At 41.0% G+C, this 144,179-nt stretch overlaps 1 protein-coding gene across 1 annotated transcript; it reads left to right on the forward strand.

The window, feature by feature from the left end:
- The first annotated feature begins 1,523 nt into the window (after window positions 1-1,523).
- SLC9A3 (solute carrier family 9 member A3) lies at window positions 1,524-113,354 on the forward strand. The gene is made up of 16 exons (XM_063304282.1): window positions 1,524-1,718; window positions 37,880-38,182; window positions 53,930-54,090; window positions 55,480-55,558; window positions 58,159-58,336; window positions 59,461-59,681; window positions 61,286-61,488; window positions 63,148-63,237; window positions 70,364-70,434; window positions 76,815-76,944; window positions 80,238-80,353; window positions 81,069-81,198; window positions 98,517-98,693; window positions 106,566-106,623; window positions 107,750-107,857; window positions 112,620-113,354. Exons 1-16 carry the CDS (start codon window positions 1,532-1,534, stop codon window positions 112,865-112,867), a joined length of 2,460 nt encoding a protein of 819 aa, XP_063160352.1. The 5' UTR covers window positions 1,524-1,531; the 3' UTR covers window positions 112,868-113,354.
- The last annotated feature ends 30,825 nt before the right edge of the window (window positions 113,355-144,179 follow it).

The raw sequence follows: 144,179 nt of genomic DNA on the forward strand, positions 1-144,179 counted from the left end.
ATCTCTAGAACCACTCAGACATCTGTAAGCTTTCTCACATACACATTACTGTAATTCCCCAAGCTTTGTCATTGCTGCTTCATTTGTCCCAACTGGAAAAATTACAGTCTGAATTGGGCATCTTGGTCAGAACAGATTTCTCAAGAAAGCTCTGCCCCAGAGTTCAGGTGAGTGAGGCGGACAATTTGCCACAACAAACCATCTCTGGCCACTTAGCACAGCTTGTGCTGCCGGAAGTGGAAAAACACCCCCTTTGCAGCGGAGGAAGAAACAGCGGGTGGAGGCTTCCTCCATGGTGAGCTGGAGGCCCGTTGAAGATGATGTTGTGCATTCATGTTCTCAACAAATGTCATGGGGTCTCTGTGCTGTGGCAAGCAGGCCATGCACATGAGCTCATAGAAGGCTAGTTTTGAAACAAAGGGATTTCCAAATGCCAGTAAACTAAGCACCCTGGTTGAGTATAATTATTACCTTATCTACATATCTGATATGCGCTAGATAAAGCTACAACTGAATATTTAGCTATTTTACTTCAATGTTTCCTTAGCTATGAGGCAAGCAAGCCTCCTATTTCCCCTGAGGTTTGTTATATGTTTAAACATTTATCTGATAATTTCAGTGTGTCAATTGTAATCAATTATTTAGGCTTACAGTAACTTCAAAGTATTTGTTGCTATTTTAAGCCTGGAAGGCACTCATTATGGCCCAAAAATCTGCCTGAATCTGTTTTCCCTCAAGCCTTTTCTCTCTTATCACCTAGTACATGTTTGAACTCCAACGCAAATCTGAATTGCTTGTGCAGGAGGTTGTTAGTCTTGATAATGGGCTCAGGCAGGCTGTTTTTCCAGTAAGAGACACTGAGCTCTTTACAAGTCTTATGTATAAACAGAGGAGTCTAGTTTTAAGGGATCAAGTCCACTGGTTTACACCTACAGACCATTGGAATTATTTTTCTGTGATACAAGAGAAATTTTTGAATTGAACCAGTGTTCCTTCCCTGTTATGTCTTATCTTCTCTAGTCCAAGTGATTTTGCTGCTGCTTTAAGTGTATAGTTTTTTGTAGGCAGATGGTTTGTAGTTGTGTTTCTCACAATACACATAAAATACCAGAACAAAGTGGAACCACTCAGACATCTGTAAGCTTTCTCACATACACATTACTGTAATTCCCCAAGCTTTGTCATTGCTGCTTCATTTGTCCCAACTGGAAAAATTACAGTCCGAATTGGGCATCTTGGTCAGAACAGATTTCTCAAGAAAGCTCTGCCCCAGAGTTCAGGTGAGTGAGGCAAATGCATATTGGCAGCTGCAACTATGACATGGCTGACCCCTGCTGGTTGTGCACAGCTGAGCAAGTACATATAATACCTAAAAACGCCGGCAGCCTTTCACCCTTGAAGTTTATCTGATACTTCTACTAGCCTCCCATCCAGCTTTCCATGCCCAGAGATCCACTTCAGCCAAAAGCAGCAGGCAATCTTTACAGAGATCCAGTAATTTGAAAACCTACTATTTAAGGACTCTGCCCTGATGGGCATAGTGCAACTTTGGAGGATTTTCTTGGGATTTCTCCTTTTCCCTGTTGCAGCAGGAATGGAAGAGAACACTCTAGGACACCGAAATGAGGCTTACCAGATTGTCACTTTCAAATGGCATCATGTCCAGGATCCTTATATCATTGCTCTCTGGATTCTTGTGGCCAGTCTGGCAAAAATTTGTAAGTCTGAGATTCTTCTTTGTACATCCTTTACCTACACAGATTAGTCTTTTTATATATATATATATATATATATATATATATATATATATATATATATATATATATATATATATGGCTAATGGATTGTTTTTAATGACTTTTACTGTTCTTGTATTGAATTTGGATCCCTTTTACCAGTCATTTATCTTAACAAAAAATAAAATTCTGCTGTTGCTCAGATACCACTTTCTGGCTCTAAGCCTAGGATTGGTTCCACATTAATCTTTCCTAGTATCCTGTCTTATTTGTGATTTTTTCCCACAAATGTGGTGTCTTTTTTCCTGACAATTAGTTAAGGAGAAAAAGCTGGATTAGTTGCATAACTTTTCAGCAGCATGAGGAACCATCTGTCTGGAAGCATCCTCTGTGCTTCCAGTTTGTTCTTCCCTTGCTGTATTGTATTTCTGAAAAGATTTTAGAAAGATAGTTGTACGGTATAATCAGTACTGGTCATTATTAGAATTGAGAGATCAAAGTTATCTAAACTAGAGATGTTGTGAAATTCAAATATGTATTGTACTATATATGGACCTATTTTGCAATTATTTAGAAGCATTTTTTCTACTCTATAATGCATCTCTTCCAGAACTGTAGTAGTTTAAAATTAAAGACATACCTCCAAATTAAAATTTGGAGAAGGATGAAATCTTGCACTTTCAGGGAACATTCCATTAAAAAAAATGAAATAATGATAGATCAAATGATTTATAGGCATCAAAACTTATGTCGGAGTGGAGGTGGAGGATATTTTTATATATATATTGATAACACAACTGAATTACATCAGGGAAGAACATATTTCTAACTTTGCAGGTCTACTTTGTTTATTAGAATTCAAAGAATGCAAAAAAGTGCAAAAAGAGGGAACCTTTAAGTGTACTCTGAGGTTGCAGATTGATTTTAAATATCAGTGCTTAATTCACAAGCTTTCTTTATTTCAGTTGAGCAAAACATTTATTATTGGTATCCTTAAATAACTGGGAGTCAGCAGTCTGTGCTTATTTTCCCTGATCTGTCTATTCCTGTAACAGATGGAAAAAGACAAAGGTTTTTTCTTTCTTCAGTTTTGTCTTTTTCTTTTTCTCTCTTTTTCTTTCTCTGTTTTCTTTATTCTTATTAGTTTTTGTTAGTTTTTATTGTCTCTTTAAAACTTTTAATATTATTTATATTTTAAAAAAGGAAAAAGAGAAAGGTATGGGGCAGAGGAAAGCAGACTTAAAATACTTTCTTTTTATATGTTTCCCGGATCAATAAAGTCATCCCCATTCAAAAGAAAGGGTAACAAGATAAAAATGTCATGATCTAAGAGTCATCACTAATCAGAATAGGCATTATTGGGCTATGCCAGAAGTCAGCATGCCATGTCCATTAGGCCAAATGAACCCCTAGCTACAATGCACCAAGTGCACTCCGAGGTGCCCCAGCTACATTTTGGCAGACCCTAAAACTTCCCAAGGCAACACTGCTTAAAATTAGCAAAAAGTCTCCAGTATTTGCTAGCTTGATTTCTCTTTTTTGTTTGTGAACTTCCCATGTCATAAAAATAGGTGTATTATAGCTTGTGCTAAATCTAATATACCTGTTTACATTTAAATTTACCCTAGAATATTCTTTGTAAGGTGAAATGTTGTGGCCCACCTACTCACATTGACATCACTGCTTTTCCACAACCCCCTGCCCCCAAAATTTAAAAATGTACAAAAAGGGAGGGAAGGAAAAGTATGGGCTATAACTGTGAAAATGGTTGACTGCATCTAGACTGAACAGATTAGTGCCCTTACCCAACATATGGTTAGTTTACTTTATTACTGTCAACAACTAGATCATATAAATTTAAAATCACAAACTGCTCCACAGTTAAAAGAAATAAGGGAAGCTGTCAAGTGGCAGCAATATATCTTCTCTGATCTTGTAGACCAATATTTGGCTACCTTGATATATATGTATCTGGGTCTGAACTGGTAAGCAAAATGCTTTTGTAAATACATCAGTACAGTAACAACAGGAAGGTCTTCAAAACAGGGCAATGAGAGAGTACCATCTATCTTTATAAAACTGCACAATTTTGCAGGATATGTTCTGTTGGTTCAACCACCCTAGTTTCCACAAGGAAAACTCTCAGGATGAAGGCCTTTCTATATCTGGGAAGTTATATATTAAATAAATAATCTGCCAGCTTCAGAGAACATTTAATTCTATTCAAATTATAGAAACTTGAAAGAAATGACATCCAGTTGGTGATCTACAGTATGTTCCTTATTTGTTGTTTAATAATGGCTTTAATCCTAGAATCATGAATACCCCCAGAGTATATCCATAAATATGAAGCCTAGCAACAATTGATAGGAATCTATCAGTATAAGGGTAGCCAAGCCCAAAGGGCTTAAGCCAATATTTAAATATTGTAATCAAGATAATTTCTTCTACCTTCAGAAGACCAGCCTTGGTCACAAAATAACACAGGGAATTTGAAAGATTGCCCCTAATAATGTAATGGTTAGCATCTAGGTTTGGGGGATGATCCAAGTTGAACTCTGTGTAAAATTGTGCTAGAGTTTCTCCCTCAAAAATGTTTAAGGCTGCTGGAATAAATAACCTCTGGAGCAAAAGCAAGCAAGAATAACCATTACTCTATGATGGGAACTTTGGTTTATGAATTTAGCGCCTCTTTGTAAGATCCAGAAATATGAAAAACAATCCTAGATATTTATAGTTTCAAATCTGTTCATTCTCAACTCCACTAATGGATCAAAGTTTTTTACTTCTTTTCGCAAAATCCATTATTTTTGTTTTGTGATAATTAATCTCCATCTTGGATGGAATCTTCCACCTGATACTAGCCTGCAATGCTCAGTCAGACCTATTTCTATTCCACAATAGACTACTAGATGATCTGCATAGAGAAAAAACACTCAGTGATTGTGAGAAATTTTAGCTGAGTGGAGAGTCTCACCATTAAGTTGTGCAACTAAGGAGTTAATACAGAGGTTAAACACACCCTTGTTGTACACCTCTCCATGTTGGTATAAGGACAGGCAGTTTTCCACTGCTGCTGTATCTTAACTCTAAGAGAGGTGTTGTGATAAAGCCCCCTATTTCCCCTGAGGTTTGTTATATGTTTAAACAAGAGAGGAGCCAGGATTGTCAAACATTGTTCTGAGTTTGAAAGGTGAGTAACTCAGAGAGGATAGAAATTGCACTCTGTTGGATTATGACAGCCTCAACATTTTCTAGGAGACACTGGCAACCAATCAGGTATGGGCTAAATTAAGCTCTTAGGCTGGGCATTGCAGGGCATCTTGTCCATGTGTAGCCCATAGCAATGCTTTTCTCACAGTGCAGGTAAAATGCAGTTAATAGTCCTTACAAGTGAACCCTACTTTCTTGGATTGTAATGATATACCAGAAATACAGTATATGGCATATGGTGCTGTAATCTGAAATACTTTCAAGGAAGCAGAGAGAGTCCAATAGGTAGTAATGTCTACAATAAGATAGCCAAACATTATCTGTGGATGAAGTGATATAGGAGCCAATGTGGTGTAGAGTTTAAGGTAATGAACTGGGATGGGGTAAATCCAAATTTATTTCCATCCTCAGCTATGTTCCCCAGCAACCTAGTCACTTTCTTTCAGCCCAACCTACCTCAAATAAAAGATGTTGTGGAGATAAAATGAAGGATGATCTTCATGTGAGGTGCCTTGAACTGGAGGAGAATAGGCAAACAAACAAATAAATAAATAAAATGGAACTTTGTTGCCATTTAATAGTAATCCAAGATCTTTCATTGATATAGGTTATTCCACTTTACTAATATCAAGGCATGGCTTTTCATTTGTTTAAATTGTTTCAGTGAAGTTCATGAAGGAATATTTTAGAGTTCAATTTCTTTAATTTACTCATTTTTATAAGAATTTTATTAAGTTTCAAGCAAAGATAAAAACTATGATAAAACAAAAAACTACGTAAAAAAGAAAAAAACTAAAAAGTTGTGAAAAAACAAGAGAAAAATGTTTCAAAGTTACAGAGAAATGTGACTTCTGACTTTAACAGCAAGGATATACAAAAATTTTCCATAATCAACCCCTTACTCTATATTAGACTGAAACCACATCATTTCTATAAATCATTCCACATTGGCACATTATAAAAATCACTAAGTACAGTTAATCCCTCCCCTTATATTAAAAGAAAAAAAATCATATAAACCTCCTAAATAACTTTCCCCTCCCCAAAGATAACATCTATTTAATTATTCCCTTCCTACTCCTATTCTATACATTTCTGTCTACTATAATAAAAATCAAACTAAAAAGCACATAAACTGTCTGCCATTATACTTAATACAACAATTTTAATGATATTTATCTTAATAAACCCAAAACCATCCAAGTAGACACCTTATACATTATATCTTATTAATCTTAATCCAAAGCATTAAAGATAAATGAAATCAGCCAAACCTTAAAAGCAATCCAGATAAATATTCTTTAACCCTTATCCCACTTCAAAATAAACCAGAGCATTTACATATCCCTACAATGCGCACAGAGCCTTTTTCTTAAAAAGATCAAACAGCCCAAATGCCCCCCTCAAAAACTCAAAGCTCTCTTCAGAAAACCTCCCATACATAATAACCTTCTTTTTTCATAGCATTCCTTCAGAAGATTAATTTCACTTGTGGCTTGCAGATCTCTCTCCCTTAAATTTCTCCAACTCGACTATCTGATCTTCATCCAGCATCTCAATAGAAATCCTGATCTCACTCTTAGAAGAAACTTTTCTATCACTGTTGAATTCCTCAATTTCATCCACGACACCCCAACCAGATGACACATTTTGGACCTCATATTTTCCACAATGTCCTGAATGGCTTGAATAAAAACTTGGTAGGAGTCAGAGAGAATCTGTTTAAAATCTTCCATGTCCTAGGAGGCGCCATAATATACGTAGATTATGGTGCCCCCTAGGAGCTTAATCAGCAAAAGTTGAAGATATGAAAAAGTTCCAAAATGGGTTTACACAAGTGAAAGTGAGATATGCAGACAGTTCCCAAAGGAAAGTTGAAGTAGAAAGCTGAAGGTTCAAACCAGCTGATTCAACATGTAGGAAAATGCTAATATCTTCAAATTTAATACAAAAATAATAACAGGGAGACAATTATTTATTCTTGATCCTCAATATTTGGAGGGAAAACTAGGTCCACAATTTAAAAAGATTTTTTTTAAAAAAAATCCCAACAATAATGATAAGCACCAAGAGAGCCCCTTTCTCCTTGCTGTAGAAAGCCTCTCTTAGGGTATGCATAATTAAATATATATATATATATATATCAGTAAATTGGGTGATTTAGAAACGGGGTAGATGGCTTTGGTTCTGGATGGGGTGGCACTATCTCAGTATGCAATCTGGGAGTCCTCCTGAATTTACAGCTTCTGCTTCAAGAGCAGTTGGCAGCTGTGGTGAGGAGGGCCTTTGTACACCTTTGGCTTGTATATCAGTTGTGACCATTCCTGGACTGGGAGGACCTGCTCACTCTTGTCTGGACTACTGCAATGCATTCTCCATGGGATTGCCCCTGAAGAGCATTCAGAAGCTTCACCTATGCAGAATGAAGTCACATGGATAAATAATGGCACTGGTTATTTGGCGCATGTGACATCACTACTTCATGAGCTGCACTGGCTGCCAGTGTGCTTCCAGGTGCAATTCAAGGTGTTGGTTGTCACCTTTAATGCCCTTCATGGCTTGGGGCTGAGTTACTAAGGGATCATCTTTCCCTGGTTGTTTCTACCCACCCTATCCAGTCCAGCAGGATGGGCATGCTCTGGGTCCTGTTGACTAAAGAATGTTGGCTGTTGGGGCCCAGAAGATGAGCCTTTTCTACTGTAGCACCCACCCTCTGGAACATTCTCCCTCTGGAGATTAGGTTGGCCCTGATTCTGCTGGCCTTTCATAAGGCACTAAACAACTGGTTCTGTACTCAGGCCTGGGCCCCTGACTGTTTGAAGGAATCCATCTCCTGGCCATGTGGATGACTGTTGGTTTTCTCAGCTGCTATATATTTTAATTTTTGTATATGTATCTATTTTTATCATTGTTTGCCACCCAGAGTCCTCGCTTAGGTGGGCAGTTATATAAATTGATTAAATACATAAATAAATAAATAAAACAGTGAAAAAAATGGACTAAGATTAAAAACACAGAAGACCAAACAACAGATACACAACTAGCTTTAGAACTGACATTGAAGTGATGGATAGCTTCTGCCTTTTAGGATCAAATATCAACAATAAAGGAACCAGCAGTCAAGAAATACACCACAGATTAAAAATGACGGACTTGGAAAAGATATTGAGATGCAAGCGATGTCTTTCCCTGTGACACTCTATGGAAGCAAAAGTTGGGCTTTGTAGAAGCAGGTTAGAAAGGGTATTGACACTTTTGAATTTTGATTTAGGAGAAAATTCCTGACAATACATGGTTAGCTAAGAAAACGAACAAATGGATTGCAGAACAAATCAATCCAGTGTTCTCACTCAAGGCACAAATGACCAGATTCAAATTATCATATTTGGACAAATTATGCGAAGACCCAGATCCCTTGAGAAATCCATAATGCTGGGAAAGGTGAAAGGAAACAGAATATGATCAGCAGCCAAGCAAATGGATTTGATTAGAGTGGTGATGGCTACAGCACTGGGATATCTGAAAGGCCAGATTGGGAACAGCTTATTGTGGAGAAAATCTATCCATAGGTTGCTACCATTTGACATCAAGATGATGGCACAGAATCAATCAATTCATGTCAACTGTAGCATAGTTGCTATAGGTTCAGTTGATGTAACGTTAACCTCTGCTTGTAATTGTTTCTTTTCAGTATATATAAAATGAGGGCATGAATGAGATCTTTGAAGAAATCTGTCATGTGTTTACTTCATTTTTCCTTCCTGGAGAAGTCAGAAGAGATTGGTGGGAGAATCAAACAACTTTTCACAACTGGATATTATTTCATTATACCTTGGAAAGACACTGGTCATTGATTCTGCTAATAATGGATAGTTTCCAACCAGTCTCCAATACTCTGTTCATAGAATGTGTGGTGGTAACTCAACTCCAGATGCTACAGATTATCTGCATACACATAATATATACACACCCATCAGAGTAAGTAGGGCCATGTAAAGCACAGAATAAGAAATAGTATGTACAAGAAATAAAGGCAGGAGATAAAAGGAAGGGAAATCTAATTAGATCTAATTTACCCAAATACCATTCACTATACTTTTCCATAGTTTTTATCCTTGCAAACCATCCTTGTTTTTGATACATCCAATCACTGATTGGTAGGTTGACTTTTGTTTTTAAATGGATCACCTTTTTTTTGAGGATCTCTTCAGCTCTATCCAATTGCAGCTTTCTCAGTCTTCCCCTTCTTCTCCATTCTTCCTTAATATATTTGTTCTGCAATTTGGTCTCCATTAATTCTCTCTTTATGACCAAACCACATACTTCTTTCATACTGCATCTAACAGCCAATAGTCATTCCAATAGCTAAGGATGTAAAGCAAGGCTGTATATGATCTGGGAAGAGTTTAAGCTTTCTGGTCCTGTTGAAGTGGAAAGGGCCCTTGGAACTGTGAATTTGACCACCTGTATTTTATGTATATCCCTCCTGGCTGATTAAGTCTTTCTGGGAAGTGACAAACCTGGTTGGATTTCATGTGTAACAATTCCAGGGAAGGAATGGGGATGTGCCTATTGTCATCTAAGAATCCATGGTGGCTGCCAGGGCACTGCTCCACAGATAGCTGGATGTAAGACCCTGTTTGTGAAGCTGGGCAGCAGGGACCAGAAGGGATTGTTGCTGTGTACCACCATATCCCTTCAATGCAGTGGTCTATTGTCTTCTCAAAAATCCATTGCTGGATCCAGTGGAATTTAACAACTTTCATCCCTTTTTAGGGAAGGTGGTTGTCATGAACCTGTGGAGGTCCCTGGAGGAAATTGATTATTTGGACCAAATTATTTGTGGAACCACCTGTATGCAATTGTTTCTGCTCATCCCACTAGGTCCAAAGAGTAGCCATGCTCTGGGTCCCCTCTATGAGGTAGTGTCATCTAATGGGACCCAGGAGATGTGCCTTCTCTGTCATGGCATTTGCTCTATGTTATAATATTTCCCCTGAGATCTGGATAGCCTCAAACTTGTTGGCCTTCTACAAAGCCTAAAGACCTGACTGTTCCCCAAAACCTTGAGCCTAAATGTTCAGTAAGCCTGGTTTATATGATTATTTTGTATGTTTTTTGGGGGGAAGGGGTGTTGAATCAGGCCTTGGTGGCAGGGCATTACTGTATATTATATATTATTATATGCTGTATATTACTGTTCTTTTATATTATTATTAGCTGCCCAGAGTCACATAATGAAATGGGTGATCATATAAATAGTATAAATAAATAATCCTTTTGCCTGACGCGAAACCACTGACATACACTTGTTGGATATGATTGTTCAATAGCTCTGTATCCATTAACAGTAGCACACTCTAGCCCACATTTTTGTCATACTGTCGTTCAGAATCTCATTTGACTTTGTCAATATTTTGTTGAAATCATGGTATACTACAGTAAGTCCTCCATTTTGCAGTGGTCAACTAAAACAGTCAATTACTCTATCATAAAAGGAGGTTAGGTGCATTCTTCTATGTTTCTGTAGTTTTTTTAATCTTTGTAAAATCCTCTTTTAATACAAATTATTAAAAAAAAAAAAAAAAGGTAGATCAGGTTGGAATCCCAGTGGACTGAAATGAGTAGAATAGAATTTAAAAGAAATACAAGTCTGCATGTGGGTAGGAAAAATATAAGGCACAAATATAGTATATGAGGCCTTGGCAGTAATACACATGCAAAGGATCTGGGTGTTTTTCTTGACCACAAATTAAACATGAGCTAACAGTGTGATGCATTTACAAAAAAATGTAAGTGCTATATTGGAGTGCATTGAATCCAGATCAAGTGAAGTAATTGTCCACTCTATTCTGCCCTGGTCACATCCATTTGGAGTACTGTGTCTAGTTTTAGACATCCCAGCTCAAAAAGACAGTGACAAACTGGAGCAAGTTCAGAGGAGAGTTATGAAATGGTGAAGGGTCTGGAAATCAAGCCCTATGAGGAACTACTAAAGGATCTGAATATGTATATGCTGCAGAAAAGGCAGCATAGCAGAGGATTATCATACAGAAGAGGGAATAAAGTTATTTTCTATTATTTTCTATATTCTATTTCTATTCCAAAGGGCAAGAACACAACTAATAGTTAAAATTACAACAAATCTCTCCTTCCTCCAGGGCTGGTCTCAGTCGGTGTTGATAGGGAGCAAGAGATCCAGCCCACAGCCCCTACTTTGTGGGGTGCCACAGGGCTCAGTACTCTCCACTTCTCTTTAACTTCTACATGAAACCACTGGGCGAGATCATCTGTCACCACGGGATGAGGTATCATCAGTACGCTGATGATACTCAGTTATACATCTCCATCCCAGGTGAAGTAAGTGATGCCGTGACCACCCTCTCCAGGTGCCTGGGAGCTGTGGGGGCCTGGATGGGGGACAACAGGCTTCAGCTGAACCCTGGTAAGACAGAGTGGCTGTGGATTAATGGCTCCTTGGTATCCAGGAAATTGTCATCTTTAGTTCTGGATGGGGTTGCACTGCCCCAGACAGACCTGGTGCATAATTTGGGGGACCTCCTGGACTCACGACTCCTTTTTGAAGAGCAGGTAGCAGTCGTGGCCAGGAGGGCCTTTGCTCAACTTCAGGTTGTGCATCGGTTATGCCCTTCCTGGACCGAGAGGCCCTTCAAACAGTCACTCATGCCCTGGTCATCTCTCATACAGACTACTTTAATGAGCTCTACACAGGGCTATACTTGAAGAATATCTGGAAGCTACAACTGGTCCAGAATGCAGCCGCGCTGGCAATTTTAGGTGCCCCAAGGTCAGTACATGTAACACCTTTGCTACGCGAGCTGCACTAGCTCTCAGTTTGCTTCCAGGTCCAATTCAAGGTATTGGTCATCACCTTTAAGGCCCTACATGGCATGGGGCCAGGTTATCTGAGGGACCGTCTCATCCCCATTACATCAACCCGTCCCACCCGGTCATGCACAGAGGGCATATTACGGACCCCATCCGTAAAAGAGTTCCATCTGGCGGGGTCTCTGAAGCAAGCCTTCTCTGCAGTAGCTCCCGCCCTTTGGAACATCCTTCCCCCAGAGGTGAGACAAGCCCCCTTGCTCCTGAACTTTCGTAAGGAATTAAAAACCTAGTTTTGTCATCAGGCATGGAGCAGGAAGGGGAACATTCATTTGTGTGGTTTTATGACTGTGCTTACGATCTTACTTCAGCTTTCCTTTGCTTTACAGACTTTCAAAAGTCATAAATGCAAGGATTGGTTGCAAAGTTACTCTTTCATCACTGCTGTCACTGCAAATGGTCACTGTATGAGGCAGTCAGTAAACAAGGACTACCTGTATATCCTGCTCTTTGTTTTTCCATTTAGAGACTGACTTACCACCATGGCCTCATGAATTATAAATGGCAGTAGGCAAGAAGAATGTGGAAAAAAATCAGGCTGGGTGTACTCTCCATTAGGGACAGCTTGTGACTGCAACTGATTGTTGTACAGCAATGGTATATAATGCCCTTATTCTTTTAGAGAGCAGTCAAATATTACAGAAGTTTGGAGACTGGAGATTGCAGGGGTTTGCTACACATACGCATAGCAAACAGAATATTATGTGTTAAATTAAAAACCAGGTGATCTGCACATCTAGCAATTAGATCTTAGCACCTGAAATGTTTTTTTCTGTCTCAATAGTAAATAATTTTTATTTCCATGTAGTATTAATATTTTCTAAAATGTTGTTGAGATGACTTTCCTCTAATCTGCAATAAACAAATTGTACTTTATTTTCAGGAGTTAGGTTCTCAAGAATCAAATAATTTTGTTTTCAGGCCTTGAATTTTTGTACTAAGATTAGACATAATTAGATGAAAAGCTATCACATTTATTTGTTTGTTTGTTTATTGGTTCAACTATTCCTTCTGAGCACATAACAACCAAGATAATTCCTTGGCTTTTACTTTAAAAGAAAACACTGAGCTGCTTACATCATTCAGTAACAAAGGCTTAAAGATCAAATAACTAATGCTTTATGGAATAAAGGAACAAGATCATGAAATGATCTTTCTTCCCTCTCCCTCCCTCCCTTTCTTTCTCTCTCTCTCTTTCTCTCTCTGTCTCTTTTAAAAATAAAACAAACCCTTAACATCTTAAAGAACAGCTAAAATCACTATAAAAGTGAAAAATCATGGCTGAAAATTCCTTTCCTGAAAGTAGAAAGTGTTGGAGCTAAGTGCAACTCCCAAGGAAGTGTATTTTAATTCTACAGGTAGCCCTCGCTTACCAATGGTAATTGGGATCAGGAACTCTGTCACTAAGTGATGCAGTCATAAGGCACAATGCCACGTGAGTGCACTGACTTATGACAGCAGTTCTGGCACTCCCAGTTGCTATTGTTAGGTGAATCCCTCATGGTCACAGCATTACGAGGTCACGTGATAGCCATTTGCAACCTCTGCTGGCTTCCCCATTGACTTTGCTTATCAGAAACTGGCACTGAACACTACCTGTATATCCCATACAATTAATGATTTGAGATTTTTTTAAAAAATGATTGCAGGAAGTCACAACATTTTTTCTAATCAATTAATGAAGTTGATTTTATCTGTGGTACTATTGTCAATAGTATGTAGATGTGGGCTATGCACACTTCCAAGATAATTCAGAAAAAGAGCTTTGGACCTTGCATGAATATAGTGAGGGTTGCTATTCATCTTTTTTCACAAGATTCCACTGCTTTGAAGAAGCCTAATGTAACTTAAACAGATGCAATTTTTTTACACCCACACAGAAGCCTAAAAGAAGACAATCTGCCTAATGAATAGCAGAGGGGTTAGGATCCAAAGCAGTTCTTCCAAATCATTTTTAAAACATTCACAGTCCTAATATAAACTTTGTGGTGTATTTTCCTCTCAAAAATATAAGTGAAGAACTGCTTACCAGCAGATAACCCCCTAAATGCACCCTGATGACATCAAATTATAATCAAGGTGTGGTAAATAATCTATTAATAGTTTAAGTTTCAAGGAACTACAACTATGACACATAGGAATGTTTGTTTTGTTGTATTGCTGTCTCATACAGATGTTGGGAAAGCAAAGAACTACCATCCAGCAGCCTGTTTTTGGATAACAGGTAGTCCTCACATACCAACCACTTGTTCAGCAACCAAAGTTGCAACTGCACTGAATGAGTGGTACTTACAAACCAGTTCTCGAAGTTCCAGCCATCCCAGCATCGCTGTGGTCACATGATTGCAATTCGGGCACTTGGCAACCGGCTTGCACTTAATGATGGTTGCAGCATCCCATGGTTATGTGATCGCCATTTGCAATCTTCCCTGCCAGCTTCCCACAAGCAAAGTCAATGGGGAAGCCAGCAGGTTGCAAGTCGCTCTGGTAAGTTCCCCCAGCCTGCCTGTACACCGTGTCGTGTCCTCCTTCCCTCAGCTTCCCTGCACTTGCCTGCACCTGCATCCACCTTCCCTCAGCCTCCCTGCACTTACACCATGCCGTGTCCTTCTTCCCTTGGCCTCCCGCACTTACACCATGCCGTGTCCTCCTTCCCTCGGCCTCCCTGCACTTGCATGCCCCTGTGCCCTCCTTCCCTCAGCTGCCACACCATAGCACCCCCCTCCCCAACTTGCACGTGACCTGTGCCAGGCCTCCCGTGGCCTCCTCCGCCCTCATGCGGCACCCCTGTACTCCTTCTCTGGGACTCCCACCACTTCCCACTTAACAACCTGCACATCTTGGGGTTATGACAGCAACTTGGACTGCCTGGATTGCCATCACTAAGCAATGCATTCACATGAATCATGCTTTATGACCACATCTCTTAGCAATGGCAATCTCGGTCCCAATTGCTATCATAACCCGAGGACCACCTGTAATCATTAGTTAGAGGCTGCAGATCCACAGGGGATGTTCTAGGGGGCCCATTAGCTAGCCTCAAGTAAGAAAGGAACTAGTCTCTTATCAGCATAGAATCTGTGGTACATAAATATATGCAAATGTTTTTGCCACATTATTTTGTGAGAAATTCCACCTTTTGGATACTGTCAGTTTGCAAGGAATGCTAACCATCGAGATGCATTTTGAATGACAGGGTTAGAACTTAAGAAGTTTGTTCCCAAGCCAGGATACAACAGAAAGCAGGTGATACTTGTGGAGGATCATTAACCTGTTTATTGCAGAACAGCCCAAATCAGCAAGCAGGCAGGGATGGGCGGAGGCCACACATGACCATTCCTAGCCACCTCTCTTATAGATTTCTAATCCAAACATTTAAACCAATCAACAATGCGGATGTAAGGCATTAGCCTATCACATATCCCTCCATCTGTTCATGCTCTCTCCCAGCATGGACACCTTGTGTTGCCCTTGTGTGCAGTCCCCCTCACCTCTTAGCCACAATGCCCACAGAGGCAGCACCTACAGTTAACAACACCTAAGCAACCAAGTTTTTTCAAGCATATGCATATTATTTTACTGTAAGGCTGCATTAACCCCATTTATCTGGGAATGGTACTTCTATGTGACAGACATTGTTTTCCCTCCTTCCTTCCTTCCTTCCTTCTGTAAACTCATGGCTAATGTTGCAGTTAATATTTTGCCATGTTAAACAATGGTCTATGATAGGGTCTTCTTCTGACTTTAATATTATGTGATATAGACCACATAGAACAAAGAAGGAATGTAGTAAAATTAAATAATGATTCATTTAGACTTCTAATAATATAGGTGCCAATAAGTCTTCAGACAGAGCCAGTTTGGTATAATGGTTAAGACACTGAACTAGAAACTAGGAGACTGTGAGTTCTAATCCCACCTTAGGCACAAAGCCAGCTGGGGTACCTTGGGCCAGTCACTTTCTCTCAGCCCTAGGCAGGAGGCGATGGCAAACCACTTCTGAAAAACCTTGCCAAGAAAACTGCAGGGACTCGTCCAGGTAGTCTCCGAGAATCAGACACGACTGAATGGATTAAAAAAAAAAGTCTTCAGAAGTTCTACCCATTCAGCTGGGAAGCTATCAGGATCAAAGGCCTTTCCCAGTTACATAGATTGGATTGGCTCTATGATGTCTTGTAATGACAATGATTGTCCCACGTTCTTCCTATGTTCTTGAGAGATCTCTTCCCATTTCAATATTTCCCAAGAAATTAATAATTTGCTGTTCAGTTGCAGTTTATGCAGTGGCCTACATACTTTTCGGCTTCCAACGTTGGGAGCACATATCACCATGTGGACCTTGCATTGGTTGTCAATTGGTTTCCACGTCCAATTTAAAGTGCTGTTTTTGAACAATAAAGCCCTTCATTGCTTAGCACCCAAACACCTTCAGGACTACCTTCTCCAGACAACTTAGGCCCACCCAGTTAGATCTAGCAGGGAGAAACTGCTGTAAACTCCACATTTTGGGGAGGTTTGGAAGGCTGAGGCAAGGAAGTGCTGCTTTTCTGTACTGCACTGACACTGTGGAATAGACTTCCAGTGGAGATCAGGCTGGCCCCATTTTTGCTGGTTTTCTGCAAGCTCCTAAAGACCAAGTTTTTCTGGACAGTCTTCCCTGAGTTATTGTGGCCATATTTTGCTTTCTTTCTATCCTTGCAGTGTTGTTGGATTTTTATTTTTATAGGGAGTTTTTAAATACTGTATTTTTCTATGTGAGCCACTGAGAGTCATTTTATTAGATGTTTACTAAATAAATTATATAATTGAGTATAGAAATTAAAAACTGATAATTAATAGATTCACTGTATAATTGACCAATGTTGGCCTGAATTTCAGGAATAAAATTTCATTGTTGTTTCATCCGGTGACCCAATAACTTTTCAGCTTTTTCTCTCAATTCCTATTAATTCTAATGCACTATCTCCAAAGATATTCCAATGTTTTCAATGTAATTGCCATAATTTAACCTTAGTTGCTACAAATGCTTTGTATAATTAATCTGTGTGTCTTTTACCATCTTTTCTAAATATACAAGAAACAGTTGGAAAGAAGTACAGTATCTCTCTTTTTTGTTGAGGCACTGATGATTGTTGATCCACAAATAACTGCCTTTAACAATTTATTTATTAAACAAATTTATATAGCTATCCATCTACCAAAAGAAATTCTAGGCAGCAAACAAAAAACAAACAAACACAATACATTAAAAACAACATTTAAAACAATAAACTGCATCAAGGCCCCAGTAAAACCTTACATCACCAAAGAATCTATGCCGGCTCTATCAACCTCCTGGCCATAGTGCCTGGGGGAAAAGCCAGGTCTTCATTGCTTTCCTAAAGGCCAACAGGGTTGGGGCTACCCATATCTCTGGGAGGAAGGAGTTGCATAAAGTAGGTGCCATGACAGAGAAGGCATGTGGTAAAACTCCTTTATTGTTTTTTTTTAAGGACAAATTTTCTACTTAATATATTCCACAAAAGAATGATCACTTATTAAGGAAGTATTCAGGTACCATCTGGGATTGACTTATTTGTAGTTTTAAAATTTCAAAGGAAGAGTCACTTGAATATGGCATGAGATTATAACTGGGCCAATTGAAGAGTTACCACTTGCTCTACCAAAGCAGGAAAAAAAATTTAAAAATCTAAAACAATTTTTATGTTCACAAGAGAAAAAAAAGTATAATATCCTCCTTTTGTGTTTAAGAAATGCCAAATATCTATTAACTGAAACTCCAAAATAGATGTTTGCAGTACTTTCTGGTTTAGTGAAGAAGTAAATGTTTTTATGTGTATTTCCATCTAAATCTATAAGGATCTAGAATAATGCCAAAATTGCCACATTCATTTTGGAGTTACTATTAAATAAAATGAGAGCTAGATTTGTCTAACAGTTAAGGCACTGCTAAGAGTAGGGAAACCAAGCTCTAGCTCTGCCTTAGGCCTGGAAGTTGGCTGGGTCACTTTGGGCCAATCATTCTCTCTCAGCCCTAGGAAGAAGGCAATGGCAAACTACTACTGAAAATGTTGCCAAGAAAACTACATAGACTTGCCAATGTAATCATCAATCATCATTGAGTCAACATGACTCAAAGGCACAATTTAAAAAAAAATTAAGCAAAAAGCTATCCTACACACTTTATTTGAACATCCATCAGTATAAGTTCATCCAATCCAGCTCCTAGGTCTCAAAAAAAAAGGTTCAGTGGGTAGAAAATGTAGTTCTTGCAACATAATTATCTCTGGTTGTAATTTTTTCCAGTTTGTTACAGATTTGTCCCCCCCCCCCCTTTACATTCAAACTGATCACTTTTAAGGGCCATGAATCTAAATAAACATAACATTTCTCAAAGTCAGCATCCAAAAACTACAAATATTTTGTACTGTAGCAAGATTAATAAATGGCATAAAGAGAAGACATTTAAGCGACAATTATGGATCTGAACTAAAATAATTTTTTTTACCATAATACATAAAGTATTAAAAAAAGCAACTTCTAGCAATATCAATACTAAATAAAAAACATAAGAAAACTCATTTTTTAACCTTCAGTTTAAACTTAGGTTTTACTGATCCCCCTTCCACCCATTCCACCCCCACCACTCCCAATGTGGGAAATTAGGAAAAAGAAAAACAAACGCCTCTATACTCATATAGTGATAGAGAGTGTAGGAAAGGGGGGGGGGGGAAAGCCTGTTACTTGTTGGATGAGTGCAGAGCCTCTAAAAATTCCACAGCAGCTGATGGATTTATAAACTTTGTATCCCTTCTACAAGGGAAAGGTGGAAACAAAGAACTGGGTTTTTTTGTTTGTTTGTTTGTTTCTTCCCCTAGCAAAACTGTGGGTCAAGTGAATTTTTTTTTAATCCTTTGCCTAGCAAAAGAAGGTCCAGATAAATCATTATTTTAATTCCATAATATTTCAGTTCAGTAGTTTGTCTTGAGAGTTATAAAGCATGATCTTTAGTGCTGGACTTCAGAAATTTAATGATTATTGGGGCACATCTCCTTGGGGATTACCTCTTAATCTATAAGTATTGTACATTTTAAGCTTAAAGTTACTTGACAATTTTAAAAAATCCTGAAGATACTCTCTGTACAATAAAGGCTTTTTCTGTTTCTGGTTAGTTGCCCTTGAACTTCAAGTAATTCAGCTTGCTGGTTTCTAAAAAATTTATCATGAAATCATTCTTTTACTTCTAGAGTCTTATTGTGTTCCATCCCTGGGATATATAAAGACAATACCTCATTGAAAAGAAAGGAATGGCCATGAAGGTAGTGATCCAGCCATTCCATTTTATTATTTTCTCATATCCAATTGTCAATTTGTATTTCTTGTACTTTTTTTCCCTGCTGTTTTGAGCATAACTCAGTCTTCCAGTACTGTATTCCTATTATATAATTTTGCTTACATACCCAGAGTTACTTGGACATTGAATTGATTTTAGTAATAGCATTTAGGTGATGGAAAATTCATCTTTAAGAATCATAGGTAGAATGCATATTTTGCATGCAGAAGGTCTTGGCTTCAATCCCTGATACCCCCACTTCAAACAAGCTGGTATATAGTATATTTTCTTAAGTTTCTAACTGAAAGAGAATGCTTTCATGACAATAACAATACTGTACATAATATGTTTTTGTTTGCCATGGTCTTTTCTCTTACTACTACTACTGAGTTTAAACATTAAATTAGACAAATGCAGTTTGGTCAGTAACACTGGCTTGTGTTACTTCTTCCCTTTCAGAGCAATCACAACCTGTTTTTTCCTCAGTCACCTATTCAGTAATTTCCATTAGCTATTCTAGAATCAGTTACTGTATTTGCCCCTTATATTTGCTTCATTTGCTGTACTTTGACAAACTAATCTTTTTCTTTTTTCTTTTAACCTTGGTATAGTATCTTAACAAGTGCTAAGTACATACATCTCAAATCTCTGCCTGCCTGCCACCTTTCAACTCACAATAACAATACAGAATAAATGTTATAGGTGCTTTCCCTTGTTTCTTTATAGTGATAGTTTAACTTGTACCTGTCCTTGTTACTATCTTGAAGTTTGACTTTCAGCACTTCCTGTTATTGTCTGTGAAAGAGATTCTTTGTACCATCTACAAGACAATCAAAAGGACATAATAATTACGTTAATATATTACGTGATAAGAATAATAAACTAAACAAATTTTCCCAGTTAATGATCTTTGGAAATAGATTTAAAAAAGAAACAGAAAACTCCATCTCTAGCTTACTGCTAACATCAGTAAAAACAATCCAGTATGAAATTTTCTTGTGCAAGTCCCACTAAAATGATAAAGGAAGAGAACATTTAGTGTGGGAATGGCCAACTTTCATATGGCTTGTGACCACATATAACACACAGCCTTAGTGACTGGGGCATGATGCAAATTGGACAAATTGCTATAACTCACAAGTAGAGCCAGGAGTTTCTGAGTTTTTTTTTCCTTTGGTTGGTGGGAATTTGTTTTGTTTTACAATATTAATGATATTTTATGGTACACATGACAGTGTGAGTTTCTCATTCCAACTTTGTGTGAATTTCCTACCCCCAAAAGGCAAGAAAACAATCTGCTGATTTTCTGCAATTGTGGTTAGAAAGGGGCTCAACAGACTTCACAAAAAGGCAAAAGCCACACACAGTCCTAGTACCTATTTCAATCTAGTGCAATCACCTACTCAGTATAAGATATAACTACAACATTCATGACAAAAGCCTATCCAGTTTCCATTTACATATTCTAATATAGAAAGTGCCTATCACTTCTTGCTTCAGCAAAGGATCGTTACCTTGTTGTGGTGCTGGAGCTTGAGCACCTCAATGATGCCATGAGCTAAACCGTGAAGGGCCACCCAAGATGGGAAGGTCATGACAGAGAAGTCAGACTAAATGCGATCCCTGCGGAAGGTAATGGCAACCCACCCCAGTATTCTTGCTGTGAAAACTAAATGGATCAGTACAACCAGAGATATGACGGTATACCATCGGAAGATGAGACCTCCAGATCGGAAGATGGTCAAAATGCTACTGGGGAGGAACAGAGGATGAGTTCAACTAGCCCCAGACGTGATGACGCAGCTAGCTCAAAGCCAAAAGGACGGCTAGCAGCCGACGGTGCTGGTGGTGAACGGCGAATCCGATGTTCTAAGGATCAACACACCATTGGAACCTGGAATGTCAGATCTATGAGCCAGGGCAAATTGGATGTGGTTATTGGTGAGATGTCAAGATTAAAGATAGACATTTTGGGCATCAGTGAACTGAAATGGACTGGAATGGGCCACTTCACATCAAATGACCACCAGATCTACTACTGTGGACAAGAGGACCACAGAAGAAATGGAGTAGCCTTCATAATTAATAGTAAAGTGGCTAAAGCAGTGCTTGGATACAATCCAAAAAACGATAGAATGATCTCAATTCGAATTCAGGGCAAGCCATCTAACATCACAGTGATCCAAATATACGCCCCAACCACAGATGCTGAAGAAGCTGAAGTAGAGCAGTTATATGAGGATCTGCAGCACCTACTGGACAACACGCCTAAAAGAGATGTTATTTTCATCACAGGAGACTGGAATGCTAAGGTGGGCAGTCAAATGACACCTCGAATTACAGGTAAGTATGGCCTGGGAGAACAAAACGAAGCAGGACATAGGCTGATAGAATGTTGCCAAGACAATTCACTCTGCATAACAAACACTCTCTTCCAACAACCTAAGAGACGGCTTTATACATGGACTTCACCAGATGGACATCACCAAAATCAGATTGACTACATCCTTTGCAGCCAAAGGTGGCGGACATCTGTAAAGTCGGTAAAAACAAGGCCTGGAGCTGACTGTAGTTCAGATCACGAACTTCTTCTTGCACAATTTAGGATCAGACTAAAGAGATTAGGGAAGACCCACAGATCAGCTAGATATGAGCTCACTAATATTCCTAAGGAATATGCAGTGGAGGTGAAGAATAGATTTAAGGGACTGGACTTCGTAGATAGGGTCCCGGAAGAACTCTGGACAGAGGTTCGCAGCATTGTTCAGGAGGCGGCAACAAAATACATCCCAAAGAAAGAGAAAACCAAGAAGGCAAAATGGCTGTCTGCTGAGACACTAGAAGTAGCCCAAGAAAGAAGGAAAGCAAAAGGCAACAGGGATAGGGGGAGATATGCCCAATTAAATGCAAAATTCCAGAGGTTAGCCAGAAGAGATAAGGAATTATTTTTAAGCAATGCGTGGAAGTGGAAGAAGACAATAGAATAGGAAGGACAAGAGACCTCTTCCAGAAAATTAGAAACATCGGAGGTAAATTCCAGGCAAAAATGGGTATGATCAAAAACAAAGATGGCAAGGACCTAACAGAAGAAGAAGAGATCAAGAAAAGGTGGCAAGAATATACAGAAGACCTGTATAGGAAGGATAACAATATCGGGGATAGCTTTGACGGTGTGGTCAGTGAGCTAGAGCCAGACATCCTGAAGAGTGAGGTTGAGTGGGCCTTAAGAAGCATTGCTAATAACAAGGCAGCAGGAGACAACGGCATCCCAGCTGAACTGTTCAAAATCTTGCAAGATGATGCTGTCAAGGTAATGCATGCTATATGCCAGCAAATTTGGAAAACATAAGAATGGCCATCAGATTGGAAAAAATCAATTTATATCCCCATACCAAAAAAGGGAAACACTAAAGAATGTTCAAACTATCGAACAGTGGCACTCATTTCACATGCCAGTAAGGTAATGCTCAAGATCCTGCAAGGTAGACTTCAGCAATTCATGGAGCAAGAATTGCCAGATGTACAAGCTGGGTTTAGAAAAGGCAGAGGAACTAGAGACCAAATTGCCAATATCCGCTGGATCATGGAAAAAGCCAGGGAGTTTCAGAAAAACATCTATTTCTGTTTTATTGACTCTTCTAAAGCCTTTGACTGTGTGGACCATAACAAATTGTGGCAAGTTCTTAGTGGTATGGGGATACCAAGTCATCTTGTATGCCTCCTGAAGAATCTGTATAACGACCAAGTAGCAACAGTAAGAACAGACCACGGAACAACGGACTGGTTTAAGATTGGGAAAGGAGTACGGCAGGGCTGTATACTCTCACCCTACCTATTCAACTTGTATGCAGAACACATCATGCGACAAGCTGGGCTTGAGGAATACAAGGCTGGAGTTAAAATCTCTGGAAGAAACATTAACAATCTCAGATATGCAGATGATACCACTTTGATGGCTGAAAGTGAAGAGGAACTGAGGAGCCTTATGATGAAGGTGAAAGAAGAAAGTGCAAAATCTGGCTTGCAGCTAAACCTCAAAAAAACCAAGATTATGGCAACCAGCTTGATTGATAACTGGCAAATAGAGGGAGAAAATGTAGAAGCAGTGAAAGACTTTGTATTTCTAGGTGTGAAGATTACTGCAGATGCTGACTGCAGTCAGGAAATCAGAAGATGCTTAATCCTTGGGAGAAGAGCAATGACAAATCTCGATAAAATAGTTAAGAGCAGAGACATCACACTGACAACAAAGGCCCGCATAGTTAAAGCAATGGTGTTCCCCGTAGTAACATATGGCTGCAAGAGCTGGACCATAAGGAAGGCTGAGCGAAGGAAGATAGATGCTTTTGAACTGTGGTGTTGGAGGAAAATTCTGAGAGTGCCTTGGACTGCAAGAAGATCAAACCAGTCCATCCCCCAGGAAATAAAGCCAGACTGCTCACTTGAGGGAATGATATTAAAGGCAAAACTGAAATACTTTGGCCACATAATGAGAAGACAGGACACCCTGGAGAAGATGCTGATGCTAGGGAGAGTGGAGGGCAAAAGGAAGAGGGGCCGACCAAGGGCAAGGTGGATGGATGATATTCTAAAGGTGACGGACTCGTCCCTGGGGGAGCTGGGGGTGTTGACGACCGACAGGAAGCTCTGGCATGGGCTGGTCCATGAAGTCACGAAGAGTCGGAAGCGACTAAATGAATAAACAACAAATCACTTCTTGAAGCTATGTGTTAACCATTACCATTTTCCCCTAATGATTAACTAGAATCTGCTGCATTCGATCTATATGTGCTCCATTTTTTTTGCATTTAAGGACCCTAGTTCCTTCCTTCTCACATTGCTGCATCTGGGGTAGCCCATCCTAACCAGTGTGATACAGAATGGAGAAGCAGAGTTTCTCTCAAGCTGTCCAATAAAGGTGTAGATAGAGACTTTATTCCCCCTTGTCCCCTTTACTCTTCCAATGGCAGAGCCTTCAAAGTTACCAGGTAAGCACAAGCTTGCTAAGTTTTCTGACTGGTTCAATTCTTTTGTCCATGAGCTGATACATCACATTCTTGGGACTGCCGTCCTGCCCCATGGTTCTGGGAATTAGTCTATTTCTGAAAATGAGAACATGGTCAGGAACCAGGTTTTTGCTTCAGTAAGCTTCACATATCTAAAGTAGGTTTACAAAAAGGTTTAGGAAAAGAAAACTAGGCTATTCAACATTCTGCCACTGCCTGCACATCCTTCCTCTGACTTCTCTAAGTGGTCACTTAATACTTTCTATTAATGTATTTACAAGTTTTATGCATATATATATATATATATTTCTTATGACATAGGTAGACCTATATAACAATATAACAATATTTTATTGCTCATAAAAATTAAATAGAGAAATCCAGAATGTTAGTGTAGCCATGATCAGTTATCAATGATTGAGACATCCAGTATCCAGGTAGAAGCAACAAAGAGAGTTGATAATCTTTCTAATTCAGATCTTATTTCATGCAGAACAAAAAATACTCATAAAAAATGCTTTCTAAAATGTTCTGCCAGTGTAAGTTCTACAATAGCTATAATATTTGTAGATCAAGGCTTTATGGCTGAGCAAATCACCTCTATAAAACTGTCTACTGTGTGTTTCTGGGATGGAGAGAAAAGGGTGTATGCCAGTCTTCTGATATAATAGTGCAGTATTTTTATGCAGTACAGTATGGAACTGCATATTTTTGTTGTTTTTATTTATTTGCATTGGAGATCTTTATTTTAAACTAAATCCATGATTTTTTTAAAGGTACATATATATTGTGCCTCTTCAGTAGGAATTAAAGGATTCCCCATTCTTTACTTCACAACTTTTTGAAGTAGGTTAAACTGAGCTGTACTGACAGACCCATGTGCATACCATAAGAAAGTGGGACTGATTTACATCATCAAGCAAAATATTTTGGGCTAACCTTGCCCATGTTTGAAAGTCCCTCTTCTATCACAAGAACATAAAATAAGAGTTGGAAGGGACCTTGGAGAGCACCTAGTTCAAACCCTGATTAGTACAGGAATTTACCACTACAGCATCCTATTCAGGTGGCCATCCCATCTTCTGACTAAAGATTTCTGGGAAAGGACTGCCCACCATCTGTAAGGCAGTCTCCTCCACTGTTGAACAGCTTCTACCATTAGGATTATTTTGCATATTCAACTGATATTTACTTCCTTGTAACCCATAGTTTCTTGTACAACTATACAATCAGCTCCATCATCATCATCATCATCATCATCCTGTATTAAATTTGTATGCCACCTAACTCTCAATGACTCTGGGCAGCTCACAACAATCAAATAAAGAAAGTACAATAAATTCAATAAAACATAAAAATAAAAGATGGCAAGCACAATGAAATGAGGGGTCTCACTCTCCCTTGCCAAAGGCCTAGGTGAAGAGCCAGGTCTTCATGATTTTTCTAAACAACAGCAGAGTGGGGGTCATCCAGACCTCGGGGGCAACCAGAAGACAGGTGCTGCTACAGAGAAGGTACACTTCTGGAGTCCCAATACATGACATCGTTAAACAATGAATCCAGAGTGCATCAATCCCTACAGGATCAAATTGGCTGGGCAGATGTTATAGGAAACAGACAGGAGACAGACAAGTAACCAGTCCCTATGCCATGTAGGGCTTTATAGGCAACAACCAGCACCTTGAATCACATCCAGAACCAAACTGGCAACCAGTGCAGCTCACAAAGCAGAGGGGTTACATGGGCATACTGAGGCATGCCTATTACTGCTCCCCCTGCTGCATTCTGGACCAGTTGAAGCTTCCAAGTGGTCTTCAAGGGCAGCCTCATATAAAGTACATTGCAGTAGTCAAGCCAGGAGGTGACTACGGCATGAATAATCCCCCAATCTAGGAAAGAGCATAACTGGTGTACCAGATGGAGTTGTGCAAAGATCTTCCTAGCAACATCTGACACCTGCTCTTCAAGCAGGAGCTGTAAGTCTGGGAAGACCCCCAGATTGCATACCATCCTTGAAGGGAGAAGTGCTAACCCCATTCAAGGTCAAAGATGGAATATCACCCATATTCACTTGGTCTTGTTAGGATTGAGTCAGAGATGGTTCCTCCCCATCTAAATCCCGCCAGCTTCCAGGAATTGGGACAAAACCTTGACAGCCTCACTTGGCTGGCCTGGGGTCAAAAGATATAATTGGGTATCATCATCATACTGATGATACTGAACCCCAAACTGGCAGATGACCTCACACAGAAGTTTCATGTAGATGTTGAAAAGGATGGGAGAGAGAGTAGAACTCTGCAGTACTCCACACAGGAGAGGCCTAGATAATCTGTTTCCTCCATAGTTCTCATCAATTGCAGACACATTTGTTTTCTGGGGTAAAAGAGAAAATAAGGTAGGTTTCCTTGTGGATTTCTGCATGTACATGAATGAAAGATTAAACCTAGCAATTTTATTGTGGACTCCATTCTCCTAACTCTTCTGCATTTCTTTCAATGTGATTTTCCCCCTCCCCAAAAGTACAGTTTAAATGCTTTTTAAAAATCATATCAGACTATCATTGGTTCTGCTTTTAAATTGTAAATTCATAATTAGTACATTTTAATAGCAAATTAAGTGTAAAACATATTCACCCTTCACTTAATGTTCTTTCAGTGCTATTTTACTTTGAACTGCAGCATCAGCTGACATGAGTTTATGAATACCCAAGGCAACTATTTTTAATCTTGTTCTGCTAATTGTACTTACTGTTATTGCTGACCTCTTAACATTGGTTTTGAAAAAGGACCTAATAAAACTAAATGTTATTTGTAGCCTGTGGTGCTACACTTGAGGAATTTCCCATATATACAACTAAAATAATTAAGAGTATGAAAAGTAATTCATTTTTAAGTTGCTCCAAGAAAATGTGGTTCCCTTACACACACACATACACGCACACATGACCTTGTACTCAGATGATAAAGTAAGTCTACAATATCCTGTTGGAAGGCTAAATGGATTGCAATTCCTGTCAATGTTAATCACACTAACTGTAAGAGGAATCAGAACTGGATGCATTTTGTGAACCTGACCCTAGGTGAGGAGGTGACTCTGCAGCCCTCCCCACTCCCACCTTTTGAACAGACACAATATTAAAAAGTTACCTTTGACCAGCCAGAGAGAGAAAAGAAAAAAACTGAATTTAAGCTCCTCTCTCAAGCTGAAATCATCCAAGGGGACTGCAGGGTTGAGCAGTCAACTCTGAGGTTCCCCCACTTTGCAACTGTTTGTTTATCCTGAGAGAATCTCTTTGAACCATCTGAGGCCAGATTTTCTTAATGGACTGGAATCACCACTGTAACCCCAAAGCCAACAGAAGCCTATTAGGATCCTCCACTGAGCTGAACTGAGTTACAGTCCCAAGGAACCTGCTAGGCCTCCTAGGAATTGAATTTAGCACATCTGGTATAGTGCCTCCTTACCTCAGAAGCACAGTCTTTCTGTGACTCTGGAACAGCCCCTTGCTGAATTGGGATTTTGTCCAGATCAGACAAAGGAGTGGTATATCAATCCCATCCTTTGAACCATCTGAGTCTCCACTTCCAGGAGAACCTTGACTTCAGGAAGCCAAGGAACATGCTTAGCTGACCTATCCAAAAACCTTTGATGAGCAGCTCTTGATAACAGATCTCCTACCTTCCTTTCCCCCCTTCTGTGAAATTATGTTTTGTCTACCACCAATCCTCAAGAAGTAGGATTAAATTTATTCATCCTTTACAGTATGTATGTTTGAATTTACATGTAAAAAAGATGTTTCCTGATACTCACATATGCAATCTTTGTCTCCAGCTATATAGGTATAACAGATGAAATATGGTTAAGATGGTTGGTCAAGTGACTCAGTAAAACTAATTTAGATAAATGCATCATGTCTCAGTAAATTTAGGAAAACCTCTATTCATATGATGGAGGAGATACCTCACAAAACAGAAAAGCAGTCTGTGGACACAGAAAAGTAAGGCCACCTCACTGCATCCACTGCCACAGAGTAAGATGAACTCCCTGTTCAGTCTGCTCCATCCTGCAAATTCCTCCTTTTGCACTCCAGCCTTTTCATTTCATTGGCCTCACTGCCTGGTAAACCAAAGTATTGACTGAGTTCTGCCTGAGGGAAAAAAATGCTTAGGAGTGACAGCGTGAACCACTTGAGCCATCTCCACATTCCGTAGTTTGTGCAGGGCTTGCTGATAGATGAGGCATTTCCCCAAGCAGAATGAGGAAACCAACCAGATCCATCAGACATCTGTGCTAGACCATTTTAATTGGAGATGGCTTTGTGAGTCTTACTCATGGCTTCAGGGATTCATGCACAAGAGTCAGTAATCCTTGACAAGAGTTTGAAGCAGCCAGAAGTATTCAGGTTTAATGCAAGTCCAAGTTTGATCCAAGATTATTTGCTGCCTGATACAGATCAGCAAAAGTACTCCCTAAATTCAAAGTAGAGCTAGCCAAATAAATAAATCAGCCAAATTCTGCTACCTGCAGTTGGTACTTTCTATGCTGGCCTTGTAGAAGCCTATGTCTTGGTTATTCTTTAGCTGATTCTAACCTGATCTTATATGCTTTATCTTAGAAAACTGGACAATAGAACAGTGCAAATATTGTACTGCTTAAAATGTCAGGTTATAACACATTTGACAGCAGTATTTTTTTCAATAATAAAAGTGAAAATATGCTCAATATATAGATTGCAGAATCTAGGTTGGCCCTTCTGACGTTAAATCTATGATTAGCCTTTAAGATCTAATGAAGAATGAGAAACATTGACCTGGTGATCCAAAAATGGTAGTCTCCTTTTAAAATGCTAATGTAGGTCTGTTAATTTGTTCATTCAAAGAGAACAACCACTTAAATCATTAATTTAATGAGCTTATTATAATGCTGTAAGAATTCCAGATAATCATTAAACATGTGTGACAAAGAATAAAACTTTGATAGAGGTTAGAGTAAATCAAATATTAACCAGTTTTGTTAAACAAAATTGGTTTTGTTTTATTGAACAAATAAAATTACACTGATAAGAACATGGTAATTAAGGCCTTAGATCAGTGTTTCCCAAACCTGGGTAAATTACTCAAAATTGGGTAAAAGTGGCTTTTCTTTGGTTAAAAACACACAAACCCATTACCCAATCACAACAGGGACATTTAAATTGATTTAAAGTGTTTTGCCTACATTAGGTAAAAAGGACTTTCTGATAAGCAGTTTTGGGTAATGAAGAAAAAGTTTGGAAAGCACTGCCTTAGACTAAGCCTTAAACTAAGGCTAAGAAGACATAAGTTAAATTCCATTTGTAAAGTTCATAGGGCAGTGGGTCCAGTTACTTTCTTGCAGTTACTGTACAGGAGTATAATTATGGGATTAAAATTAGGGAAGGATCCATGTAAACTACCTTGATTTCTCCCTCCTAAAAAAGGATGGATGGATAGAGGCAGAAGCAGGGAGACAGATGCAAACCACAAATATAGGTAGTCCTTGTTTAGCGAATGCCTCATACAGCAGCTATGCGCAGTTATGAAGGTGATGAAAAGGTAACTTCAGAACCAATTCTCGCATTTACGACCTTCGCAGAGCTTTCAGGAATGCCAGGGCTTATTCTGGATTCATTTTCCTTAGAAGGAAATCACTGGAGTGTGTGGGTATGGGCCAATCATACATTGCCTCTAAAGAGAAGGGGCCAAACACCAGGAATTGGTGACACTAGTTCCCCTTCTGTGTGCATAACAGAGGGTTGTACTGCAGCTGACTGTCCTATTCCATTCCTGTGCGCAGTAGCAAAATCAGGGCGCTTGCTGTCTTATGGTCTTGTTGCTCTGGCCACCTTGCCTGTATAATGTCTATTTAGCTCTTTCATGGTGTGTATAGTATACTTACATTGCTGTTCTGGGAAAGTTTACCCATAGGCAGAAGCATAGAGCTGAGCCATCAGTGCACAAGCAGTTTTTCAAGTCTACATTTATTATTACTTTCATTTCTTTAAATCATTATTTATTTCAGTGTGAAACAAGTATGGTTTGAAGGCAATATATACAGAAATATATCATTGGTGTCCAAGCAACCATTGATTGTCATTTATCATTTCCCCTACTCAGCAAAGCTAGGGTGTTTTGACTCTTATCTTTTAATATACTGTCTTTTTTAAGTTGGGGAATCTACCCTCACATATGCAAGAGGATTTCAGGCAGTTCACTGTTGTCTATCATTGTGTATTGTGCTGTCTAGGGATTCTCCCTCACACCACATTAACATGGATTCTTTTTATCCTTGGGTTGGCTGAAAAATATGCTGGCATAATTTGTACTGCCTTTACATTAATCTGACCTACTAACAAGGCTTGTTAATGATCCTATCCATGGAGCTTTACTGCTTGTACTTTATTGCTTTACTGCTCCATGGACAAGACAATTAAAGAGCAGCAACTGGTAGATTCCCTTATTTTGTCTCCCACCCAGTGTCAGCTGTTGGCAGGGGAAAAAAAATCACCAGTCTCTCTCCTGAAAATGCCTGCAACAGAGACTTTAGCCACCTTTCAGGTTGTTTGAGTGGCTGGTTGCTCATTTCTGGTTCTCTGCACTGGACAATTTCTGAACGCATGTCTTCAGTTGCTCTGAAAGCCCAAATGACAGAAAGAATAGAAGCTTCACCCTACACTTCTCCTTCTGATCAATCTGTCAGCTGGGTTGTTTTTTTTAAAATAGTCACTGGAATTCTTTTGTAATGGCTTCATTAACCTTTCTACAGTAAACCTACCGAGCAGAGCTTTGTGTTCTTGAATGTCTGCTTGCACTTGTTTCCAGTTTAGTGTTATCAGGAGAAGCCTGACAACAATTTCAGTGACTCCTACTAAAGAGAAGTTCTCTTTATGCCTGTCTCTGGTACTCAGTTCTCTATGGAAGCTTAAGAGACTGGGCACAAACTGCTTATATACATTGTTTGGATGCTGCAATTTCTAGGATCTAACTCATCTTTAATACCTTTTCCCTCACTAGATAGGGGTAATGGTTGCCTATTCTAAAACACTATCAGACTCATGAACAGGAATTCAAAGATAACTGATTTATTAAAGAATAGTATGCAGGATCACAGAGAAAGCTGAGAATGATGAAAGCACGCCAAATTCAAACTAAAAACCCTCGGTGCAAGTTCACAATCCCAGGTGCTCCTAACGGTTTCTGATGGTCTGCGGGAAAAGGCCTTGAACAGATAACATAACCCAAACACATTCCATTGTACTGATTTCACATACAGAGCCTGGTACAAGGTTTCACAGCAGCTCCCTCCTAAACAGAAACGCGCGTCAGCGCCATGGCATGTGAAAGGTTATGATGTATAAACTACATTGAACATGACAATAGGATCGTCAATGCAACACTGACATCTAGTGGCTAGAAATGAACTGTATTCAAGGAATTGGGACAGTTGCAAGGAATTACATACACTTTTCCCCCCAGAAATTTCCTTCTAGGGTCTGTTACCCATTAATTTATTTTATTCTGGGAAGACATATTTTCCAGGAGGTCAGGAACTTCTTCAGTCTGGGGTGCATTCCTAGAACTTGTTGCTTGGGGAACTGGAAGTTTTATCTTAAAGAAACAACTTCTCTCTGGTCATAGCCTTATCTCTTGGAAATCACAAACACTACTACTTTCAATAATTGATTTAAACTTAAGAAACTTCCCAGTTCATCTAATAAGTTATGATTTTGGCTTTGATGATCTGCAGAAAACAGGAAAAAAACACAACTTTCCAAGATAAATTGGTTTATTCAAGAAATCAAGTTAACTAACAAATGGAAGTGATACAGAAAATTGAACAAGGCTTCTTCATAAGCATAAATGCCATACACACAAACAAGAAGTGTTTGCTGGCCAGTCTAACTAGAGGACAGAAAACTGTAACACCAGACTTACACAGTGAGGAAAATGAGTTCCTCTGAAAACTGGTGCCTCTTGAGCTGTCAATTTTATATTTTTTTCTAGGTTCTCATGTTCCTACCTCCTTACTCTAAATTGGTACATTGCTCAAAGTATGCTGGCACTTTAGCCAGAAGCCTCAGGGTACACTGTCCAATATGCTAACCCTGGCTATTAACTGGCTGATCTCACTCAGGTCATCCAGGAGTAGAAGCTAGTCCATCCTGATAAAGGCTCTTGGGTCCTTTTTCTCCATCTTGATCCTCACTGATAGGAGGTTCCAGGATCCCATCTTACCGTTACCAGTGCATCCATCATTTCTGGATCCTCTGCTGGGGTTGATAAGATGTTTATGTTATCTTTGTTTCATAAATTAGCATATTTATCAAACTTCTTGATCACCAGTTTACTGATCATCATCAGTAAACAAGTTATATAACTAAGGGCTATAGGCTTTTATGCATCTACTGAAGGCTAAACGAATATTGAAGTCTCAGGTTTCTTCCTAAATCCTTTATCTGTAATCCTATTTCTAAAGCAAGACAAAGCAACAAATGCGCAACTACTTTGTGCATAACACTACTTTCACTCTTACAGAAGGAAAAAATTACTCTGAGTACCCAGGCCAGGCTCCAGTGACCACTCCTCACTCTGATGACTGCTGGTGAGGTCTCTAATGCCTTGCTTCAGTATCAGAATCACATGGTGGCCCAGATTGGTTATAGAAATTAACCGGCTAGTACAGCAGTGGCAAGGTCCAGCAACCATCAACCCCATCAGAACTTTCTGCCACTATGCTGTTACAATCCCTCAGTTCCTTGCCTGACAAAATATGACAGAAGTTTGCTTCAAGCATAATTTCTCTCCAGATGGCTGAGGATTTGGGACAAAGTCTTTTGACTTGTGCTTTGTGTTCTAAATTGCTGCTGCCAGCAGAAAGCAACTACATTATGCTTTTCACAAGGAAATCTTAGCAATCACGTATGCTTTCCAATAATATTGCCGCTTCTTGGAAGAAGGCCAAATAGACCATGAGAACCTGAAGACATCTCAAAAACTCATTAAATGTCAAATCAGATATGCACATTTTTCTCCTCTTTTAACATTTGTGTCATGTATGTTTCTAGCTCTTTAAAACAAGCTCTGAATATTTTATTCCTTTGATTCCTCTCATGACTTTATCCTGTTAGATATAATAGCAATCGACAAATATTTAAAAGGCTGTCATATGCAAGAAGGGGATGTTCATGTCTCTCTGTCTCCCTGCTTTTGCTTGCTTTTGTCCTGTTTTTGCCAGTTAAATGTTTAAAATGTTTTGCTGGTGTGTAATAAATAAACATCAAGCTATATTTTTGCAAAAGGGATGCGGTGGCACTGCGGGTTAAACCGCTGAACTGCTGAGCTTGCCGATCGGAAGGTCGGCAGTTCGAATCCACGTGACGGGGTGAGCTCCCATTGCTAGTCCCAGCTCCTGCCAACCTAGCAGTTCAGAAACATGCAAATGTGAGTAGATTAATAGGTACTGCTTTGGCGGGCAGGTAACAGCGTTCCGTTCAGTCATGCCAGCCACATGACCACGGAAGTGTCTACGGACAAATGCCGGCTCTTCGGCTTTGAAACGGAGATGAGCACCGCCCCCTAGAGTCGGACATGACTGGACTTAATGTCAAGGGAAACCTTTATCTTTACCTATATTTTCGCTAGCTGAACTGAGCAGCATCTATGCTTGCTCTGATCTGATATAGGGGTTAACTCTGAATGTGGTGGGTTTACACTAAACTGGAAATTACCCACAGTAATTTTCTAACAGTTTTAAGTGACAATATTTTGCCAGTAAGCACTTCAAAACAGAAAAAATTGGATGGTTTGGCATTTTTAAGGGTTGCTGCCAATGCCTTAAGTATTTAAGTCCCAAATCACCAATTTGCAGCCCATAGGACCCATGCAGCTCTTCAGGGGAGCTGGTGCAGCCCCTAAAACTATGCTAAATTCTGCTGACTGGTCTGGTTCTACCACTGCCATTGCATCCCACCTCTTTTTTCCTTCTCCCCATTGCTTCTTCCCCATTCAGCCTAACACTACTACTGCTGCTCTGCAGCACCTATTCCCTTCCTTTTGTTTCCTTTATTTCCATCACCTCATCTGTATCCTCCTCACACTACACACCACCTTTTCTTTCCTCTGTTGCCATCTCTCATATAATAAACTTTTAATGGTCTTCATTTGCCTTTTCTTTCTTTGATTCTGAAGGCTTCCTGTTCATGATTCAGATATTTGGACACTGCATTAAGTGGTCAATCATTTGGGGAGAGTGATAGAGAGGAGTCCTGTTTCACTGGGATCAAACATGAATAGGATGATTACTGAATCATAAAATATAGGATTGGCATGGCTGCCCAACCTTTGCTTAAAAACCTCCAGTGATGGAGCCACATGACTCTAGGCAGCAGCTGTTTCACTTGTTCGTTATTACTGTGAAAGGTTTGGGGATTGCTGTAACTGAGTAAGTTCCTGTGTTTACAAATTCCTGGTTGAGTTGTAGAACTAGAGGAAGATGTAAGAAGGGAGAGGGAAGGTTCTTTAAATCTGATCAGGAAAACAAGGAGTGAGATATATGTGTGTAGGTGGGTTATTTTTTTTTATATTTGCTTACATGTTTCTTTTAAAACTGGAAACGTATTAAAGTAGTACGGGATGAGGATCATAACTGTGTGCATGTTAATAGGTAAATAATTTAAGCAAAATTTAGAATGTAGAGGGCAGTAGGAGCTAAAAGAATCTGATATAGTAACAACTCAGTGACTGGCCTGCTGGGTCTCCAACTTGCCTAATAAGGTTCAAGTTGTCTTCCCTCTCTTTGGGGAGGTTGTTTTTTGGAAAAAGCAATTAAGTTTGGGGCAGTGAGAGTATTTTGTGGCAGTTTACTATACTTCCTCTCTGGTAGCTAGTATTCCCAAGCCTTTGGGAGTGCAGGTCCTGAAGTTTAAAAAGATCAAACTTTCTGGATTTCAGAATAGGGTGAAGTCAGATATTTGGGTTTTTGTGTGTGTGTGTGTTCTTGTTATTGTTGTTTTGCAATTGGGTATTTTTAAAAAGTCTGTCTTATTATTTGCAGTCTTGTTCATAGAATTAAGTTATTTGGAAATAGTGAATACAACTATTTTGACTGTTTCAGAATCTTCCTGTATTCCAAGGGGAGAGAAAGGGTATTTCTAGCACTATACTTTCAGCCAGTACAGCTTATTGGTTATTCCTGGTGATTCATTGAATAGAGCAGGGAGAGGGTTTGGGGCAGTTCTGTATACTTCAGACAGGAAATCCCTCAGGGAGGGGGGCACTGGCCAGATGGTCTCCAGAAGGCTAGGTGGTGGGCAGCCTATCTACAAAACTGATAATCCTGCCAGTAAATGGAACCAGTGTGAGGCCCAATCAAGAGAGATTTTGGTGAAGGAAGCTAAAAAGTATAGTCACCCCACCCTGGCCTGCTGGTTGTTATACATAATAATGTTTAATTTTTCTTCTGTCCTACCCATTTAAATATTTTTAGGTGGCACTGCCTTTTCACAGTATGTCCTCCAGCAAATTCAAAGATCGATTCAGTCCTTGACCTGATGAGAATTGCATACCTTTGTCCTAGAATGCTGGAGCAGGCTGGTCATCTGTGTAATAGATATTCAAACACCTCCTCTTTTGAGTAGCTGAATCTATTCACTTTCAGTGTTTTATTAAAAAAAAAATTAGGGATGTGTTCTCTCATCTGTTCTTCCACTAAAGAAAGAGGGATGTTTTAAAGATTTTTTTATCCTACCTTTATTATTTTTATAAATAACTCAAGGTGGCAAGCATACCTAATACTCCTCCCTCCTCCTCCTTTCCCCACAACAACAACCCTGTGAGGTGAGTTGGGCTGAGAGAGTGAGACTGGCCCAAAGTCACCCAGCCGGCTTTCATGCCTAAGGCGGGACTAGAACTTTCTAGCCTGGAGCCTTAACCACTAGACCAAACTGGCTCTGTTTATAGCCCAGTTGCTAGAGTACAACTGCAGCCACATCTTTTCTAGTTTTATTTACTACATATCTTTATATGCTGCCTACTCTTCCTATTCAGAAGAAGTAAGGATTCAGAGAAAACCCATAATAAATAGGATACACATTACTCATACTCTAGAAAGCAACCCTTCTCAACTGGCGTTCCACAGAACCTAGGGTTCTGTGAGAGATCATGACTGGAAAAAAAACAATTTGGTGCACCACAAAATACTAGCTGCAGATCTAATATTTTTATACAGAGGTTCCCTGAGACCTGAAAATTGTTTCAAGGATTCCTCCACACTAAAATGGTTGAGAAAGACTGCTCTAGAGAATAGGAGAATGTCTGGTTGCTGAAGAAAAATACACTTTCTGATTTATATGGCTAAAGCATTAAAATATATTTTTCCCTTTTTTCAAGTATTTAACTAGGAAGAGAGGCTACCTATTACATGCCTTTTTTTAAAAAAAATCATTCACTAGAGTTTAGCTAGTTGTATCTCAGCATCTCAGAAATCATGTGCAGCAGCGCAGCAACATCTGTTGACTAAGTACAGTACATTCCATTCCAATTCTCTATAGAGTGCAGCTGATTAAAGAGAAGTTTGTAAGCCTAAACTTATTTGGGCTTATTTGGAAATACAGGTAGTCCTCACTTACCAACTGCCTCATTTAGTGACTGTTTGAAATTATGACAGTGCTGAAAAAAATAACTTTACAACCAATTCCCATATTTATGACCTTCTCAGTATCCCTCAGTCATGTGATCACCATTACAGTCAGTACACATTGTCTTGTGTCTGACCTGTTATTTTTCTTTTTTATCCCCCTTGCAGAGAGATTGCAGAGGAAGGGATTACAAAAGAGTAAGCAGGCACACAGTGTTTTTGTGGCTGCCAGTGCCAGCACATTGTTTTCAATGTGCATTTCCCATTGTGTACCTGCTTACTCTCTTGTCTTGTGTACCTGCTTCCTCTCCAATGAATTGAATTACAAATAATTCCCTTAATTATCCCAGTGATAATTTTGTGAGCATTCCAAAGGGTGGTGGAGTGATTGGGAGGCAAACAAAAACCTAAGGTGTGAAACTGATTAGTTTTGTCAGTTTTGAGCTAGATTCCATTTGAGCATTCCAAAGGATGAGGGAATGGGGAAAAGGAAAGCAGTCACAGTCACATGATTTCCCACTTAGTGATTAGTTCGTTTAGTGATGGAGTTGCTGGTCCCAGTTGTGGTTGCTAAATGAGGACTACCTGTATTCCTCAAGAAGATGTGACCTGTAGGACAAAAATGTAACATCTAACAGTGGGACTAGAAGAGCCAATTTGGTCTAGTGGTTAAGGTGCTGGACTAGAAACCAGATGACTGTGAGTTATAGTCCCATTTTAGGCATGAAAACAGGCTGGGTGACCTTGGGCTAGTCACTCTCTCTCAGCCCAACTCACCTCACAGGGTTGCTGTTGTGGGGAAAAGAGGAGAAGGAAGGTGTATTAGGTATGTTTGCTGCCTTGAGTTATTTATAAAAAGAATAAAGGTGGGATAAATAAATAAATGAGCGTAAACAATAATTGTCCAATGAAAGCAGTCTGGATTGGCAATTTGTTCAGATAGATACTGCTTCACAGATAGTATAAACTATATGTATGTTAATTATTTTTCTTGTTGGTTTTGTTAACTCAAGCAATTTTTCTCTTTTTCACAGTTTTCCACCTGTCTCATAAAGTTACCACTGTGGTTCCAGAAAGTGTTCTGCTCATTGTCCTTGGCATCTTCCTGGGTGGCATTGTGTATGCAGCTGACCATATTGCCTCCTTCACCCTTACACCAACTATCTTTTTCTTCTACCTGTTGCCACCCATTGTCTTAGATGCAGGATACTTCATGCCAAATCGACTATTCTTTGGCAACTTAGGGACAATTCTTCTATATGCTGTCATTGGGACCATCTGGAATGCTGCTACAACAGGCTTCTCCCTTTATGGAGTCTATCTTAGTGGATTAATGGGTAAGACTGATTTTTCCGACACATTATTATTTCACTATTAGCAATATAATGAAATATGTACCCTTTAATAGAGGATAGAGAATGCTGCACAAAGGAATGGCAGCTTGCGTTTGATGATATAAATACCACAAATGATACTTCCTTGAGCATGAGATATTTGCAGCACTAACCATAAATGGAGACACATTACTATTTTCAAGTGTTTCTTGGTAATTATAACTGATAAAAATAAAACATACTGACATCTCTGCTTATTGGAGTTAGAGAAAATTAGAGATTAAGAAAAATATTGGAGCTAAAAACATCACTTTCAGAAATGTTAAGCAATGAACTAATTATCCAATATCATGATTTGTGAATGTAGGGAATAAACTCTTCATTTTGCTTGTATCTGACATGTGGCCACAATAGCTAAATAGCTGCTTTATTGGCCTTAATTGGAACACTTAAATGCAATACTTAAATACTAGAGGTTTACAGGACAGTAAAACAATAGAGTGGAGCACAAGTAAACCAATCAGGATATATCTTATATTCAGCAAAAGCATTATCTCAGTCATCAACATCAGTAATCTCATAAATGTCATATGACACTTAGGCTCTGCAGAAGTGCAGCATCTTAACAGCTCTCTTGCATATCAGTAGAAAAGGAGCCATCCTAACTTTGGAGAGCAAATGCTCAGAAGAGAGGGAGCCATGGTAGAGAAGGCATTCTGGGCCACCACCATTCTTACCTCCCAAGTGATAAGGACATGCAACATGCCTCCCATCTGACTGTAACCATTGTCACCGGTCAGTAAGCTGACAGCTGTGTTTTGCACCAGATATAGTTTCCTGCTGGTCTTCAAAAACAGCCCTAAGTCTGTTGAACATGAGGTAATAAGGGTATGAGTATTATTTCCAGGAGATCCCATTCTAAGACAGTCACAGCATGCCTTCAGTCCAAACTGGGCAAAGATTTTCCAGGTGTCTCCTGTTCCAGCAAGAGTCATGAGTACAGGAGAATCTTCAGATTGCAAACATGCTCCTTGAGGAGAAGTGCAATCCCACCCCGAGCCAATGTTGGAAGTGTCCTGGAATCAACAATTATTCTATCTTGCCAGGATAGCCTTCAGATACCAGTCAGGACTTCTAGCACTTCTGCTCAGCCCATGGTGACTGATGATACCTGATCCCATGCTGATGGATTATCTCAATATTGATGATTGGATACAAGAAATCCTAAAATATGTAGCATTGATATAATAATACTTCATTGCTACAATGCAATTGCATATCATAATATTCCAGTACCATCCCCAGTGAGAATTCTTAAATGGCACAATCCATGCAGTCAGCATGAGGTTATTGTGCCCCTAGAAAACAGAGAATCTCTGACCCCCTCCCCCACAGTATGACTCATATGGCATCACCCCCTCATTTATATCTGTTAGCGGGAAAACCTCCCAAAAGAATTCCAATCCACAAGGTTCGACGATTCAGAGAAAAGGATTTATTTACGCGTTTGCAAAGGCGGGTCCCTCCGTGCAAGAAGGAACCAAGAACAAAGCTAGCTCAAAGTTTTTATACCCTACCTGTCCTCCCCCTCCTCCAAGGGCTCAGCTCACGATCTTCCTGTTTCCTAAACAGTCAGCATTATCTTATACATTCCTACACTATCTACTAAACTTTTGGGTCTGTAGGATGAGTCTGCAGATCCTTTCCCATCCTTGTTTCAAGGTCTATCTCTACTCAAACACATAGTTCTATCGGCAAACCATCCTACACACAATCAGCTACAAATTCTTAACCTAAGCAATCTTATCTAAACACCCACATCTTAGTTTCATACATTCAAGGTTCAGGGTCCGTTCACCACCTGTGGCTAACTCCCTTTTTTCTCTCATGAGTTTGAGGCACGTACAAGGGTTTTTCTGTACCTTGCCCCCCCACTCACATATCCATACTTGCTTGCTTTTTTGTCTCATTTTTGCATTTTCTGAATTCCATACAGATTATGTCTGACATATGTCCCACACTCTTGTTTTCTTTCTCATTACTGTGTCATGAGCACCGTTGAGCTGAATGCATCAGCACAACGGCACACATAACAATACCACGGAAACAAGAGCAAGGGATTAAAAGATAAGCAAAGCGACGCACAACAACAGACACAGACCCCGACGAGAAGGGAACGACCCCGGCTGGAAAGTCTAGTCAAAAGAACACAAAGGGGGAAGAAAAGAGCACCAAAGACAGGGCGGATCACGAGGCACGCCTGGAGCTGTCAGCAGGAACGCAAAGGATATCGCCCCGCTGAAAGCAATCACCGGCCGGAGGAAGAAGACGATTATGAGAGAAGCCCGGGGCACCAGCAGGGGCCCTGCGACCCCTCACCTACCAGCAACGAAGCATACAGGACTTGGGGGGATGACACAACCCAAGGTGGGGGGGGGGCGCTGACCGGCGCGGGCTATTTAAACCCCGTACCGGCGCGCTCCCTTCACTCTCAGCTTTTTCTAGCTAAGCACTATGCTGAAATAAACCAGAACCTGCTCTTCCTTGAATCAGTGTCTGTGTTTTACTCAGTAGTAGGCAGCGCATGACATACTGTTTACTACATAAATAGTAAAAAAGAATCATACAAATTATTATTACTGGCTGCATTTTAAGTTTTGCATAAAAGACCTACCCATTAATTTTAGTCTCACCTTCTGGTGCAGAATTGTTCCATCTTCATAACATCTTTTTAGTTATTTGAAGTCTGTACTCATGTTTCTTCTTCTTTTCTTTCTCCAAGCTAAACATGTCCAGCTTTTCAATCATTCCTCATAGCACTTGGTTTCCAACTAACTCATCATTTTGATTACTATTCCCTGAATATGCTCTGCAGGATTAGATATATTATTCTACTTTAGTTTATTCCTTTAGACTAGACTGGAACTGTATTTATACTGTACTCTGCATTTTCGTTAATTCAGTCTAAGGTTGCATTTACTTTTCTAACAGCCCTATTGAGTTGTTAATCCTTTTCCCATATTATCAGACTAGGTCTTCCTAATTTTGTATCTTTAACTTCCTGTAAATTGTAAAATTGCCTTTGAGTTAAACTTGGCTCCTGCTGACTTCATAAACACATCAATACTTTTGTTGAATTTCACCTGTGTTACTTTCAGCTATAAGTTTGAGCTATAAGATTCTTCTGAATTTTATTCCTATGAGATTTGATGAGCAACTGTCACATGTTCAGGGATGGTTCAGACCCCAGGCAGGACACATGTGTCAATTTATTTTGGAAAGTGATTTTATTATAAAAATATGGCTTTGTATTAACAAAAGATAGTCTAGATTTAAAATCAATTTCTCTATCCTTTGTTTCCCATTTCTGTAGGCTAGCTTAATCTTCTAAACTCTATTCTATTTCCCTTATTTTTCTCCATCCTATTTCTATATACTATTCTTCCTTTTATCTTTCACTTTCTGACCATTTATCTTCTATTCCCATCTGCTTAATTTCTGTCTGTAACTAATCTTTTCACTCTTCCAACCTACAATCTCTATATAACAATCTATCCTAATTGTTCAGCTCTACCTTAGGTTTGTCTATCCTGGTTCTAGTCCCCAGACATCACCAACCAGCATTCCTTTAGCTTTTCTTGGCTACTGCAGTAGTCTCTCTTGTCAGCTAACTTGGGCAGACTATCTCAGTACTAGGACTACTGGTATCAATTTGCAATGCTGCCAGGGCTACATCTTGTAGTGTTACCTCTGGCTTTTGGGCTTAGCCTCTCTCAGCCCCATAGTGTGTCCTGTTAGCTCTGGCTTGACCACCTCTTTGGCCTGCTCTGGCTTGATCTTTGGCCCACTCTCATTTGGTGCTCCCTTTTTGCCTCAGCTGCCTTGTAATCTGGAGGGCAAGACTATTTACCTACTTCCTTCTTTCCCCTCCCCCAAAGTCACTTGCTTGTAGATTTTTAGGCATGGGTAGGTGTCCCTTCTTCTGGACTCACTTGCCAGAACCTCTCCTTAAAGTGTTTTGTCAGCTGTTAGCTTGGGGTGGGGAGAAGGAGGGACTAGCTAAAGCTGTTGCTCATTCCTCTAGGTTTATCTTTGTATTATTCTTGACACATGCTCACCCACCCACTCATGCATTCCTTTATTCTGTTAAGCTACTGATTTACTTCTCTGGCTGGCCAGTAACTCTGTCCTTCCTTCAACACGTTTGTTTGTTTGTTTGTTTGGCTTTCTGGGACTTTATCTTCTCTCAACTGCCTTGCAATCCTTTATCTTCTGCTGTTGGGCTCAGGTTACCTGCCAATCCTCTGCTCTGCAGCTTTTCTTGGGGTGGAAGTTTGTTGCCCACCTTCGTCTGGCCTCCCTTTTCAGCTTAACATTGCCCAAGACATACCAAAGCTCAGCAGTCCCTGACCCAGAAAATCCCAGAATTTCCTCTTTTTAAAAAAAAATATATTAAAGATTTTTTTCATAAGCAAAAGAGAAGTCTGAAAAAAGAAAAGAAGGAAAAAAGAAAGAAAAAAGAGAATAAAGTGCAAAACAAAAAAAAGCAAGAATGAAAGAAACTAAATCTTCCAACCTTCTTTTCAACAGATATTAACAGATATGATTGATTTTATCGTCTCCCCTCCCTCTATTCCAGAGATCCCTTCAGCCCCTTATTTAATCCTCATCTTTTTCAATCATTAAATAATAATTTCACTTTTTTCTTCTTTTAGAGAAAAGTCCATAAAAGATTTTCAGTCTTTCAGAAAAGTACTTATTGTTTTCTCTATGACCAAACAGGTCAGGTTTGCCATTATGCGAATTTCAGTACTCTTCCATCATTGTGAGTACAGTAATCATGCTGTGGTTAACATATACAAAATCAGTCTTCCATGAGTCTTTTCTAATTCCTTATCCATAGTCCCAGTAGAAAGAGTTCTGTTTTTTTTGCAATATTAATCTTTAAAATTCTTTGTATTAATCTTATATAATCTTATAATCTTATAATTAATCTTATAATGTTAATGTTAATCTTTAAAATTCTTCCTGTCTTCTTCCATTTCCATTCCAGCCATTCTCACAGTTGCTTCATTGCCTTTCGTTACAAGATATACCAAGGAGCTAATCTAATTTGGATTTCCAAGTAGGATAGGGAGTTCTAGAGCATTATGGCTTGAGTTATCTTCAACCAGGATAACGAAATCCAATCTGGTGCCCTCCCAGATGTGTCATTCCAGAATCTATAGCCATCACAACTGTTGATTTCCCATTGCAAAGTAAAATTCAACTACACAACTCTTTTTTAACATCTTAAGCATATTGAATGGAAAGAAGGAAAAAAAATCCTCCTACATTAGAGTGATTTGCATATTTTTGTACTGTAATTTTCAGTTGTGTTTTCATTTCTTACCATGAGAGTTCTTGTTAATATGTTTGAAGTTAAATTTTGTGATGGTTTAGTAGTAGTAGTAGTTTATTAATTGATTAGTCCTGTGATCTTATCAGTAAAATAAAATTCAATTAAATAAAATACAATGCATTGTCTAATTCCAAAAAGATAGATAAAAGAAAATACAGTCATACAGTACATATGCGATAATACATGGAGTCAGTAATCAGATGTATGAATCTCCCTTACAGGATACCCCAGTTGGTTCAATGTATTGAGTTCTTATGACCGCTACCTTAGTTATAAACTTAGCAGTTCTGCATACAATATGCACATTAGAACCCAGAAGGAAGGAAGTCAGTCTGTGGTTTGGATCTCAGTGTACTGTTCTTTCTAACAGGGATGATAAGTATTTAAGCCTAATGGGTACATATAATTGGCAATTGAACAAAATATGAAAAATATTTTCAATGGCTGGTGAACTGCATATGCAGGTTCTTTCATGATCTGGCAAGTGGTGGAAGTGCCCATATTTGTCCATGGAGTCCAACAACTCAAATCTAGCTCTAAAATTGGCCCTTCTTAAAAATTGTGGCAAGCTCATTAACAGATATTTTTCGGGTTGAAAAGTAATTTTATTCTTAGCCAACCATCTTAAAGATCTATTTTTAGTCAATAATTCCATTCAGTTTGTGCACTAATATCCAGGACTCGCTGTTTAAAAATTTCCCTTGCCTGGGAGGCCGTTGAGAGCAAATACTGAATGGAAAACCCATGTAGTGAAATAACTTCAAAGAGTTGGCTGATCCAAGAATTGGGCTGTGCCATATTTATCTGTTCTGTTAAGCATATTTTAGAAAATCTATCAGAATCCATTGATTGGATTCTCAGCCAGTATGTGAAAACTTTAATAATTAAAGTTTTAGATGTGCTAAAGTGCTACATTTCCATTAATATTAGCTTGTTTCTTCAAGATGATAATGAGGAATATTTATTTATTTATTTATTTATATTTCAAATTTAGTCACTGACCATCTCACTCAAAGAGTGACTCTGGGCAATTTACAATAAAACAAGAATAAATACTAATTAAACTACAATAAAACAATATTCTTAAGTAATATATTCTGAGGCATAGATGGTAAATAAGTTCTTAATCTATGGGAGCATCTGCAGGGTTGCTCCCCAGGGTTGGTTACCCCTCCTCACACCTTACGCAAGTTGGCAGGGCCAGGTCTTCACCCCTTTCCAGAAGGTCGGGAGAGTGGGGGCCCGCCTCACCTCTGGGGGAGGAGTGTTCCATAGGGTGGGGACAATGGCAGAGAAGGCTCTCTTCCTGGGCCCCGCCAATTGACATGCGTTCATAGACAGGATCCACAACATGCCTTCTCTGCCTGACTGGGTGGGATGGGTCGATATAATGGGGATGGAATGGTCCTTCAGGTAACCTGGACCCATGCCATTTAGGTAACAACCAACACCTTAAATTGGACCTGGAAGCAAACTGGCATCCAGTGCAGCTCCTGCAGCAAAGGTGTTACATTTGCCATCCTTGGGGCACCCAAAATTGCTTGTGCAGCCGCGTTTTGAACCAGCTGTAGCTTCCAGATACTCTTCAAGGGTAGACCCATGTAGAGCGCATTGCAATAGTCTATACGGGAGTTGACTAGGGCATGAGTGAGAGCCAGTTTGGTCTAGTGGTTAAGGCAATGGGCTAGAAACCAGGAGACTGAGAGTTTTAGTCCTACCTTAGGCATGAAAGCCGGTTGGGTGACCTTGGGCCAGTCACTCACTCTCAGCCCAACTCACCTCACAGGGTTGTTGTTTTGGGGAAAATAGGAGGAGGAAGGAGTATTAGGTATGTTCACCACCTTGAGTTATTTATAAAAATAATAAAGGCGGGATAGAAAGTATAAATAAAATAAAATAAATGAGTGACTGGCCAGAGGGCCTCCTGATCCAGGAAGGGGCATAACTGGTGCACAACACGAAGTTGAGCAAAGGCCTTCCTGGCCATGACTGCCACCTTGTCAGGCTCTGCCTGCTACCCAGTAAAAACACAGAGGCTAGTGTAGGCTTAGGTTCTGGTTTTATTTGAGTAACAGTATGCGTGCCCTTTAAGAAAGCTGAGAGTGAGTGGAGCGCGCTGGAACGGGATTTAAATAGCCCGCGCCAGTCAGCGCTCCACCCCTTCTTACTCCGGGTGCGCCCCTGAGCCCCGTCGGTTCCGTCGTCGGTAAGTGAGGGGTCGTGGAGCCCCTCCTGTGCTCCGGGCGTTTCCTTGATTGCTTCCCTGGCCGGTGATGGTTCATTGCCAGGCGATCAGGTTCGTAATCTCATTGACAGCTCGGGCGCGCCTCGTGGTCTGGTCTTGTCAATTGCTTTCTTTGCAACATTGTATCTTTCTCTTCCGTGCCTCCAGCTAGAGTTGATACTTTGTTGCCAGCACCTGTTGCTCTCTTTTGTTACCTAGTTGCCTTTTCCCTTAATCCGCCGGGTACCCATTTCCCTGCATTGTCATGCGAGCCGTTGCGATGTCACAAGCATCGCAACAGTGATCATGACACACCTACTCTTTGAGCAGGAGTCGTGAGTCCAGAAGGACCCCCAGAGCACTGGGTCTGTCTGGGGCAGTGCAACCCCATCCAGAACCAAAGATGGTAAACTCCCAGACACAGAGGAACCCCCAACCCACAGCCACTCCATCTTACCAGAGTTCAGCTGAAGCCTGTTTTCCCCATCCAGACCACCACAGCCTCCAGGCACTGAGAAAGGGTGGTCACAGCATCGCTTAAATCACCCGGGATGGAGATGTATAATTGGGTATTATCTGCGTATTGATGATACCTCATCCCATGGTGGTGGATGACCCAGAGGTTTCATGTAGATGTTTAAAAGGAGTGAGGAGAGTACCGAATCCTGCGGCACCCCACAAAGGAGGGGCTGCAGGCTGAATCTCTCACTCCCTATCAACACCAATTGGGACTGGCCTTGGAGGAAGGAGGCAAACCAGCACAGAACTGTGCCACCCACCCCCAGCTCCCCAAGCCAAACCAAAAAAATACCATGGTCAGTGGTATTGAAAGCTGCTGAGAGGTCAAGAAGAGCGAGGATGGATGCACTACCCCCATCCTGCTCCCACCAGAGATCATCCAAAAGTGCGACCAATGCTGTTTCCATCCCATATCCAGGCCTGAAACCCTACTGAAAAAGGTCCAGATAATCCGTTTCATCCAGAATCCTCTGGAGCTACAGTGCCACCACTTTTTCAACTACCTTCCCTAAAAAGGGGAGGTGGGAAATTGGACAAAAATTGTCCAGTATGGTGGGATCCAGCGACAGTTTCTTGGGGAGGGAGTGCATCAGTGTCGTGTCCCAGCCCAAATCACACGCAGTACACCGGAGAGGCAGTTGCAAACTTTACTGAGGAACTTGTGAGGTAAACGAACAGGTGGCAAGGAAGTGTGAGCACAAACACACTTGCAAACCTTACTGAGGAACTTGTGAGGTAAATGAACAGGCAGCAAGGAAGTGTGAGTGCAAATGCACACACTCTACAGAAACAAGCCCCAAAATCTCACGAGCTTGCCTTAAAGGAGTTTTACATTCAAAACAAGATTAGTCAAGCGAGTCCAAGGGTCCAGAGTCAAGTCACAAGGTTTCTGATCAGGAGTCAAGGCACATGGAATCCAGTAAGCAGACAGCTGTCTCCAATGACTGGTCTGGGCTTGCAGCTCCCTTTTTATGGAGGAAGACCTGGGTGGAGCTTATTTAGGAGGGCAGGGCTGCTTCTTGCATGTAGCCTCTCAGACCTTCACTGTTCCTCCCTCCTTTCCACTCTCCTTGCTCTCGGGCAATACACCCTCCCTCAAGGATGAATTCACCATCACCTGGACCCACCCACACATCACCTCCCAAGCTGCCTTCAGCAGCCAGGAGTGGCATGGATCTAATTGACAAGTGGTGGCATTTATAGTCCGGAGGGCCCTGTCCACTTCCTCAGGCCGAACAGTATCAAACTGTTCCCAAATAACAGGGTAAGTACATTCCCCAGGCTCTCTACAGATCATGCCCCATGCTTGGAATCCAGCTGGGAACAGATCTGAGCAATTTTATCCTCCAGATGCCCAGAAAACAAATCTGTGTGGCCCTGCAGGTGGGTCACCATGCCCACCTTTCCCCAAAGGGATTGAGTGATCTTAAACAGGGCCTCTGGGCAGCATTCTGTGGATGCAATAAGAGCAGAGAAATGTTGATGTTTCACTGCTGTTACCAACACAAGATAGGCCTTAATAGCGGCTCTAGCTTGTGTTCAGTTAGGTCTGGTCCTTGTTTTCCTCCAACGGTGCTCTAGATATCTCTTAATCCTTTTGAGACCCCTCAACTTCTCCATAAACCACAGTGAGTGTTGGGCTCAAAGGATCAAGAGAGGTTGCATGGGCACAATCTTGTCCAGGGCCCTGGCCACATCCCTATTCCAGGTGGTGGCCAGGGCCCCCCCTGGACCATGCAGCAGATCCTCCGATATAACCCCCAGCTCCCTTTGGAACCTCATTGGGTCCATCAGTCACCAGGGGCAAACTAATTGAATGGTCAATATAATTGATAGATTTTAATGGGCAATTTATAAAAAGATAAATGGTCACATTAGCATTTGCCTTATAAAAGGAGCATCTTTTGAAAGATATTAAGTGCCTATTGTGTAATTATAGAAAACCATATATCTATAAATTTAGTTGATTTCAAAGTAATTGCCAAAAATTATTTAAATTCATCAATGCATTAGACATGGATTACATAATTTCCCAAAATTAAATTAATCTCTCAGTCAGTGCTCTTTTAAGAAAATCAGCACATGTCATGTTCCCGTTCCGATGTTTATGGTTCCTCGTAACGTTTCACATGTCATATCTGCAGTTGCGTGCCTGCCTGGCCATGCTGGTAAATTTCCTTTGTGCTGACTTGTGATCTTCTGGAATGTATGTTTGGGTTATCTCTGCTGTTCAAGGTTACTTTCTCAGGCCGATTCTAACGGTTGCTAGCGTCTGGGGTGGGTGGTTGCTATGCTAGCCTGAGGGGAGGGTTTGCAACAGGAGCAAGGCTTTTTAAGTTTGTAATTGGCGCGCTTTTGCTCATTCTCAGCTTTCTTCATACTTTGCATACTATTCATTCAATAAATTAGTTTTCTCTAGTAACTACTGATGAGACTCCTTTTATTGGAATAGGCAATCATTACATAAAGCTCAGAATGAGCAAAAGCGCGCCAATTACAAACTTAAAAAGCCTTGCTCCTGTTGCAAACCCTCCCCTCAGGCTAGCATAGCAACCACCCACCCCAGACGCTAGCAACCGTTAGAATTGGCCTGAGAAAGTAACCTTGAACAGCAGAGATAACCCAAACATACATTCCAGAAGATCACAAGTCAGCACAAAGGAAATTTACCAGCGTGGCCAGGCAGGCACGCAACTGCAGATATGACATGTGAAACGTTACGAGGAACCATAAACATCGGAACGGGAACATGACATACTGCCCCCCCACAAAGAAAAAAACTTAATTGTTAAGGCGCGGGTTTATCAGGGTAAGCAGCGTGAAACTGAGCAACCAAGTGGGGAGAGCGCACATGCCGTGCAGCGACCCACTCCAGATGAGGGAAATGCTTCCATCGAATCAGATATTGCAGAGTGGAATGGAAACGTCTAGAGTCTAATATTTCCTTGACTTCGAAATGTTGTTGACCATCAATCATTATGGGGGGAGGTGCAGCCGGCTCAGGATGCCAATAGGTAGACTCCACGAATGGTTTAAGCAAACTGCAATGAAAAACAGGGTGTAAGCGCTTGAGATTGTGAGGTAAGTCCAACTTAAAGGTAACAGGATTAATCTGAGCAACAATAGGAAATGGACCTATGAACTTGGGCGCCAGTTTTTTGGATGGTTGAGGGAATTTATGAAGCTATTGGGCACCCTCTGGACAGATTCCCACATGGCACTAGCAGCAGTCACTCGCAGTCAGACGCGAGCACAGCAACCTGACACTTCTGCCGGTCCTAGCGCGATACATGTATCCGCTCCTGCAGATTTGCAACAACAGCTTCTGGCAGAGTTGAAATCGGATACTTGGTTGCAAAGCAACCAGGGCGAGGTTACTTTGAAGCAAGGTTTGGCATGGAAAGATGATCGCCTCTATGTGCCTGTAACCTTGCGCAAAACCGTGCTGTTCAGGTCTCATGATGATAAAACAGCTGGGCATTTTGGCTTTACAAAAACTATTCATCTAGTGCGCCGACAGTTCTGGTGGCCAACCCTGCGGTGAGATGTGAAAGCCTATGTCAAGTCTTGCCCTGTCTGTGCTACTGCAAAACGAAAAGGGGGGAAACCTCAGGGCTTTGTGCAGCCAGTGGCCAATCCCTCCCACCCCTGGGAGGAAATCTCTATGGACTTTATTGTGGATCTACCTCCTAACCAGAGAAAGACTGTCATTTGGGTTGTTAAGGATTTTTTCTCGAAGCAAGCTCATTTCGTCCCTTGTGTGTCTCTACCATCTGCACAACAGCTGGCACGCCTCTTTCTAGTTCACGTGTACAGCCCCGCCCGCTTGGTGACCGACAGAGGAACAGAATTTACTTCACGCTTTTGGCGGGAATTTATGAAGCTATTGGGCACTAAACAGGCGTTATCCACGGCTTCTCATCCTCAGACAGATGGAAATACTGAGGCTGTTAATGCCACGTTGGAGCAATATTTACGTGCTTTTGTTAATTATCAACAAGACAACTGGGTAGACCTCCTGCCGTTTGCTGAAGTTGCTTACAATAATGCTGTGCATCAAAGTACTGGGGCGGTGCCCTTCCGTACTGTATTCGGGCATGACTTTGTCCCTATTCCTGAATTGCCTCCACCGTCTACCTCACCCACCTCCCCGACCGATTGGGCCTCACAATTGGCAGATTCCTGGCCAAAAATACAGCAAGCTTTAGCCGATGCTCAAGCCACTTATCAATGACATGCCAACGAAAAAAGGGCACCACAACCTGTTTTTCAAATAGGGGATAGAGTATACCTTTCCACCAAATACATCAAATCCCCTCAACCATCCAAAAAACTGGCGCCCAAGTTCATAGGTCCATTTCCTATTGTTGCTCAGATTAATCCTGTTACCTTTAAGTTGGACTTACCTCACAATCTCAAGCGCTTACACCCTGTTTTTCATTGCAGTTTGCTTAAACCATTCGTGGAGTCTACCTATTGGCATCCTGAGCCGGCTGCACCTCCCCCCATAATGATTGATGGTCAACAACATTTCGAAGTCAAGGAAATATTAGACTCTAGACATTTCCATTCCACTCTGCAATATCTGATTCGATGGAAGCATTTCCCTCATCCGGAGTGGGTCGCTGCACGGCATGTGCGCTCTCCCCACTTGGTTGCTCAGTTTCACGCTGCTTACCCTGATAAACCCGCGCCTTAACAATTAAGTTTTTTTCTTTGTGGGGGGGCAGTATGTCATGTTCCCGTTCCGATGTTTATGGTTCCTCGTAACGTTTCACATGTCATATCTGCAGTTGCGTGCCTGCCTGGCCACGCTGGTAAATTTCCTTTGTGCTGACTTGTGATCTTCTGGAATGTATGTTTGGGTTATCTCTGCTGTTCAAGGTTACTTTCTCAGGCCGATTCTAACGGTTGCTAGCGTCTGGGGTGGGTGGTTGCTATGCTAGCCTGAGGGGAGGGTTTGCAACAGGAGCAAGGCTTTTTAAGTTTGTAATTGGCGCGCTTTTGCTCATTCTCAGCTTTCTTCGTACTTTGCATACTATTCATTCAATAAATTAGTTTTCTCTAGTAACTATTGATGAGACTCCTTTTATTGGAATAGGCAATCATTACAGCACATTTCTGTAAGTTGGAAGTACTTTACTGAGTTTCTTTCTATGTATATAGAAATACCTGCTACTTTATTTTCTCAACCAATGCTGTATATTTGAAATTGACTCTTTCCTGTATTCATTCAGCTGACCTTATTGTTCAAACAGTGTCATGGTTTTATGCTTGTGTGGTCACTCAGAAGTTAGGACTATACATAGTTTGGCTAGGCCAACCATGGTATATCTCACTTGCTCAAACTAGCTGTAATTATATGATAGGATCTCTTGGATGTTTATTTTATTTTTCATATACCAAAGATTTTGGAGGTAAGGATCATTAATACCCTAGAAGGCAAAAATGAAATTCAAAAATCATCTTGATAGTTTATTGATTGATTGATTGATTTATCAAATTTATCACCGCTCATCTCCCTAGAAAAGGGCGGTGATAAATTTGATAAATCAATCAATAAATAAACTATCAAGATGATTTTGGGCGGTTTACAATAAAACATAGATAAAACCCTATGAAACAATAAAATAAATATAATACATAGTAAAATATAAATATGATAGGAACCCAATGGCTAAAAAGTGTCTATAACCCACAAGCTGAATAGGGCCACCCTAGGAAACTAGCCATCCAGAAAGGTGACTATTCTCCCTCCCTCCCCAGGCATCATGGCAAAACCAGGTCTTTGTTTTCTAAAGTCTAGGAGAGAGGGGGCCAGCCTCACTTCCAGGGGAAGGATATTCCAAATATAAATATAAATAGACAATAAAATATAATGTGTAATAAAATCCCGATGGCTAAGGTTGCTTCTCAGTCCGTGAGTGTAAAAGGCCCTTCTAGGGTGCTAGCCATCCCTCACAAATGAGTGACCGTTCAAAGGGCCTCTTTGTCCTGACTAGCAGGAACCATGCCGAGACGAGGAATGAGTCTCTAGTGTTTATTACTGCTACAGTAGACAGAAAATCCTACCAAACTGAAGAAGCGTGGGAAAACCCAGACAGATAAACCCCAAAAGTCAAGGCGGGTCTGTTCTGGTTCTCTTTGAATGACAGCTCAAACTCTACTACACATGCGTTTTCCCCCCTGCATAGGGGCCTCCTCCTGCTCACCATCAGTGCTCATGACACTCTTGCTCCAGGAAGGGGCGTAACTGGCACACAACATGAAGTTGTACAAAGGCCCTCCTAGCCATGACTGCCACCTGCTCTTCAAGCAGGAGTTGTGAGTCCAGGAGGACCCCCAAGTTATGCACCGGGTCTGTCTGGGGCAGTGCAACCCCCATCCAGGACTAAGGATGACAATTTCCCAGAAATCGAACCATTAATCCACAGCTACTCCGTTTTCCCTTGGTTCAGCCACAACCTCTTGTCCCCCATCCAGGCCCCCACAGCCCCCAGGCACTCAGAAAGGCATCACTTACTTCACCTGGGATGAAGATGTATAATTGAGTATCATCAGCATATTGATGATACCTCACCCCGTAGTGACGGATGATCTCACCCTGTGGTTTCATGTAGATGTTAAAAAGGAGCGGAGAGAGTACCAAGGCCTGCGGCACCCCACAAAGTAGGGGCCATGGGCTGGATCTCTCACTCCCTATCAACACCAACTGAGATCAACCCTGGAGAAAGGAGGTGAACCAGCGCAAAACCACGCCGCCCACCCCCAAGCCAGACTTGATATTTAGAGCAATGGTTCCTAAAATTTTTGTCATCAAACTTCCATTTACTATAATCTTAATGTACACATCTCCCCTAAAAATCCAAACACCAAAATGAACACAAATGAAGAATGAAAAAAATACAATGAAACTTTAGGGAAGGTAGATTTATTGTAACAATGTGACTAAAAGGTTCTTTACACCTCCCCTGGACTCTCTCTGCACCTCCCCAAGGGAAGTACACTTCACAGTTTGGGAAACCCTGGTTTAGAGAAATGGTCTATAAGTAACATAAATATATTGAACACAGACAAAAGCAAAGTTCTTCACTCAGGAAACAAAGACAGATGGAATAAAGGATACATTTAGTTATTGTGAAACAGAGAATATGAGCCACCAATGTGAAATAGCTGCAAAAAAGGCAAACACAATTTTGGGCTGCATCAACAAAAGTATAATTTTCAACTCTAAGGAATTATAACCATTTGAATGAGAGGATTTCTTCAAATATCTGAAGCTCAAGAACTGTACTCATTTATGAGTATAGAACCAGAATAATGGATTTAAGTTACAGGAAGGTAGATTCTGACTGTTTACCAAAAAAAAACCATCCCACCCCTTCTTAACAGTAAGACCAATTCACTAGTACAACTAATTACTCAGTTAGGTGGATACTTCTCCTTCATTAGAGATGTTCAAGCAGAGTCTAGACTGTCATCTTTGGGGACACTTTAATTTAGATCCTTGAATGAGCAAGGAATTAGACTCAGTGGCTTAAATGAGAATTTCCACCTTAACTGGTTCAGTGATTCTGTGTTTTTCTGATCTACATTGTTCTTTTAGGTGAACTTCATAGTGGATTGCTTGATTTTCTCCTGTTTGGCAGTTTAATAGCTGCAGTGGATCCTGTTGCTGTGCTGGCTGTATTTGAAGAAGTTCATGTCAATGATGTTCTCTTCATAATTGTTTTTGGAGAATCACTGCTCAATGATGCTGTAACTGTGGTAGGATTCTTTTTGAAAACTTGTTTCTGGTGGAATTCTGATCAGAAATGTATTGAGAAATTTAGATTTGCAAATAAATGATGATGAAAGTAATAATCTCTGAAGCTGGAAAGTAATCAATTAATTTAAATTAATTAATAACACTGGTGGAGAAATATTTTCAGCCTGCACATCACAGGGGGTTTTTTAGAACTAATTTTTTCCCACATGTGCAAAAAATGGAATCTGGACACTACATAGGTCCAACTGAAATTCATTTTCTAGTTCCCATTGTCTTTTTCAAATATTTTTTGTATGGGGGTGTTAAGGGGCAAAATAGATATTTTAAGCTTTTTAGATGCTTAAGACAATTTATTTTACCTCAACTTTCTGACATCCCACTCCCACTCATACAAAATGGCTCCTAGCCCCACTCTCTTTGTTGAGGGCTAAGTCTGGTGTGGCCCTCATACTGATTGAAATTATACCTCTGTTTTAGAATTTCCATACCAGAGCTAGAAGGGTTGAAATTATATTATATGCAGTCATTCCACATTTTGTTACATTTTCTCAGAGAGAAACATATTTTTCTAATCTGTACCTGCCCTCCTTTCATTTGAGTGTCAGGGTAAGAGCCCATGGGAGTTCTTCTACTTTGTTTCTTGGTAAACTCTGAAAGAAATGTCATCTGGAATACTAATTTCCTCTACCACATCACCAGTGATGTTAACCACCATGGATACCCTGAAATGGTAGGGTTTGAAAATGTCCCCATTGCATACTCTATATTTCAGCATGGTGCCTAGGAACTCTACAAAATAATTCAGCTGTTCCACTTTCTCTCTAATGTGGTAATCTCCCAGAGTGTTGGGTCTTGCTGATATGCATTGGTCTAAGTACCAACCTGATCTCCTAGCTAAAAGATGCATTCACATATATGCTCATCCATTCTTATACACTTAGTAACAGTTTCTTGAACATTCACATATGCTACACTCGCACTTTGGAAAAGCCTCTAACTGGAGTATATGGAAGGGTTTAAAAAAACCAACTGGTATTCCAGCTGATAGGAGGTAGTAGATATTGGTATCAGACCTTTCCTTCCCAGGGTCAACTTACTCCCCCCACCCCATTATCTCTAGTTAAATACTTTCTTCAATTAATTTGGAAGATGAAAAAAAAGTTTTAGTTTTTCAGGAGGAAGGGAGATCAGATTGAGTGATGCTGCTAGCTAGAATTTCCCCATCCATGTTTTACTGTATTCCTTATACAGTAAAATACATGTTAGCTTTTTGCATAAGCATTTGATCAATGTTTGTTCGCAGACTTAAATGTAATACTCTTTTTAATTTATTTTAATTTTGTCTCATATTATTTATTCATGAAACCACAATATTATTTCCCTCTTAGGTGCTATATAATGTGTTTGAGTCTTTCGTTTCCATAGGAACTGAAAATGTGACTGGTGTGGACTGCATAAAAGGCATAGGTTGGTAGCTATTTATTTATTTGGATATTCTGGTTTTCAAAAAACTTATATCCATTAAACTTTTTTAATGTTCAGATTTTTGTTGTAATTATATATTTCATATTTTTATTTTACTGTCATTTTTTCTCACTTTTCAAAGCACCTGTTATGTATTTCTTTTCTTTTTTTTTTGATAATGTATGTATCTTTGTGTATTATTTTTTTGTTTTTCTGTTATTATTTTTAAAAGCAATAAAAAAAAATTTAATGTTCGGATTTTAAAAAGAATTTAAATTGCAAGTTAGGAAGAAAAGGTATACTGTATAAAGGATTTTGATTCTAAAGTACCCACAATTCTTCTTTATTGTATATCTGAGGTCTGTTATAAAGGGAGAGAAAAAAATAGTATATTATGGGATACTAAAAAAAAAAAGATGGAAAGCCTCCCAGCTTTCCATCATAGCTCCCACTTAGAAAAAGTTTAGATGTACTCTTGAGCTAGTCTAATTTTTAAAAAAAATATTTTTAATGGATGGTGGAATTAGTGGAGTTGGCACAGATGGCAAAATTGACAGCATTGATAAGAGAAAATACTGTGACTGGATTTGTTTCTACTTGGAAACCACTTCTGGACTACTGGATATGCTTGTAAATGAAAAAAATGAAGTTTTGATTTTGGGTTTTGATGATTAAATTGTTATTTTTTAATAGAAATAATGTTTGTTAAGGTTTAGTTAAGAGTAAGAGATTCATATCTGTTTGAAGAAGATGGGAAATCACTTTCTTTGTATCTTTTCTTAGCTATTATTGCACTTTTTAGTTTCTCTTTTTTTGTTTAGTTCTTTATTTAAGCTTTCCTGTACTTTGTATTTTAACTGCATTTTGAAATCTCAATAACGTTTATAAAAAAATATTCTGAAAAAACAGGATGGACAGCAAGTCCAGCTGTGAGGAGGGGACAAGATGGCAGGCATAACCATGCATTAATAGCCCCACCCCTTTTTAATGTGCATTGCACACATTAAAAGGGTGGGGCCTGCATAATCCCCGATAATCCTTTTTGGGGGGCTGAGAATGTGGTATACTCAAGGGCCCCACCTTTGAAAAAAATGAGAAAAACCAAAATAGGATATTAGACTGAGCAGAGCCAGAAAGGGAGGTTATTGATTAGAACAGTAGATAAAATGCATTACTCTAACAATAACTCCAAAAGAAAAAAAATGAAATCCTTAGTTTTTGCCATAATTGCCCTTCATTTTTGCCTGAAGGTAATGTGTTCCAAACTATCTCTGTTTGACTGCATATAATAGTACTTATAATGCAGCTCACTTAGTAATCAAGTGGAGCATTTGAAAAAAAATTAAGATGTTATATTAGAAATCAGATTATTTCTGATGTTTAAATTAATATATACAGCATCTATTCATTTTATCTTTATCTTTATTTATTATTCAAATTTATATCACCGCCCATCTCCCCCCAAAAGGGGGACTCTGGGCGGTTTTAAATTTAAATCATCCTGTATATTTTTCATTTATCTGCTTTTTTCTTTCCTTTATTTTTTGGGTGAGCCTAATACAGATAGCCAGTTTGGTGCAGTGGTTAAGGCACTGGGCTAAAAACTGGGAGACCATGAATTTTAGTCCTTCCTTGGCACAAAGCCAGCTGAGTGACCTTGGACCAGTCATCTTTCTCTCAGCCCTCGGAAGAAGGCAGTGGCAAACCACTCCTGAAAAACCTGCCAAGAAACTGCAAGGACTTGTCCAGGCAGTCTCCAAGAATCAGACATGATTGAATGGATAAAAAAAAAATACCCATAGTTCCATATAAGTTAAAAGAGGTATTAGTCAGTAGAACTTTATTAAGAGGATCCTTGCTTTTTAAAATAAATAATAGTTATTGTTGTGTCTGACCATAGTGTTTTATCTTTAACATATTTTAATCAGTGTTTCATTTATTTCATCTATTAGTTTAACTGGGTGACAAACATAGAAATATAATTGCAACTACATGCAACTCTGGCTCAAATTGATTTCTGATTATTATAACACTTTCTACATTTCTATCTTTTCATTCAACCCTTGTATGTCCACAGACTTTCTCAGGCTAACTTATCTCTTCAGCATTGTTGTGAGGAGTGTAATATCCCTTTAGGATACACTTGCTGGGAGGATGTCCCTTTATACATGTTTTCTTTCTTGATCTTTATGACCTTTCCACCTTCCTAAGGAGATTTAAGTCCTAAATCTATGCTTCTCAATTGTGCCTTTAGTCAAGATTGGAGCAAGGGTGGAATGGGTGTTGGAGAAAGTGTCTCTTAGGGTCCTGTCTCAAATGCATGAGCATGGTTCTCAGCCTGTGGTCTGATCTTATGAACTGATTCTGTTCCTTAATTGTATAGCAACCCTGGCCTCAGTTGTCACACATTCCCCTCTATTTTAGCTCTGGCTAGTTTTGCCATGCGTAAAAATGCCTCACAATATTTGGAGAAAAAAATGCACTGTACCATAAATAAATAATCTGTATTGCACTTTTGCATAAATCTTAGTAAACAGCAAAAGTAACTAAAAACAAGACCATTTACTTGTAAAAAGTGCAATTTGTGTGTGATTTTATTGCAGTATCTTTCCTTGTGGTGAGCCTTGGAGGTACCTTTATTGGCATCATGTTTGCATTTCTGCTCTCGCTTGTCACTCGCTTCACAAAGCATGTCAGAATCATTGAGCCTGGATTTGTATTTGTCATTTCTTACCTATCTTACTTGACAGCTGAGATGCTCTCACTATCTGCCATCCTTGCGTAAGTTTCAATTAATTATTTTGTTACTAGAGAAAGTTGTCATTTAAATTACAGTTTCTCACTAACTTGAAAAAGTGAGCTATCTGGATTTAAAAGTTAAAAAATGAATATATTAATACTGAGAATCACTTTATCCTGGTATTTACATTATACAGATAAAATAATTTAGCTATAGAACACAAAAGGAAATAATTCCTATTTGTGAGTAGCTAATGTGAGTCTATATGAATTGTTCTGTGAATCCAAGACTGAGGTATCATCAATATTCTGAAGACACCCAGCTTTACATCTCCACCCTGGGCTGTCCAAGAGATGCCATGGAGGCCCTGTCTTGGTGTATAGAAGCTGTTGGGAGTCTGGATGGGGAACAACAGGCTTCAGCTCAACCCTAGCAAGACTGAATCCATGACTAACCCACTGGCATGTGCAGTCCAGGTCAGAAATCCAGCCATAGGACTGTGAATTGGGGGCATTGTTGTGTAGATTAATTATAAATTGATAGTTCAGTAACAAATCAGATGGTATGTTAGGCAGGGAATCAAGAAGCAGATTCACGTTGTCAATTAAGAGGTTGCCTTTTGGCTTCTCATATACTCTGAAACTACAGGTAATATGTAGTTCTCTCTGCTTGCAGACTACCCCAACTACAATATCCCATTGCTGCTGGCTCTTTTTACATAAAACAGCATGTACATAATCCAATAGCATTTCAAAAGATCAGAATGTCACAAAGGATGCATGAGTGGGTTTTTTTTTTAATCTCTCATAGCTATATAAGATCTCAAAGCTGAGCTGCAATAATTTATGTTACAGATGCTACAAGAACATACCGGCATAATACAGCTTCTGCCACATGGGAAGATTTTACTTAGATATCCAGTTCAAACACCACTAATTGAGATTTCAAAAATAGCCATTTTACGTAATAAACCACCTGAAATGATACTGTTACTTAAAATCACTAGTACAGAAAAGTTAGGACCTTCACAGTATGGGTTGCCAGTTAAACACTTTATCAGCAGACATATTTATTTAATTTATTCATACTTTATACTAGTTTAATAGAAATGACAATTTAGAAAAAAGGATCACAAAGGATTAAGATGTTCATTGTATTTTTCCAGGATAACATTCTGTGGTATCTGCTGTCAGAAATATGTCAAAGCAAATATTTCAGACCAGTCTTCTACCACTGTGAGATACTCTATGAAAATGTTAGCAAGTGGTGCAGAAACTATTATTTTTATGTTCCTGGGAATTTCTGCTGTTAATCCTAAAATCTGGACTTGGAACACTGCTTTCATACTCCTGACACTGGTTTTCATCTCTATCTACAGAATCATTGGTAAGAGAATTGGTTCTACCTCTGTTACAATTCTTAATTAAATAGGGCTGTTAGCATTTTTCTTAATATGGTACAGAACACAGACACAAAGACAATACTTGTCCACACAAAACTATTTTATTGTAGAAAAAGTAAACTATCTTATTCTACTATAGTCTATTTCTATTATTTAATCTATAGATTTCTATCTCTATATTTTATTAATATGTTCTTATTCCTATGTGTGTAACACTGTTTTTTTCTTAACTGTTTCTTAGCTCTCAGTTTTTTAAATCTTTCCCTTTCCCCCAGGTCTTCAGCTCTTACAGCCAGTCTCAGTCCATTTGCGTGTGAAAACCCTTCTCACTCCTTTATAGACTTGCAAATGGGCTTTTCTTGCCCCCCACCACCGTCCTTTGTTTCTGAAGCAGCAGGTCTGTAGAGCACTGTCCCTGGGCTGCTGCAGGCAGGGGGCTTGGTTCCGGTTGCCAGCTGGCTTGGGTTTTCAGAGTCTGTTGGGTTCTCTTCCTCCCTTCTTTCTCAGCTTTGTCTCTCAGCGATCTTGCAGCTCCAAGAATTGACCTTTTTCTCTTGCTGAAAAAAGAGGAGTGCTGAGGGGCTGAAGTATTTTCTTTCCCCAGTCTCTGCTGTCTTCCTGGCCTAATTTCTCCATTACCACACCCACCTACGTGCTTCCTTTCACTTCCGTTTTTATAAAGCAAACCCTCCAATTAAGGAGAGCATGGGGCTGCTTTAACCCTCCTTCCCAGGCAGCACCAAACTCTGGAACGCAGAAGGGAGAAAATGCCTGCTCACTCCAGGTGGTGAGTTCACTCTTCCACAAGGACTTTATTTTCTGTGTAACTGATTTCAAATATTACATTTTTTATTATTTAAGAGATCTGGATAAGAAAATAGCAATGCACCTTGCTTATTTCTAGCTTGAAGATATTGAATTCACAATTCCCACAGCACTGATGCATTTTCTCTCTGATCTTTAGAGAATGAAGTTCCTTGCAAAACAGATGGAATTAGCATTGTACCTAATTCGGGGTTCGGTGGTAATGGTTCAAAAGTAGTTGCTGTAGTTTTCTGTACATCTCATCTTTTATGTAAGCTGTTGAAGGTCAAGCTGACCTCTGTCTACTCTAGAGTAAAGCTGCTGAAGAGTAACTTGTAAAACCCTGTGGCTGTAGTGTACAGACCCAGTATATTAAATATAGAAGATTTTATAATACTTTTAGTCAGTATCAGAAAAATTTCAAAGCACTGAATTTATTACTATGCTGATTAATTTTAATCATACTGATGGAGAAAGTATGGGAATTTACAGTGGAGAACAGTTAACAACCTGTAAATTAGCAGCTGTAATATAAAGAAGCTGTCTCTTTGCCATTGATTTGGATGATCTAGCTAATTCTATTAAGTGTAATAGATTGTTTAATGCAGATGAAAACAACTCTGTAATGTCAGTTAGGCTAAGCAAATGGTAAAGAGGTATTACTTTATGTTCTGGCAATAATTTTGCATTATGATCTTTTGGGGATCATATCTGCCCTAATTCCCAATGAAATGTGTATTACTCTGATGTTGTTTTTGTTACTCTGGTACATTTGTTTAAGCAGGTGTAATTCTACAGACTTGGATTCTAAATCACTACCGAATGGTCCAGCTGGGAATAATAGACCAAGTAGTAATGTCATATGGTGGCCTCCGTGGTGCTGTTGCCTTTGCTTTAGTCGTACTTCTGGATGAAAACAAAATCCAAGACAAAAACCTGTTTGTCAGCACAACTATCATAGTTGTATTTTTCACTGTAATATTCCAGGTATTCAATTCAGTTTTTTCTCGGAAAGAAAAAATAAAGGGCTTGTCATAGAGGGTGAGCAGTTGTACACATGCATTGCTCCTCATATTTTTTTGTAAACTTTAGCCTAATATACTTGAAAGATCCCTTTGAATGCTGTTTTCTGCCTCAGGAATAAAATATGCCTGTATGTTTTCTGTCTTGGGAATAAAAAACAGGTTAGATATTACATGAATTTTTACAGAAAAACAGTAAATGAGTAGGAAATAAAGGGCTTTTAAGATACACCCTTCTAAAACTTTTCTCTCATGCTTTTTATGACAAGAACCAGTGATACATTCAAAATAGTTCCTAAAAGTAGCCTCTGTACTGCCAAAGCAGAAGATAACCTTTCCATTTTAAAGAAAAAGTATTTGGGGGAAAAAGCTGGTCATGAAAGACCATGAACTAAGACTGGTGTGAAAGGTCCCCTGTGCAAGCACCGTGTCTGACCCTTTGGGGGGACGCCGTTTTTGCAACATTTTCTTGGCAGACTATATTGGGGTGGTTTGCCATTGCCTTCCTCAGTCGTCTCTTTCCCCAGCAAGCTAGGTAATTTTACCAACCTCAGAAGGATGGAAGGCTGAGTTGACCTCAGCCGGCTACTCGAGAATCCAGCTTCCGCTGGGATTGAACTTGGGTCGTGGGGAGAGTTTCAGTTGCAATACTGCTGCCTACCACTGTGCCACACAAGGCTTGAACTATCTTCCTATTTTAAATAAAGAGATCGTATTTTACATTTTCACATGACACCATGGAAGTCAAATTAGAATTTCCTCTAGATAAAAAGTAAAATTTCTATGTCAGACATGAGGATACACATTTATTTTTAATGCAAATTGCTATTTCATGAGAGAGCCATAGAGCCAAGGCAAGCCATTTCACTTACTTGCAAAAGGAAATTTGCTATTCAGGAATCTTTAACAGTTTTTTAGTTATTCTGAGCAGTAATTTTAATGATAATGAACCATTGATTTTAGTTAGAAAAACTACCGCATTCTTATAGCAAATTTTATGAAGACCGATGTTAGTCTGCAAATATGATATATATGTTCTACAAATATATTAAAAATGTTTTGCCAGCAAGGAAATATATAGAACTCTCATTAAAAATGTTTCCAGAATACTGTAGGAGATGGGTTATATAGACGTGACACTATACCATTCACATTGAACAGGGAATGGTTATAAAATTATTGTAGAGCAAAATGCCTAACAGAAACTCTAGCAAGAATATCCCGTCATCAGCTGGAGTGAAGGTACATCTCCACTCTTGGGATTTCTTTTATCTTATTTATTTATTTATTTATTTATTAAATTTATATTTATATTCATCTTGTTTGAAATTACTAAAAAGAGATAAATGAAGATGTTTATTTACTATAATTATATAGGGACACAATATTAACTCTGTAGGAGGAGGCGGAATGTAAGTGTGTTGGAGCAAATAGAATCATCTATCAGGCCTCATGATGTATTTATTTCTTAACCATAGACACTTTAATGATATGTGAAAGAAATATCTAAAATCATTACCTTCATTCAGTGATATGGGATGCTTTGTTCTTTCTTTTTTGCATCTATAATGTGTAATGTTTCTTTTAATTAAAATTGCGGTAATTTGTTCATTTTCCTTCAAAGGGTTTAACAATCAAGCCTTTAGTGCAGTGGCTGAAAGTGAAAAAAAGTGAACACAGAGAACCCAAACTGAACGAGAAGCTCCATGGCAGGGTAAGCTAATTCATATTCTAAAGCAATACAGATTAAGGAGCTAGAATCTGCCACCATCTCAATTTCATATTCATGTTCAAAATGCTGAGGAATTCCTATGCTTCTTGTTCCTTTGCAATATGGAGAGAATTATTAGTAAAAGAATTAGTGGTAAATATGCATGCTGCAGAAAGAAAACTCACTGCCTCAGACATAACTGTCAAATTAGATAGTATAATTGATGTGAGCATTTTTTTCCCCTGAAACTGCAATGTTGTTGTTTATTCGTTTAGTCGCTTCCGACTCTTCGTGACTTCATGGACCAGCCCACGCCAGAGCTTCCTGTCGGTCGTCAACACACCCAGCTCCCCCAGGGACGAGTCCGTCACCTCTAGAATATCATCCATCCACCTTGCCCTTGGTCGGCCCCTCTTCCTTTTGCCCTCCACTCTCCCTAGCATCAGCATCTTCTCCAGGGTGTCCTGTCTTCTCATTATGTGGCCAAAGTATTTCAGTTTTGCCTTTAATATCATTCCCTCAAGTGAGCAGTCTGGCTTTATTTCCTGGAGGATGGACTGGTTTGATCTTGCAGTCCAAGGCACTCTCAGAATTTTCCTCCAACAGAAACTGCAATAGATTAGTGTATATTTCTCACCGTATTCTTGTGTGAAGGAAATGTAAAATATTGGGAGGTTTGCCCATTCACTAAATGACCACTGGTTTAAACATAAAACACCCTTTTTTCAGAGGCAAACTGATGAGGCTCTAAACCTCTTTAGCACAATTGATGGAAATTTCTTAGAAATTTGTTATCAGAATAATTTCATTTCATATCAGTTACATTATTCTAGGTAGATTCTTAAGGAGTAACTTTTAAAAAAGATTGCTACCAATCTGAAAAACATAGTTATCCCCCCCACTTTATATAGATTAAAAAGAACTTACAGAAGATCTGGAAAAAAATTTCTAACTGCAGTTATTTCCAGTAAATTCCAGAACATTCTGTTTCTCTGCCAATATGGAGGAGGAATGAATCTGTTTTTCCACATACCTAATGCATAATCTGGCATGGGCTGGTCCATGAAGTCACGAAGAGTCAGAAGCGACTAAATGAATAAACAACAACAATGCATAATTACAAAAACACTTTGGATTGGATAAATAATACAATCTAAACAAAAGGAAGCAGCCATCTTTTGGGAATGCTTTGATCTGGATTCCTGAACTAAGTGGAGAGTTGCACTTGATGGCCTAACAAACACCTGCCAACTCTGATTCTGAGATGGAGGCTTAGGTACTCAAAATCTGAAACGCTGCTTTGGTATTTTTCAGTTAAGTCCATTCATCCATATTATTAGAAACTGAAATAATTCAGTGGATACAAATTGAACTAGTATTAGATTTTTCTAAACATTTTTAATACTATGGGTAGTCCTCGACCTACGATCATTTGTTCAGTGACCATTCGAAGTTATGGTGGCATTGAACAAAGGGACTTATGACCCGTGCCCAAAGTTATGACCATTGAAGTGCCCCCACGGTCAGGTGATCAAAATTCAGGTGCTTAGCAGCCCACCCACACTTCAACTCCCCCCACCCACCTATCTCGCCCTCCATCTCTGCCCTTTTGGCCACCCTGCACCCTGCCTTGCAGGGTGGAAAGCAGCCCCAGAACTGCACAGCTCTGGGGCTGCTTGCCACACTGCAGTCCAGGTGCTTCTTGGTGCTTTGAAGCTCTGGGGCTGCAAAAAGCCCCTAAGCTGCAGCGCAAAGCTACAGATGCCCCTGGAAGCCTCAGCCACTCTAGCGAGCATCAGCAAGCATTTGTTCACCCTGCTGTCTTCTCTCCCAGTTCCCCTAACCAACCTTTTATGCCAAGCTGCTGAAGGAGAAGCAGAAGCGCCTCGCTGCCTTTGCTGTCTCCTTTTTGGACCTAGCTTCTCCACCAAATGTTGCCTATATGTGGCTCCCTGAGCCTTCAGAAAGCTGCGCCGTCTTTGGAAAACCTTCGGAAAAGTTTTCTGAAGGCTGTTACATGTAGGAAATGTTTGCAAGAGAAGCTGGGTCCAAAAAGGAGACAGCAAATGCAGAGAGGTATTTCTGCTTTGACCATGGCAGCTGGGTGCAAAAGGTGAAAGGTTCATGTGGGGAACTGGGGAAGAAGGTAGCAGGGCGAATGAATGCTTGCTAGAGCAGCTGAGGCTTCCAGGGCATCTGCGGCTTTGTGCTGCGCTGCAGCTCAGGGGCTTCTTGCAGCCCCAGAGCTGCAGAGCACCAAGAAGCCCCTGAGCTGTGCAGTTCTGGGGCTGCTTGCTGCCCTGCAAGGCAGGGTGCAGGGAGTCCAAAAGGGCAGAGATGGGGCGAGATAGGTTGGTGGGGCAAGTTGAAAGCAGTCCCTTACTGAGGTTCAGGGCTGGGAGAGACCACACCTGGAATGGTTTGGATTGGGATGGGTCCTTGGCTAACAACCAGTGAAATTCACTTAACGACAGCAAGGGGGATTGCTGAGATTACCATCACTAACTGATGCAGTTGTGATGTCTCACTTTACAACTGCATCGCTTAGAGGCAGTAATTCTGGTCCCAATTGTGCTCGTAAGTTGAGGACTACCTGTAAGTCATTGATAACCATTTACTATAGACATTTAGAATAACTATTGGCTCCTTATCTCCTCTTGTCACATTCCTTGATCATCCTGTTTTTAAAAGACAGGAATAAATTTGTCAAATAGATTAAAAACAAGATTTATATAAGATTACAGATACAAATAAAACCAACTTACAGTATATTAAAATAAACAGGCAAAAATTCCCCACATCACAATCTCTTAATTCTCCTCACCCTTTAACATTACCTAGAATACTCTGTACCCCACATCTACTTTTTATTTTCTGGATAGAGTGGAACTGGGTCATTTTTCAAAAGCTTCCTGACAATAAAAATGGCATTGGACTTCACCTTGCAGCATGCTAAACCCCCGTAATTGGCCTAATTTAAAAGCAGTAGTGCAGAGAACCTAATCAACATGAAAAGAGGTGTCCATAAGTACACTTAAGCCTGAAGATATTACGTTGGTATCCCCCCAAATAAAATGTAAACATTTATAAAGTTTTAAAAATACTTGGGAAAAATAATTTATAATACTTTCTTAACAGTTCGAGACATTGCTTGTAAAAAGGCCAGCTGCGCCCTGTATTTTGCATAAAATATGTGCATACACACGAACATTGCAATGCAACCTGCAAATTGCATCTTCTAGCAAGTTGTTACTGTTGAAAAACCTAAGCAAAACCAGACTAAACTTTTGGATGGGAAACTATCAGAAAATCTCAGAAGTCAAAAAAATGTCACATACTGTTGTTAAGGTTAAGGTTCTGGGCTAGAAACCAGGAGTCTGTGAATTCTAGTCCCACCTTAGGCATGAAAGCTGGCTGGGTGACCTTGAGCCAGTCCCTCTCTCTCAGCCCAACTCGGTGCAATGTAGACTAGCCTCCTCGTGGTGCACCCCAGGCAATGTGACTTATCACAGCTAAATAGTCTACACATCTGGCTGCTGGACCTCACAAGGATTTCCTAGCAAGAAAAAGCAGCATGAACTTATGCCATACAATTAAAAAAAAAACTGTTGTTAAGAAAACATCATGGATGTGTGTCTGTGATCAGCAGCAGTTAAACTGGATTTGAGGGAGTGTTTATATTCAGGATACATTGCAGTGATAAAATGGAGTACGTAGTTACCAGAATATATACTGTATAACTGATGTCACAGTTTCCCTGATTGCATCAGTCTGAGCTGATAAAAAGTGCTCAGGCCACATTGCATCTAATGACAGTAATGGATTCAGCTAGACATATAAACTATCAGTAACATATTTCATATTGTCAGGGCCAATCTTGAATTACAGGTAGTCCTCAAGTTACAACCAGAAGGGACTTATGACCGGTACTCGAAGTTCTGGCCATTGAAGTGCCCCCACAGTCACGTGAGCAAAATTCAGGTGCCTAGCAACCAGCTCGCACTTATGACCAGTTGCAGTGTCCTGCTGTCACATGGTCATCATTTGTGACCTTCCCTACCAGCTTCCCCCAACCAAAGACAATGGGAAGCCAGCAAGGAAGGTCACAAGTCGCTGGGATAAGTCTCCCTCACCCGGTCTTCCTTTGCTTGAACACCCCGTGCCCTCCTTCTCCCCTTCTCTTGCACACACCCAACACTGTCTTTTCCCAGCCTCCCTTTGCTTGCACTCACGTATGCACCCTGTACCCTCTTTCCACAGCCTCCTTGCAATCGCACACATGCATACACACACCCCGCACCCCCTTTCCCTGGCCTCCCTGTGTCCTCATTCCTTGGCCTTTCTGAGCTCACATTGCACCAAGCACCCCCTCCCCGACTTGTGCGCAGCCTGAATGAAGCCTCCCAGGGCTTCCCCCACCCCTCTGTGGCAACCTTGCACTACTTACTTGGGACTCCTGCCACTTCGCATCTTGGATTACAATGACAACTGGGAATGCTTTACAACCACATTGCTTAGTGACAGCAATCCCAGTCCCAATTGTAGTTGTAACTTGAGAACTACCTGTAATTGTCTGTCATCCAATCCATTGCTGTGTTTAGACACCTATTCACAAGATCATTTACATTACCTGAATTAAATGAAAAGGAAAAATAAAGCTGGATGTCTTTTTTATTTATCCATACATTCATGCATACAAAAATATTTATACCTTCTACTTCACAGCACTCAGGCTTACAATAAATAAAACACTAAAGAAAATTACAAATAATACCACAGTTTAAAAACAAACTGGAAGCAGCCCTGTCACCATTAGCACCCAGACATCCTGCAAAATTAAATTCTTCTCTTCTTCTCATGAAGAGAAGAAAATTAGGTACCCTGTGTACCACTGAAGACAAACCAGAGATTGGGGGCAGCCATTGTGAAGGAGCATCACAATTCCATGTTCTCTTCACCTTGCATGGGGTGGGGATGCACAGCATCTCCTTCTTAAAAAAATAAAGTATATATGAAGGTTGAAATTTCCCAAAATAGACACTCTGAATTAGACCCAGAAGCAAATCAATACCACAGCAGTAGCATTAGTTTAACACTGCTAAATATGCTACCACAAAAAGTGGGCTTCTGCATTTTAGCCCAATTTTCACTTCTGAGTCATCTTCAGAGGCATTGAGTGTGATGCAGTAGATAAACTGTGAGGAGATCAGGGCATGAGTCACTGTCATCAGGCCTCCCTGTCCAAAAAGCTTCACTTGATGCAGCAGCTGAAGCTAAAGAAATGTCCTTTTGGCCATGACCTTTACCTGCTGCTCTAGCAGGCACCACAAGTCCAAGAAGTCCCTCAAATCACAGACCTGCTCCTTTAGGAGGAGTGTGTAACTACATCTGGAGCCAGTGTTGGAACTAGAATTTAGCTGCATTGCTTACCAACAAATAGTACATTCATCTTGCAGGGATTTCATATCAGCTTGTTTTGACCCATCTGGGCTCTCTCAGTCTCCAGGCACTGAGTTAGGACTTCAGCAGCATCCCCAGTATTGCCTGGCATGGTAATGTATAGATAGAATGGGGGAGAGACATAATCCTTCTGGTATGCTACCTGGTTATGACCATTCCTCCCACCCTGCACATCAGCTAGAACCAGCCGCTCAGAAAGGAATGGAGCAAATGCCACTACAGGATACCATAGCTACTGAGAGGTCTAGTAGGATCAGAAGGGACACACAGGTCCTAATATCTACCAAGGCAACCAGAGTCTGAATCCAGATTGGAAAGAGTTCATAAAATCCATTTCTTCTATGATTCTCTCTAGCTGAAGCCCTACCAACTTCCCCAAAAGTAGTTTGGGGTTCAGGTGGTTGGTTATTATTGATGTATATCTTGTCTTTGGTTTAGGAGCTCAAAGTGGCATACCTAGTGCTATCACTTCCCATTTTCCCCATTACAACACCACAATCCTGTGAGATAGGTTGAACTGAGAGTAAGCTACCCAGTGGTGAACGTTGTGGCTAAGGGTGGACTAGAATCTGAGTTCTGTAGTGCAGTTCAAAATACCTTAAGTTTTATATCATACTGATTCTCTGTCAGGTAGTCATTACAGGTAGTCCTTGCTTAGCAACCACAATTGGGACTGGCAACTCCATTGCTAAGTGGAAAATCACATGACTGTAATGGGCTTATAGTGTCACTTCCCATTCGGTTGTTAAGCAAATCAACATGATCGTTAAGTGAGACATCACATGACCGCACCTTGCAATTTTACTTCTGCGTTCTCCATTAACTCGGCTTGTCAGAAGCCAGTTGTGAAGAACATGAATGGTGATCACGTGACTGCAGGATGCTGCAGTGGTTATAAATGCAAGGATTGGTTACAAAGCTGTTTTTTTACACCATTGTAACTTTGAACGGCCACTAAATGAGGCAGTCAGTAAGCAAAGACTACCTATGTACATTTTATTTCCTTTACACAAAAGTTGTCACATATAATGCATCTTCAGCCTCAGGGCTGCTGTACTGTCAACACCTAGTGTATGGTTACAAAGATGAACTATATATATTGGCAGAGTGCTTGTGTAAAAGACTATAAACTACATACAAAAGGAAAAATAATAATTTCATTTTGCATGAAATAAGGCCTGAGCCTGAAAGAATACAAATTCCTGCCCTGCTATTACTAGAAATTCCATTACCTAAAAACAGTTACATTAAAATTCTAGATTTAGCTAATTACTGCTCCAAGGTGGTAGAATAAAGTAAGTTCAAAATAAACTGGGAAGGTTCTTCTATAAATAAATGGCCACTTGGTCTTTATTAATAGCACTGCATCTAAAATAGTAATCATAGTAGTGTTTTTACTGGATATACCATAACAGGTGAAACAGTCTTCTTTTTCACAAACCATTGACCATAATAGTGCCTGAATATTTAGTCTTCCATATTGAGTCACATAATGGTCCAGAGATTGGCTCTTTTAAAACTGGAAATTTGGGTTAGATCGTGAGCTACTGAGACAAAATATTCCAATTATTCTGAGGATAATTGATTTCTTCATGGCTTTATCTGCATTTAAAGTGTTTTACATTACTTTCTCTAATTATCCAATGAAGTTATATTCTTTATTTCACAGGCCTTTGATCATGTACTTTCAGCTATTGAAGATATATCTGGTCAGATAGGACACAATTATATGAGAGACAAGTAAGTTGATTCAGAATGGAATGGAATAAATGAATACAAAAAGGTTACTCAGTAGCAAGATACGTTATTGAAGTATGGCTGCCCAATACTTAAATTTATTGAGAATGAGAAATATTTATTTGCTGGATAGTAACTCTTTTTAGTAGATTTTAGTGTTATTAGGCTCAGTTAAGAGATAGTTGAACTTGGTTCATCTTGAAAACTAAGTAGGATTGCACCTGGCTAGTACTTGATGGGAGATCATCAGAAAATACTAAAGCTGTGAATGTAAACAGTCAGTTTTTCAAGTTTTGGTCTCCCAATCCTGTACTGATGGCAAAGTTTCTCTTTTCCAGTGCTGCATCAGATTATTTCTTGCTGCTGTCAGCAGATATCAATAAATTTTGATACCTTTCATTTATGTTCTCTGGGATCATACCTAATAAAAATATTTGTGGTTTAAATTAAATTAAATTAAATTAAATTATTAATTCAGTGGTACATCTAAACATTAATTCATGATACATCTGTAAAATATTTTGTCCCAATTTTCTCTCAAGAGTGTAGGTTGGTGTAAATTTTATTGATTTTTCCATACATCTTGCCATTTGATCCTTTGTTGTTATTACTTGGAAATATTGCATACTTTTTATCATACAGTTTTTTTATTTGTTCTGTCCCCATATCGTATTTAAGTACCAATTTGTAAATACGTCCTGATAAATAATCTTAATTTTGTGTAAGTATTTAAAATTCTGTGATCTCTTTCAGGGTCCCTCCTTCTTTGAGATTGCTTTTTATTTTTCCAGTTATTTGCAAATACATTAACAATGGTAGATTTCCAGATGTATCATGCTGGCATATGTTTTTTCTTACTGTCTTTGAATTAAAAAGCATTTGATGGAGACTCTAGTGGTAAAATTGTTGGACTTATCCTTGCTTTTAAGGAATTCCTAATTTTTAATAGATTTGTACAATATTTGAGGGACCGCCTCTCCCTGAGGGTATCTGATCATCCGACTGGGTTAGATAGGGTGGGTGCACTCCAGGTCTCCTCCCTTAAATATTGCCACCTGATGGGACCTCGGAGGCACACCTTCTCAGTGGCCATACCAGCCCTTTGGAACAGCCTCCCACCTGAGATCAGAGGGATCAGTACCCTTTTAGCCTTCTGGAGGGCTATGAAGACCTGGCTCTTCCCCAAGCATTGGCCTAGGATGAGGGTTGAGCTGTGAGGATGTTTGGTCTGGCACCTGGGGGGAAGAGTACTTTTGTTTTTAACCATGTTCTTATGGATTGTTGTGAGCTGCCATTGTATGAGATAGGTGGCCATATAAGTCCTGCAAATAAAATAAAATAAAATTAAATTAAATTAAAAAATCCTTTTAGATTCTTGTCTTCTTTTGTTTCCTTATACCATAAATATCTGTGCAGCCCATTGGCTAAGCCTGCTCCCTCTATAGTTGCTTCTATATGTGCAGCAACTGTACATTCTGTTATCCATGATAGGCAGCTTGCTCTATAATATAATCTGAGATTGGGGAAAGATTATTTATTTATTTATTTATTTTCCAAATTTCTATCGCCGCCCATCTCCCCCAAAAGGGGACTCTGGGCGGTTAATCCACCACCCTTGCAAAATGTTGAAGTTTACTCTTGTTTTTTTCCATTCCATAGAAATCTATTGATTATTCTTTGCCAAACCTGCAATTTTTTATCTGGGATTTGAACTGGTGCCATTTGAAATAAGTTTATACTGGATAGTACATTCATTTTTATTGTCACCATGAATCCTAGCCAGGAAAGTTTTAAGCTTCTCCACCTTTCAAGGCCTTGCTTTATTTCCTCCTATAGTTTAATGTAATTGTTTTGAAATATATCGTTCTTGCATTCTGTCAAAAAAAGTCCTAAATATTTCATTGGATCTTTTGTTAACTCACAGCCAGTCTCTTTTTTCAAAAAATTTTCTTCCTCAAAAGTTAAGTGTGTTGCTTTTATCTTTGTTTTCTTCTCATTAATTTTGTATCCAGAAAAGCAACGAAAATCTTTGATTACTTTCATCAACTGCCATATGGAACTTTGTGGTTGCATGATGGTTAATCACCCGCATAACATTTCATCTTGTATTCCTCTCCTTGAATTTTGATCCCAATTATCTGTTTATTTTTTTTGGATCTTGCTGGCCAAAACTTTCAGAGCAAATAATAAAGGGTAGAGCGGACACCCTTGCCTTCTGTCTCTGCTGAAAAGCTTACAAAGAGTGTTCCATTCACTGTAATCTTTGCTGACTGCTGTTGATATATGCTGTCTACCCATGTTTTGAATTCTTCCCCAGGATTCATTTTGTCTAAGATGTCTAATAAACATGTCCATTCCAAATTGTCAAAGTTTTTTTCAATGTCTAGAAATATTACAGTTCCCTTCTTTTTCATAATATTGATGAATTTTTGTCATGGCTCCAGTCCTGAGCCCAACAAATCAGCACTCTTGACACAGACCATTTAGGAATATGAAAGAGTCTTTATTAGGCAAGTGACTCAAAGCACATCAAAGATTTGAGTAACGTAGTGATTCACAAGTGACAGTATAAGTACATTCGTCCCCCCTCCCACCAAAGCCTCTGGCGCCTCTCTTCCTTCCCCATCTCGCACCTCTCTGTGCAAATTTCCTGACAGCGCAATCTACTGAATTAACATGTCTGAGTGTTGGTGAATTCACAAAGATTAGTCTGCCTCGTTTCACACGTCTGCCCTTTCCTGTTGCCAATTTCCATCAATGGGTTGATGGGTGCTTCTCTTTCGGCGCCATGCTGGGGTGGCCTGGCAGCAGGCACTTTATGGCAGGATGGCACCATGCGGTCTGCTGCGTTTCGTGCGCCTGCCCCTTCCTGCTGTTGATTTCTGTCAGTGGGCTGATGGATGCTTTTGTTTTGGTGCTGCGCTATGGCAGCCTGGCGGCAGGCCCTTTATGGCAGGATGGTACCCTGTGGGGGGACATCCTGACAATTCTAGTGCATTTATAATAAATTTCATTTTCCTTTTTAGAACGTAACCTGTCCAATATGTATGTGTGATTTCACTCATACATTCAACTAGTATAGTATCTTGTCATTGGCATTTAGTAAAGATACTGGTCTATATGATTGAGGTTTCTTTGGATCATTCTCTTCTTTGTGTATTAACATTAATTACACCTCTTCCCATTTTTTTGTTATTTGAATTTCATTCATTATCTTCAATAGTGGTTCTGCTAGTCTGTGGTTTATCGACACACTGGTTCCTGCCTGATTCCTCCCCCTGTCATACTCAGGGTCAAATCAGTTTGCTGTGAATGTTTTATTACAAAGGCACTTTAAGCAGTTTACATCTCATAGACACCCATGGGATCACCAATCTCAGAACTCATAGCAGAGATTGTAATGCAGCATCTAGAAAGGATAGTACTCCCATGTATCCAACCCAAAGTATGGATCCAGTATGTAGATGACACCTCTGTCATAATAAAAAAGGAACAACTGGAGGAAACACATGAAACCATCAACACCATCTTCAATGGAATAAAATTCACAAGGGAAGAAGAAAACAACACACAACCTTCTTGGACATCCTCATCAGTAGAGGAAATGATGGCAAGCTAGAAACACAAGTCTAGCTTGTGTTTCTAGCTTGCCAGAAACACAAGCTACACTGGAAATCTACCCACACTAACCAAGTGCTTTATTACCAAAGCAACAACCCAACCTTCTACAAGAGGAGCTGTGAAAGAACATTATTCAGATGAGCACTGATGCACTGCAGCAACCCAGAACACCAGAAAAAGGAAACAGATCATCTATAAAGCATCTTCCAGCAAAATGGATACCTACTCAACTTTATCAAAAAGTGCCTGACCACTCAACCCACTACAACACAACCAACAAGAGCTATGAAAAGGATAACATTGCCATTCATCAGAAACATCTCAGAAACTACCAACAGAGTGTTACAACCGCATGGCATCACCACAGCACACAAACCAACCAAAACCCTTCAAAACATCTTAAGTAACCCAAAAGACCCAGTAGCCCAAGAAGAAAAAACAGGAGTTATCTACAACATACAGTATAAGGACTGTAGCAGCCACTATATAGGACAGAGGCAGAAGACTAGCAGAGCGCATCCACAAACACCAAGTAGCAGTCAGAAGACACAATGAGAACTCCTTAATGTCACAACACATGGACGGACTCAACCATACTTTCAACTGGGAAACTGTGAGCATCCTAAACCAAGCCAAATCCAAAAACGCTAGAGAATTCCTAGAAGCTTGGCACTCAGACAAAGACAATGGGCTCAAAGACAAAGACCATTTTCAGAAGTGGTTTGCCATTGCTGCCTTCCTAGGGCTGAGAGTGATTGGCCCAAAGTCACCCAGCTGGCTTTGGGCCTAAGGTGGGAATAGAATTCGTGATGTCCCAGTTTCTAGCCTGGTGCCTTGACTACTTTAAAGTACTACAAACTGGCTGTCTCTTATTTCATTATTTTGACATATCCTGGAAATCAAGGATTTGTTAAAGATTTCTAATTAATATTGGCTGTGTAATTTGAAATACTGGATTTGTAATTTGCCTGGAGGGATGATCCATTCTTTTCTCTATAGAGCAAATAACCCAGTTTCCTTTTCTTCATGAAATCTCACACAGTGCTGAGTTCAACAGGTCTAATGAACTGTAAACAAAGTCAATCAATTACAAGAAAACTTAAAAGTCCATAAAAAGGAGGGAAGAATAGATGAAAGCAGGAGTTGGTGTCTAGATGATCAGCAAGACTTTTTAAAAGTATTGGTCCTTCTGCAACAAGTTAGATGGAGGTTAGGTTTCTGTTCCATAAAGGAGCCCAAGGGAACACTAAGGTCAGAAAGATGACTACTCTATCACCATTTTCCTCCAGAGAATTCTTCTCTTTGTTTTTTCTTCTATTCAGTTGTCATACGATTTTATGACAAGCCTGATCTGAGGGGTTGGTTTCATGTTGTGTGACTGCATAAAAAATCCCCCATGTTTCCTTTTAGTTGTTGGTATCATATAGCAGAATAAAAGATTTGAGAGTCTCTTTGATTCTGAAAAGTATGGTAAGCCTTTGACTGCTTCCTCTATCAGTTTCTCAGTTTCTCTAAATTCTTTCAAAGTCTTCCATATCTCTATTTATTAAATAATATTTAATGACTGCATTAAATACCAGGTCTCAAAGTTATATGCAGGACACAAAATAGTTATTTCAAATTTGAATTGTATATCCACAAAATGTTGAATGAAGAAACAATCTAGCTACAAGGTAAGTCTGTGTACAGAATATCATCTTGAAAAAAGTCATCTGAATGATAATAGTCTCTTAATTCCAAGTTTGTAAAACTATCTTCAAGTTTGTATTGTGGATTCTACTGTTTAATTTTGTTTGTGAAGATTTCTTTGTAAAATGCATTTCAGGAATTTTGGACTCTGCAAAAATGTTTTGGATGTACTGCTTTTTCTTTTCCTTATAAATGTGACTGTGCTTGCTTATATGTGGAACTTAAAACAATGAAGTCATTAATTTTGCTTTATTTCATACCTCTACAACTTTATCTATTATAGCATAAGTATTTGCCTGAAAAATCTATCCTGTTTATTATACAAAAAATGAGATGTAATATTATATTATAATATTGCTTTAGGTAGCCTTTGTATATTGAAGAGCAAGATGATTATGACAATCAGAATCTTGTTCTTTTCACAAGCTATTGAAGGACATTTATAAACTATTGTCAGGGTCTGCTTTTTAGATTACTGGACAGGTAGGTCTGTTGTATCTATAGCTCTGTTCAATCAGAAACAGAGCTAAAACTGAATGCCACAATATGCTATCAAACCATAAGGCAAATTTTGCCACTGAATGCCACAATATGCTATCAAACCGTAAGGCAAATTTTGCCACTGAATGCCACAATATGCTATCAAACCGTAAGGCAAATTTTGCCACTGAAATCACTGTCATTTGAAAAAGATTTCATAACATGATACAGTAATCATTTATATGGATTTTTAAATTATTTGTATTTTATACTTCTCCTTTCAACCTAGCCCTGCTCAATTTGAGAATATAGACCACAGTTCATACACATCTGATCCTTGGCATGAAAAATGGTTTTTTACCACATTACAATTTACAAACCACTGTCAGTATAGATGAAAACTCTCTTAAATATTGTATTCCCAACTAAATATTATTTTTAAAAGTTTCATTGAATGTTCTAGGGCTGTTTTAAAGATAATATGTTGACTGGGATGTCATTGGGATGAAATACAAATCCTGCTAATGCAAGGAAAATTTTCAACATGTCCTTTTAATATATGACTATTGTATGTTATCTGTTTAAATCATCAGATGGTCCAATTTTGACAGACAGATCCTCAGCAAAGTGCTTATGAGAAGATCTGCTCAGAAAACTAGAGATCAGATTCTTAAAGTTTTCCGTGAGCTCAACATGAAGGATGCTATTAGTTATGTGGCTGAGGTAATTTTATAATTACAAAGATGCTACTTTTTTCCTCCACCCCCCAAATATGAAATTGATACTGGATGTGAAACTCCTAGCCAGGGACGTATGCAGAAGGTTAAGAAAGTCAAGATAGTAGGTGTTCAAGCTCTCAACTTTTTAATGTGGATTGTGTGCAAATAAAAAGGGGCAGGGCTTCAAACCGTTCCACCCACCATCTTGACTTTTTTTTATACTGCCTCTCCACAAACATCCCTGCTTCTAGCATTTTTCATTCCACTAATTTCAGTGGAAAATCTAAGTATATGAAAACACACTCTTTATTGTCTAAATTTGTTTACATTTGGATGATTATGTCTATGAATTTGTAATAAATCCTTATTACAGTTTGAAATAAGTAGCCCAAAGAATACCTAAAGGAATCATACAATGGGAAGGATTATGGAGATTGTTTAGTCCAAAGGGAGACAGCCTGAGTCCCTCGGGTCTCCTGCAGCACCAGAAACACTTGAGTATGGCTCCAAAAAACTCTAAAAGTTATTGTAATCTCTAATTTTTAATATTGGAAGCGTAAACACATTTTTATGGAGAGTAATATTAACTGGTATGTGATTCAATTTAAATTTAAATTAAAATTAAATTATTTTTTTGTCCTGATCCCAATCACTACTTTTTAGAATGTGGCCCCTGCCATACTGCAAGAAGGCAAATGTAATCCTTGCCTGAAAAAAAATTGTGCATCCTTGACTTAATCCATTAATCTCCTACTTTTGAGATTTTTCTGGTATATTTGGAATTTTGACAGATGGTTATTTCATTAAGCTATTCTATGTGAGTTGAGATTAAATTTCTGACTGCCGGACCTGCAGATGCAAAACGTCACTGTGACTAATTTAATTAGTTGCCTAGTCCACCTCCTTTTCCCTAATTTATTGCTTGGATTTCCCTTCTTAGATTTGTGTATGTGTTTAAAATTTTATTGTAATTTGTAAAGAAGGAATAGAAAGAAACAAATTCAAAAACTATAATACACAACAGATTAATTAGATACGAAATTGTAATACCAAAAGAAACAAACAGAAAACAAAAATATAAAATAACAAAACAGAAGAAACTCTTGGAGATTAACATACTAAATTGTTATATCACCTAAATATATCACATATTCATTTAATCATTTAATAACAATATATCAAATTGTGCATCAACATTTATTGTAGAATGTTGAGCAAAATATTGATTATTGTAAAATATCATGAAATTATGCCAAAGAGAACATGTGTCATTTTTTAAGAAGTAGAAAAATTATCATTTTCAAAAATTGATAAATTACATATTTCTTGAATCTAGTCTCTGATATCAGAGATAATAGTACATTTGCAATCTCTCAGTATAAATGTCTACTAATTCTGCATGACTGTGAAAGTGAGCAAGAGAAGAAGTGGGTAATTTAAGAAGTGGCTGATACTTGGAGGATACTTTTTTCTCTTCATTGGCTCATTCTCACTTTCATTTCCGTTTTACTCTCAAAGTCTCTGTTGCCAAAGGAACATAAATTAACATCTCACTAGTAGACTGCTTTTGTATCAGCTTGTTTAAATACTCTTTTTACAGTGCATATGATCAGATATAATTTGGGTCTTCTAAGACCAACAGGAAAATGCACAGCTGGACTCACAGCTCCTGCTGAATGGGCAGGTAACAACTCTGGCTAGGAAGACCTTCAAACAGATTCATGCCAGTGACCCCTTTCCTGGAGCAGGAGTCCATTATCATGGTCACTCATGCCTTGGTCACCTAACACTTGAGCTACTGCAACACAGTCTATGTGGTTGTCCTTGAAGACCACTCATAAGCTACAGGTAGTCCAAAATGCAGTGATACAGTAATCCTTGACTTATGACCACAATTGGGACCAGAACCTCCATTGCTAAGTGAGGCAGTCACTAAATGAGTCACACCCAATTTTATGACCTTTTTGCCATAGTTGTTAAGTGAATCATGTGGTTGTTAAGCGAATCCAGCTTTTCCCATTGACTATGCTTGTCAGAAGCTGGCTGAGAAGGTTGCAAATGATGATCATGTGACCCCAGGACACTGAAATGGTCATAAGTATGAGGACCGGTTGCAAGTCACTTTTTTCAGCACCGTCATAACTTCGAATGGTTGCTAAACAAATGTTTGTAAGTCAAGGACTACCTGTACAAGCAGTTATGGGCCGTGTAAGACTTTAGCTATATGAGCTGCTCTGGTTATAGCTTCCAGATATAATTCAAGATGCTGATTTTCACCTGTAAAGCCCTTCATGTTATACAGCCTGCCTATATTAGCAACCGCCTCTTATTTCTGCCTGCCCCCTCCATAAGATTTGACAAAGTGGGCATGCTTTGTGTCCCATCCATTAAACAATGTTATCTAATGGGACCTAGGTAGCACTTCTCTGTTGAAGCACCTGCCCTTTGGAATGGCATTCCTCTGGAAGTTCAGACTGCCCAAACCTGCAAGTTTTTGGATGATCTTTAAAAACTTAGCTTTTCCCCCAAGCTCTGGGATAGGTTGATGGTGTATTGGCATGCTAATTTAGAGACTTGAGATGCATTGACAACACATCATCAAGGCAAGAAATCTCAATTATCTCAAATGGCTAAGTGACAATGAATGAAAAAAAATTGAAATCCTTTTTATATTTTCTTCAGTTAGAACCCGAATCATAACAAGTACAGTATGATTGTGACGGTTGTAGAGCATATAATAGCAGAGTAGTTTCCAGAGTTGGATGAGTCTAGAGAAACTGTCATGAGCACTGATGGCGAGCAGGAGGGGGCCCCTATCCAGCGGGGAAAACGCATGCGTAGTACTGAGGAATTAAGCAGCCATTCAAAGAGACACAGATCAGACCCACCTTAACTTTTGAGGTTTATCTGTCTGGGTTTTTCCCACGCTTCTTCAGTTTGTTAGGATTTTCTGTCTTATGTAGCAGTAATAAACACTAGAGACCTATTCCTCGTCTCAGCATGGTTCCTGACTGTTAGGACATCAATCCTAACAAACTGAAGAAGTGTGGGAAAAACCCAGACAGATAAACCCCAAAAGTCAAGGCGGGTCTGATCTGTGTCTCTTTAAATGGCTGCTTAACTCCTCAGTACTACGCATGCGTTTTCCCCCCTGGATAGGGGCCCCCTCCTGCTCACCACCAGTGCTCATGACAGAAACAGGGTATAAAACTATTGCCCTTTTTGTAGCTTGAGATACATGTTACCATATTTAAAAGTGACTGAAGATTGCATATATGGGATTTTTTTATTGAACAGGGAGAGCGAAGAGGTTCATTGGCATTCATTCGTTCTCCAAGTATTGAACACACAGCCAGTGTGGACTTCAGCATTATCAACCAAATGAACAGAGAGACTTCTGTCACCCAACTGCTGTAAGTGGAGTAAAGGTTTGACCCCTGGGTTTATAAATACATTTTTAATGTCAAGTCAGGGGAAGAAACATACAATTTGGGACACACAGCAGTTAATCTCTGTAAGACAAATTGGTTTTAATGGGAGAGATTAAAACAAATTTAAAAAACCCACTCATTTCAAAGTCCTTGATTTTGCAAGATCATGCCAGTTAGGTGTACCATCCCAGTCAACCCAGATTGTACTATTATATTTACAGTATGTCTCACATTTTCCCATGGACTTAAACTAGCTTAAGTTATTTCTAAATAGTGAAAGTTCACTTTCCTTAGGTGATTACAGGAGACATGTATCACAGTCCTGTGCCTAATTTCCTGACTGTTGTCAGTGGAGTCTACTTACAGTTTGTTCACAGTTACAGCATATGTTTGCATTACTTTAGTTTGCACTCTGTAATATTAAAAACTCAAAATTCTCCCTGTCCTTTTAGTGGACATATATCTAGACTGGCAAGGAAAATAAATCAAGTGATCTCTTGTTTTTTTCCAGTATCCTAGTTTTCTGTTATGAAGATATTTTCTGACAGGGATTTGTTTCCGTTTTTATAAGAATCATGATGTAAAGTTTATTCTTGGTTTATAAAAATGCTTGTTTGTTTTAGGATTGTTGATTTTTTTAACTTGCTTGTTAAATCCAATAGAACAAAACAATTGTTAAATGTTTATTTTACTTTAGGAAAGAAACTGCCAGTTCTGTCTGCCTTGATATGCAAGCACTGGAACAGAGAAGGAAAAGTATTCGAGATTCAGAGGATATGTTTACCCATCATACTTTACAGCAGTATTTGTATAAGCCCAGGCAAGAGGTAAGAAGCTACAGTTGAAGAAATCTTAACAGTAGGCCCCCACCCTACCAGTATTTCGAAGGGCCCTTAAAGATCTCGCTTTTCACCCAGGCCTTTGGCGAGGATGACTGACACTCCTTTCTTCCTCTTTTGTTCCTCTCCTGGTTTGTTTTCTTTGACATTGTTATTCTTTTGTATTGTGCTGTTTTTGTGTTTTTCTGTTGTTCTTTGTTTTTAAATATTTTTAGCAATTGTAAACTACCCAGAGTTCCTGGGAGTTGGGTAGCATAATTTAATAAACAATTTAATAAATTATTACTATTAATAAAAAATATAATATTTTAATAAATTAATAAATTATTATTATTATTCAGAAAGAAACTGAACACCCTAGCCAAGAAAATAACAAATTCTTCATAATTTTTCTATCCGCCTGCATTTTCCTACTTTTTATACCCATTCCAGCCCTCCTTGGTGATGGTCTTTTCCTTCCTGCCTTTTTTCTGCCTACTGATATTGGGTTGATTGAGAATTATCCTCTTGATTTAGGAAGAGTCTTCCACTCAAAGTTGTGAAATTAAAGTTAAAGATGCTTTTTCACTTTTCTTGTGACAGCAGATGTCACAAGATGAAATCTATTACATAACTTTTTTTTCAAATTATTATTTTACTTCTGCTCTTAATTCTCCCCATGATTTGAAATTTGCTTTCAATAATCAAAGTTTTTTAAGTCCTCTAAATTTGTGAAATTTATAATTTATTGCAAAAATATGCATTTTCCCTAGTTTCAGACAAGACATAAAGTGTAGAACATGGGTACACAAGTAGCATGCAGTAGCCCCTCTGACTCTTCCCCACATCTCCAAACTTTCCTCCCACTGCCTTTCAACCCCTATTTCCTGGCTTCCCCCACTTCTCCAACCTTCTCTACCAATCTGCATCTTCTCCCCACATGAAAAAAAGATGCTGCAATTCTTCCCACATGAACCTTCCCACTTTTCTACCTTTTCCCACATATTGCTTCATTAGCCTCTTCCTCTTCCTCATACTACATTGCCTATCTGCAGCTTCCTGCCACTTCTTCTTTTCACCTATTCCAATCTTGGTTTTTCTCCTCAGCTATTTTCCTGCAAGCTTCCTTTTACACCCATCATGTTATTTTCCTCTGTATCCCTCTTTCCTTGCTGCTTTCCACCCACCCAGCTTCCTTCCTTTCACATCTCTGTTCTTCTCTCTCTATGGCACCACATTTCTTTTCATCAAGTCTTTTTTTTGTCTCCCTCTCTTTCCCCCATGCCTCCTACACCCCTACCCTTTTTGTTATTTTTGATTTCCTCCTGCTGATTTTCCTCAGCAAAGCTCACCTTTTTTTCTTTCCTCAGCACTGAGTCTCAGTGCTACAGCTCCATCTATTGATGAGCAAATACAGGTAGTCCTCATTTAGCAACTGCCTCATACAGCAATCGTTTGCAGTTACAGCCGTGATGAAAAAGTAAGTTTGCAACTAATCCTTGCATTTACGACCTTCACAGATCTGTAAAGCAAAGGAAAGCTGAAGTAAGGTCATAAGCACAGCCATGGTTTTACTTAGTGACCACTTTGCTTAATGACCAAGTTGCTGGTCCCAAATGTGGTTACTAAACGAGGACTATTTTTGTAACTGATGGTTACAGACAGGGTATAAGTGGAAGCTTGCGGGAAAAATGCTGAAGAGAAAAACCAAGATTGGAATGGGTGAAAAGTGGGAATTTTGCTATAAAGGTAATTATTTATGACTGGATGAAGATCTATCTTTGTGTTGGATACATAGTTTAAACACTTAAAAACAATATAAAAATAACAAATAAAAAGTGACGTTTCCAATTTTGGACCTTCATTTTGCATACAAGCTGGCAAGTTGGGGAAAATTGGATTTGTTTAGCCTGTTTTGGATGCAGTTAGTCTTTCATGTGAAAAAGCAGATTCATAGTGTGGAAGTGCTCCATGATTGTCAGCTGTCACTGGATTTTCAGGTGGCATCTGTGGTGAGGAATGCCGTTGTACAACATCTAGTATGCAGCTGCATCCTCTCCTGACTTGATCAGATTTTGTTTTGCCACAGTGGGTTGTTATCTACAAGTTCTGAAATTTGGAAACAGTGAACATGGAAATGAGGTGAAATGAGGTAGTTTTTTGAATAAGCCAAGGCAAAAAAACTTTTTATAGTTAAGAACATGTGAAAGGGTTTAGGTTCAGAGTTCTGCTGCTAGGAACCTCCTTTTCCTCCTTCTTAGAGACAACAGCAAATGAACCTCTTGAAACCAGCTGGTGCACAGCACCTTCCCAGGTCTTGTCTGAAGTTCCATATTTGAGGATGTTCTATTTTTTATAGTATCCTTCTATTCTATTCTTGTCAGCACTGGGTCATTCAAGGAGACCAGGATCCTTTAACTGTTTAATGAAGCAAAATGACCAGGACAGAAGTAAAGCTGCGAATGGAGAAACCCCCTAAAACATACATTTAAAACTACATTCCCTTAATTGCTTTCCTTTCCCACTGCAAAGATGGAGAACCCAGGGGCAATGGTTAATTGCACCTGGGTGCTCTAACCTTACACATCAAAGGGAAGGAAGGATAGAGGAGAGACTACAAGCAATGAAGGGGCAAGGGATAAGAAGAGAGCAGATGGGAGCAACCCCATTCACAACTGAGAGACTGAGAAGCCACCATCACACAAGCTGTCAACACAGAGGAAGAGGTGGGACAAAGAAAAGGCGGGAAGACAAAGGAGGGAGGCGGGAGGACGTGGAGCCAGTTGTGGCTTTGACAGTCTGAGGTAAAGACCTAATAAAGAATTTCGCATATCCATCATGGCTTGTGCTGTGAGTTTCTGAAATTAGGCCTTAAAATAAAAACCTCACAGAAAGCCACTTCCTCTGCGTTGACAACTTGCGTGATGGTGGCTTCTCAGTCTCTCAGTTGTGAATGGGGTTGCTGCCATCTGCTCTCTTCTTACCACTTGCCCCTTCATTGCTTGTAGTCTCTTCTCTATCCTTCCTTCCCTTTGATGTGTAAGATTAGAGCACCCAGGTGCAATTGTGTAGCATACCAATCTGCTGTGGCTCTGTGAAGCCTTGCTCCAACCTGGCTCACCTTGTATTCTGTGGGGAAACAAGACCCAAACTCCCGCATATAGATGGACATGTTGGTCAAGAAGAACGCCAGCTGCCAGGGGTCGCCATTGAATTTGACTTGTATCTTTTTTGGGGTCCCCGGGTGCACCGCTTCGGTTGTGGGGGCTCCTACATCCCTCTTGGCTTTCCACGTGGCCCCTACTCCTGCGTCGACAGATTGGAGAGTCAAACCCCCTTGTGGGGGTTACAGTGCGGTGTCGACCTCATTGATCCGGTGATGCCCCCCTGGAGAGCTGGGCCGAAAATTCACCCAGCGGATATGCTAGGGTGTCAAGGGCTTTCGATACATGCTGCATCATCACCTCCATGGTTGACATCCTCGCCTCCAACCCACGAATCGCTTGTGGGGTCCCATCGGTGTCTGTCGCAGTCCCACAAGACCCCGGGCTCAGCACTCTTACTTGCTCTTCCAAGGGTTGGGGTACTCTCCCTTCCCCCGCCTTCGTGCCCGACTGTGCACAACTGTGAGGGACCCATCTGCGGCTCTTCCACTATCACATCTGGCGTCTTGGGTTCTCTCACAAAGTCGAGGGTAAGGAGCGCGCTCTCCAGCTCTGTGGTGTTTAGCCAGGGTTCCGTTTCACACTCGCTTTCCCTGCTCCCGGAGCTCTCCTCTGACTCAACCTTATCCTCTTCCCCTTTGGCGTATAGCACCGTCCACTCGGTGGAGGTTGAGGGCGATTGCTCCTTCGCCTTGGGTTTCCCATGTTTTGGCATTATTTCGTTAACTCTCAACTGAGTGACTTTCCCCAGGAAGAGTTCTCGAATATAATAGATTTGCAGCTTAATGTCAGCACTGGGTTATTCAAGCATTCACACAATGACCAGGATCCTTTAACTGTTTAATGAAGCGAAATGACCAGGACAGAAGTAAAGCTGCAAATGGAGAATTCCCGCTAAAACATACATTTAAAACTACATTCCCTTAATTGCTTTCCTTTCCCACGCAAGTATGTCACCCCACTTCCCATCCAGGTAGTGTTGCTGGTGTATCTCTACTGGTTGGCCTTGATGTGAACCACCATAAACATTGATAAGGAAGTGATGGAAGATCCTCTGATAAGGGGTTCTGTGAACCTTTTGATCGGAGGAATATGACTATTCTGTTCTTTTCTGTTCTATTCTTTCATTCAATTTATGTAGCCACCCATCTCAGACCAGTGACTCTGGGCTGTAACAATAATAAAAACAAACAAATAATTAAAAGTCAAATAATTAAAACAATACCGAAAATTAAACACAAATACAGCCAAGAAATCTTAAAATTTTTCAGCACAACCATGAAACAGGAACCTTTGCACACTAGGGGCCCCAGGCCCGGGCACAAAGCCAGGTCTTCAAGGCCTTCTGAAAAGCCAAAAGGGTTGAGGCCATCATAATCTCAGGAGGGAGGATGTTCCAGAGGGCAGGCGCTGTTGGCAGATGCTGGGAAAGCCTTTAGCCCAGGAGAGGTCAAAAAAGTCACACACCAAGCATTTCTATAAAAAATAATTTATTTACAGAAAGCAAAACAAAAGCAAAACACATTTAAAGGACTTAGCTCCCCTTTGGAGCAAGCCTTGCTTGGCTACATTGCCGGCAGAGAAAAAAAGAGGAAGTAAGAAACAAGTCCGGGCAGGTCCTCCTCCCCCCAGGCGATTTGCATGAAGCACGTGAAAGGAGTCAATCAAATACAACCTCTTCACCCGGGCCTAAATGATTAGGTACAATAGCAGTCTTAATCGTTAGTAGGAAAACCTCAACACTCCCCTTTTTATACTATAGATTAAGATGCAAACCAATCTTCTCTGACAACTTTATATGTCTTTCCATTCACATTACTTTACCATTATCTCCCCTTTGGTTTAACAGAAAGCTACCATTCTTCTTCCTGTGTTTTTCCAAACCTAGGTTGTTATAATTCCAAGGCTTTTTAATGTGAAATGGCTTTTCATGCAGGCTTCAAAATCAAGCCTTTGTTTTTCTGTTGATGTGAGCAGCAGTAAATCATCAACATAAATGCACAGATACATACAGCCTTGTTTGTCCTTCTTCATATATACACAGGGATCTGCTTTTCCTTTTTCAAAACCAAAATTCTGCAGTTTTTCATCTACTTTTTGGTTCCAGGATCTAGCAGCTTGTCTTAACCCATAGATTGACTTCTGCAGTTCACAGACTAGATTCTCCCCTTTTTCATAGCCAGGGGGTTGCTGCATGTATAATCTGTGGTCTAAATCTCCATAGAGAAATGCAGTCTGAATGTCATAGTGGTTAACTGACATTCCCTTGAGTGCAGCAACTTTTAACAGTAATGTAATTGATTCACCTTTAGTAACTGGTGCAAAAGTCTTGTCAAAGTCTAAATCTTTCCTTTGAGTGAACCCTTTTGCAACCCTTTTGCTTTATATTTTTGGATTTTGTCATCAGCATCCCTTTTCAGTTTGAAAACCCACCTACAACCCAGACAGCGTTCATTGGGAGGTAGATTTACCAGTTTCCATGTTAATTTTCTTTCAAGGATGCTAATTCCTGTTGCATGGCAGAATGCCAATTTTGTGCAATCTCAGGTGGTAAAGCATTCACTTGTTCTAAAGACTCAGGTTCTGTGAATATGTGAAAAGCCTTTACTGTTTCAGCCTGAAAACGTGATGGAGGAACACCTTTATTACTCCTCTGAGATCTGCGAGGCAATACAGGGCTTAAATTTTGACTCCTATCACTTTCCTGAGAAGCATCTATCTCATCAGACAGATCTTCAGTTTGCTTTTCTGGTTTAATGTCCTCATCAGGCAAAAGATCACCATCAGCAAGTCCTTGCTGTTCTCTTGTGGTGGTCAGTTCAACTGGAGAGCTAGAATTTAATCTCCCCCAGTTTTGTTCAGCAAAAGAAGCGCTTTTGCTAATTATTAATTTCTCTCCCATTATGAACCTGTAGCTCCTTTGGCTTTGTTCATAGCCAACAAAGATGGCTTTCTTTGTTGTGGGGCCTCCTTCCCTTCTCTGCTGTTTTGGGATGTGAACCCATGCAGTGCTACCAAACACTCTAAGATGGCTTACCTTTGGTTTCACACCATAAAACAAATGGAATGGAGTGTCCTGAATCACAGAGTTATACAACCTGTTCTGTACATAAGTGGCAGTAGATATGGCCTCTCCCCAGTACTTAAAAGATAATTGTGAATCTTTAATCATGCATTCCATCGCATTTTGCAAGGTTCTGCCCTTTCTTTCAGCAACACCATTTTGCTGAGGGGTGTAAGGGTTAGAAAGAATTTGTTCTATCCCCTTTTCCACTAGGAACCTTCTGAATTTGTGAGAAAGGTATTCTCCTCCTCTATCACATTGGAGTGCAGATACAGGCCTAGGGAATTTTCCATTTGCCCATGTCACAAAACATTTAAATTTCTCAAATGCCTCATCTTTATGTTTTAAGATGTAGATAAATGTGTATCTTGAGAAATCATCAATGATGGTCATTGCATACCTTGCTTGTCCAAGACTTGGAGCAAAAGGACCAATAATGTCAGAGTGTACAATTTCCAAAGGTCTAGTTGTAACTCTGTCACTGCTTACTCACAGGAGCTTTTAGTGTTTTGCATTCTTTGCAAACTACACAGTCTAAGTATTTATCACAGGGTTTTATCTTTAGGTCAGCACACAGCTGTGGCATTTGTGCTATATACTTGAAATTAGCATGACCAAATCTCCTGTGCATCAGGTGTACACATTGGCCATGATATGGTGTGTTGCCAACTGCAGCCTTGCAGCTTTGCTTCCTTGCATTTTGCACAATGTACAAGGAGTCTTTTAACATACCAGTAGCACACAATTTCCCATTTTTATGTATCTCACAACCATTTTTCTTAAATGTTATGATATACCCTGTTGCAGCCAATTGTGCCACAGATAAAAGGTTTGATTGTAAATTTGGCACATACAACACACCTTTTACAGTTTCTCCTAAGCAGGATAAATACAAGTCACCTTGTCCCATAATTTTGGTCACAGACCCATCAGCCAAAGATACACTTTGTCTTTCAGTTTTAGACAGTGACACAAAAGAGCTTTTACAATTACATAAATGACAACTGGCCCCAGAATCTAACACCCATACATCAGAATTACCCTTCTCAGCAACCTGTGCAATTTGGGTTGTCTGAAGAGCCTTCTTCTGTGTTGCCCTTGTGTTCTTCTGCTCTGTCTTTCTACTCTTGGGTCTCAAGGCACAGTCTCTTTGCAAATGTCCAGCTGAACCACAAGTGAAGCATCGCTGGCTTGCTAGCGCTGTGGCCTCAGGTTCCTTTCCCTTCTTTTCCCTCATTTTCTGGTCTTGCAGCTTTCCAGAAGAGATGGGGGGGAATCTTTCCTCTCTCTTCTCCCATTCAGCGAGTAAGCGCTGTGTAACATACGATGGGGTGAGGTCTGCTTCAGGCATAGCCTCCAGGGTACAAATCAGCGTGTCCCACATTGCATTTAGTGAGGACAGGAGGATATAGGATTTTGTGAGAGGTGTAAATTCCATTCCTCTCTCCTGCAACTCAACAAACAGCTGCTGAATATAATGCAGGTGCTCAGGAAGGCTATCTCCTTCTGCAAGGTAGGCTCTGTACAGCTTTTTCGTCAGAGTAACTTTACTCCCTGCTGTTGCCTTTACATATAAGTCTCTCAAAGCGTCCCAAAGTTGCTTTGCAGACTGCATGCCTCGCACGTGAACTAGCTGATTGTCCTCAACTCCCAAGATAATGGTGGCTCTAGCCCGCTCATCCTGTCTCAGCCATTCAGCACTGGGATTTGGGGGGGTTTGCTCACCAATTTGCAGCCAAAGATTCTCTCTGCGAAGATACATTTCCATCTTCAGGGCCCAATTCAAATAGTTGGTCTCTGATAGGCGCTCCAGAGGCATCGCTGAGGGCTGGGAGGTAGCCATGGCTTCTTCCTTCTTTTGCAAGTCACCTCAGCTGGCTTTTTTGTCCTGTAGACCGGCAGTTGCTGGAAAATCTCCAGGTGGCTCCAAAGAAAATCTTCACAGGTCTTTGCTACCTGCCTTTAAATTGTGCATGAGGTGTGGAGCTGATCTCTCTTTTCTCTCTGGGTTTTACTGGGCTGTTTACTGGGCACATAACCTGTTGGCAGATGCTGGGAAAGCCTTTAGCCCAGGAGAGGTCAAAAAAGTCACACACCAAGCATTTCTATAAAAATAATTTATTTACAGAAAGCAAAACAAAAGCAAAACACATTTAAAGGACTTAGCTCCCCTTTGGAGCAAGCCTTGCTTGGCTACATTGCCGGCAGAGAAAAAAAGAAGTAAGAAACAAGTCTGGGCAGGTCCTCCTCCCCCCAGGCGATTTGCATGAAGCACGTGAAAGGAGTCAATCAAATACAACCTCTTCACCCGGGCCTAAATGATTAGGTACAATAGCAGTCTTAATCGTTAGTAGGAAAACCTCAACAGGCGCCACAGCAGAAAGGGCACATCTCCTGGTCCCTGCCAGCCAACATTCCTTCGCTGACGGGACCCAGAGTGTGCTCATTCTGCCAGACCGGATAGGACGGGTAGAAACAACTGGGAAAAGGCGATCCCTAAAGTAACTTGGTCCCAAGGCATGAAGGGCTTTAAAGGTGACAACCAGCACCTTGAATTGCACCCAGAAACACACTGGCAACCAATGCAGCTCCCAAAGCAGTGGTGTTACGTGTGCTGAGTAGCCAACATTATTTACAACCTGGGCAGCTACATTCTGTACCAGCTGAAGCTTCCGAATGCTCTTCAGGGGCAGCCCCATGTAGAGCGCGTTGCAATAGTCCAAAAGGGAGGTGACAGTGAGTAGAGCCTCCCGGTCCAGGAATGGGTGCAACTGGTGCACAACCCGAAGGTGTGAAAATTAGGTACACTTATGACTCAAATTAGTTTATTCGTTGCTAAAATCAGGTTAAGTTAGTGCTAGTTTCATTCCCTCACTTCTTCCTTCAGGCGAGTGTCCTTGAAATCAGGACAGAATATATTTTAGAGGCCTGAGCTATGCTGGGAAATAAAACATGACGAGATAGCCAGCTAATGAGAAAATAGAAAATAACTGTTCCTTTGAAAAAGTAGGTGTAAGGCCTGAAGAATAATAATTTATTCAGTAAGGCACAAAGAATTGGTATACTTCAACCAATTCTGTACCTTCTAGCCATAACAAATATCTTCTGTGATACTATAGATTTAGTGATACATATCCATGCTCTTGTTATATCCTGCTTGACTATTGCAATGCATTCTCCATGGGGCTGCTCTTCAAAATTGTCGAGGAGTTGCTGTTGGTGCAAAATGCAGCAGCTAGGCTGCAAGCATATAGAATGCAGGGATGATTTGATGCCTGTACTGAAAGATCTGCAGTGGTTACTAGTTGCTTGTCATGAACAACTTAAAGTGTTGGGAGTGATCTTTAAAGCCCTAAAGCAGGATTTTTCAACCAGGGTTCCATGGAACCCTAGGGTTCTGCAAGAGGTCACTAGGGGTTCCCTGGGATATCACAATTTATTTAAAAAATTATTTCAAATTTGGAAATTCAGGCAACTTCACATTAAAGAGGTAAGTTTCATTCTTTATTAGTTTAAGGACACTTTTTTTTTAATTGTATGGCATAGCAGTTAGGTGTTCATGCTGCTTTTTTCTTGCTGGGAAATCCTTGTGAGGTCCAGCAGCCAGATGTGTAGACTGTTAGCCGTGACAAGTCACATTGCCCGGGGTGCACCACGAGGAGGCTAGTCTACATTGCACCAAGTTGGGCTGAGAGAAGAACACTGTTAATGCATACAGACAGGCCTACACATGAAACAAATACAATAATTTTGTAACTTCTGGCCTATATTTGAGCCTGAATATGCAGTTCCTGAGGCCTGGAAAATATTTCAAGGGTTCCTCTAGGGTCAAAAGATTGAGAAAGGCTGCCCTAAAGGCTTGGGGCATGACTCTCTCATGGACCATTTTTCTTTTCCAAACCTGTCTGGTAGTTAAGAACTGTAAGAAGCATCCTTCTGAAGATGTCCTGTGTCAAAGGCAGTGGCATGCTGCTAAAAATTAAAAAGTTGCTCTGCTGGCTCCATTGCCACCACCACTAGCCACAGAACAGCCGACTGTCATGCGCTGCCTTCCCCTGAATAACAATCAGACACTGGTTTGCGAATCAGGCTCTGGTTTATTGCAGGGCAGGTACAGCGTTGGTAGAAAAAAGCTGAGAGTGACAGGAGCGCGCCGGTGCGGGGTTTAAATACCCCGCGCCGGTCAGCGCCCCCTCGCTCACGGTCACGTCACCCCCCTTTGTCCCATGCGTTGCCCTGCCGGTGGGTGAGGGTTTCCGGGATCGCCCATCATCAGGTTTCCATTCTTCTGCTGATTGCTTTCAGCTGGGCGATCCCCGTTGTATTGCCGCTGATGGTTTGGGTGGCTCCGTGATTCTTTTGGCTATTGTTTGTTGGCCGTTAGTCGTTGTAGGTTGATGGCTACTTAACTTGTACCCCTTCACCTATTTCCTTGTCATTGTCATGAGTGCCATTGCGCTGATGACTTTAGCTCAACGGCACTCATGACATACTGCCCCCTTTCCGAATAGTGTTCTCCCTCGGGTTTCTGGGTTTTCCCCGTGGAGCTGTCAAAACGCCACCTTTTTTTTTTTTTTTTCAAAGTTCCCGCCGGAGTAGTTGTCGCCCCTCCCTTTGCTCCTCCCTCTACCACGTGCCTTCCCAGGGTGTGTCCATGGTGCGCATGCTCGGGTTCTAACCTGGCGTGCGCATGCTCCAACCACACCCTGTTTGTTTGGCTCAGTTCGGCGAGGCGAGAGGCGTGGCTGGTCGGGTGCTTCTCAGCTCCAGGTAGGGCCCTTCTTTTCTTATTTAGAGTGCGTCGCCTTTGTTGTGTCTCCTGGGCGTTGCCCCCAGGTTGCCCTGTTGACTTGCTTGCCACTCCCCCGCGGCCGGGGGGCGGGGGGAGGGTGCTGGCGATCGTTTGTCACCACCCCGTGGGCCCGGGGCGGGGGGAGTGAGTCCCGGGGGGGGAAGGTCCACCCAAGTCGCGGGCTTGGGGGGGGCCCTTTCCCTTGGGGCACGGGAGGCGGGGGGAGGCCTGCGGGGGGGGGGGTTTGGTTTTGCTGACCTTGGTTGCGGTTTGTCGGGGTATGCCCGGTGAAATGCTCTGGTCAGGTCAGGCGCGTTAACGTTGTGCGCCGCCACCCATTCCGGGTGGGGGAAGTGTTTCCACCTGACCAGATAGTGTAGAGTTCCTCGTTGCTTGCGGGAGTCGAGGATGTCCCTTATCTCGAAGTGGTGTTGCCCGTCGATCATAAGTGGTGCGGGCTGTGGCGTGCTTGGGTGCCATCGGGAGGTGGTTGCCGGTTTTAGGAGGCTGGTGTGGAACACCGGGTGGAGCCTCCGGAGGTTGTGTGGCAGGTCCAGGCGTATTGCTACCGGGTTCACTATTTGCGTGACTCGGAACGGCCCGATGTACTTAGGCCCCAGTTTTTTCGAGGGTTGGGTTGACTTTAGGAACTTGGTGGATAGATAGGCCATATCCCCCGCCTGGAACGTCGGTTGTTGGCGCCGGTGCTTGTCGGCCTGCTCTTTGTAAGCCGCCTGTGCCTCCTTTAGCGCCGCCGTGATTACTGGCCATGCTTCCGCGATCTTCCGTCCCCAGTCGCTGGCGTCCACCTGTGGTTCCGGGGGTTGAGGTAGCTCCGGTATGGGGACGAAGTCGCGCCCCGAGACTACTTCGAATGGAGTTTTCCCCGTGCTCGTGTGGACGGCGTTGTTGTATGCGACTTCGGCGAACGGGAGCAGTTCGGCCCAGTCGTCTTGGTGGTAGTTCGTATATGATCGTATAAATTGCTCTAAGGTGGCATTAAGAACCTCAGTGGCTCCGTCCGTCTGCGGATGCCAAGCCGTAGATAGGGCCTGTTGGGTCCCCGTCAGCTTCAGGAAGGCCCGCCAGAATTTGGAGGTGAACTGTGTGCCCCTGTCGGTCACCACACGTGCGGGACATCCGTGTAGCCTGTACACGTGGATGAGGAAGAGTTTGGCTAGTTGTTGTGAGGATGGGACCGACGTGCAGGGGATGAAGTGGGCCTGCTTTGAGAAGTAGTCCTTCACCACCCAAATGGCCGTTTTCTTCTGGCTGGGTGGGAGGTCCACTATAAAATCCATAGAGATTTCCTCCCATGGGCGGGAGGGTTCTGCCACCCGTTGCAATAGCCCCGCGGGTTTGCCTGGTGCCCGTTTGGCCCTAGCGCACGTTGGGCAGGACGCCACGTAGGTTTTTACGTCTCGCCTGAGCGCGGGCCACCAGAATTGGCGCCGTGTTAGGTGTAGGGTCTTGAGGAACCCAAAGTGTCCCGCTTGCTTGGCGTCGTGTGACCTATGCAAGATCGCCTGGCGCTGCGAGTCCGGGACGTAGATTCTGCCTTCCCCCCATGCCAGGTCTTGCGCCATCGTTACCTTGTCGGGGTTCGCCAGGAACCAGGGGTCGGTTTTGAGGGCGGCGGCGAGGTCCGTGCGCATTCCCCCTGGTAGTTGCGGTTGGCTTCTTTCCGTCGCCGGTTGTCCCGCCGTCGGCTGCGCCGTAGCGTCGAGCTGCCTCCGTGCGCCGCTTCGGGTGGTCACGGCCATCCCCAGTTGCGAGGCGGATAGGACCGTCCCAATGGTGTCTGGGGCGGGCTCTTCGTCTTGGGGCAGTCGGGAGAGGGCGTCGGCCAGGAAGTTCTTCTTGCCCGGCATGAACTTCAGCTGGAAATCAAAGCGGCTGAAGAATTGGGCCCATCGGACCTGTTTTGGGCTAAGGCGTCTAGGCGTTCGTAGGGCCTCGAGGTTCCGGTGGTCCGTCCAGACCTCGAATGGTTGGGTGGCTCCCTCGAGTAGGTGTCGCCATGTCTCTAGTGCCGATTTCACCGCGAAGGCTTCTTTCTCCCAGACGTGCCATCGCCTCTCTGTCTCAGAGAACTTCCTTGACAGGTAGGCGCATGGTTTCAGGAGCCCCGTGGAGTCTTTCTGTAGTAGGATGGCTCCCAGGGAGAAGTCTGAGGCGTCGGCTTGGACCACGAACGGCCGTTCTGGGTCCGGGTGCGCGAGGATTGGCTCCGTAGTGAACAGCGCTTTCAGCTTGTCGAATGCGGTCTGGCACGCGGGAGTCCAATTCAGCACTGTGCCTGGGTTCTTGGCGCGTCGGGTGTCCCCCACCCCTTTGGTTTTGAGGAGGTCCGTTAAGGGGAGGGCTATCTCAGCGAACCCCCGGGCGAATGACCTGTAGAAATTCGCGAATCCCAGGAAGCTCTGTAGTTGCCGTCTGTTGCGGGGCCGCTCCCAGTTTAGCACCGCTTCGACTTTTGCGGGGTCCATTTCGATGCCGTCCCCGGAGATTCGATACCCCAAATAGTCTAGGCGCTCTTTGTGAAACTCGCACTTTGTAGGCTTCGCATAGAGCTGCGCCCTTCTGAGCTTGTCGAGGACTTGCCTGACTAAGGTTACGTGTTCCTCGTGTGTTTTTGTGTAAATAAGGACGTCGTCGATGTAGACCAGGACCCCTTTAAACAGATGTTCATGCAGTACCTCATTGATGAGCTGCATGAACACCCCAGGGGCCCCCGCGAGTCCGAAGGGCAGTACCTTGTACTGGAAAGCGCCTAGGGGGCAGTTAAACGCCGTCTTCCATTCGTCCCCCTCCCTGATTCGGATGCGATAGTACGCCTCGCGAAGGTCCAATTTGGAAAAGACTTTGCCCGTGGACAGGTGGGCGAGCATGTCCTTCACCAGGGGTAAGGGATATTTGTTGGACAGGGAAGCCGCGTTTAGGCCCCGGTAGTCGGTACAGAGCCGTAGGGTCCCGTCTTTCTTCTCCCGGAATAAGACGGGGGCTCCGACCGGTGAGCATGCTGGCTCTATGAATCCCCTGTCTAGGTTTTTATCGATGAACTCCCGGAGGGTTGCCATCTCCTTCGGGGTCATCGAATAGATTTTTGGTCGAGGTAAGGGGACGTCGGGCAGTAGGTCGATCCGGCAATCCGTCTTGCGGTGGGGGGGTAGTTGGTCAGCCTCTGCCTCTCCGAAGACCTCGGAGAAGTCGGCGTATTGTTCTGGTAGGTCTGCTGGGTTAGCGGCGTTGTCTTGTGTGGTCGCCTCCGCTCGTCCTACCGTGGGGTTGCTTTTGCCGGCTGGAACTGGTGCTCGATACTCGCCGTCGCCGAATGTGAAGGTGCGGGTCGCCCAGTTGATCCGCGGGTTGTTTTTCGCGAGCCATGGCATCCCCAGGACTGCAATGGGCCGTCCGATGTGCGTGACTACGAACGATGTGCGCTCAGTGTGAGCGCCCATTTGCAGGGTGACCGGCTCGGTTTGTAGCGTGGCTGGTTTCCCTCCCGCTGTAGAGCCGTCCAGCTGGTGGAATGCCAGCGGCGTGGGGAGGGGGAAGCAGCGGAGGTCGAGTTTGGCGACTAGGTCGGGGTGGATGAGGTTTTTTGAGCACCCCGAGTCCACTAGTGCCGCGGCCGTGGTGGCTCCGTTTCCGGTGGAGAGTTGAATTGCTGCCAATATTACGGAGCTTTTGTCGTTTCGTTGAGGTGGTCCGCGTTGCTGTCCCACCGCCTGCCTCGCCACGCGTCTCAGAGCAGGCGGGGAGCATTTCCCGCCGGCTGGTCGGGGTCGGTATTGTCCTCTTCCCCCCAGTAAGCATCCCAGCTCTCTTTCGGTGTCGCTGTGGCCACGGTCATTCGGCGGTGAGGCGGCGGCCCCGGGTTGGGTGGTTTGGGGCTAATTTTCGGGGTGGGCTTGGGCGCGCTGGTCGGCGGTCGGTTGGCGAAGCAATCCGCCGTCTTGTGCCCTAATTTGCCACACCTCCCGCAGGGCTCCCGGTTGAACTTCTTTTTAGGGTATATGGGGCCGGCCATCCCCCCGTGTGGTGCGGGTACCTTTTTCCCGGCATCGTTTGTGTCTTCCGTGGTTGTCATGAGGAAGGTGCGGTGCGCGTGTTCGGCTTTCCCCGCGAGGTGGATCCACCCGTGTAATGTTTCTGGGTCGTCGCGGTAGAGGGCCCATTGGAGAACGTCGCGGTTGAGCCCCCTTTTGAAGATTTCCAGCAGGGTGGTCTCGGACCAGTCGCTGACCTTCCCCGCGAGGGCTTTGAACTCCAGGGCGTAGTCAGGGACCGTGCGGGTGCCCTGTTTAAGTCTTTGGAGTGCGCTTTTCGCCCGCACTTTGGCTAGGGGGTCTTCGAAGTAGTCTTTCATCTCTTTGATGAAAGCAGGGAAGGTGGCGAGGGCGGGGGAGCTGGACTCGTACAGTTGGACGTACCAGTCCGCCGCCCTGTCTTGGAGTTTGATCGCCACGGCGGCGATCTTGTCGGCCTCGGAGTCATAGGAGTGTCCGTGCCTCCCCATGAACTCCCTAGCGTTGGTCACAAAAAACGAGAGTTTTGTGGGGGTCCCATCGAAGAAGATGGGGAAGTCCTTTGGGGCCCGGGCGTTTTGTGCGGCCCCGCCTCTCGCTTCTCGGGGTGTGGTGTCGGCCGCCTGTGCCGTCTGCTGGCCCTCCGCTGGCCCGTGTGGGTTCGATGCTTCGCTCGGGGTGTGGGCTTGTGCGGGGACGTCGTTGGGTGGCGCGGGGGGCATAAGCGCCTGGAGCATGGTCCGGAGTTCCGTCAGCTGAGCCCGCATGGCCGCGAGTTCAGCTCGTGCCTCCTCGTCCACAGCCCGCGCCGCCGCTGGGGCCGGTTCCGTTGGCGCGTCCTCGGGGGTGGGTTGCCGGCGGGGTTCATCGTCCCTCTGCCGCGGGTCCGCTTCCTCCGCCGTCTGATGGGTGTCTCCGTCGTCCTCCTCCGTGTCGAGCGCCGTGGGGCTGTCGCTCCACGCCCGTTGCTGGGGTGCGATGTGGGGCGCGGGGTCCTCCTCTGGTTTCGGAAGTCGTGCTGCTCCCTCCCACGGTCGGGTTGCCTCCGTCGCCATCTCCCCTTGGGGTTGGAGCTGAGGCTCGGGTCGGGTTGGGTGGGCGTCCATGGCTCCGGGAGTCCGCGGTGCCTCTGGCCTTGGTCGGTCCTCCTCTGTCTCTTGCCGCGCGGCTCGCCCTCCTTGCCCGCGCCGTTCCGGCCTCATCTTGCTGGTCTTCTCGCCGTCTACTCCTCCCGCGGCTCGTTGTCGTCCGGTGGGGCTCGGCGAGGCTGAGTTTATGACTCTCAGCTTTATGTCATGCGCTGCCTTCCCCTGAATAACAATCAGACACTGGTTTGCGAATCAGGCTCTGGTTTATTGCAGGGCAGGTACAGCGTTGGTAGAAAAAAGCTGAGAGTGACAGGAGCGCGCCGGTGCGGGGTTTAAATACCCCGCGCCGGTCAGCGCCCCCTCGCTCACGGTCACGTCACCCCCCTTTGTCCCATGCGTTGCCCTGCCGGTGGGTGAGGGTTTCCGGGATCGCCCATCATCAGGTTTCCATTCTTCTGCTGATTGCTTTCAGCTGGGCGATCCCCGTTGTATTGCCGCTGATGGTTTGGGTGGCTCCGTGATTCTTTTGGCTATTGTTTGTTGGCCGTTAGTCGTTGTAGGTTGATGGCTACTTAACTTGTACCCCTTCACCTATTTCCTTGTCATTGTCATGAGTGCCATTGCGCTGATGACTTTAGCTCAACGGCACTCATGACACCGACTGGCACATTGTTGCTGTCAACCAACTCACAATATTCCAGAAAATTTAACCATCAGCTCTTGCAAGCCGGTACAAGCCAGCTGCAACACACCATTGTTTAAAGGTCCATTTTTTTGGAACGCAGGAGAGAGCCTTTGTTTTGTACTGTTCACAGGCTACACTCCTTTGAGTTGTATTTGGCCCCACTCTTTCAGTGTTTAGGAATTATTTTAGCATGTTTTAGTTTTTAGATTTTGTTAGCCACCTTAAGCATCCATCAGAGAAGAAAGACGGGTATAAATCAAACAAATACATAAATAGTAGGACTTTCCTTTCCAGATATCATGTTCGAGTTATATTCCGTTTTTATGAAGCACTAACATATATATGTACTAACAAAAATGTTAACCATCGTTTTTTATTCTTCAAGTCTGGGATTGATGTGAAACAGGGAAAGATTATAAATGAGACAATATAAAATAAAAATATGTAGCTAAACATCTGTGTCATAGATGCATATTTTTTCCATCTTTTTCCCTTTGTTATAGCAAAAACTTCTATACAGTCGTCATGAAATAACTCTGAATGAAGATGAGAAGCAAAACAAAGAAATTTTCCACAGAACTATGAGGAAGAGGCTGGAGTCTTTCAAGAGCACGAAACTAGGTTTGAATCACCCTAAGAAACTAAACAAAATTCACAAGAGAGACCGTGGCCAAAAACGGGTAAGACCATACATTTGAGATTGCCTAAGCAACACCTAAAAACAAAGGAAAATCTACTAATGGCATTAACTTTATATATTTGTTTAGCATGCTTATGCTTTGCTTTCCTCACCTAAGCAATTCTCAAAGTTGCTTGCAGAATATTTTTATAATAAAATCATATGCAAATGATAGCACAAGAACAGAAATTACATGCCCAGGTGTCAGGATTATTCAGGCAGTAATATTTCCTGCTGGCTTTTTCTTGTTTATTCTCACCAATCATTATTAAATGAAAGCTCTTTTAAGACTGCAGACAACACTCTTCCTCCAGTGAGGCACTGACTAGGTTCCAGTAGTCTCACATCCTTCAGTCCCCTGAAACATCATCAAGGATCAAACCCAATGGTGGTAAAGATCATACTTGAAAACACTCTATCCACGTCATCACAGTCAATAGGCTAAAAAGGGAGTCCTAGATAACATGGTAAAATTTCCCCCTTTCTTTCTGCTTTCCATTGTTCCTCCTCCTCCTCCTCCCCCTCCTCCCCCCAGTCCAGGCTATTCCTCACTCAAAGGGGTACCCTCTGGGAGACTATGAGACTAAAACAGCTAGCAATCAGAGACAGCTGATTACACAGGTGGAGAAGAGCAAGAAGCAAGTGCCTATTGGTCATGCAAACAAGGGAGAGAGACACTTAAAGTGTAAATATTACTTACAGCCTAACCAAATTACTCTACAAATATTAAACAACAGTGTAAACAGAGGACAATGGGGATCCAAAAGAGCAATTATCTTATCTTTAAGCCAGTTACTATGATGCGAAAGGCACCTGGTTGATTTGGAAAAAGATGAATGGCTCCCATTCAGCAGAGGCTGCGAGCAAATTTTACTTAGATTCAGGCAGCCCATAATCTCTAGCACGCTATTTAAAATGAGGCCCTTTCTGCACCTCCTTTCAATAGTCCCAATATGCATGTTTCATTCAGAGGAACTCAGCCCACTCCTAAGCCAACTGGACCTAGAGAGCACTGTTACCTTAAAGAACAAAAGTGACAACTCGACTTCAGATAACCTCAAGGACACCTCACCAGTTCAACCCCTGAGAGAAGATGGCCCAGGCAAACACTGCACTGCCTACAGCAAGACGGTGCACAGACGATCTTCTGGACGGAAATCTGATTAACTCCTTCAGTGCCTTGCCAGACTTGGAACAAGCTGACATTATAAAAAGACTGGATGATCTGAGAGAGACTCTAGTGGTAACACGTAAAGCAGCCAAACCACTAATTGATTGAGTTTTACCAACCACCCATGACAATTGTAATTATTTTGAGAAAGATCTTGCTGGCACTTGTGCCCCTTCCCTTGCCAGGTGGAACTCAGACATGTAGATCATCAATACAGAGGCCCCTGGAATAGATCCAAATCCCTTCACTTTGCCCCCAGTTAAAACAGTACAGCACTTAATAACTTCAAAGAACAAAAGATTGGATGCTGGGGACAGACAAGAGGAAGGTGTTAATTGCTTAAAACCCTGGGAACCACAACCAGAGTTAGGTGGTGGGTTACACCAGTAATTTGAGACAGATAACTGCAGTCTAACTCACTCAAAAATTGGCACCTCTTCCAGCTCTCCAGGCAAACCTCTGCCTCAGGAATCAGAGGAACTTATGAGAAAGACAGCCTCTGAGGTAGGAAGAAGACCACCACCCAGGACTGAGACAACCCTTCTGGCCACTGACAGATATGAAACAACAACCTGTTGATGCTTACCACCCTATGTGTAAGCCACCACACAATTCACCTGAACCCACACAGCAGCAAGAGAGCGGTAAAGGCCAAATTTCAACCAATGTGTCTTTCTAGATACTGAAGGAATGCTGGACCTTATCTTACCTGCAGGATGACTGCATGAACCACACCATCCAACTACAGACCTCAGCACAACGCCAGTCATCCCTCCTGACAATAAACAAGGAAGTTCTATTCGGCTATTGACATGGAATATAGCTGGATGGAAGAATGGAATGTCAGATGGAGACCTGTTGGAATTCCTCTCCAAGTTCGACATTATAGCACTCCAAGAGACATGGCTAACCACCAGTGATGAGGAAGCTCACTTAACAGGCTTCAGATCCTGGTTTACACCAGCACGCAAATTTAACTCAAAAGGGCAGGCCTCAGGGGAATTATGCGTACTTGCTAAGGCAGAGCTGGGCTGGCAAGGGCAGCAATTGGTCCTTAGAGGAGACCCCTTCTATCTTCTAGCTATCCAATTCAAATACAAACTATCTGAAGTTGTGCTGCTAAATGCATACATACCACCATACTCCTCCCCCTGTTTTTCTTCTGACATTTGGGTGCAATTAGAAAACAGTTATAGAGATAAACATAAAACATCCCAAAGCCACTGTGATCCTACTGGGAGACTTCAATGCTAGGGTGGGGGCTTCTTTGTATGATTACGTACACTTGGGCATCATACCTGAGAGCTATTTAACAAATGACCCACCCTGGCACTCCAGAGACTTTAAAAGGAACACGGCCGGCTCCAAACTGATCTCTTTGATATATACATGCAATCTTCACATCCTAGGAGGCAAAGGCAGCTGCTTCACATATCCCTTTACCTTCCATGCTGGGAATGCTAGTAGTGTCTTGGATTATATATCTGCCTCAACAGACAAAACGAACTTATTCTCAGACATTCAAGTTCACATGAGGGAGTGATCACCAACCAATTGCAGTTAAATTCTGTGGCAATTCCAATTTACGATTGTCAACAATACATGACGAGGTTATTCGCTAACCTTGAAGTGAGGCAAGACAGGAGGCTTAAATGGTCTAAGGTGGATACTAAGGCAATTTCCAATTTTATGATATCCGAAAGGGCCCAGTCTTGGGTGAAAATGGTTGTTATACCTACTCAAGACCCAAACAGAATCCTTACTGGATATGCCAATTTGTGCAGCACATTAAGAAACTTCTTAATAGACAAACTGCCAGTTAGGAACCGACAGCCTGTAAGATCTAACTGGTTCGACCTTGATTGCTCTTGCTCAAGAGAGACCCTAAGAGCAGCCATGCGTTTGGTTCAAAGAAACCCCACACCAAACAACCACGCCAAGATGCTAAAGCTCAGACACAATTATAAGAAACTAACAGCCACTAAGAAGGCTCAATAAAACAGCTAAAGTTTGGTCTGAGCTAGAAGAGTCAGCAAAAGGGTCTAACCCAGACGTATTTTGGAATATCGTATCTGGCATGTTGAAGGAACGTAAGCTCCTACTTGATATCCCCATTTCAGCTTCAGTCTGGGAGGATTTCTACACTACCCTATTTGCCAGTCCCAAGCAGGACTATCCAGAAAAGATTACTCAGCCTCTGACCCTTGATAATCTTCCTCCTTGGCTACCAGTGACAGTGACAGAAATTAAACACATCATTCAATCACTGAAACCCAATAAGGCACCTGAAGAAGACTTCCTACCACCAGAACTTTTCAGGACACACACCAACTGGTGGGCCCCATTATTGGCAGGACTCTTTACATACATAGACAACGCTGGCCATATTCCAGCAGGATGGGAACTTTCCATCATAGTTCCCATACACAAAAAAGGAGACAAGGAAGACCCTAAAAATTACAGACCCATAAGCCTTATTGATATAACTAAGATGTATGCAAAACATCTCCTGAGAAAAATAGACTGGGCAATGAAGAAAAATATACTAGTGGAAGAACAGGCTGGGTTTAGACATGGGACTCCACAATAGACAATTGCGTCATTTTACAACATCTTATTACTAAATATACAACTGATGGAAGGCACTTGTTTACATCTTTTATTGATCTTAGCATGGCATTTGATTCCATAGAGAGAGATATCTTATGGAAAAAGCTGGCCAAGTTAAATATGGAACCCAGACTTTTATACTTGATAAAGACACTCTATACAAATACCCACCTGAAAGTCCGTACTGGAGTCAATGGCTCTCTTACACAGAGCACACCCACCCACAAAGGTGTCAGACAAGGATGTATCTTGGCCCCAATGTTGTTTAATCTCTATGTTAACAACATTCCAGGATTCCTCCGTTCTATGGATGTTCACATGCCAAAGATCGTCAACAGACCTATCAATATCCTCTTGTATGCAGATGACATGGTTTTGATGGCACATTCCCAAGTAGGCCTGAGAAGATCGATGGGGAAATGTGCTTACTGCGCCTCAAACTTTTTGAATATTAACAAGTCCAAATCCAAAGTGGTGGTTTTTGGGAAAAGACGGGACAAATACAATTGGCACTTGGATGGGGAGCCTATAAAACAAATAGACTCTTTTTCATATTCAGGGGTGGTTTTTACAGATACAGGGCCTTGGGTTAATCATTACAAGCAAAGTTCTGCAAAGGCCACAGCAAGTTCTAAAACACTAATTAACCTACTTAGTTATAACCACCTTTGCTCTCTGCTCTCCATTCTGAAGGTCCACAAGGCAAAAGTTGTACCAGTGCTAACATATGGTGCCGAATTGTGGGGCCTATCAAAGGCCTCCTTACTCGAACAAAATCAAGCATGCTTTTTAAGAACTATTCTGGGGACTGACAGGAATGCACCTGCAGCAGCAGTAAGAGCTGAAACAGGCACCCATTCCATTTACAGTCTATCAGTAACCAAAGTCTTTAACTACTGGTTGAGGATTCTCCCAATGGAACATGATAGACTACCAAAAATGTGCCTTGAAGAACAGATGGGCACACCTCAACCCACCACATGGATCAATCAACTCCTCCAAACTATCGCATTCCTCGGCTTTTCATCACAATACTTACTTTCAGCTGGAGACCAGGCCAAGGCAATATTCAAACAAAGAGTCTTGGATGTTAATGCCCAAACAGACATTGAGTCACTTGCACACAATAGGGCTTTGAAATGGCTGGCCAAGAATAAACTGTCCTTTCAAATAGAAAAATACCTGACAATGGGTCTGACTCAATACCATAGGATAGCTCTTACTAGAGCAAGATGTGAGCAACTAGATTCTATGGTCAAATACAGACAATTCCACCAAGTGCCTTACGTTGAGAGGACATGTGTTTGTGGAGCACCCAAAGTAGAAGACATTGCACATGTCCTATTTAACTGCCAACTATATGCCCCAGTAAGGGCTCAGTACCTTCAGACATTAATTGACAGAACCACATACTGGGACTGTAACAAAAGATTATGTTACTTCCTCCAGGGCACAAATATGTATGTGGTCAATAGAACTGTTAAGTTTATGGTTAGGGCTATACAACTGAGAATGCAATTTATAGAACGCATTGGGGTGGCATGTAAAGGTGATGAATTCATTTAAACTCATATTGTTTCTGTATTTTATTACCTGTTTTATTATATCTTGCATTTTTATCTTACAATTTTATCTCCATTTTGCCCTACTGTATTTTATCTTATTTTATCGCACCATAGTATATTTTAGCTAATTTTATTGTATTTTAGTTGTTTTATGGCATTATATTTTATATCTTATAGTGGCTGATGCCCAACTTTCTGATATGGTCATTTGACTAATCAATAAAGTTACTTACTTACTAAAATAAGTAACTGTGAATCGGGGGTGGATCAGAGGAGTTGCAACACAGAGAAAAAGGGTGGGACTTTGATTGCATAGTTGTGGTTGCCATCTTGACTTTTTCAACCCCTACCAAGAGGACAAGAGGTGAATGTGGCCATCCTTGCTGCTTGTTAGTTGAATTATTTGAAGATACCTTTCTTGCTGGATTTTGCCTCTCTTGCTAACCTTTGCTCATTTCTGCCTTTGCCTTCATAACCTCATTCCTATATTTTTAGGCTGAAACTTTGTACACTTCTTTGTTCATAAGCCCTTCCTTCCATTTCCAATAAGCATCTTTCTTTAATCTCAACGCCTTTGTGAGCTGCTTGTTCAACCATATTGGCTTTTTTAGATATCTGCTTTTTTTTCTTGATTGGTACTGTTTGAGACTAAACTATTCTTAATTTCCTTTTCAAGAAGTCCCAGCCAACTAAAACTGCTTTGGTTTTGTGGTTTTTTCCCTGTAGTTTCTTCTTTATTATTTCTCTTAGTTTATTAATAATGGCCATCCTAAAATCCATGGTTTATATTTTACTGTGTGTTTTTTGTGTATTTGTTAAAATCAAGAATTCTAACAGTACATTTTAATATCTTCAATTAAATCTTCCTTATTAGTAAGTACCAAATCCAAGGTAACAGATCCTCTAATGCCCACCTCCACCTTTTAAAAGAAAAAATGATTGCAAACACAAGTCAATAAGTTTTCTGACATCTTTTTTGTGGCAGAATTAGCCTTCCAATAACTGTCAGAGTAGCTGAAATCTTCCATCACCACTACTACATATTTTTGAGGCTTAGTTACAGTATATGTTTTAATCTTCATTTATATCTTCTGATTGGTTTGGCAGTCTGTAGTGGATTCCTGTCACTCCTTTAACCCAGATACATTGTTACCAGTGGACCTCTATGCAGGCAAGTTCATTTCTGATACACAACACTACACTACTTCCTTTCTTGCTGCCTGTCCCTCTGAAACAAGGTGTCCCCATACACTGGAGATATACCATGGTTCAGTAATCCTTATTATGTCATACTTACCTAGCTTCCTTATGATATCTAGCTTATCCTACTTGTTTACCATACTTCGTGCATTAATGTAGAGACATTTAAGATAAGGTAGTCTCCCTGTGTTCAACTTCCCTTTTTTGTTATGCCCTTATTTCCTTCGTTTCTTTATTAAACTAGTAATTTTCATGCACTATCCTTTTCTGCTCTATTTAATCCATTATTAGTCAATTCATTATTCACCAAAAGATCTAAACAAGCTAGAGCAGCAAGCTGAAATAAATAGGATGGAATTTAACAGGGAGAAATGTACGATTCTGCATCTGGATAGAAAAAGGGAAAGGCACGAATATAGTATGGGGAGATCCTGGCTTAACAGTACATGTGAAATGGATGTGGGTGCTCTTGTCATAGATTAAACATGACCCAGCAGTGTAATGCAGTTGCTAAAAAAGCAGATTACTTCCAGATCATAGGAAACAAATGTTCCGAACTAGACCCCACTTGAAATTCTGTGTCCAATTTCTGGACACCACAGTACAAAAGGACAGTGACACATTGAAGGAAGTTCAGAGGGAGGCTACCAAGATGATAAGTGGTCCAGAAACCAGGCCCTATGGAACAGTTAAAGGATCTGGGTATGTTTAGCCTATAGACAGACAATTGAGAGGAGATATGATAGCTGCTTCATGTGGTCACATGAAAAAGGGAGTAGACTTATAATCTGTTGCCCAAGGAGGCAGGACCAGAAACAGTGGGTTATAACTAAAATAAGTTTAAGGCTATATGTTTAGAGGAACTTCCTGACTGAGCTGTGAGCCAGTGGAATAGGCTAACACATGACATGATTAATTATCCTTTGCTGGAGGTCTTCAAGGGAGTGGCAAAGGAAAGGCCTGCAGCCCTAAGGTGGCTGTGACCCCTGTCTTTACTATTTTTATGCCGCTCCCCTGAGATCAGTCACCAGAACCTGTGTAATTTATGAAATGGCAGTGGCTGTAATCCTTTGTAAAATCCTGTTTTATAGGATTGAGAACATTGCACAGAAATTTAGTTTTATAAATTGGTCTATGTAAAATTAAAATGAATTGGAGATGTTTATATAATAGGCAATATATTTGCATTAACTAAATATTTTAATTATGAAATAAAATATTAACTTTGTATTACATGTTGGACCTGCAATAAGATACCTATATTAAACTGTATATATTCCATACAATATATAATATGTATGTATATGGTCATTTCTTATTTTTTCAGAAAAATAGTAATGTCATACCAAATGGAAATCTATCTACAGGTACTATAAAAGGAAAAGGTAAATGCACTTTTTTAAAGATAAGTACTGTAGTGCAAAGTATTGAGTAACATAACTAGCTGCCTAGAATCTCTGGATTTCAGCAGTGTAGAAATATGAAAATAAATAAATATATTCTATTTCTCTTGCCAGCTAACATCATATTAAATAAATATTTCCCAATTTTCCACTGTTTTTACTTTATCACTTATTCATGGTTGAATGTCTAGGGGGTGGATGGCCCATAAAATTTGCCAAGATCATGCTGACTTTCAGCTCCAAACTTCGGTAATTTTTTAATTTAAAAAATATATTGAAAACGTTAATTAATAATAATAAAATAACTGCTAGTCCTGGCAGACCTGTTTTTCATGAAAATTCTAGAACATGCTACCTGAAGACCAAAATAAGAACCAAACTTTTACCTCCACCTCCAGCAGCATTCTTGGGAGCAAATTTTTACTTTAAAAAGTGAAATGTGACTAAAAAGGCCATTTTTGTAGCCCATTCAGTTTGTTGTCAAGGCCTTCAGAGATGATCTTAGGCTCATTTTAAAAAGGCATCTATAATTTAAATTGAGAGCAAGTTTAGTGTGGTTAAGGCATCAGGCTAGATCATGAATTCTAGTCCTGCCTTAGACGCAAAGTCAGCTGGGCCAGTCCCTCTCTCTCAGCCCTAGGAAGGAGACCATGGCAAATCACTTCTGAAAAACCTTGCCAAGAAAACCTCAAAGGGTTGTCTAGGCAGTCGCCAGGAGTCAAACACTGACTTGAAGGCATAAAAAAATAAAAAATATATTTAAACCATTCAAAGCTAAACCTGATTAATTTGTCCAGAAATTTCTGTTCTGCACTATATATTAGGAGTTTTAAAATAAGATAAAAGCTTAATAATAAAACAGAAATCAATACAAATACCTACTGATTGAGGAATTGTAATCAGTGTGTTTGTTTTATTATTCCTATAGAAATCAGATTTGAAATTGTGTATTACATTGTGTGAAACTGTGTGTTACAAGTTTGAACGTATGTTACATTCAGTAACGTTCTTTCAATAGAATAATATCATTTTTTTAAAAGTGATAGACTCTCTTAGAACATAATGACCTTGGTCAGTTATTATATAAATAAATGTTATTTTATTCCAGAAATTGAGTTTTCTGAACCAGAGGAGAACGATTATGGCCATCCACAGATAGGTGGAGCAGTAGACTTCCTTAATTATGTCAACGAAGATAATTTCACAGATACAAATGGTAAAGGAATTAGTATGTATCGTAGTAGTCTAAAAGCATTTTACTGTGTTAGCATGTCTCTTGATACACAGGTATAAAGAAACAAAAATTCGTTTTCTAGAAATGTGGAACAGAAGATGTGTACACCATGTTTCAGCAATGTGAGAATGTCAGTTATTCAAATCGAAGTGTTAAAAACTGCACAAGTATATACTGTACCACAGAAATTAAAATGCTTTGGATATTATGCCAATCATGTATAGTAGTTATAACATGAAGCTCAAGATGGCTGGAGAAAGTTAGTGTTTCTCAGATAAATAGTGGAAAGTGTCAGCAAATTTAATTCTATTAGAAACCATTCTTGGATTATAATATTATATATGATTTTGAGTCACATCTTTGATCTGAGTTTTCTTTTCCATAGAATCATATTTCAGCTTGACTTAACATTTTCAATATTGATATAATGTATTTTATATTTTTTCATTTATATTATTTTAATTTTTTAAAGTTTCAGATGGGGAAAGTTAGTCAAGTGTCAGAGTGAAGGGCTTGGAAGTGCTATATCAGCAATGATGAAATGATAAAAATTGTTGCTCATTTGGGGGTGGGGGATAACTTCCAAGGGTTAAAGAAATGAAAATAGTATATGAGAGTATAATTACTGTTCTCCAGAGTAAGGACAATACAAACAATCTATTTAATTACTTGATTAGAAAAATATTGTGTGCACAGAGCTACTGCAGAACTTTCAGTCCAAAAGTTGATTAGGCACATTTCTGTTTCAGACTGTCCAAGGTCTGCCACTGAATATTATATTTAAAGATAGTTCTGGCCTACTCATTCCAGTAATGGAAAGACAGAAAGGGGGCTGTCATGGAAAATGACAAATATGAAGAAATGCACAAAAAATTAAGAAAAGGAGGCAAACAGAAAAGATCTATATGTTTTTTCAAATAGATTTTATAGAAGATTCCCAAAACATTCTAGATATTTTGCTTTGACAACTATCATTAGACTCAGTGATAATAACAGAGATAAATCCTGCTGTAAAACACTAACATATTCTAGAGGTGACGGACTTGTCCCTGTGGGAGCTGGGGGTGTTGACGACCGACAGGAAGCTCTGGCGTGGGCTGGTCCATGAAGTCATGAAGAGTCGGAAGCGACTAAACGAATAAACAACAACAACAGAACACTAACAAATGACAGCAGGAGGTATTGTGTATGGTGTTGTTGTTTATTCGTTTAGTCGCTTCCGACTCTTCGTGACTTCATGGATGCCAGAACTTCCTGTCGGTCGTCAACACCCCCAGCTCCCCCAGGGACGAGTCTGTCACCTCTAGAATATCATTCATCCATCTTGCCCTTGGTCGTCCCCTCTTCCTTTTGCCTTCCACTCTCAGCATCAGCATCTTCTCCAGGGTGTCCTGTCTTCTCATTATGTGGCCAAAGTATTTCAGTTTTGCCTTTAATATCATTCCCTCAAGTGAGCAGTCTGGCTTTATTTCCTGGAGGATGGACTGGTTTGAACTTTTTGCAGTCCAAGGCACTCTCAGAATTTTCCTCCAACACCACAGTTCAAAAGCATCGATCTTCCTTCTCTCAGCCTTCCTTATGGTCCAGCTCTCGCAGCCATATGTTACTACAGGGAACACCATTGCTTTAACTATGCGGACCTTTGTTGTCAGTGCGATGTCTCTGCTCTTAACTATTTTATTGAGATTTGTCATTGCTCTTCTCCCAAGGATTAAACGTCTTCTGATTTCCTGACTGCAGTCAGCATCTGCAGTAATCTTCGCACCTAGAAATACAAAGTCTTTCACTGCTTCTACATTTTCTCCCTCTATTTGCCAGTTATCAATCAAGCTGGTTGCCACAATCTTGGTTTTTTGAGGTTTAGCTGCAAGCCAGCTTTTGCACTTTCTTCTTTCACCTTCATCATAAGGCTCCTCAGTTCCTCTTCGCTTTCAGCCATCAGTGGTATCATCTGCATATCTGAGATGGTTAATGTTTCTTCCAGCGATTTTAACTCTAGCCTTGGATTCCTCAAGCCCAGCATGTCGCATGGTGTGTTCTGCGTACAAGTTGAATTGGTAGGGTGAGAGTATACAGCCCTGCCGTACTCCTTTCCCAATCTTAAACCAGTCCGTTGTTCCGTGGTCTCTTCTTCCTGTTGCTACTTGGTCGTTACACAGATTCTTCAGGAGGCATACAAGATGACTTGGTATCCCCATGCCGCTAAGAACTTGCCACAATTTGTTATGGTCCACACAAAGGCTTTAGAAGAGTCAATAAAACAGAAATAGATGTTTTTCTGAAACTCCCTGGCTTTTTCCATGATCCAGCGGATATTGGCAATTTGGTCCCTAGTTCGTCTGCCTTTTCTAAACCCAGCTTGTACATCTGGCAATTCTCGCTCCATGAATTGCTGAAGTCTGCCTTGCAGGATCTTGAGCATTACCTTACTGGCATGTGAAATGAGTGCCACTGTTCAATAGTTTGAACATTCTTTAGTGTTTCCCTTTTTTGGTATGGGGATATAAGTTGATTTTTTCCAGTCTGATGGCCATTCTTGTGTTTTCCAAATTTGCTGGCATATAGCATGCATTACTTTGACAGCATCATCTTGCAAGATTTTGAACAGTTCAGCTGGGATGCTGTCGTCTCCTGCTGCCTTGTTATTAGCAATGCTTCTTAAGGCCCATTCAACCTCACTCTTCAGGATGTCTGGCTCTAGCTCACTGACCATACCGTCAAAGCTATCCCCGATATTGTTATCCTTCCCATACAGGTCTTCTGTATATTCTTGCCACCTTTTCTTGATCTCTTCTTCTTCTGTTAGGTCCTTGCCATCTTTGTTTTTGATCATGCCCATTTTTGCCTGGAATTTACCTCCGATGTTTCTAATTTTCTGGAAGAGGTCTCTTGTCCTTCCTAGTCTATTGTCTTCTTCCACTTCCGCGCATTGCTTGTTTAAAAATAATTCCGTATCTCTTCTGGCTAACCTCTGGAATTTTGCATTTAATTGGGCATATCTCCCCCTATCACTGTTGCCTTTTGCTTTCCTTCTTTCTTGGGCTACTTCTAGTGTCTCAGCAAACAGCCATTTTGCCTTCCTGGTTTTCTTTCTTTGGGATGTATTTTGTTGCTGCCTCCTGAACAATGTTGCGAACTTCTGTCCAGAGTTCTTCCGGGACCCTATCTACGAAGTCCAGTCCCTTAAATCTATTCTTCACCTCCACTGCATATTCCTTAGGAATATTAGTGAGCTCATATCTAGCTGATCTGTGGGTCTTCCCTAATCTCTTTAGTCTGATCCTAAATTGTGCAAGAAGAAGTTCGTGATCTGAACTACAGTCAGCTCCAGGTCTTGTTTTTACTGACTGTATAGATGTCCGCCACTTTTGGCTGCAAAGGATGTAGTCAATCTGATTTCGGTGTTGTCCATCTGGGGAAGTCCATGTATAAAGCCGTCTCTTAGGTTGTTGGAAGAGAGTGTTTGTTATGTAGAGTGAGTTGTCTTGGCAAAATTCTATCAGCCTATGTCCTGCTTCATTTTGTTCTCCCAGGCCATGCTTACCTGTAATTCCAGGTGTCATTTGACTGCCCACCTTAGCATTCCAGTCTCCTGTGATGAAAATAACATCTCTTTTAGGCGTGTTGTCCAGTAGGTGCTGCAGATCCTCATAGAACTGCTCTACTTCAGCTTCTTCAGCATCTGTGGTTGGGGCGTATATTTGGATCATTGTGATGTTAGATGGCTTGCCCTGAATTCGAATTGAGATCATTCTATCGCTTTTTGGCTTGTATCCAAGCACTGCTTTAGCCACTTTACTATTAATTATGAAGGCTATTCCATTTCTTCTGTGGTCCTCTTGTCCACAGTAGTAGATCTGGTGGTCATTTGATGTGAAGTGGCCCATTCCAGTCCATTTCAGTTCACTGATGCCCAAAATGTCTATCTTTAATCTTGACATCTCACCAATAACCACATCCAATTTGCCCTGGCTCATAGATCTGACATTCCAGGTTCCAATGGTCTGTTGATCCTTAGAACATCGGATTCGCCGTTCACCACCTGCACCGTCGGCTGCTAGCCATCCTTTCGGCTTTGAGCTAGCTGCGTCATCACGTCTGGGGCTTGTTGAACTCATCCTCTGTTCCTCCCCAGTAGCATTTTGACCATCTTCCGACCTGGGGGTCTCATCTTCCGATGGTATACCGACATATCTCTGGTTGTACTGATCCATTTAGTTTTCACAACAAGAATACTGGGGTGGGTTGCCATTACCTTCCGCAGGGATCGCATTTAGTCTGACTTCTCTGTCATGACCTTCCCATCTTGGGTGGCCCTTCACGGTTTAGCTCATGGCATCATTGTGCTCAAGCTCCAGGACCACAACAAGGTAACGATCCTTTGCTGAAGATTGTGTATGGTACTAGATTGTATAATCAACACACACTTTCCAGAGGATACAACTTCCTTTTTGGGCAAACAAGGGAAGGAAAAGGTGATTTAAACCCCACAGATGACATTCAGAACTGAACTGTATTATTACTCACTTTCAACTACTATGCCGTCATATAGTCCAGGCAGCAGAGAAACCTCTTTTCTGAGAGAGACTTGCTTTGTTAAGGTAGTTTTTATCCTTTTAAATTGCAAATGCTATTTCAACCAAGTTCCCTGTTCAGTTCCAGTTTTGCTAGCAGTCCAATATTTCAGCATGGTTGTCATGTGCCTGTTTACTTAATTATTGTGTCTTTGGTGGACTTTTTACAGGCATCGATAATCCAGTATTTTCAGCTGATATTGAGCAAACTGCCATCATGAAGTTTCCACCTTGGCTATCCAGTGATGAGATGGTGGTACCTTCCCAAAGAGCCAGAGTGCAAATACCTTATTCTCCAAACAACTTTGAAAGACTTGCTCCCATTCGACTCAGCAACAGATCCACAGATTCTTCTTTGCAACTAGGTGGTGCTGAAGAGCAACCTAGAACTTTTCTCCCAGAATCAACTCACTTGTAATTTAAATATACCTAAGGTCCTTACTTTTCAGTCACTCAGACCTTCTGCGATTTTTGATCAACTTGCAAATAGCCATTTTCTCTTGCTTGGAGTTTCTTTGGTGTCATTTTTCTCTCTTATTTTCTTCATGGCAGGAAACTTCTACTTTAAAACAAGTTAAATACATTCTAGGATTCTAAAGTAGGGCTTGGTAGTCTTTGGATTATGAACACTGTGCTAGGCGCTTGAGAGCCACAAAGTAAATTGGACCATATGCAACATGGGGAGGATTGAGTTTTCAGGGGCATTATTACAGGTAGTCTTCAGGTTATCACTGGAATTGGGACTGGAATTTACATTGCTAAGTGATGTGGTCGTAAAGCGTAACATGTGACCACATTGCTTAGCGATGGAAATCCTGGCAGTCCCCGCTGCCATTGTTAACCAAATCCCATTAGTTGTTAGGCAAGGACCTACCCTGATCCAAACCATTCCCAGCTTGATCCCTTCCAGCACTGAGCCTCAGTAAGGTGCTGCCTCTTCAACTCCCCCCACCCACCTGTCTCAGCCTCATCTTTTCCCTTTTGACCACCCTGCACAGTGGCACTCCTCAGCAGTGCCGGTACTAAAGTAGAGGTCCAGGGCCTTCAGCAGTCTCAGATGGCCAACACCACCCCCTTGGCTTCTACTTCAGACCTGGTGCCACCACCACCGAGAAGCCCTGTGCTGTGACCAGCTACCCCAATGCCACAGTGCAAAGCCCCGACCACTCCCACTGCCCTGCACTCTACAAGTGCTGCCGCGCCCAGCTGACCGCCATCTTCTTCCTCCTGCTGCTGAGGCCTTCTGAAGCATCACAAGGCAGCATGTGATTTGGAGAGGGGTGCGTGCCACCTTGGGAAGAAGGCCTGGCACGGCCAGCAGTTTTATTTATTTATTTATTTATTTATTTATTATTCAAATTTAATTACTGCCCATCTCCCCCAAGAGAGGGACTCTGGGCGGTTTACAATAAAATCAAACTCCGAACGTAAACATTAAAATCTCATAAAACCAGACACATCACAATTATTATAAAATGGAATAAATACAATATAAAATCCAAGAGGGTTATACAGTTGCCTTGTATATGGCCAGGCCGGGTGTACCTCATCAGCAGGAGGAAGAAGATGGCAAAGGTCAGCTGGGTGTAGTAGGGCCTGCAGAGCACAGGGCAGCAGGTGTGGCCAGAGCTTTGCACTGTGGCACTTGGTGGTGGCAGACTGGTAGAAGCCTAGGGCAGCAGCAGCTGGTTGGGACTGCTGAAGGGCCCCGGCCTCTAGTTTAGCCCCAGTGATGTTGTGCTGGGCAGCCAAAAGGGCAGAGATGGGGGGAAGATAGGTGAGTGGGAGGAGTTGAAGCAACCCCTGTGGTGCCTGAATTTTGTTCACGTGAACATGGGGTCACTGGGACACTGCAACTTCAGGGACTGGGTATAAGTAACATTTGTTCAACGCTGCCGTAACTTTGAACCGTCACTGAACAAATGGTAACCTGTGAGGACTACCTGTATTTTTAAATGGAATATGCCTATTTTATACACATATATATGCTGTAATAATAAATAATACATAGTATCCAACATACCAAACCCTTCTGGATGAGTAACATCATTCAAAGCACAGAAAAGGAGTTAGAAATAAAGCTAAATCTAGTTTCCCTGTGCTGTCCTGTATCTAATTTTCTCTAAATATCAAATCAGCTAAAGACATATAATATGTCCTGTAGCCATACCATCTGCTCAAGTAGAGGCATCTCAAATGTGCATGAGAGTCCTGATTTCCCATTCTACATTCAGACTTGGCCTAATTAATCTACATTATTATTTCTATGTTATAATAATTTTTCTTAATTATCATAGTTGTAAGCTGTCACACTTATATACTTTGTATCCTGATAAGCATATAAATAACTAATGAAGAATTATTAATTTGCAGCTAGTTCTTTGTACTAATTCCTTCAAAAAATATTGTTTTATGTCTTTTAAACTTTTTATGATTTTGTATTCTCTTATACTTTATACCTGTCCAGTAGTAAATATGCACACAAACTGGTATTTCTTTCACCAAATAACATTTTTAGTACATTGTGTATGTGTTTTAGTACATTGTGTATGCGTACACTGGGTATGCCACACTACATAGTGGTGTTATGCCGCAAAAGCAAAATGGGGTGGCTATTCCTTCTGCACCTGCTAGAATGGGGTGCACCTATGTGTCATGCTGTTATTTTGAAAATCTAGAAAACAAACAAAATTAGAAATCATTTTCAAAAAGATAAAATGCAATTTTGAACAAACACAAGAGTCTGTCTTTGGACTTGCCTTATAGCAATAACAGCAAAACATACTTATTTCTCTGTTCTCTATTGCATCTCCTGAATGTCAGCTGGCAACCTTGTTTAGGGTGACCCAGTTACTTCTGGAGGCAATGGGAGAATACCGTACAGGGTTATTATAAGGAATATTCTGATTACTTGTTTAAAATTGCTCAGCTACAGCCTTCCCCTTCTTTGTACCTTTGCTGTGGAGGTCATTTTGGGCCATATGTAAAAATAGCGAACAGAACATACGCTCCTTGACTTTTGGGCTTTATCTATATGGAAAAACAGCAATTTTTCTAATTTCTTCTATGAATTTCTTTTAAGACAGATTCATGAAAAGAATCTGGAATTAATTTTCTATCTGGAAAGGAAAATCAGGAAAACCGTAATTTTTCATGAATCTCTCTCTGTCTTAAACGAAATCCAAAGAAAAAATGAGAAAAATCGCTATTTTTCCACTTTGCCCAAAATGGACTGCATAGCAAAAGTACAAATGAGGGGAAAGTCAACCTCAGTTTTGTTTTATCGATCCCATGACAGTTCAGAATTGACATCTAAAATCAGTCTGGACAATCTGATTTCATGCAACTTCATAAAAGGAGACATGTTACCAATTCCAATGATGCCTATTACAACGAATGCAGAATTCAACATTTAGAAACCAAGGTTCCTGCTCAGTCAAAAACCATACCTGAAAAGCAGCTGATGATTCTTGTTGTATTTGGAAAGGAGAATCAGGAAAACTAGGTCTTTTCATGAATGCCTCTCTGTCGTAAGAATAATCTAAAGAACACATTCATTGATATATGGCCCAAAATGACCACCACAGCAAAGGTACAAAAGAAGGGGAAAGTCAACCTCAGGGTTGTTTTAGCAATCCCGTGAAAGGTAAGAACTGGCCTCCAAATGGAGTCTAGGACACTCCTCTCGTTTCGTGCAAGATCATAGAGAGGAGACATGTTACCAATTCCTAGGAGGCCTACTACAGCAAATGCAGGATTCAACTTAAGTTTCTCGCTCAAACAAAAACCATTACTGAAAAGTAGCTGGTGATTCTTCTTCTATTTGGAAAGGGGAATGAGGAAAACCAGGTCTTTTCATGAATCTCTCTCTGTCGTAAGAATAATCTAAAGAACACATTCATTGATATATGGCCCAAAATGACCACCACAGCAAAGGTACAAAGAAGGGGAGAGTCAACCTCAGGGTTGTTCTAGCAATCTCGTGAAAGTTAAGAACTGGCCTCCAAATGGAGTCAAGGACACTCCTCTGGTTTCGTGCGAGATCATAGAGAGGAGACGTGTTACCAATTCCTAGGAGGCCTCTTACAGCAAATGCAGGATTCAACTTTTAGAACCCAGTTTCCTCGCTCAATCAAAAACCATAACTGAAAAGTAGCTTGTTCTATTTGGAAAGGAGAATGAGGAAAACCAGGTTTCATGAATCTCTCTCTGTCTTAAGAATAATCAAAAGAACACATTCAGAAAAATTGCTGTTTTGACATGGGCCCAAAATGACCGCCACAGCAAAGGTACAACGAAGGGGAAAGTAAACCTCAGGGTTGTTTTAGCAATCCCATGGCAGTTAAGAATTGATATCTAAAAGCAGTATGGGACACTCCTCTAGTTTCGTGCAAGATCATAGAGAGGAGACATGTTACCAATTCCTAGGAGGCCTATTACAGCGAATGCACGAATCAACTTTTAAAACCCAGTTTTCTTGCTCAATCAAACACCATACCTGAAAAGTAGCTTGTTCTGTATGGAAAGGAGAATGAGGAAAACCATGTTTTTTCATGAAACTCTCTCTGTTAAGAATAATCTAAAGAACACTTTCAGAAAAATCACTGTTTTGAAAAATGACCCAAAATGGCTGCCACAGCAAAGGTACAAAAAAGGGGAAAGTCAAGATCAGGGTAGTTTTCGCAATCCCGTTACAGTTAAGAATTGAAATCCAAATGGAGTCTGGGACAGTCATATGGTTTCGTGCAACATCATACAATGTTGCCTATTACAGCAAATGCAGGATTCAACATTTAGAACTTAGGTTTCTCGCTCAAACAAAAACCATAACTGAAAAGACGGTAGCAATTCTTCTATTTGGAAAGGAGAATCACGAAAACCAGGACTTTTAATGAATCTTTCTCTGTCTTAACAAAAACCGAAAGAACACATCCAGAAAAATTGCGATTATGAGATATGGCCCAAAATGACCGCCACAGCAAAGGTACAAAGAAGGGGAAAGTCAAGATCAGGGCTGTTTTAGCAATCCCACGACAGTTCAGAATTGACATATAAAAGCAGTCTGGGACATTCATTTTGTTTCCTGCAACCTCATAGAGAGGAGATACGTTACCAATTCCTAGGAGGCCTATTACAGTGAAAGCAGGATTCAACTTCAGTTTCTTGCTCAAACAAAAACCATGACTGAAAAGTAGCTGGTGGTTCTTGTTCTATTTGGAAAGGAGAATCAGGAAAACCAGGTCCTTTCATGAATCTCTCTCTGTCGTAAGGATAATATAAGGAACACATTGAGAAAAATCGCTATTTTCAAATATGGCCCAAAATGACCACCACAGCAAAGGTACCAAGAAGGGGAAAGTCAAGATAAACGTTGTTTTAGCAATCCCACGAAAGTTCACAATTGACATCTCAAAGCAGTCAGGGACACTCATATTGTTTCCTGCGACATCATAGAGAGGAGAGAGGTTGCCAATTCGAATGATGCCTATTACAGGAATGCAGGATTCAACTTCAGTTTCTTCCTCAAACAAAAACCATAACTGAAAAGTAGCTGGTGGTTCTTGTTCTATTTGGAAAAGAGAATCAGGAAAACCAGGTCCTTTCATGAATCTCTCTCTGTCGTAAGGATAATCTAAGGAACACATTGAGAAAAATCGCTATTTTGAAATATCGCCCAAAATGACCGCCAGAGCAAAGGTACGATGAAGGGGAAAGTCAAGAGCAGGGTTGTTTTAGCAATCCCACGACAGTTCAGAATTGACATCTCAAAGTAGTCAGGGATACTCATATTGTTTCCTGCGACATCATAGAAAGGAAAGAGGTTGCCAATTCCAAAGATCCCTATTACAGCGAATGCAGAAATCAAGGTCTACAACACAAGTTTCCTGCGCAGTCAAAAACAATATCTGAAAAGTAGCTGGTGATTCTTCTTCTATTTGGAAAGGAGAATGAGGAAAACCATGTGTTTTCATGAATCTTTGACCTCCACAGCAGAGGTACAGAGCTACTTTTCGATTATGGTTTTTGTTTGAGCGAGAAACTGAAGTTGAATCCTTCTTTCGCTGTAATAGGCATCAATGGAATTGGTAACCTCTCTCCTCTCTATGATGTCGCAGGAAACAATATGAGTGTCCGACTGCTTTGAGATGTCAATTCTGAACTGTCGTGGGATTGCTAAAACAACCCTGCTCTTGACTTTCCCCTTTGTCGTACCTTTCCTCTGACGGTCATTTTGGGCCATATTTCAAAATAGCGATTTTTCTGAATGTGTTCTTTTGATTTTTCTGAAGACAGAGATTCATGAAAAGTCCTGGTTTTCCTGATTCTCCTTTCCAAATAGAACAAGAACGACCAGCTACTTTTCAGTTATGGTTTTTGTTTAAGCGAGAAAATGAAGTTGAATTCTGCATTCGCTGTAATAGGCATCATTGGAATTGGTAACCTCTCTCCTCTCTATGATGTCGCAGGATCAATATGAGTGTCCCTGACTGCTTTGAGATGTCAATTCTGAACTGTCGTGGGATTGCTAAAACAACCCTGCTCTTGACTTTCACCTTCTTGGTACCTTTGCTGTGGCGGTCATTTTGGGCCATATTTCAAAATAATGATTTTTCTCAATGTGTTCCTTAGATTATCCTAACGACAGAGAGAGATTTATGAAAGGAGCTGGTTTTCCTGATTAACCTTTCCAATTACAACAAGAATCACCAGCTACTTTTCAGTTATGGTTTTTGTTTGAGCGAGAAACTGAACTTGAATCCTTCATTCGCTGTAATAGGCATCATTAGAATTGGCAACCTCTCTCCTCTCTATGATGTCGCAGGAAACAATATGAGTGTCCCTGACTGCTTTGAGATGTCAATTCTGAACTGTCGTGGGATTGCTAAAACAACCCTGCTCTTGACTTTCCCCTTCGTCGTACCTTTGCTCTGGCGGTCATATTGGGCCATATCTCAAAATAGCGATTTTTCTGAATGTGTTCTTTTGATTTTTCTGAAGACAGAGATTCATGAACAGTCCTGGTTTTCCTGATTCTGCTTTCCAAATAGAACAAGAACCACCAGCTACTTTTCAGTTATGGTTTTTGTTTGAGCGAGAAACTGAAGTTGAATCCTGCATTCCTGTGATAGGCATCATTCGAATTGGCAACCTCTCTCCTCTCTATGATGTCGCAGGAAACAATATGAGTATCCCTGACTACTTTGAGATGTCAATTCTGAACTGTCGTGGGATTGCTAAAACAACCCTGCTCTTGACTTTCCCCTTCTTGGTACCTCTGCTCTGGCGGTCATTTTGGGCCATATCTCAAAATAGCAATTTTTCTGAATGTCGTCCATATATTATCCTAACGACAGAGAGAGATTCATGAAATGTCCTGGTTTTCCTGATTCTCCTTTCCAAATAGAACAAGAACCACCAGCTACTTTTCAGTTATGGTTTTTGTTTGAGCGAGAAACGCAAGTTGAATTCTGCATTCCTGTAATAGGCATCATTGGAATTGGCAACCTCTCTCCTCTCTATGATGTCGCAGGAAACAATATGAGTATCCCTGACTACTTTGATATGTCAATTCTGAACTGTCGTGGGATTGCTAAAACAACCCTGCTCTTGACTTTCCCCTTCTTGGTACCATTGCTGTGGCGGTCATTTTGGGCCATATCTCAAAATAACAATTTTTCTGAATGTGTTCTTTTGATTTTTCTGAAGACAGAGAGAGATTCATGAAATGTCCTGGTTTTCCGGATTCTCCTTTCCAAATAGAACAAGAACCACCAGCTACTTTTCAGTTATGGTTTTTGTTTGAGCGAGAAACTGAAGTTCAATCCTCCATTCCTGTAATAGGCATCATTCGAATTGGCAACCTCTCTCCTCTCTATGATGTCGCAGGAAACAATATGAGTGTCCCTGACTACTTTGAGGTATCAATTCTGAACTGTCGTGGGATTGCTAAAACAACCCTGCTCTTGACTTTCCCCTTCTTGGTACCTCTGCTCTGGCGGTCATTTTGGGCCATATTTCAAAATAGCGATTTTTCTCAATGTGTTCCTTAGATTATCCTTACGACAGGGAGAGATTCATGAAAGGATCTGGTTTTCCTGCTTCTCCTTTCCAAATAGAACAAGAACCACCAGCTACTTTTCAGTTATGGTTTTTGTTTGAGCGAGAAACGCAAGTTGAATTCTGCATTCCTGTAATAGGCATCATTGGAATTGGCAACCTCTCTCCTCTCTATGATGTCGCAGGAAACAATATGAGTATCCCTGACTACTTTGATATGTCAATTCTGAACTGTCGTGGGATTGCTAAAACAACCCTGCTCTTGACTTTCCCCTTCTTGGTACCATTGCTGTGGTGGTCATTTTGGGCCATATCTCAAAATAACAATTTTTCTGAATGTGTTCTTTTGATTTTTCTCAAGACAGAGAGAGATTCATGAAATGTCCTGGTTTTCCGGATTCTCCTTTCCAAATTGAACAAGAACCACCAGCTACTTTTCAGTTATGGTTTTTGTTTGAGCGAGAAACTGAAGTTCAATCCTCCATTCCTATAATAGGCATCATTCGAATTGGCAACCTCTCTCCTCTCTATAATGTCGCAGGAAACAATATGAGTGTCCCTGACTACTTTGAGGTATCAATTCTGAACTGTCGTGGGATTGCTTAAACAACCCTGCTCTTGACTTTCCCCGTCTTGGTACCTCTGCTCTGGCGGTCATTTTGGGCCATATTTCAAAATAATGATTTTTCTCAATGTGTTCCTTAGACTATCCTGACGACAGAGAGAGATTCATGAAAGGAGCTGGTTTTCCTGATTAACCTTTCCAATTACAACAAGAATCACCAGCTACTTTTCAGTTATGGTTTTTGTTTGAGCGAGAAACTGAAGTTGAATCCTGCATTCGCTGTAATAGGCATCATTAGAATTGGCAACCTCTCTCCTCTCTATGATGTCGCAGGAAACAATATGAGTATCCCTGACTACATTGAGATGTCAATTCTGAACTGTCGTGGGATTGCTAAAACAACCCTGCTCTTGACTTTCCCCTTCTTGGTACCTCTGCTCTGGCGGTCATTTTGGGCCATATTTCAAAATAGCGATTTTTCTCAATGTGTTCCTTAGATTATCCTTACGACAGGGAGAGATTCATGAAAGGATCTGGTTTTCCTGATTCTCCTTTCCAAATAGAACAAGAACCACCAGCTACTTTTCAGTTATGGTTTTTGTTTGAGCGAGAAACGCAAGTTGAATTCTGCATTCCTGTAATAGGCATCATTGGAATTGGCAACCTCTCTCCTCTCTATGATGTCGCAGGAAACAATATGAGTATCCCTGACTACTTTGATATGTCAATTCTGAACTGTCGTGGGATTGCTAAAACAACCCTGCTCTTGACTTTCCCCTTCTTGGTACCATTGCTGTGGCGGTCATTTTGGGCCATATCTCAAAATAACAATTTTTCTGAATGTGTTCTTTTGATTTTTCTCAAGACAGAGAGAGATTCATGAAATGTCCTGGTTTTCCGGATTCTCCTTTCCAAATAGAACAAGAACCACCAGCTACTTTTCAGTTATGGTTTTTGTTTGAGCGAGAAACTGAAGTTCAATCCTCCATTCCTGTAATAGGCATCATTCGAATTGGCAACCTCTCTCCTCTCTATGATGTCGCAGGAAACAATATGAGTGTCCCTGACTACTTTGAGGTATCAATTCTGAACTGTCGTGGGATTGTTAAAACAACCCTGCTCTTGACTTTCCCCTTCTTGGTACCTCTGCTCTGGCGGTCATTTTGGGCCATATTTCAAAATAGCGATTTTTCTCAATGTGTTCCTTAGATTATCCTTACGACAGGGAGAGATTCATGAAAGGATCTGGTTTTCCTGGTTCTCCTTTCCAAATAGAACAAGAACCACCAGCTACTTTTCAGTTATGGTTTTTGTTTGAGCGAGAAACTGAAGTTGAATCCTGCATTCCTGTAATAGGCATCATTCGAATTAGCAACCTCTCTCCTCTCTATGATGTCGCAGGAAACAATATGAGTATCCCTGACTACTTTGAGATGTCAATTCTGAACTGTCGTGGGATTGCTAAAACAACCCTGCTCTTGACTTTCCCCTTCTTGGTACCTCTGCTCTGGCGGTCATTTTGGGCCATATTTCAAAATAGCGATTTTTCTCAATGTGTTCCTTAGATTATCCTTACGACAGGGAGAGATTCATGAAAGGATCTGGTTTTCCTGATTCTCCTTTCCAAATAGAACAAGAACCACGAGCTACTTTTCAGTTATGGTTTTTGTTTGAGCGAGAAACTGAAGTTGAATCCTGCATTTGCTGTAATAGGCATCATTGGAATTGGCAACCTCTCTCCTCTCTATGATGTCGCAGGAAACAATATGAGTATCCCTGACTGCTTTGAGATGTCAATTCTGAACTGTCGTGGGATTGCTAAAACAACCCTGCTCTTGACTTTCCCCTTCTTGGTACCATTGCTGTGCCGGTCATTTTGGCCCATATCTCAAAATAACAAATTTTCTGAATGTGTTCTTTTGATTTTTCTGAAGACAGAGAGAGATTCATGAAATGTCCTGGTTTTCCTGATTCTCCTTTCCAAATAGAACAAGAACCACCAGCTACTTTTCAGTTATGGTTTTTGTTTGAGAGAGAAACTGAAGTTCAATCCTCCATTCCTGTAATAGGCATCATTCGAATTGGCAACCTCTCTCCTCTCTATGATGTCGCAGGAAACAATATGAGTGTCCCTGACTACTTTGAGGTATCAATTCTGAACTGTCGTGGGATTGCTAAAACAACCCTGCTCTTGACTTTCCCCTTCTTGGTACCTCTGCTCTGGCGGTCATTTTGGGCCATATTTCAAAATAGCGATTTTTCTCAATGTGTTCCTTAGATTATCCTTACGACAGGGAGAGATTCATGAAAGGATCTGGTTTTCCTGGTTCTCCTTTCCAAATAGAACAAGAACCACCAGCTACTTTTCAGTTATGGTTTTTGTTTGAGCGAGAAACGCAAGTTGAATTCTGCATTCCTGTAATAGGCATCATTGGAATTGGCAACCTCTCTCCTCTCTATGATGTCGCAGGAAACAATATGAGTATCCCTGACTACTTTGAGATGTCAATTCTGAACTGTCGTGGGATTGCTAAAACAACCCTGCTCTTGACTTTCCCCTTCTTGGTACCTCTGCTCTGGCGGTCGTTTTGGGCCCTATCTCAAAATAGCAATTTTTCTGAATGTCGTCCATAGATTATCCTAACGACAGAGAGAGATTCAAGAAAGGAGCTGGTTTTCCTGGTTCTCCTTTCCAAATAGAACAAGAACCACCAGCTACTTTTCAGTTATGGTTTTTGTTTGAGCGTGAAACGCAAGTTGAATTCTGCATTCCTGTAATAGGCATCATTGGAATTGGCAACCTCTCTCCTCTCTATGATGTCGCAGGAAACAATATGAGTATCCCTGACTGCTTTGAGATGTCAATTCTGAACTGTCGTGGGATTGCTAAAACAACCCTGGTCTTGACTTTCCCCTTTTTGGTACCATTGCTGTGGCGGTCATTTTGGGCCATATCTCAAAATAACAATTTTTCTGAATGTATTCTTTTGATTTTTCTGAAGACAGAGAGAGATTCATGAAATGTCCTGGTTTTACCGATTCTCCTTTCCAAATAGAACAAGAACCACCAGCTACTTTTCAGTTATGGTTTTTGTTTGAGCGGGAAACTGAAGTTCAATCCTCCATTCCTGTAATAGGCATCATTCGAATTGGCAACCTCTCTCCTCTCTATAATGTCGCAGGAAACAATATGAGTGTCCCTGACTACTTTGAGGTATCAATTCTGAACTGTCGTGGGATTGCTAAAACAACCCTGCTCTTGACTTTCCCCTTCTTGGTACCTCTGCTCTGGCGGTCATTTTGGGCCATATTTCAAAATAGCGATTTTTCTCAATGTGTTCCTTAGATTATCCTTACGACAGGGAGAGATTCATGAAAGGATCTGGTTTTCCTGATTCTCCTTTCCAAATAGAACAAGAACCACCAGCTACTTTTCAGTTATGGTTTTTGTTTGAGCGAGAAACTGAAGTTGAATCCTGCATTCCTGTAATAGGCATCATTGGAATTGGCAACCTCTCTCCTCTCTATGATGTCGCAGGAAACAATATGAGTATCCCTGACTGCTTTGAGATGTCAATTCTGAACTGTCGTGGGATTGCTAAAACAACCCTGCTCTTGACTTTCCCCTTCTTGGTACCATTGCTGTGCCGGTCATTTTGGCCCATATCTCAAAATAACAAATTTTCTGAATGTGTTCTTTTGATTTTTCTGAAGACAGAGAGAGATTCATGAAATGTCCTGGTTTTCCTGATTCTCCTTTCCAAATAGAACAAGAACCACCAGCTACTTTTCAGTTATGGTTTTTGTTTGAGAGAGAAACTGAAGTTCAATCCTCCATTCCTGTAATAGGCATCATTCGAATTGGCAACCTCTCTCCTCTCTATGATGTCGCAGGAAACAATATGAGTGTCCCTGACTACTTTGAGGTATCAATTCTGAACTGTCGTGGGATTGCTAAAACAACCCTGCTCTTGACTTTCCCATTCTTGGTACCTCTGCTCTGGCGGTCATTTTGGGCCATATTTCAAAATAGCGATTTTTCTCAATGTGTTCCTTAGATTATCCTTACGACAGGGAGAGATTCATGAAAGGATCTGGTTTTCCTGGTTCTCCTTTCCAAATAGAACAAGAACCACCAGCTACTTTTCAGTTATGGTTTTTGTTTGAGCGAGAAACGCAAGTTGAATTCTGCATTCCTGTAATAGGCATCATTGGAATTGGCAACCTCTCTCCTCTCTATGATGTCGCAGGAAACAATATGAGTGTCCCTGACTACTTTGAGATGTCAATTCTGAACTGTCGTGGGATTGCTAAAACAACCCTGCTCTTGACTTTCCCCTTCTTGGTACCTCTGCTCTGGCGGTCATTTTGGGCCATATCTCAAAATAGCAATTTTTCTGAATGTGTTCTTTTGATTTTTCTGAAGACAGAGAGACATTCATGAAATGTCCTGGTTTTCCTGATTCTCCTTTCCAAATAGAACAAGAACCACCAGCTACTTTTCAGTTATGGTTTTTGTTTGAGCGAGAAACTGAAGTTGAATCCTGCATTCCTGTAATAGGCATCATTCGAATTAGCAACCCCTCTCCTCTCTATGATGTCGCAGGAAACAATATGAGTATCCCTGACTACTTTGAGATGTCAATTCTGAACTGTCGTGGGATTGCTAAAACAACCCTGCTCTTGACTTTCCCCTTCTTGGTACCTCTGCTCTGGCGGTCATTTTGGGCCATATCTCAAAATAGCAATTTTTCTGAATGTCGTCCATAGATTATCCTAACGACAGAGAGAGATTCAAGAAAGGAGCTGGTTTTCCTGGTTCTCCTTTCCAAATAGAACAAGAACCACCAGCTACTTTTCAGTTATGGTTTTTGTTTGAGCGTGAAACGCAAGTTGAATTCTGCATTCCTGTAATAGGCATCATTGGAATTGGCAACCTCTCTCCTCTCTATGATGTCGCAGGAAACAATATGAGTATCCCTGACTGCTTTGAGATGTCAATTCTGAACTGTCGTGGGATTGCTAAAACAACCCTGGTCTTGACTTTCCCCTTTTTGGTACCATTGCTGTGGCGGTCATTTTGGGCCATATCTCAAAATAACAATTTTTCTGAATGTGTTCTTTTGATTTTTCTGAAGACAGAGAGAGATTCATGAAATGTCCTGGTTTTCCCGATTCTCCTTTCCAAATAGAACAAGAACCACCAGCTACTTTTCAGTTAAGGTTTTTGTTTGAGCGGGAAACTGAAGTTCAATCCTCCATTCATGTAATAGGCATCATTCGAATTGGCAACCTCTCTCCTCTCTATAATGTCGCAGGAAACAATATGAGTGTCCCTGACTACTTTGAGGTATCAATTCTGAACTGTCGTGGGATTGCTAAAACAACCCTGCTCTTGACTTTCCCCTTCTTGGTACCTCTGCTCTGGCGGTCATTTTGGGCCATATTTCAAAATAGCGATTTTTCTCAATGTGTTCCTTAGATTATCCTTACGACAGGGAGAGATTCATGAAAGGATCTGGTTTTCCTGATTCTCCTTTCCAAATAGAACAAGAACCACCAGCTACTTTTCAGTTATGGTTTTTGTTTGAGCGAGAAACTGAAGTTGAATCCTGCATTCCTGTAATAGGCATCATTGGAATTGGCAACCTCTCTCCTCTCTATGATGTCGCAGGAAACAATATGAGTATCCCTGACTGCTTTGAGATGTCAATTCTGAACTGTCGTGGGATTGCTAAAACAACCCTGCTCTTGACTTTCCCCTTCTTGGTACCATTGCTGTGCCGGTCATTTTGGCCCATATCTCAAAATAACAAATTTTCTGAATGTGTTCTTTTGATTTTTCTGAAGACAGAGAGAGATTCATGAAATGTCCTGGTTTTCCTGATTCTCCTTTCCAAATAGAACAAGAACCACCAGCTACTTTTCAGTTATGGTTTTTGTTTGAGAGAGAAACTGAAGTTCAATCCTCCATTCCTGTAATAGGCATCATTCGAATTGGCAACCTCTCTCCTCTCTATGATGTCGCAGGAAACAATATGAGTGTCCCTGACTACTTTGAGGTATCAATTCTGAACTGTCGTGGGATTGCTAAAACAACCCTGCTCTTGACTTTCCCATTCTTGGTACCTCTGCTCTGGCGGTCATTTTGGGCCATATTTCAAAATAGCGATTTTTCTCAATGTGTTCCTTAGATTATCCTTACGACAGGGAGAGATTCATGAAAGGATCTGGTTTTCCTGGTTCTCCTTTCCAAATAGAACAAGAACCACCAGCTACTTTTCAGTTATGGTTTTTGTTTGAGCGAGAAACGCAAGTTGAATTCTGCATTCCTGTAATAGGCATCATTGGAATTGGCAACCTCTCTCCTCTCTATGATGTCGCAGGAAACAATATGAGTGTCCCTGACTACTTTGAGATGTCAATTCTGAACTGTCGTGGGATTGCTAAAACAACCCTGCTCTTGACTTTCCCCTTCTTGGTACCTCTGCTCTGGCGGTCATTTTGGGCCATATCTCAAAATAGCAATTTTTCTGAATGTGTTCTTTTGATTTTTCTGAAGACAGAGAGACATTCATGAAATGTCCTGGTTTTCCTGATTCTCCTTTCCAAATAGAACAAGAACCACCAGCTACTTTTCAGTTATGGTTTTTGTTTGAGCGAGAAACTGAAGTTGAATCCTGCATTCCTGTAATAGGCATCATTCGAATTAGCAACCCCTCTCCTCTCTATGATGTCGCAGGAAACAATATGAGTATCCCTGACTACTTTGAGATGTCAATTCTGAACTGTCGTGGGATTGCTAAAACAACCCTGCTCTTGACTTTCCCCTTCTTGGTACCTCTGCTCTGGCGGTCATTTTGGGCCATATCTCAAAATAGCAATTTTTCTGAATGTCGTCCATAGATTATCCTAACGACAGAGAGAGATTCAAGAAAGGAGCTGGTTTTCCTGGTTCTCCTTTCCAAATAGAACAAGAACCACCAGCTACTTTTCAGTTATGGTTTTTGTTTGAGCGTGAAACGCAAGTTGAATTCTGCATTCCTGTAATAGGCATCATTGGAATTGGCAACCTCTCTCCTCTCTATGATGTCGCAGGAAACAATATGAGTATCCCTGACTGCTTTGAGATGTCAATTCTGAACTGTCGTGGGATTGCTAAAACAACCCTGGTCTTGACTTTCCCCTTTTTGGTACCATTGCTGTGGCGGTCATTTTGGGCCATATCTCAAAATAACAATTTTTCTGAATGTGTTCTTTTGATTTTTCTGAAGAGAGAGAGAGATTCATGAAATGTCCTGGTTTTCCCGATTCTCCTTTCCAAATAGAACAAGAACCACCAGCTACTTTTCAGTTAAGGTTTTTGTTTGAGCGGGAAACTGAAGTTCAATCCTCCATTCATGTAATAGGCATCATTCGAATTGGCAACCTCTCTCCTCTCTATAATGTCGCAGGAAACAATATGAGTGTCCCTGACTACTTTGAGGTATCAATTCTGAACTGTCGTGGGATTGCTAAAACAACCCTGCTCTTGACTTTCCCCTTCTTGGTACCATTGCTGTGGCGATCATTTTGGGCCATATCTCAAAATAATGATTTTTCTCAATGTGTTTCTTAGATTATCCTAACGACAGAGAGAGATTCATGAAAGGAGCTGGTTTTCCTGATTAACCTTTCCAAATACAACAAGAATCACCAGCTACTTTTCAGTTATGGTTTTTGTTTGAGCGAGAAACTGACGTTGAATCCTGCATTCCTGTAATAGGCATCATTGGAATTGGCAACCTCTCTCCTCTCTATGATGTCACAGGAAACAATATGAGTGTCCCTGACTGCTTTGAGATGTCAATTCTGAACTGTCGTGGGATTGCTAAAACAACCCTGCTCTTGACTTTCCCCTTCGTCGTACCTTTGCTCTGGCGGTCATTTTGGGCCATATTTCAAAATAGCGATTTTTCTCAATGTGTTCCTTAGATTATTAGTACGACAGGGAGAGATTCATGAAAGGATCTGGTTTTCCTGGTTCTCCTTTCCAAATAGAACAAGAACCACCAGCTACTTTTCAGTTATGGTTTTTGTTTGACCGAGAAACGCAAGTTGATTTCTGCATTCCTGTAATAGGCATCATTGGAATTGGCAACCTCTCTGCTCTCTATGATGTCTCAGGAAACAATATGAGTATCCCTGACTAGTTTGAGATGTCAATTCTGAACTGTCGTGGGATTGCTAAAACAACTCTGCTCTTGACTTTCCCCTTCTTGGTACCTTTGCTGTGGCGGTCATTTTGGGCCATACCTCAATATAGCAATTTTTCTGAAAGTGTTATTTTGATTTTTCTGAAAACAGAGAGATATTCATGAAAAGTCCTGGTTTTCCTGATTCTCTTTTCCAAATAGAACAAGAACGACCAGCTACTTTTCAGTTATGGTTTTTGTTTGAGCGAGAAACTGAAGTTGAATCCTGCATTCGCTGTAATAGGCATCATTGGAATTGGCAACCTCTCTCCTCTCTATAATGTCGCAGGAAACAATATGAGTATCCCTGACTGCTTTCAGATGTCAATTCTGAACTGTCGTTGGATTGCTAAAACAACCCTGCTCTTGACTTTCCCCTTCTTGGTACCTCTGCTCTGGCGGTCATTTTGGGCCATATTTCAAAATAGCGATTTTTCTCAATGTGTTCCTATGATTATCCTAACAACAGAGAGAGATTCATGAAAGGACCTTGTTTTCCTATTTCTCCTTTCCAAATACAACAAGAATCACCAGCTACTTTTCAGTTATGGTTTTTGTTTGAGCGAGAAACTGAAGTTGAATCCTGCATTCCTGTAATAGGCATCATTGGAATTGGCAACCTCTCTCCTCTCTATGATGTCACAGGAAACAATATGAGTGTCCCTGACTGCTTTGAGATGTCAATTCTGAACTGTCATGGGATTGCTAAAACAACCCTGCTCTTGACTTTCCCCTTCGTCGTACCTCTGCTCTGGCGGTCATTTTGGGCCATATTTCAAAATAGCGATTTTTCTCAATGTGTTCCTATGATTATCCTAACAACAGAGAGAGATTCATGAAAGGACCTTGTTTTCCTGATTCTCCTTTCCAAATAGAACAAGAACCACCAGCTACTTTTCAGTTATGGTTTTTGTTTGAGCGAGAAACTGAAGTTCAATCCTCCATTCCTGTAATAGGCATCATTGGAATTGGCAACCTCTCTCCTCTCTATAATGTCGCAGGAAACAATATGAGTATCCCTGACTAGTTTGAGGTATCAATTCTGAACTGTCGTGGGATTGCTAAAACAACCCTGCTCTTGACTTTCCCCTTCGTCGTACCTTTGCTCTGGGGGTCATTTTGGGCCATATTTCAAAGTAGCGATTTTTCTCAATGTGTTCCTTAGATTATTAGTACGACAGGGAGAGATTCATGAAAGGATCTGGTTTTCCTGGTTCTCCTTTCCAAATAGAACAAGAACCACCAGCTACTTTTCAGTTATGGTTTTTGTTTGAGCGAGAAACGCAAGTTGAATTCTGCATTCCTGTAATAGGCATCATTGGAATTGGCAACCTCTCTGCTCTCTATGATGTCTCAGGAAACAATATGAGTATCCCTGACTAGTTTGAGATGTCAATTCTGAACTGTCGTGGGATTGCTAAAACAACCCTGCTCTTGACTTTCCCCTTCTTGGTACCTTTGCTGTGGCGGTCATTTTGGGCCATATCTCAATATAGCAATTTTTCTGAATGTGTTATTTTGATTTTTCTGAAAGCAGAGAGAGATTCATGAAAAGTCCTGGTTTTCCTGATTCTCCTTTCCAAATAGAACAAGAACGACCAGCTACTTTTCAGTTATGGTTTTTGTTTGAGCGAGAAACCGAAGTTGAATCCTGCATTCGCTGTAATAGGCATCATTGGAATTGGCAACCTCTCTCCTCTCTATGATGTCGCAGGAAACAATATGAGTATCCCTGACTGCTTTCAGATGTCAATTCTGAACTGTCGTGGGATTGCTAAAACAACCCTGCTCTTGACTTTCCCCTTCTTGGTACCTCTGCTCTGGCGGTCATTTTGGGCCATATCTCAAAATAGCAATTTTTCTGAATGTCGTCCATAGATTATCCTAACGACAGAGAGAGATTCAAGAAAGGAGCTGGTTTTCCTGGTTCTCCTTTCCAAATAGAACAAGAACCACCAGCTACTTTTCAGTTATGGTTTTTGTTTGAGCGTGAAACGCAAGTTGAATTCTGCATTCCTGTAATAGGCATCATTGGAATTGGCAACCTCTCTCCTCTCTATGATGTCGCAGGAAACAATATGAGTATCCCTGACTGCTTTGAGATGTCAATTCTGAACTGTCGTGGGATTGCTAAAACAACCCTGCTCTTGACTTTCCCCTTTTTGGTACCATTGCTGTGGCGGTCATTTTGGGCCATATCTCAAAATAACAATTTTTCTGAATGTGTTCTTTTGATTTTTCTGAAGACAGAGAGAGATTCATGAAATGTCCTGGTTTTCCCGATTCTCCTTTCCAAATAGAACAAGAACCACCAGCTACTTTTCAGTTATGGTTTTTGTTTGAGCGGGAAACTGAAGTTCAATCCTCCATTCATGTAATAGGCATCATTCGAATTGGCAACCTCTCTCCTCTCTATAATGTCGCAGGAAACAATATGAGTGTCCGTGACTACTTTGAGGTATCAATTCTGAACTGTCGTGGGATTGCTAAAACAACCCTGCTCTTGACTTTCCCCTTCTTGGTACCATTGCTGTGGCGATCATTTTGGGCCATATCTCAAAATAATGATTTTTCTCAATGTGTTTCTTAGATTATCCTAACGACAGAGAGAGATTCATGAAAGGAGCTGGTTTTCCTGATTAACCTTTCCAAATACAACAAGAATCACCAGCTACTTTTCAGTTATGGTTTTTGTTTGAGCGAGAAACTGAAGTTGAATCCTGCATTCCTGTAATAGGCATCATTGGAATTGGCAACCTCTCTCCTCTCTATGATGTCACAGGAAACAATATGAGTGTCCCTGACTGCTTTGAGATGTCAATTCTGAACTGTCGTGGGATTGCTAAAACAACCCTGCTCTTGACTTTCCCCTTCGTCGTACCTTTGCTCTGGCGGTCATTTTGGGCCATATTTCAAAATAGCGATTTTTCTCAATGTGTTCCTTAGATTATTAGTACGACAGGGAGAGATTCATGAAAGGATCTGGTTTTCCTGGTTCTCCTTTCCAAATAGAACAAGAACCACCAGCTACTTTTCAGTTATGGTTTTTGTTTGAGCGAGAAACGCAAGTTGAATTCTGCATTCCTGTAATAGGCATCATTGGAATTGGCAACCTCTCTGCTCTCTATGATGTCTCAGGAAACAATATGAGTATCCCTGACTAGTTTGAGATGTCAATTCTGAACTGTCGTGGGATTGCTAAAACAACTCTGCTCTTGACTTTCCCCTTCTTGGTACCTTTGCTGTGGCGGTCATTTTGGGCCATACCTCAATATAGCAATTTTTCTGAATGTGTTATTTTGATTTTTCTGAAAACAGAGAGAGATTCATGAAAAGTCCTGGTTTTCCTGATTCTCCATTCCAAATAGAACAAGAACGACCAGCTACTTTTCAGTTATGGTTTTTGTTTGAGCGAGAAACTGAAGTTGAATCCTGCATTCGCTGTAATAGGCATCATTGGAATTGGCAACCTCTCTCCTCTCTATGATGTCACAGGAAACAATATGAGTGTCCCTGACTGCTTTGAGATGTCAATTCTGAACTGTCGTGGGATTGCTAAAACAACCCTGCTCTTGACTTTCCCCTTCGTCGTACCTTTGCTCTGGCGGTCATTTTGGGCCATATTTCAAAATAGCGATTTTTCTCAATGTGTTCCTTAGATTATTAGTACGACAGGGAGAGATTCATGAAAGGATCTGGTTTTCCTGGTTCTCCTTTCCAAATAGAACAAGAACCACCAGCTACTTTTCAGTTATGGTTTTTGTTTGAGCGAGAAACGCAAGTTGAATTCTGCATTCCTGTAATAGGCATCATTGGAATTGGCAACCTCTCTGCTCTCTATGATGTCTCAGGAAACAATATGAGTATCCCTGACTAGTTTGAGATGTCAATTCTGAACTGTCGTGGGATTGCTAAAACAACTCTGCTCTTGACTTTCCCCTTCTTGGTACCTTTGCTGTGGCGGTCATTTTGGGCCATACCTCAATATAGCAATTTTTCTGAATGTGTTATTTTGATTTTTCTGAAAACAGAGAGAGATTCATGAAAAGTCCTGGTTTTCCTGATTCTCCATTCCAAATAGAACAAGAACGACCAGCTACTTTTCAGTTATGGTTTTTGTTTGAGCGAGAAACTGAAGTTGAATCCTGCATTCGCTGTAATAGGCATCATTGGAATTGGCAACCTCTCTCCTCTCTATAATGTCGCAGGAAACAATATGAGTATCCCTGACTGCTTTCAGATGTCAATTCTGAACTGTCGTGGGATTGCTAAAACAACCCTGCTCTTGACTTTCCCCTTCTTGGTACCTCTGCTCTGGCGGTCATTTTGGGCCATATTTCAAAATAGCGATTTTTCTCAATGTGTTCCTATGATTATCCTAACAACAGAGAGAGATTCATGAAAGGACCTTGTTTTCCTATTTCTCCTTTCCAAATACAACAAGAATCACCAGCTACTTTTCAGTTATGGTTTTTGTTTGAGCGAGAAACTGAAGTTGAATCCTGCATTCCTGTAATAGGCATCATTGGAATTGGCAACCTCTCTCCTCTCTATGATGTCACAGGAAACAATATGAGTGTCCCTGACTGCTTTGAGATGTCAATTCTGAACTGTCATGGGATTGCTAAAACAACCCTGCTCTTGACTTTCCCCTTCTTGGTACCTCTGCTCTGGCGGTCATTTTGGGCCATATTTCAAAATAGCGATTTTTCTCAATGTGTTCCTATGATTATCCTAACAACAGAGAGAGATTCATGAAAGGACCTTGTTTTCCTGATTCTCCTTTCCAAATAGAACAAGAACCACCAGCTACTTTTCAGTTATGGTTTTTGTTTGAGCGAGAAACTGAAGTTCAATCCTCCATTCCTGTAATAGGCATCATTGGAATTGGCAACCTCTCTCCTCTCTATAATGTCGCAGGAAACAATATGAGTATCCCTGACTAGTTTGAGGTATCAATTCTGAACTGTCGTGGGATTGCTAAAACAACCCTGCTCTTGACTTTCCCCTTCGTCGTACCTTTGCTCTGGGGGTCATTTTGGGCCATATTTCAAAGTAGCGATTTTTCTCAATGTGTTCCTTAGATTATTAGTACGACAGGGAGAGATTCATGAAAGGATCTGGTTTTCCTGGTTCTCCTTTCCAAATAGAACAAGAACCACCAGCTACTTTTCAGTTATGGTTTTTGTTTGAGCGAGAAACGCAAGTTGAATTCTGCATTCCTGTAATAGGCATCATTGGAATTGGCAACCTCTCTGCTCTCTATGATGTCTCAGGAAACAATATGAGTATCCCTGACTAGTTTGAGATGTCAATTCTGAACTGTCGTGGGATTGCTAAAACAACTCTGCTCTTGACTTTCCCCTTCTTGGTACCTTTGCTGTGGCGGTCATTTTGGGCCATACCTCAATATAGCAATTTTTCTGAATGTGTTATTTTGATTTTTCTGAAAACAGAGAGAGATTCATGAAAAGTCCTGGTTTTCCTGATTCTCCATTCCAAATAGAACAAGAACGACCAGCTACTTTTCAGTTATGGTTTTTGTTTGAGCGAGAAACTGAAGTTGAATCCTGCATTCGCTGTAATAGGCATCATTGGAATTGGCAACTTCTCTCCTCTCTATAATGTCGCAGGAAACAATATGAGTATCCCTGACTGCTTTCAGATGTCAATTCTGAACTGTCGTGGGATTGCTAAAACAACCCTGCTCTTGACTTTCCCCTTCTTGGTACCTCTGCTCTGGCGGTCATTTTGGGCCATATTTCAAAATAGCGATTTTTCTCAATGTGTTCCTATGATTATCCTAACAACATAGAGAGATTCATGAAAGGACCTTGTTTTCCTATTTCTCCTTTCCAAATACAACAAGAATCACCAGCTACTTTTCAGTTATGGTTTTTGTTTGAGCGAGAAACTGAAGTTGAATCCTGCATTCCTGTAATAGGCATCATTGGAATTGGCAACCTCTCTCCTCTCTATGATGTCACAGGAAACAATATGAGTGTCCCTGACTGCTTTGAGATGTCAATTCTGAACTGTCATGGGATTGCTAAAACAACCCTGCTCTTGACTTTCCCCTTCTTGGTACCTCTGCTCTGGCGGTCATTTTGGGCCATATTTCAAAATAGCGATTTTTCTCAATGTGTTCCTATGATTATCCTAACAACAGAGAGAGATTCATGAAAGGACCTTGTTTTCCTGATTCTCCTTTCCAAATAGAACAAGAACCACCAGCTACTTTTCAGTTATGGTTTTTGTTTGAGCGAGAAACTGAAGTTCAATCCTCCATTCCTGTAATAGGCATCATTGGAATTGGCAACCTCTCTCCTCTCTATAATGTCGCAGGAAACAATATGAGTATCCCTGACTAGTTTGAGGTATCAATTCTGAACTGTCGTGGGATTGCTAAAACAACCCTGCTCTTGACTTTCCCCTTCGTCGTACCTTTGCTCTGGGGGTCATTTTGGGCCATATTTCAAAGTAGCGATTTTTCTCAATGTGTTCCTTAGATTATTAGTACGACAGGGAGAGATTCATGAAAGGATCTGGTTTTCCTGGTTCTCCTTTCCAAATAGAACAAGAACCACCAGCTACTTTTCAGTTATGGTTTTTGTTTGAGCGAGAAACGCAAGTTGAATTCTGCATTCCTGTAATAGGCATCATTGGAATTGGCAACCTCTCTGCTCTCTATGATGTCTCAGGAAACAATATGAGTATCCCTGACTAGTTTGAGATGTCAATTCTGAACTGTCGTGGGATTGCTAAAACAACCCTGCTCTTGACTTTCCCCTTCTTGGTACCTTTGCTGTGGCGGTCATTTTGGGCCATATCTCAATATAGCAATTTTTCTGAATGTGGTCTTTGGATTTTTCTGAAGACAGAGAGAGATTCATGAAAGGACTGGTTTTCCTGATTCTCCATTCCAAATAGAACAAGAACCACCAGCTACTTTTCAGTTATGGTTTTTGTTTGAGCGAGAAACCGAAGTTGAATCCTGCATTCGCTGTAATAGGCATCATTGGAATTGGCAACCTCTCTCCTCTCTATGATGTCGCAGGAAACAATATGAGTATCCCTGACTGCTTTCAGATGTCAATTCTGAACTATCGTGGGATTGCTAAAACAACCCTGCTCTTGACTTTCCCCTTCTTGGTACCTCTGCTCTGGCGGTCATTTTGGGCCATATTTCAAAATAGCGATTTTTCTCAATGTGTTCCTTAGATTATCCTTACGACAGGGAGAGATTCATGAAAGGATCTGGTTTTCCTGGTTCTCCTTTCCAAATAGAACAAGAACCACCAGCTACTTTTCAGTTATGGTTTTTGTTTGAGCAAGAAACGCAAGTTGAATTCTGCATTCCTGTAATAGGCATCTTTGGAATTGGCAACCTCTCTCCTCTCTATGATGTCGCAGGAAACAATATGAGTATCCCTGACTGCTTTGAGATGTCAATTCTGAACTGTCGTGGGATTGCTAAAACAACCCTGCTGTTGACTTTCCCCTTCTTGGTACCATTGCTGTGCCGGTCATTTTGGGCCATATCTCAAAATAACAAATTTTCTGAATGTGTTCTTTTGATTTTTCTGAAGACAGAGAGAGATTCATGAAATGTCCTGGTTTTCCTGATTCTCCTTTCCAAATACAACAAGAACCACCAGCTACTTTTCAGTTATGGTTTTTGTTTGAGCGAGAAACCGAAGTTGAATCCTGCATTCGCTGTAATAGGCATCATTGGAATTGGCAACCTCTCTCCTCTCTATGATGTCGCAGGAAACAATATGAGTATCCCTGACTGCTTTCAGATGTCAATTCTGAACTGTCGTGGGATTGCTAAAACAACCCTGCTCTTGACTTTCCCCTTCTTGGTACCTCTGCTCTGGCGGTCATTTTGGGCCATATTTCAAAATAGCGATTTTTCTCAATGTGTTCCTTAGATTATCCTTACGACAGGGAGAGATTCATGAAAGGATCTGGTTTTCCTGGTTCTCCTTTCCAAATAGAACAAGAACCACCAGCTACTTTTCAGTTATGGTTTTTGTTTGAGCGAGAAACCGAAGTTGAATCCTGCATTCGCTGTAATAGGCATCATTGGAATTGGCAACCTCTCTCCTCTCTATGATGTCACAGGAAACAATATGAGTGTCCCTGACTGCTTTGAGATGTCAATTCTGAACTGTCGTGGGATTGCTAAAACAACCCTGCTCTTGACTTTCCCCTTCGTCGTACCTTTGCTCTGGCGGTCATTTTGGGCCATATTTCAAAATAGCGATTTTTCTCAATGTGTTCCTTAGATTATTAGTACGACAGGGAGAGATTCATGAAAGGATCTGGTTTTCCTGGTTCTCCTTTCCAAATAGAACAAGAACCACCAGCTACTTTTCAGTTATGGTTTTTGTTTGACCGAGAAACGCAAGTTGATTTCTGCATTCCTGTAATAGGCATCATTGGAATTGGCAACCTCTCTGCTCTCTATGATGTCTCAGGAAACAATATGAGTATCCCTGACTAGTTTGAGATGTCAATTCTGAACTGTCGTGGGATTGCTAAAACAACTCTGCTCTTGACTTTCCCCTTCTTGGTACCTTTGCTGTGGCGGTCATTTTGGGCCATACCTCAATATAGCAATTTTTCTGAAAGTGTTATTTTGATTTTTCTGAAAACAGAGAGATATTCATGAAAAGTCCTGGTTTTCCTGATTCTCTTTTCCAAATAGAACAAGAACGACCAGCTACTTTTCAGTTATGGTTTTTGTTTGAGCGAGAAACTGAAGTTGAATCCTGCATTCGCTGTAATAGGCATCATTGGAATTGGCAACCTCTCTCCTCTCTATAATGTCGCAGGAAACAATATGAGTATCCCTGACTGCTTTCAGATGTCAATTCTGAACTGTCGTTGGATTGCTAAAACAACCCTGCTCTTGACTTTCCCCTTCTTGGTACCTCTGCTCTGGCGGTCATTTTGGGCCATATTTCAAAATAGCGATTTTTCTCAATGTGTTCCTATGATTATCCTAACAACAGAGAGAGATTCATGAAAGGACCTTGTTTTCCTATTTCTCCTTTCCAAATACAACAAGAATCACCAGCTACTTTTCAGTTATGGTTTTTGTTTGAGCGAGAAACTGAAGTTGAATCCTGCATTCCTGTAATAGGCATCATTGGAATTGGCAACCTCTCTCCTCTCTATGATGTCACAGGAAACAATATGAGTGTCCCTGACTGCTTTGAGATGTCAATTCTGAACTGTCATGGGATTGCTAAAACAACCCTGCTCTTGACTTTCCCCTTCGTCGTACCTCTGCTCTGGCGGTCATTTTGGGCCATATTTCAAAATAGCGATTTTTCTCAATGTGTTCCTATGATTATCCTAACAACAGAGAGAGATTCATGAAAGGACCTTGTTTTCCTGATTCTCCTTTCCAAATAGAACAAGAACCACCAGCTACTTTTCAGTTATGGTTTTTGTTTGAGCGAGAAACTGAAGTTCAATCCTCCATTCCTGTAATAGGCATCATTGGAATTGGCAACCTCTCTCCTCTCTATAATGTCGCAGGAAACAATATGAGTATCCCTGACTAGTTTGAGGTATCAATTCTGAACTGTCGTGGGATTGCTAAAACAACCCTGCTCTTGACTTTCCCCTTCGTCGTACCTTTGCTCTGGGGGTCATTTTGGGCCATATTTCAAAGTAGCGATTTTTCTCAATGTGTTCCTTAGATTATTAGTACGACAGGGAGAGATTCATGAAAGGATCTGGTTTTCCTGGTTCTCCTTTCCAAATAGAACAAGAACCACCAGCTACTTTTCAGTTATGGTTTTTGTTTGAGCGAGAAACGCAAGTTGAATTCTGCATTCCTGTAATAGGCATCATTGGAATTGGCAACCTCTCTGCTCTCTATGATGTCTCAGGAAACAATATGAGTATCCCTGACTAGTTTGAGATGTCAATTCTGAACTGTCGTGGGATTGCTAAAACAACCCTGCTCTTGACTTTCCCCTTCTTGGTACCTTTGCTGTGGCGGTCATTTTGGGCCATATCTCAATATAGCAATTTTTCTGAATGTGTTATTTTGATTTTTCTGAAAGCAGAGAGAGATTCATGAAAAGTCCTGGTTTTCCTGATTCTCCTTTCCAAATAGAACAAGAACGACCAGCTACTTTTCAGTTATGGTTTTTGTTTGAGCGAGAAACCGAAGTTGAATCCTGCATTCGCTGTAATAGGCATCATTGGAATTGGCAACCTCTCTCCTCTCTATGATGTCGCAGGAAACAATATGAGTATCCCTGACTGCTTTCAGATGTCAATTCTGAACTGTCGTGGGATTGCTAAAACAACCCTGCTCTTGACTTTCCCCTTCTTGGTACCTCTGCTCTGGCGGTCATTTTGGGCCATATCTCAAAATAGCAATTTTTCTGAATGTCGTCCATAGATTATCCTAACGACAGAGAGAGATTCAAGAAAGGAGCTGGTTTTCCTGGTTCTCCTTTCCAAATAGAACAAGAACCACCAGCTACTTTTCAGTTATGGTTTTTGTTTGAGCGTGAAACGCAAGTTGAATTCTGCATTCCTGTAATAGGCATCATTGGAATTGGCAACCTCTCTCCTCTCTATGATGTCGCAGGAAACAATATGAGTATCCCTGACTGCTTTGAGATGTCAATTCTGAACTGTCGTGGGATTGCTAAAACAACCCTGCTCTTGACTTTCCCCTTTTTGGTACCATTGCTGTGGCGGTCATTTTGGGCCATATCTCAAAATAACAATTTTTCTGAATGTGTTCTTTTGATTTTTCTGAAGACAGAGAGAGATTCATGAAATGTCCTGGTTTTCCCGATTCTCCTTTCCAAATAGAACAAGAACCACCAGCAACTTTTCAGTTATGGTTTTTGTTTGAGCGGGAAACTGAAGTTCAATCCTCCATTCATGTAATAGGCATCATTCGAATTGGCAACCTCTCTCCTCTCTATAATGTCGCAGGAAACAATATGAGTGTCCGTGACTACTTTGAGGTATCAATTCTGAACTGTCGTGGGATTGCTAAAACAACCCTGCTCTTGACTTTCCCCTTCTTGGTACCATTGCTGTGGCGATCATTTTGGGCCATATCTCAAAATAATGATTTTTCTCAATGTGTTTCTTAGATTATCCTAACGACAGAGAGAGATTCATGAAAGGAGCTGGTTTTCCTGATTAACCTTTCCAAATACAACAAGAATCACCAGCTACTTTTCAGTTATGGTTTTTGTTTGAGCGAGAAACTGAAGTTGAATCCTGCATTCCTGTAATAGGCATCATTGGAATTGGCAACCTCTCTCCTCTCTATGATGTCACAGGAAACAATATGAGTGTCCCTGACTGCTTTGAGATGTCAATTCTGAACTGTCGTGGGATTGCTAAAACAACCCTGCTCTTGACTTTCCCCTTCGTCGTACCTTTGCTCTGGCGGTCATTTTGGGCCATATTTCAAAATAGCGATTTTTCTCAATGTGTTCCTTAGATTATTAGTACGACAGGGAGAGATTCATGAAAGGATCTGGTTTTCCTGGTTCTCCTTTCCAAATAGAACAAGAACCACCAGCTACTTTTCAGTTATGGTTTTTGTTTGAGCGAGAAACGCAAGTTGAATTCTGCATTCCTGTAATAGGCATCATTGGAATTGGCAACCTCTCTGCTCTCTATGATGTCTCAGGAAACAATATGAGTATCCCTGACTAGTTTGAGATGTCAATTCTGAACTGTCGTGGGATTGCTAAAACAACTCTGCTCTTGACTTTCCCCTTCTTGGTACCTTTGCTGTGGCGGTCATTTTGGGCCATACCTCAATATAGCAATTTTTCTGAATGTGTTATTTTGATTTTTCTGAAAACAGAGAGAGATTCATGAAAAGTCCTGGTTTTCCTGATTCTCCATTCCAAATAGAACAAGAACGACCAGCTACTTTTCAGTTATGGTTTTTGTTTGAGCGAGAAACTGAAGTTGAATCCTGCATTCGCTGTAATAGGCATCATTGGAATTGGCAACCTCTCTCCTCTCTATGATGTCACAGGAAACAATATGAGTGTCCCTGACTGCTTTGAGATGTCAATTCTGAACTGTCGTGGGATTGCTAAAACAACCCTGCTCTTGACTTTCCCCTTCGTCGTACCTTTGCTCTGGCGGTCATTTTGGGCCATATTTCAAAATAGCGATTTTTCTCAATGTGTTCCTTAGATTATTAGTACGACAGGGAGAGATTCATGAAAGGATCTGGTTTTCCTGGTTCTCCTTTCCAAATAGAACAAGAACCACCAGCTACTTTTCAGTTATGGTTTTTGTTTGAGCGAGAAACGCAAGTTGAATTCTGCATTCCTGTAATAGGCATCATTGGAATTGGCAACCTCTCTGCTCTCTATGATGTCTCAGGAAACAATATGAGTATCCCTGACTAGTTTGAGATGTCAATTCTGAACTGTCGTGGGATTGCTAAAACAACTCTGCTCTTGACTTTCCCCTTCTTGGTACCTTTGCTGTGGCGGTCATTTTGGGCCATACCTCAATATAGCAATTTTTCTGAATGTGTTATTTTGATTTTTCTGAAAACAGAGAGAGATTCATGAAAAGTCCTGGTTTTCCTGATTCTCCATTCCAAATAGAACAAGAACGACCAGCTACTTTTCAGTTATGGTTTTTGTTTGAGCGAGAAACTGAAGTTGAATCCTGCATTCGCTGTAATAGGCATCATTGGAATTGGCAACCTCTCTCCTCTCTATAATGTCGCAGGAAACAATATGAGTATCCCTGACTGCTTTCAGATGTCAATTCTGAACTGTCGTGGGATTGCTAAAACAACCCTGCTCTTGACTTTCCCCTTCTTGGTACCTCTGCTCTGGCGGTCATTTTGGGCCATATTTCAAAATAGCGATTTTTCTCAATGTGTTCCTATGATTATCCTAACAACAGAGAGAGATTCATGAAAGGACCTTGTTTTCCTATTTCTCCTTTCCAAATACAACAAGAATCACCAGCTACTTTTCAGTTATGGTTTTTGTTTGAGCGAGAAACTGAAGTTGAATCCTGCATTCCTGTAATAGGCATCATTGGAATTGGCAACCTCTCTCCTCTCTATGATGTCACAGGAAACAATATGAGTGTCCCTGACTGCTTTGAGATGTCAATTCTGAACTGTCATGGGATTGCTAAAACAACCCTGCTCTTGACTTTCCCCTTCTTGGTACCTCTGCTCTGGCGGTCATTTTGGGCCATATTTCAAAATAGCGATTTTTCTCAATGTGTTCCTATGATTATCCTAACAACAGAGAGAGATTCATGAAAGGACCTTGTTTTCCTGATTCTCCTTTCCAAATAGAACAAGAACCACCAGCTACTTTTCAGTTATGGTTTTTGTTTGAGCGAGAAACTGAAGTTCAATCCTCCATTCCTGTAATAGGCATCATTGGAATTGGCAACCTCTCTCCTCTCTATAATGTCGCAGGAAACAATATGAGTATCCCTGACTAGTTTGAGGTATCAATTCTGAACTGTCGTGGGATTGCTAAAACAACCCTGCTCTTGACTTTCCCCTTCGTCGTACCTTTGCTCTGGGGGTCATTTTGGGCCATATTTCAAAGTAGCGATTTTTCTCAATGTGTTCCTTAGATTATTAGTACGACAGGGAGAGATTCATGAAAGGATCTGGTTTTCCTGGTTCTCCTTTCCAAATAGAACAAGAACCACCAGCTACTTTTCAGTTATGGTTTTTGTTTGAGCGAGAAACGCAAGTTGAATTCTGCATTCCTGTAATAGGCATCATTGGAATTGGCAACCTCTCTGCTCTCTATGATGTCTCAGGAAACAATATGAGTATCCCTGACTAGTTTGAGATGTCAATTCTGAACTGTCGTGGGATTGCTAAAACAACTCTGCTCTTGACTTTCCCCTTCTTGGTACCTTTGCTGTGGCGGTCATTTTGGGCCATACCTCAATATAGCAATTTTTCTGAATGTGTTATTTTGATTTTTCTGAAAACAGAGAGAGATTCATGAAAAGTCCTGGTTTTCCTGATTCTCCATTCCAAATAGAACAAGAACGACCAGCTACTTTTCAGTTATGGTTTTTGTTTGAGCGAGAAACTGAAGTTGAATCCTGCATTCGCTGTAATAGGCATCATTGGAATTGGCAACCTCTCTCCTCTCTATAATGTCGCAGGAAACAATATGAGTATCCCTGACTGCTTTCAGATGTCAATTCTGAACTGTCGTGGGATTGCTAAAACAACCCTGCTCTTGACTTTCCCCTTCTTGGTACCTCTGCTCTGGCGGTCATTTTGGGCCATATTTCAAAATAGCGATTTTTCTCAATGTGTTCCTATGATTATCCTAACAACAGAGAGAGATTCATGAAAGGACCTTGTTTTCCTATTTCTCCTTTCCAAATACAACAAGAATCACCAGCTACTTTTCAGTTATGGTTTTTGTTTGAGCGAGAAACTGAAGTTGAATCCTGCATTCCTGTAATAGGCATCATTGGAATTGGCAACCTCTCTCCTCTCTATGATGTCACAGGAAACAATATGAGTGTCCCTGACTGCTTTGAGATGTCAATTCTGAACTGTCATGGGATTGCTAAAACAACCCTGCTCTTGACTTTCCCCTTCTTGGTACCTCTGCTCTGGCGGTCATTTTGGGCCATATTTCAAAATAGCGATTTTTCTCAATGTGTTCCTATGATTATCCTAACAACAGAGAGAGATTCATGAAAGGACCTTGTTTTCCTGATTCTCCTTTCCAAATAGAACAAGAACCACCAGCTACTTTTCAGTTATGGTTTTTGTTTGAGCGAGAAACTGAAGTTCAATCCTCCATTCCTGTAATAGGCATCATTGGAATTGGCAACCT

Source organism: Candoia aspera, chromosome 4 (genome assembly GCF_035149785.1).
Source record: "Candoia aspera isolate rCanAsp1 chromosome 4, rCanAsp1.hap2, whole genome shotgun sequence".
In the NCBI taxonomy this organism is placed as follows: domain Eukaryota; kingdom Metazoa; phylum Chordata; class Lepidosauria; order Squamata; family Boidae; genus Candoia; species Candoia aspera.

Bases quoted from the DNA above. Each gene is read 5' to 3' on its own strand.
- SLC9A3 (XM_063304282.1), top strand. From the start codon at position 1,532: ATGGGCATAGTGCAACTTTGGAGGATTTTCTTGGGATTTCTCCTTTTC. The intron at 58,337-59,460 runs GTAAGTTTCAAT...GTATTTTTCCAG, and splicing joins TCACTATCTGCCATCCTTGC to GATAACATTCTGTGGTATCT. The intron at 98,694-106,565 runs GTAAGACCATAC...TTATTTTTTCAG, and splicing joins GAGACCGTGGCCAAAAACGG to AAAAATAGTAATGTCATACC.